This window comes from Brachycentrus maculatus, unplaced genomic scaffold (genome assembly GCF_059751285.1).
Source record: "Brachycentrus maculatus isolate JH-2025_06_01 unplaced genomic scaffold, ASM5975128v1 h1tg000119l, whole genome shotgun sequence".
NCBI lineage: Eukaryota > Metazoa > Arthropoda > Insecta > Trichoptera > Brachycentridae > Brachycentrus > Brachycentrus maculatus.
The window spans coordinates 2,099,865-2,214,916 of NW_028280872.1; the positions used below are offsets into that span (position 1 = coordinate 2,099,865).

At 32.4% G+C, this 115,052-nt stretch overlaps 5 protein-coding genes across 13 annotated transcripts; 2 read left to right on the forward strand and 3 right to left on the reverse strand.

Annotated features, from left to right (window-relative positions):
* Positions 1-2,255: 2,255 nt before the first annotated feature.
* Pex12 (peroxisomal biogenesis factor 12) lies at positions 2,256-10,026 on the reverse strand. Its single transcript, XM_088259691.1, has 7 exons — positions 9,692-10,026; positions 7,773-7,881; positions 5,866-6,065; positions 4,951-5,183; positions 4,558-4,705; positions 3,383-3,468; positions 2,256-2,560 (listed from the first exon to the last, which is right to left on the reverse strand). The coding sequence occupies exons 1-7, from the start codon at positions 9,809-9,811 to the stop codon at positions 2,428-2,430; spliced, it is 1,029 nt and encodes a 342-aa protein (XP_088115817.1). The 5' UTR covers positions 9,812-10,026; the 3' UTR covers positions 2,256-2,427.
* Positions 10,027-10,921: 895 nt separating this feature from the next.
* Positions 10,922-26,897, forward strand: Mer (ezrin/radixin/moesin family protein merlin). 8 transcript variants are annotated; one of them, XM_088259606.1, is made up of 14 exons: positions 10,945-11,293; positions 11,414-11,543; positions 13,634-13,836; positions 14,649-14,773; positions 15,665-15,767; positions 16,235-16,441; positions 17,065-17,139; positions 18,778-18,882; positions 19,944-20,075; positions 20,853-20,999; positions 21,926-22,021; positions 23,138-23,242; positions 24,833-25,029; positions 25,898-26,897. In XM_088259606.1, exons 1-14 carry the CDS (start codon positions 11,207-11,209, stop codon positions 26,106-26,108), a joined length of 1,923 nt encoding a protein of 640 aa, XP_088115732.1. In that variant the 5' UTR covers positions 10,945-11,206; the 3' UTR covers positions 26,109-26,897. The 8 variants fall into 8 exon arrangements, with proteins under 8 accessions (XP_088115737.1, XP_088115738.1, XP_088115732.1 ...); XM_088259607.1 differs by having other exon boundaries at positions 10,973-11,293; positions 23,150-23,242; XM_088259604.1 differs by having other exon boundaries at positions 11,055-11,293; positions 13,634-13,848.
* An 8,920-nt stretch (positions 26,898-35,817) lies between these two features.
* On the reverse strand, positions 35,818-39,449 carry LOC148309649 (uncharacterized protein KIAA2013 homolog). Its single transcript, XM_088259706.1, has one exon. The coding sequence runs from the start codon at positions 39,251-39,253 to the stop codon at positions 37,403-37,405; it is 1,851 nt and encodes a 616-aa protein (XP_088115832.1). The 5' UTR covers positions 39,254-39,449; the 3' UTR covers positions 35,818-37,402.
* Positions 39,450-39,699: 250 nt separating this feature from the next.
* Positions 39,700-75,929, forward strand: svr (Carboxypeptidase D svr). Its single transcript, XM_088259705.1, has 20 exons — positions 39,700-40,402; positions 41,657-41,898; positions 42,482-42,651; positions 45,854-46,050; positions 47,310-47,422; positions 48,033-48,136; positions 58,675-58,902; positions 60,837-61,028; positions 62,250-62,335; positions 63,475-63,675; positions 64,441-64,526; positions 64,629-64,785; positions 65,171-65,337; positions 66,645-66,755; positions 67,631-67,787; positions 68,306-68,978; positions 69,405-69,698; positions 71,264-71,548; positions 73,367-73,543; positions 75,033-75,929. Exons 1-20 carry the CDS (start codon positions 39,953-39,955, stop codon positions 75,143-75,145), a joined length of 4,203 nt encoding a protein of 1,400 aa, XP_088115831.1. The 5' UTR covers positions 39,700-39,952; the 3' UTR covers positions 75,146-75,929.
* A 12,647-nt stretch (positions 75,930-88,576) lies between these two features.
* LOC148309651 (uncharacterized) lies at positions 88,577-102,767 on the reverse strand. 2 transcript variants are annotated; one of them, XM_088259707.1, is made up of 11 exons: positions 102,569-102,767; positions 102,057-102,203; positions 100,242-100,371; positions 99,096-99,190; positions 97,713-97,802; positions 96,226-96,478; positions 95,017-95,189; positions 94,608-94,682; positions 93,015-93,085; positions 90,486-90,588; positions 88,577-89,152 (listed from the first exon to the last, which is right to left on the reverse strand). In XM_088259707.1, the coding sequence occupies exons 1-11, from the start codon at positions 102,602-102,604 to the stop codon at positions 89,072-89,074; spliced, it is 1,254 nt and encodes a 417-aa protein (XP_088115833.1). In that variant the 5' UTR covers positions 102,605-102,767; the 3' UTR covers positions 88,577-89,071. The 2 variants fall into 2 exon arrangements, with proteins under 2 accessions (XP_088115833.1, XP_088115834.1); XM_088259708.1 differs by having other exon boundaries at positions 88,932-89,152; positions 100,242-100,326; positions 102,569-102,727.
* Positions 102,768-115,052: the final 12,285 nt, after the last annotated feature.

The window sequence follows — 115,052 nt, forward strand, 5'->3', positions numbered from 1 at the left end:
ATAATATACTAAAATGCAATTCCATCACGAAGTGTCAGTGGATAATATAAATCTATTAAAAAGATACTATAAATTTTAAGTTTTCTCACAAAAACCCATAAAATGTTTTGTCAATATTATAAACCATAGATTAATAGTTAGTTCAACTAGATTAACTATATATTTTTCAGAATTTCGATTGAAAAAATCACCAGCCTTTGGAATGACTTAATAATATTTTTCTGTTATTTTCATATATTCAAGAAGCAATTTACAGTGTTCATAATGTGTAATCTATTTTATTTTTGTTATTTATTTGAGATTTATTTTTCTTTTACAAATAAAATGTTTTGTTTTAAAATCTACATAAATTATTCAAAATGCTTCATATTAAATTTATATTCACATTATAAGCTTATAATCACATTATAATAATATAATATAGCTTATACATACATATTCGCAAGTTTTTATTGAAATTTTTATTCACATTAATTTCAATATAATTTAAAATTGAATATTCAATAACGGCTTTCTCTTATTGTATTATTTATATAAACTTTTACTAAATACTTATTTTTATATCTTGAAGACTGGGAGTTATCCTTATAGTAATAGAAATAATTAATTACTTTTTATAATGTCTTTTTAATTATAAAATCATTTCATGTCTTAATTCATAGGTTGTAAGTTTTTTAAAGATATCAATGTCAAGATATATCTTTCAATGTCATACTGTACCCTTGAACTGATTTCTCTATACATACAGAAATAATTGTATTTTAATTCCAACATGATATGTTTTAATCTCGTGCAAAATCTTTATTACAAAATATAAATATATTTTTATTTAACGCCGGTTAAAGTGTAATTCAATTGAATATTAAAATATACTGATTTCAATTTCAATATGGATTGTAAAACATGTAAAATATCAGATACATCACAAATTTTAGAAAACTAATGGACGGATTCCAAAATTCACAACAATCGAGTTCTGAACAGTAAATAAGTATTGTTAAACAATAATCTATTTATTGGATGTTTATCATAAATATCTATTGTTTATCATAAATATCATCACAAATAAGTGGATCGATTTTCTCAAATCTTGATGCCTAGAAAAAACAATTTTATAGATACATAATATGAATGAGAATATTTCACATCAAAAACTCATTTTACCATTTATTATTTATTGGAACTTAGTCATCTTAGAGGTACGACACCCTTTAATAACAATAACTTTTTAGCCAAGTTATATTCAATACATATTTTTAAAGATGTATGAAAATATCCTTTTTATAAATAGCCTATGAAATTAAAAAAAAATGTAGATGACACAAACTTAAAAAATTAATGTTACTGTAAAGATTTGATGGAAATAAATAACATCATGATCATAAATTAAACATCACTTTCATTACTGAGTTTATATCTTTCATCCAAAATTTAATTTAAACTGCAAAAAATCATGTGACATTAAAATAATAGGATAAGTTATCTAGACAAAATATAAAAATCGATAAGCACAATAAGTTACGTACTTATATTTTAATTAAATAGGGAGAACTATCTATTTACTATTATTTTTAATTGACTATTATGAATATTTTATTTTTTTGTGATTCATACTTTTACTTAATTTTTTATAAAAAATATTTACAATCAATGTGTGTAATTTAAAAAATATAACCATGACCTATGTAATTGACTTAATTTTTGCTATACACATTTACTATTATTTTGTAAGATAATAATAATAATAAATCCCTTACCGCACCCCAATGGTGCATAGGGCACTGCTTCATATAAACACAGTGTTATCTCGATCGATTACACATGAAGGAAAAGTGATCAGCCCTCCACTTCAGGTACCAGTCCAGTGTAATATTGTATAAATATTAGAGTGAAAAAATCACTTATATTTATTAAACCCCCCTGGGAATCGAACCCGGGACCTCCAGAACGGTAGGCGAGCATGCTGACCATTTCACTACGGAGGCGGACGATATAAGATATAAGATATATATATATATAAGCTTTTGTAAGATATATAAACAGAATATGTTTTAAACTTGTACATGGTTTTGCAGTTGGCAGGGAGTATTTTTAAGGAAACTAATAAACATTTAAAAAACCATGACCTATGTTAATAATTTCATAGAGTTTTGACTTGTGTTCACACATTTGCGGACCCCTTTACTTATAATTTTTCATAAATAAAGAATGGCTACTTATTTTTTTCATGTCTTCCCAATAATAATTACACACCATTATTAAATCAATATTTATTACCAACATACATTATCAACCCTTATACATTATCAAGAAAAAAATAACATTTTGTATTTTAAAAGCATTATTAACATTGCAGTATAATCATATAACACTCACCATTCTTTGTTCACTTATAAAAAAAATATGGCACTTTCTTACAAATAAAACTTATTGATTTGATAAATCACAGTTGGGCAAGTATAATCTAATCAGATCATTTTTACTCGTTGGATATTTTGTGACAGGACAGAAGCTGTTTTCATTGAGATGTTTCAATATGCACTTGTAGCAAAAGATATATCTGAAAAAAAATCATAGTAACGGTATTCTCTGTATTATTTCTAGTGAGTATGTATTTCATTTATTTTTTTAACACGTTGATCTCCAATAGGATTTTTTTTTAAATGTCCAAAACATGACGTGTATGTCCAACTCAACCACATTATTGTATGAAAAGTTTCAATAAAATACATTGATTTAAATTTTTGACTTAGTTCATTTTCTATCTTTAGTAACATTTTTTTGTAACAAGATTTATGTTTTATTTTTATCATACTAATAGTGTTAATTTTTATAAGTCAATAAAAGCACTTTAAACATAAACATTATGCATGTGTTTTATTCTAACCTATTATTATTCTATCATATTCATGATTATATCTTTTAGAACTATGAAGATATCCTAAGGGCGATTGTTCATTGCCCGGAATTTGACCGTCCGGCAGTCCGGTTTTGAAAAATGAAAGCGACTACGCTGTCGTAGTTTAGCGTGATCGAATTTATGCGCAATCATGATCAAGAGCACCGACCTGAAAAAATATGGACAAAAGCACATGCCAATCCAAGCCAATCGTCATTTTAAAACGCTAACTGAGGTTCCGGACGGTAACATTCCGTGTAATTCCGTGTAGTGGGCAAACGCCATAAGGCCATATGGTAGTAAGATAGAAAATGGCCATGTCGGCCTAGTAGTTTAATTTAGAATGCATAGTCGACGGACAGAATGACACTCTAAAGTAAGGTATGCCGTGTCAGCCACTGGAGACCAACACGGCCCAATTGGAATACCTCGGTGACACGGTGATCAACGTGTTCAATTTTTAATGGCAAGTAAATATATTACCCTGATACAGGAATTGTTGTTGGATTTCTCCATTTTTGCATACAGATTGGGCACCTGTTTATGTATTGAGAGGCTCTGACATCCAACTGAAATTCAAAGATTTCATTAATTGATTCGGCAGTCACTTTGTGGTAAAATCTATGCATTTTTAATTAATGTTTTACTTAGTAAATACCACTATTTTTCAATTGATTTTTTAATTTTTTGTTTAATAGATTTCTTCTTATGAGCTACTGTACTAGCTATATCTCGCCATAGTGGTATTTACTGTTCTCGTAATAGTGGTATTTACTAAGTAAATCATCAATTAAAAATGAAATTCAAAGTTTTGAATTATCTATTTTTGAGAAATGTATATGCATACATACGTAAAATATATTATATTTTATATATAAAAAGCATTGTTAACTTTGTGGTATTGTAATAAAACACTCTCTTTATCATCCATTGTTCACTTTGTGTAATAACACTTTTATAAACACTTATTCGTGACTACCGGTTTCGTAAAATCATTCCATCCTCATGTCGTTAAATTTCAAAATTTAATTTTTATACAAATGTCAAATTGTAATAATTTTATTTTAATGACCTGACGATGGAGTGATTTTCAGAAACCGGTAGTCACGAATAAGTGTTTATAAAAGTGGTATTACACAAAGTGAGCAATGGATGGATAGAGTGTTTTATATATTATATTGTCCAATCAATTCATATAGCTATAAAAGTACTCCATAAACGACTGACTGTATATGAAAAAAGTTTTTGCTGTTGCAGAGGATGCAAACAAACTACAGGGTCTCTCTTTGAACTTTTTAATATTGATTTGTGCATTTTGGACATTGAATAAATACATGTGTTTAAAGAATTTTGTCCTAGAATGTCATTAGACAATTCTTCTTCTTCATCTTCAAACCCTCATTCGCACTCGATGGTGCATAGGGCACTGAATCATATAAGCAGTGTTCTCTTGATCATTAACACATGAAGAAAAGGTGATAAGTCCTCCGCTTCAGGTACCAGTCCAGGGTAATATTGAATAAATATTAGAGTGAAAAAATTAATTATATTTATTTGACCCCCACCCTGGAAATTGAACCCGGGACCTCCAGAATGGTAACCGTGCTGACCATTACACTACGCAGGGGGACATACTTAAACCTAAATATTATTATTACCTTGGGCACTTCAGGTACAGGAAGTGTGTTTATATTAATTTGTGGACCTTTTTCTTCCCACCATTTGAGGAATTGGATGAAAAATGCACCAAACTCCATACTTCTTAGCAAGATGGTGCCTACCATATCAAAAGACAGTCCGGCTGATCTGATAACAAAAGCCACAAGTATGTTTTTTTAGAGGTATACAAATTCAAATTTCCCGTAGTAAATTGATGGTGGCACACCTGCCTTGTGGCACATTGCGCCATCTTGTTGAAACCACAAATCTAGGAGTATTGAAGCGAATATGTAAATAAAAGTGCACAGGGTGAGGAATATTACTGCCATATGGGAAATAAATGGAGAAGGAATTGCAGGTACCATTAATTCATTTCTTTCTACATTACTTACTTCAGGTCTCCCGATTTGATGTCACTCCAAAAATCACTCCAAGTTCTTTCACTGTTATCTTTGCTATTTGGGGCATATTTAAGAGTGAGAGAAGCAAGTCTTAACGGAATGGATGAGTAGTCTGACTTTCCCGACATATAAGTCAGGTATTGGATAAGGGTCATGGACTCATACAGCATGTGAAACGTGGATTGAAACTGAATAAGACACTTTCTAAATGTTCCTTTCCAGCCCTGAAATAAAGAATGAAAAAACTTAGTAAATAAAATAACGGCATGTTTGAAGGTTTCAATTGCTACAAAAAAAAAAACAATTCTCAAATCAATTGGGGAATAAGGCAATCAGTAAAATGATAAAATTATACATATTTATTTAATAAAGAGAGAGAGAGAATCTTCACTATGACAATATGAATTTTTGATATCACAGAAAAATAAGATCAGAAGAGATGGGTTTGAATTGTGGCACTTTTCTTGTGGTTTTTCTCTGTCTTCATTAAGTAATTTAATTTAACTTATTATAAGATTTAAGAATAAGAAATAAATAACACAGTTTGGAACTACTTTATTATACAGTAAACCCCTATAACTCTGAGATAGGTACCGCATTATCAGAGGAGACATTATAGGCAAGTTAATGTTTTAAAATTGTATTTAAATTTTAAATGACTCATTACAGTCATTTGCACTAATTAATATGTAAAAATACAATTTAAACCATTAATAATAATAATAAAACCCTTATCCGCACCCCAATGGTGCATAGGGCACTGCTTCATATAAATGCAGTGTTGTCTTGATCGTATCTTAATTTTATAAGGGGTATTTAAACCATAACCCCTTATAAAATTTCCTAAGATAAAGGGTACCTATGTCAACGTTGTAAGGGGTTTACTGTATTTGGTATTTTAATTACCTCTGGTGTAATTCCATCAGCTTCATCAAGTCTATAGCTGTCGGCCAATTCATTTAGTTTTGCTCGTACATATGGGAATGCTGTCAGCAGAAATAAAGATAAATTTTCTTCTTTTCTAGATAAATGTAGTCCATCACTGAATATTTGTGTTTTTGTGGAAATCCTACGTAAGCCATAGAAATGTTCAGCAAATGATGCCGCTGGAATAGGAACAAACATTTTTAATCATTTTATACTACCAATTAAGAAAACTGATATTTCAACATAAGATAAATAAATAGTATAGAATAAATATATTAATGCCAATGATCATTTTTGAGTTTCAGAGTCAAGTTTTTGTTCGCCTCCATAGTGTAATAATGGTAAGGTGGATGTCTAGGGTTCCATTCCCAGAGGGGTAAAAATAAATATAAGTGATTTTTCACTCCAATATTTATATCATATGACCCTAGGATCTGAAGTGTGGGACTGATTACCTTCCTTATTAACAAGCAAAATAAAACTGCTTTGATACAAAGCACCATTAGGTGAGTTTAAGGGTAGAAAGTAGAAAATAATTAAGTTCAAGATTCAGAATTTTAAAGAAAAAAAAAACAAAATCTAGGTGCCATATTAGTTTATCGATTTCCAATAAATGTTTTTTTTTAAATTCATTTAAAAAACTAAAAAAGTGGGAGAAAACCGACTTCTTCAAAAAGCAAAGTTAAAGTAAAAAGTATAAAGTTATTTATTGTAACTGCAGACAGTTGGTAGAATTCTATTTTAAATTTTTGGGTGATATATCCAAAATTAAACAATATTATTGGATTGAAGTCTACTTTTATTTACATATACTACCTTGATCAAAAAGTTCCCGAAATCACCACCGTGTGGCGTTCTTAGTCACTCGATTTGAGTTTTTTTTCTTCTTAGGTTGCCACATCTGTCTTTGATATTCTATGATATTTTCAGCTTGATAGCTTGATATTTGTAAAAGTGGCACCATATTGAATACATCTGCGATTGAGCATGTTTCGAAGTTATTTCCTATACTAATATATATTGTTTTTAAAATAGGAGAAAGTTTAAATTATTTTTATCAGTAAAGAAAATTGTTTGAGATATATCTGTCAAATAGAAAACAAACTGAAAGCAGAACAATCTTTATTTATTTTGAAATGGGTTTTTAATACATTCCGTGCTAAGCACACGCCTAGCGTGTGCTTTTTTAAACTATTATATATTCAATTTTCAATTCAATTCAATTCAATTTATTCAATAATTAATATAAACATTACAAACTAACATTTAAGGCAAAAAAAAACAAATTAAAAAGTAAGCAAGAAGACTCTTGTTAAATGTGTAGAAGAATCCCGCTTCCGAAAATTCCTTCGGACACATGGAACAGATCAATATCCAATGTGATATTGTTCAACATAGCGGTAGCTCTTCCTACAGGCATAACCATCAGCAGGTTGGTCCTGTGTATAGGAATGTGAAACAATCTATGCCGACGCTGTCTTAGGTAACTATCGGGAACATAAAGACCAATGCTCCGGATAATTTCAGGATTATCGATCATACCGCGCAACAGAAAAAAATGCGTAATCAAATACATCTCTATAAATAATATATATTTTGTCCACCTCCGTAGCGCAGTGGTCAGCGCATTTGGCTACTGTGCTGGAGGTTCCGGGTTCGATTCTCAGGGGGGGTCAAAATAAATATGGCCGACTTTCACTCTCATATTTATTTAATATCACCCTGGACTGGTACAAGAAGCGCAGGGCTGATTACCTTGCCTTCATGCAATAAACAATCAAGATAACACTGCGTCGCTACAATGCAGTGCCCTATGCACTATTGGGTGCGGATAAGGGTTAGAATTTATTTACATAGAAATAAGTAAATTATATTAGTGGACTTACCATAGCTTCTTATGTAATTGTACTGTACCACTGTGTTGATAAAGAGAAAGATTTCATCGAACCGCCGAACCAACCAATTTAGTTTATGAGGATTTAAAGATGCAATAAACTAAAAATATAAATTTTTTGAAATGTTCAATAAAATGATAAACTTTAAAATAAAAATAATTAATTAAAATCAAACACAATACATTGTTTTTAAACGTTTATTACAAAATAAAATGTGTTTAGGTTCTATTATAAAATGAATGTTCAGATTGGAGAAATTAGGGCACTAAGCCGAAGTAAAGTACAGTAAGCACCCCTATAACGTTAGATAGGTTCTGCCTTATCGGGGGCAAAGTTATATAAATGTTTTTAAATTGCATTTTTACATTTTAACCAACGGGAATGACTTATATGCATAAACAGACCTGCTGCGTTTATAGGAACAAAGACCGGAAGCGGGAGACTGCCATTATAGGAGAACAAAATTGTTGCAAACGTTATAGGGGAAAACCTCATACGAGTGTACGTTATAGGGGGGGTTTACTGTATTTGTCTGCCTCCATAGTGTAATGGTCAGCACGCTCGGCTACCGTTCTGGAGGTCCCGGGTTCGGTTCCCAGGGGGGTCGAATAAATATAAGTGATTTTTTCACTGTAATATTTATTGAATATTACCCTGGACTGGTACCTAAAGCGGAGGGCTGATCACCTTTCCTTCGTGTGTAAACGATCAAGATAACACTGTGTTCACATGAAGCAGTGCCCTATGCACCATTGGGGTGCGGATAAGGGTTTTATTATAATTATTACTGTATTATGTACCATATGTTGTTGTGTTACAGCATTGCAGCAACAGGGCTTATATTAGACTCATAATGCAAAGGAGATACACCATATGGTATTTTTATAAAAAAATATATATAAAAATACCAATAAAAATATCTAATAGTACCAATAATAAAATACAGTGAAACCTATCATTTTTAAAGGGGCCCATTGAAATAAACTATGGATGCGGGATTAAGAGGTAAATAAACAAGGAGATACAATCGAGTAAAGATACTGTAAATGTAAATAAATATATTTAATTAAATAATAAAATAATAAACCATATCCGCTCCCTAGGTGGAGCATATGGAGTCCACAAACTGTCTCCAGGCTTTTCTGTCGGCTGCCAGCTCCCTTGCATCCTCCCAAGTCAGATCCGCGTCCCGAAATTCTGACGAGAACTGCCGACGAATTGTCAGCAGTGGTCGTCCTGGGCGGCGCGAACCCGATGCCTTGTAAAAGAGGCAAGCTTGATTAAGGCTCTCAGGAGGCATGCGGAGTACATTGCCAAGCCAACTGAATATATTTAATTACAACAAAAAAACACAAAGCCAAACGGAACCAAAAAATGTTTAAGTTTATTGGATTGTACATAATCTGTGATAGACATTTTTACTGTTTTATTTCCGTAAGTCAACAGTATATTTTGTGGCTTTGCAAATGATATTTTTTTCGTCATCCGTTATTGAATGTGCGTAGTAGAAAGTTTTCAAAGATACAGGCAGCAACTCCTCTTCATCAATATCAACCTCTTCTACTATATCCGTCAACCTGGCATCACTCAAATTTTCAATAGTTTCTAACCCGCATGTTAAAATATTTTTGTAAAATATAAAAAAAAATTGATCAAATTGAAAATAATGTAAAAAACAGACAACATATTTCAAATATGCAGCGCAATTCGAATGATGAAATGCGTTAAAATGGTGATAGAGAAAATATCAATGCGATCTATTTTTGTATGAAATGAATTTGGGGTAGGAGAAATAAACGACAAATCCGGGTAAACGATTATTCGAGGAATGATTGATAGAGGTTTCACTGTTTGTATATAGATACAAAAAATAAGTGTAATTAAAAGTAGATAAATATACAAGTAGTAACCTCAACAACTTTCCTAAGCGCTGGTTGTACGGTGGAATGTAAGGATTCTTGTGCGATTACTTCAAAAACAGAAGGTTTTTCATTTAAAGTCCTAGTTAAATGCGCGGCATTCGCTGCCATCTCTAGCAAAACTAGGGATAATTAAAACTGCCCTTCGAACCCCAGAATATTCGCTATAAAAAATGGGCTTCACGATTTCTTTAAATAATTTGGATTGTTATCAAATCTCGATTTCCTGATATAGATAATTAGTAAAACTTGTCGGTAAACAGAATATACTAGAAATAAAAAAATAAAAACAAAAACGTCAAAAGTTGAAATGTCAAATCAAGATTAAATTTTTGTGGTTGGTAGTTGTGGTTAACGTCAAAATAACAAAGGTTTTTGGGCGTTGCATTCAACTTGACCATAAACAAAATGAAGCGAGTTCGAGTTTTAGGTATACGTTTTTTTACTTCAAATATAAATGAAACGGAGAATGTTCACCAAATTCTATAATAGACAGTAAAACCTCGATAAAACTAACCTCTATTTAACGGACTTTGGATATATCAGACAAAAATCCGGTCAAATGTAAAAAAAAAATACGTCCTGTTATTATAAAAAAACATGCTTAAATTCAGGTTTCGCAGCTTTCAAAAAAAATCAGTGGCCATAATAATCACGCTATCAATCTAGCACTAGAATTTGAGACATTATCCCGTCCTATTCGTAGACTGCACCTGAGCAACAACAATACTTCCGAAAATGAAGACCGTTTATTGAACCGTAAATTAGACAGACCTTTACAAATTTATGAATTTTAGATTATTTATTGTAACTGCAGACAGTTGGTAGAATTCCATGTTGAATTGTTGGGTAATATATCCAAAATAAAACAAGGTTTGTTGGATTGAATTCTACATTTATTTATGTATATGTTAATACGTGACGCGTTTTGTCTTCTTAGGACATTATCAAACACTAAGTGAGTTTTATAATAAATAAATGTAGAATTCAATCCAACAAACCTTGTTTTATTTAGGATATATTACCCAAGAATTTTATATTATTTATTATAACCCTATTTTTATGTAACGGACTTTCGGCATTAACAGACATCTCAAAAAGTTCGTTGTATTGGGGTTTTACTGTCGTCACAATTTTTTCATTTTTACATCTTTTGGGTCTATTAGCTGATTATAAAAATAAAAATCTATTTCTTTATGTTGGAAGCAATAAATAAAGTTCACTTTCATTTTTCCTTTAATTTTATTATATAAATTATTTATCTATGGCTGTAATTTATGCAAAAACTTGGTGCACTGACATGTATTTAATTTGGTTAATTGTTTGTCAATATCTTTAAAATCGTGTTAAAATTTAAAAACTTATAGTACGCCATGCTTTCCTTCCATGCAAAATTTATTGGAGTTTGTGGCTTTGAGTATCCGCTCTTTTGACAAAATTCCGTCGGCGGAATAACGTAGTTTTATTTAAAGTTGTGTTATTAGTTATTATGAAATCATCGAAAGAATGCCACCCTTCCGAAGAAAGAAATCTGGAAAATCTTTCCCAGTAAAAGTAATCACCTTGGACGCGGAGCTGGAATTTGATCTAGAGGTGAAATAATTTGTTTGTATTATCCAGGGTTCTCGTATTGCGCATTTTATTTGACAGCCGAACATAAATGTTAAGACTTAGGTTATGCCCTCGTTAACAAAACTTTCTGTTTTGTTTCAGTGGCGAGCTACCGGAAGAGACCTTTTCGAATTGGTTTGCAAAACGATCGGCTTGAGAGAAAACTGGTACTTCGGCTTGCAATATGAAGATTCCAAGCAGCAAGTTTCATGGCTCAAACTCGACAAGAGAGGTTAAAACTTTTAATTTTTTAATAACATGTTCATTCGACATTCTTTTATTTTTTCCATTGGAATGTATGATTCATACGACGTGAATCGCCCTGCAATCATTTTAGGAGTGCGAAATATAGTTTATCGTTTCATTTTATTATTATTTTATGTTAATGATGAAATAATAAGCGACTAATGTTTACTCATAAAAAAGTTTTAAATAAAAAAAAATCTTTGATGAAAAAATTACTTATTGTCCTTTGTTCCTTCTCCGAGACTTATTAATGCTTAAACTTATCTATTTTGCTAATTCAAATATTTAAGCACTTGAGTTTTCTAAAGGAATGCATCCTCAAGTGGTCTTTTTTTTGTTAGTATTTTTCATTGTTGCATTAATCTGGTTCTTGTAAGTTGATAGTTTAGTAGTGATGGGATGAAACAAATTAAAATAATCAAGTTATTCAATTTATTCATTAGTTTGATTATTAAGTCATTACATTGATTCACTCAGTTAGGAAAATTTATATTTATCATTTAATTTTCATTACATGAGTAATCTGCGTGATCATGTCGCTCAATACTTTCAACAACGTCATATATAAAAAATCATAAATTTTTAGTTGTGCATGTTTTCGGAAGGCCCAAAAAAAATACTATATCCCGGCAAAAGCGGCATATTTTTTAACTTTATATTTACCCGCTTCAGGGCAGAAAGTGTTGTTTTTGCATTTTGAAGAAAAGGTAGTGTTTTATTGTTTTTTAAACATGCTAAATATTTTTCAAATGTAGAAAAAAAACCTTCAGGTTTTACCTAAAAAGTTCTGTTGGCTTGACATTTATTTTTAATACATTTTATTATATTCTTAAACTTTAAAAACGATCTCCTGAAAAATCAAGTTTTTGATATATGACGTTGTTGAAAGAAGTGAGCGATGTGTGTTCTCGAAGTTTCATCACAAAAACATGAGTCAAGCTCAATTTGAATCGGATTAATCAGAACCGCAGTGTATTAACCTTTTCCTTACGGTGCTAAAAACTTACATGTGCAACGGTGATATGTATTTTGTACATCATATGAAAATGTGATTTAAAAACGGGGAAAATGTGAATATTCCCAAATGTTGCTTTTATTCTCCATAGTTAAAGTTAAAATGTAACAATTTTGTGATGTTAGCTTTGGTAAGTATCAAAACGAGAAAAAAATGCATTGCGTGTAGTCGCCATAGCTGGCATAGCGGCACAACCACCCCGAAGGACGACGAAAAGGAGATCAGCGAAAATAGTAACAAGCCGCGTGTGCGTGTTCGCAAAGCATGACAAGCACACACACTTACACTGAAAAACGTTTATGTGTTGGTGATTCTTTCCCCGATTTTTTAACGAATTATTTATTTCCATTGCTGCAGAACAATAACTGTATATTATAATACTTTTATGTAATACATTATTCTATTACGGAGGAATACCCAGGCTTCCATATTCTTCTTCATCTATGTTAAGATGTCAAAAAATAATATCGCTCACTCCTTTCAAGAACGTCATATGTCAAAAATCGTCAATTTTCAGTTGTGCATGTTTTCGGAATGCCCAGAAAATGTACTATATCCCAGCAAAAGCGGCATACTTTTAACTTAATATTTACCCGCTACAGGGCAGAAAGTGTTGTTTTTGCATTATGAAGAAAAGCTATTGTTTAATTATTTTTTCAAATATACTAAATATTTTTCAAATGGAGAAAAAACATTCAGGTTTTACCTAAAAAGATCTGTTGCACAGTAAAAATTTCAACAAGTGGCTTGATATTTATTTTCAATACATTTCATTATATTTTTAAACTTTAAAAACGATCTCCTGAAAAATCAAGTTTTTTGGTTTATGACATTGTTGAAAGGAGTGAGCGAAATGTTTACCATAAGTAAATAATGTAAGGAGCGGGTGAGTTAAGCGGTAAGGTTGAGATGTCAAAAAATTAAATGAAAAATAACTCCTATAATTGAAGATAATTCAGATTTGTGAAGTATTTTGGACACACTCAAAATGTTATAAACAAATTTAGAGTGTTCTAGAAAATAAATCGCAAATCAATTAAGTTTCTCTGTCTGTCGGGTAGTCCACGACCAGTACGTGTCGCAGCAGCCCACGACGGCGTTCATGTTTGTGTGCAAGTTCTACCCAGAGGACGTGGCGGAGCTGATCCAGGAGGTGACGCAGCACCTGCTCTTCCTGCAGGTGAAGCAGGGCATCCTCAGCATGGACATTTACTGCCCGCCGGATGCCGCGGTGCTGCTGGCTAGCTATGACGTGCAGGCCAAGGTACAGTCAAAAGTAATAGTCTCTATTTTGACAATATTCAATTTCAGTCAATTTACTTTAAATGTTAACCGCTCTACACACACACACACACACACACACACACACACACACACACACACACACACACACACACACACACACACACACACACACACACACACACACACACACACACACACACACACACACACACACACACACACACACACACACACACACACACACACACACACACACACACACACACATATATATATATATATATATATATATATATAAATTTTTTAACGATAAATTACCCAAATATTTTAAGGATAAAATAGTTTTCAAAATGGATCATAAAAGCAGTGTTAACTTGATCATTAACACATGAAGGAAAGGTCATCAGCCCTTTGCTTCAGGTACTAGTCCAGGGTAATATTGCATAAATATTAGAGCAAAAAAATCACTGATATTTATTTGACCCCCCTGGGAATCGAGCCCAGGACCTCCAGAACGGTAGCTGAGCGTGCTGACCATTACACTACGGAGGTGGGCATTTAAATAGGTGGATATTTAAACAACTGCCCTCAAATCGTCAAAATTTAAAAAAAAACACTGATGATTCCTAAATTCACTGAATTGACTGTCTTCTATACAAATCTGGCTTCACTAACTGCTAAATTTGATTTGCTGTTATTGGAAATTTTTATATGTTTAAAAACCATGTACATCAAAATTAGATATACACTCATCAGCTTAACAGCTGCTAATGTATTAATAATAATAATAATAAAAAAAATAATAACAGTTATTTGTTATAAATTTTTCAGTTTGGCGACTACGACGAGGCGTTATATAAACCTGGTATGCTCGCTAGTGAAAACCTTCTTCCCCAGCGAGTCATAGGCCAATACCAAATGACCGCGGAGATGTGGGAAGAACGAATAACGATATGGTGAGTATTCAAACCAATGAGGTTTTATCACTCGGGAGGAATATCTAATTTAACATACTCAATCTATAAATGATTGTGTAAGACTAATTTTGTGTGTATAACAGCCGATATTATTAGGATTACCATACGTCCCGGTTTGACTGGGATCGTCCCGGTTTCAGACACGGTTCCCGGTGTCCCGGCCGGTTTAAATTTTGTCCCGGTTTGCGCGAGCACTGTTCATTTATCTATTCAGACGGTGCATTTCTTACATAGAATTATGGGAAAACAGTTTCGGTAACTCCAATTTTTTTACACGGATTGGACTACATCATGTACTAAAATGGGAAGAAATAGAGAGATCTGCAGAAGCTATAACGAAATATAAATCAGATCAACGAAAGCAAATTAATACTGATAGTCTTTTTGATGAGCTCTCGCTCACAAAAACTTTTTTTGCATAAAAAATTGAAGAATGGAATTTAAAGAAGTTGTTACACTCCTTAACAATTTATAAGTAATTTATATAAATAAACGTTAATAAAAAATACATGAACATTCAGTATTCTTTCGGCATGGAAGGCATTATCGTATTTTACATTGATGTCTACGGGAAAAAATGTTTCGCATAACGAGTAAGATGCTGGAACGAATTATGCTCGTTACAAGAGGTTCCACTGTTATTTGTTTTTTTTTCCTACCTATCCCGGTTTGGAGCTTCATAATTATGGTAAGCCTAGATATAATCTAGTCATTTTTTATGGAATTATGATATGACAAACATTATAGTTGTTGGATTCTTTATTAAAATTTCAGGTTGATGCAATGCAGCATTACATTTTCACTCTATTTAAAACATGTACATATTCTATGCCTGATGTAATATTTCAAATTATATGGTGTCCATTTTAGGTATGCTAATAATATTGGCATGTCGAGAGATGAAGCAGAAATGGAGTATCTTAAAATTGCTCAAGATTTCAGTATGTACGGCATTAATTACTTTGCGATAAATGTAAGTTATTATTCATTTTAACTAATCACACATATCTAGCATAATTTGTGAAATACAAATACGTCTGTAAAAAGAAGTATTGCAAAAGAAAATAAAGTAAATTAATGTAAAGGTACTATTAACCATCATAAGATTTTTATTGGAAGTGTTTAATATGACTTGCAACATGGATGCCAAATTGAAGGTGTGCTAAAAAATTATCAACTTAGCACTATGTGAATCCGATGAAGTGCCATTTTGGGGCACCATTGGGTCCCTATAGGGCAAGGGTGACCACGTGCCGCCCGCGGGCCGCAAGCGGCCCGCCGGGTGTCTACTTGCGGCCCGCGGAGCAAATCACACATTTTTCCTTTAGTGTTTACAAAACCACCAAAAGAACATTCCATCGTGCGTAGTTCGTATCATATCCCATATATGGGAATTTTGTATTGATGCATTAGTAAAACCGTGTTTTGTTGATATTTCAGAATAAAAAGGAAACTAGTTTATTTCTGGGAGTAACAGCTCTCGGGCTAAATATTTATGAAAAGGACAATAAACTGTCTCCGAAAACATCATTTCCATGGTCTGAGATAAAACACATATCATTCGACGATAAAAAATTTGCGATCAAATTCATTGATAAGTCATCCACTAATTTTATATTTTTTTCACCAAAAGGAATGAATAAATTGGTAAGTCCAATCGTATTACGCTTATTATTACAAATAGTAAATGTAATTATATACAGTTATTTTTCTAAATTTGGATGAAGTGAGAGTGCTAATAATAATCTCTTGTCGAGCGAGTTTTTGTAAAGAAAGCTATATCTAAGAGTGAGTTTTTGTAGAATGAGCTGTATCTGAGAGTAAGTTTTTGTAAAGAAAGCTGTACCTAAAAGTGAGTTTTTTTTAAAGAATACTGTATCTGGAATTGAGTTTTTCAAACGATAATTTTTACACAAATGGCTTAACTGTTTTGAAACTATTTGTTTTATCGTATTGATTTAGCTATATGTGCCATTATTTTAAATTTAACTGTATAATGTATAGATCTATTCTTATTAAATGCATATTTTTACTATTCAAATCCTACTTGGAACTTATACAACTGACAGAAAGTATAATATCATCATTTCTTACATATTTTTTAAGGAACTTTAAAAATTATATATAATCCTTTGTTTGAAGCGGTTTTTTGTCATATGAGTAATAGTTTTTACCGTGAGAATTTACTCAATGTTTTAATTTTATCATTAAAAATCAGGCATTTCATGTGGTGATCTTATAGTAAATGATTTTGTTTGAAATTCCGTCAGATCTATGCGATAATACCTGCGTTACGCCCGACAAGGAATTCTTGTTATTTCAATATACCAGTCCAACCGAGTCATGTAAGTTTTGAACAGAGATTGGAATTTGCACTGCAATTCTGTGAACGGCAATGAGAAGTACCCTTTAATTGATTTCATTTAAGCCTCGTACCATTTCACACAGTCAAGGTTTTCAAATAACAACAATGATACAAACCAAAATCAATGTTTAAAGAATTATTTGATCAGGTATTTTGAGAGGGTTTTGCAGAATTTGATCTACTGAAGGTGTCACTTTGGTAATCAGGGTAAGGATATTTATTTCGGTTAGTCAGAAGATGTTTATAAAATTTTAAATATATTTTGTAGTAAAATAGTCATTAAACGAAAACATTAAGTTATACTTTTGTAAGCATTTTTTTTTTAACAATAAATTTTAACACAAATGTGTAGAAAATATTTACTTTACAAAAACTGTTAAAACTTTCTGATGAAGATTCCGTACAAAAAATAAATTAATTGAGTCCTTACCCCCTATATTCTTCCCCCATCCATTTAAAAACCTAATTTTTATAGTAAATTACCGCCACTTTGTACCACATGCGTTTAAAAACTGAAGTCAATATATCTTTTCAACTTTCACTGTAATTTGTAAGTACCTGTTAGAGAATTTTATATTTTTTTCCATCTGTACCAAGGATGCGTTGAGAGAATTTCATTGATCAAAATCAATTGTTAAGTTAGTTTTAGTATTCGTCTGATAGTTTTCAATAAACATATGTATCTTCATACATACCTACATATCACATAGGTCCATACACCCCTACTCAAATCATCCATTCACTCCACATGTCCAAATTAACTTGGAGACCCTTCTTGATCTTAATTTTAGGTCATAATCTCAGACCGGGTATACATTTGTATGGTGATACTAACCTTGTTTTAGTAATGATTATGTCAATTTCAAAATAATATTTCGATTTGAAAAATTAATTAAAGGAAACCTTAAATTGTCGGTCACAGATTTGCATAATCGCTGGACAAATTCCAAATTCTTATATGAAGCATGGTGTGAAATATTCCAATACGATTTAACTTTCAAATACATTCCCTCCTTTTTTACACTAATTTGACCATCCTAATATTCATCTTGCTTAGTAGAATTCCAAATGAAATGCAGAGAAATTTTTGTTTTATGTTTGTTGCAGTTCCTTTGTTTTTATAAAATAAAATGTAGTTTGATCAACGCTTTTAAGTAGGATTCAGTTGGTAAAAATATGTTTTTAATTTGTTTTGATTTTAAATGACAATAATATTCACATTTATACTATGACTGATAATTTATGCTCTTAGTTTTAGATGATGACAATTTTAAAATCGAATATTTGGAGTTGGTAATGATTAGTAAAAATTTAAGTTCAAATGTATTTATTTTGAAATCCAAATATTTCAATACTATTTTATTTGTAGTAGTTCAAAACTAAGGATTAAAATTTTATAATTGTGATGAGAATTGTACTCTTAACCACACACAAGAAAAAAAAAAAAGAATAATTATACATATATTAATTATATTATGGCTGATCACCTTCCCTTCATGTTTTTAAAATCAAAATATCGCTGCTTATATACGATGCAGTGCCTTATGCACCATTGGGTGTGAACAAGGGTTAGAGAGAGAGAAGAAGAATATACACAAGCGTCTTAACTTGTTTCCAGATACTGGATCTATGCATCGGGAATCATGACCTTTATATGAGACGAAGAAAACCCGACTCCATGGATGTCCAACAAATGAAGGCACAGGCTCAGGAAGAGAAAATGGTCAGTACATATTTTTATTAACCCTTTTAAAAGTTTTTCAGCATGTATCACTCAAGTGAAACAAATTCCAAGACTTATTACTATTTCATTGTACTTATATGATTCTGGTTCAATTATATTGAAAAGTAAAAAATCAATACAGCAAGACCTCTATAATCCAAACGCTGAAAATTTACCCTCTGTTTGGACTAGTGGAGCGTTCGGATTACAGCATTGATAATCTGTAGGGTATTTTTATCAAATAAAAGAAATATGTGTTGTGAAATTTTAAATGTATTTATTTATTGATTTGGCGTTTAATTTGTAGAACTCCATTTTAATTTATGTATTAATTTTTAAATCAAACACAGATCACCAAAAAATCTGTCTTTGATTTTAAAATTAGTACATAAATTAAAATGGAGTTCTACAAATTAAACGCGAAATCAATTAATAAATTGAAGGTGGCTTATATAGCCACCCAAGTGATTGTTAATAAAATACAACATAGTAGACTCAAAAAAATCTGTGTTTGATTTAAAGATTAATACTTAAATGTATATAACTTTTTAAAGAAATCATATATTTTACTTGGTCGAGATTTATTTAATGACAAGAAAAGCTTTGTCTCGCAAATTACGTAAAAGCATATTCTCTGGCACAGGAATATCCACTTGGTCAGCCCATTCTAAGCATGCATTGTAGACAGACACCGCGCTTGAATGGGAAATACTTGCTACTGCTTCTGCGTCAAACATTTCTTCACTTTCGCTGTCACATTCTGTTGTTACTTGCCTTATTATTTCATTGTCATTTCTGTTGTTAAGAAGCACAAAACAGGAGGGATGAGTGGATGTTCGGATTACAGAGGTGTTCGGAATAGCGGGAGTTCGGATTATAGCGGTCCTGCTGTATATTAAAAATATTGAGTATCAGGACTTTATATCCTTAGGGCCATAGAGGTGGCACTCGAGTAGTATGGCATGCCGCCTCTATGGCAGCACTCCAGTGTTAAGGGTTAAATTATTATTTTGCGCAGCCCGGTGTAATTATTTCAAATTATTGATGGTTTATTTCTTTAGAGACGTCAAATAGAACGCGACAAGTTGGCCAAAGAAAAACAGCTCAGAGAATCTGCTGAGAAGGCCAAGGCTGCCATGGAGCAGAAACTTCGAGATTATCAGGAGCAGATTCAACTTGCCAATGACGCATTGGTATGTATTTGTTTTAATCCTAGATTCATAATCATGGCTTATGCTTCAAAAGTATATATTACATAAATTACAACCCCTTTGTAGGAGCTTTAATACGATAGCTAAGCATGCTAACTACTGTACTATGGAGGTGGGCCAAAATGCATCTTTATATGTATTATATATTTAGTAAAAAAAAAACAAATCAAAAATTGCAATCAAGTAATTATATTTTTTCTTAGACTTATAACTTGGGCAACTAGGTACAGAAATGTTCTCAGATTTGTAGCTTATGATAGTATATTTAGGAGGGGTCAGTATTTATTCAGTATGTATACATTTTTTATATATAATTTTATATATATTTGGGGATTGATATCAAATAGCGCTTATTTACATATATAGTGTTAGATTAGTTTTCTCAAAGTGGGCGATAATGCACCCTTGTGGGCATTCTAGAAGACTTTAACAGGGCATAAGAAGCCCAAAGAGACGGATAGAAGTGCTTAGAAGTAAGATATATATTTTTATTCCTTCCCTTTTTCTATGATGGGACATTCTGGCAATTTTATTTTCCTCTTTGACGAGAAATTTTGATACGGTGGCGCCAGACTAAAAAAGTTTGGGAACCTGTACGTTAGATAGATATGATGGACAAATTATGAATTCAGGATTAAATCATTTTTATATAAATCATCTAAGACAGGTCCAAAAAATAGCATATTGCACTTGGTAAAGCCAGTTTTTTACATGAAAATAGGGCTTAGTCATTATTTCTAATGATTATTCCTAATTTAGAGACGCTCAGAGGAAACAGCCGACCTGTTGGCAGAGAAGAGCCGCATTGCTGAAGAAGAGGCATCGCTCCTGGCGCAGAAGGCATCCGAGGCAGAGAGGGAACTGGCCCGGATGAGGCTCAATGCATTGCACACCGAGGAAGAAAAGGTAACATATTTAACTTTTTCAGGAGCTTTGCTGTATATGTGCAGCAACCACCACTGCTTTGGCCGGATGAGTACTGACATACAAGGCAGTACTTTTGTGGGATACTATGTATAATGCTTTTTGGGCACTGCTATACCTTTTTTTTTCCATACAAAATGTCTTTGAAAACACTGTAGTAAATATGTATGTTGAAAACTTTTATTTGTAATTTACCTTGTATTTATAATCAGGGTACAAACACTAAAGGATATTTAAAACAAAATGCTTTTTGGGCGTATTCGTGTGTTTTGTAGGTTCACATTGTCGAGAGACGTTTAATTCACTAGCTCAAGTGTGGAATACACATTACAGTGAAAACCTATTATATTCATTTAAACATCCCTGGGAATCATGCCTCCGAAATCCACTACTAAACTCAAAGCCCTGAGGCGAAACACCAGACCCAGTGTGTGTTGCTATTATTCAAACCCTTATCCGCACCCCAATGATGCAAAGAGCACTGCATTATATAAACGCGGTGTTATCAATATCGTTAACACACGAAGGAAAGGTGATCAGCCCTCTGCTTTAGGTACCAGTCCATGGTAATATTAAATAAATATTAGTTTGAAAAAACACATATTTTTATTTTACCCCCCACTGGGAATTGAACCTGGGACCTCCAGAACTGTAGGCGAGCGTGCTGACCATTACCTACGATAGCAGTGTTGCGGTTATCCTTACAATTCAATATTATCCTTATAAAGTGTTATGCATTTACCTTATAAAACAAACAGAAAATCTCTGCAAAGAGACATCTCAGCCACTTGATAGGAATTCTATTGTCATACTCATTATTTTTGCATAGAGCTTTTAGTTGGATTAAGGAGGATATGTTGTACATTGTATTAAAATTTACTTTATATGGTAAATTTCTTCGAATACAGATCCAACTAGAGCGTAAGACCAGAGAAGCGGAATTCCTGACTGCTCGCCTTGTGGAAGAATCGGAGAAAAGAGTTGCAGAAGCCGATAGACTGAAGGTACCTCAAATACAATGCAAATAAACATCATCAACTCATCTTTCCTATTTTTGTTTACAATAAAATAAAAAAAATTAAGGTTATGAAATACCATCTTTGTAATTTTGATATTATAATTATGTAAATATGTGATATAACAAATTTTAATTTAAATATCATTTATCAAAAATTAATAAAATATTTTGATGAGTGGATCTGACTTCCGGCCGCGCCGAAGTTACACCCAGCCGGGAGTACGCCACATCTAGCCGCGCGTGTACGTCACATCTAGCATTTTAGGTGTCTTAGTCTTTATACAAATTAATTGGTCTTTGTTCTCTGCTTTGGCGGCTAATTGCGATGTTATTTTTCATTATTTTCCAAAGCTAACATTATAAAATTGTAATATTTTAACTTTAATTATGGTCAATAAAAACAACATTTAGGAAAAAAAAAATTCCGGTTTTAAAATCACTTTTTCATACGGTGTACAAAACAATACGAGTATCATCGTTTCGCGCGGCTGTTTTTAGCTGCGTAAGGAAAGGGTTAATAAAAAACTAGTGAAAATATGTAGGTATTCAGATATCCATGGCCTTCTTCCTCCTTTGTTTGCAGAACTTTCGATCCTTTATTGAAGCCGCACAACATTTTTTGCGACGGCGCCTAACATAAACATACCTAGTATGATTTTTAAAATTTATTTCATTATATGCGGGAATTCGTTATCACGAAAAAATATTTTTTGGTCCCTTGGATTTCGTTATATCTCGATTCTACCGTATTGTAAAAAATTCTACCGTATTCTACCGTATTGTAAAAAACATTGTATTATTTTATCGGGTTGTGGTTATGTAATTCTGAGACGAAAGTTTCTTGGTTCGATTCTCATTTTGCCAAAACATGACCTCTATTTTGAAATACCAACCTCTTAGGCTTACCTAAAAACAGTATTTAATTAAATTTCTTAAAAAAAAAAAACCCTGAAAACCGACAGTCGACAAAAACGGCATTTGCCGTGTCCCGCTGTTGACCGACAGTCCGCGAAAAACGGCAATTGCCGTGTCCCGACGACAACATGTTAAGAAAATCCAATTTATATAAAGGAAATCTAAAGCTTTCTATTAAAATGAATAGTTCTCCTTCCAGAATGAGTTGCTTCAAGCTCGGGTAGCAGAGAAGAAAGCCAAAGAAAAGTTGCTGCACTTCTTGAGTAGGAATACTTCCACCTCTTTAACTCAGGTAAGCTGCCTCGGTTACCACTAAAATATTTCTTTTACATTTCATTAGTCAAAATACACCTCATTTCAATGTTGCTAATTGCATTTGATTAACTAGTCGTTATATAAAACTATTCCATTCCTCATCATAATGAAAATGTACTGTGTACTGATACTTCTACTATATTCAATACTTTACTGTTGTGTGCTTAGCCTTTTAATGGCCAGGTAAGTATTGATTGGTAGTATTTCATGATTATCCAAAGAGATAATATTTATTGATTACCTACAACAAGGCTACTTGAATTTTGATGTTTTACTTGAGCCCAATACAAAAAAAATAAATAAATCTGTATTTGATCTACAATAATGAACGTATCGACATGATTCATTGTTTCCCTGACAGGTGACAATTATTGTCACGATACTTCGATCGATACCACAATCTAAATATTTTTTTTGTACTGGGCTCAAGTAACACATCAAAGTTCAAGTAGCCCCGTTCTACGGTACACTTTTTGTGGAATGACACATTGATTATTAAAAATAAAACACTCATATTATGCCACTTATTAAGTTTTTTTTTCATTTCACATGATTAGTTTCGAAAACTACAGATGTTTTCGAAACTAGAGGTGTAAAATGAAATAAAACTCGAGTGGTGTAGTTAGTACAAGTGTTTAATTTTTAATAATCCTAAGAGATATCTGACACACTCTAATTTTAATAATGTCAAACACGACGACATATTTAAGTAGGAATGTCGTACAAGTAAACAGGTTTTGTTGTTGTTGGCTGGCTATGCGATCTCGAATAAGTGATACATGTTGACAGGGTTGCAGCATTCAAAAGGTTTCATCGCAAGTGTTTCTTGAAATATGCCCACTTTGGAGGATATATATTTAACCTGTTAACCGGGCTGGACGTATAAATACGTCAAACGTAAATAATATCGGCAACGGGTAGGACATATGAATACGTCCTGTAAATATATGTTGCGCCTTGGAACGGGCGGAACCTATAATTTCGAACAAAGATAATTAGTCATCCAAACATGTTTCGACATGAATTATTTTCTATACATATATAATTTATATTTGAATCACTAACTTTGTGATTTTCCATTTTATAATTAAAATGTAACTTTGTCTTAAAATCACCAGAAATATTTTATTATAACTAAATTATAATGTCTACCGGTTTCGAAGCTAACCGCTTCTTTATCAAGACTGATTAATACTATTAGTATTAATCATTATCAGACTGATTAGTATTAATCAGTTTTGATAAAGAAGCGGTTAGCTTCGAAACCGGTAGACATTATAATTAAGTTATGATAAAATATTTATAGTGATTTTAAAACAAAGTTACATTTTAATTATATTTTCTATATGTTTGGAATTTTGTTTTTTCCTTTGTGATTTATATGAAAATAAATGAAAAAATATATATTTCATAGTCTTTTGATTTATTTTAAGCATAAATAAAATATATGAAATCACGTCCACCGTACTGACACGTCCAAGTGAAAAAGTTCTCGCCCGTTGTATGTTGTATAGTTAAAAAGTTAACTCCACGATTAAGAGGTTAATCAGCGATTTTTTCTCTCCAGACTCCCATGCCGTCCATGCTGTTCCCTTCCTCCTGCTCGCTGCCCTCCGACTTGCAGACGGACCTGCAGTCGCTGCACATCTCGGGGCGGGCTCCGGAGCCGCTGACCATGGAGGCCATGGGCGCCGACCTCACCTCCTACGAGCTCATGGCCGAGGGGGACATACAACAGCTGTCCCTGGAGATAGAAAAAGAGCGGTAGATATGATTCCACCTTCCAGTTATATTTTTATTTAAAACACTCTCCTTACCATCTAATGTTTATTTTGTACAATACCACTTTTATAAACACTTATTCGTGACTGCTGGTTTCGGAAAATCATTCCATCATCAGGTCTTTAAAATAAAATTATTACGATTTGACATTTTTATCAAATGAAATAATATTGTTTTGATTTAATAAGTTGCATTTTTTTACTTCAATGTTATTTTGTCAATGGTAATTTGGCGTGAAAGGGTTTAATTGGACGATTATTATGATAATTTTTTTTTACAACTGAATAATTATTTACAACATTTTGATTGTGTCCAAATACTTGTTCACAAAATCTGGATTATCTCCAATTACAGGAGTTATTTTGATATTATTTTTTGACGAAGAAGAATATGGAAATCTGGGCATTTACGGGGCTGACGACCGTCATTGGCTGGTTTAAGTGATCACTTTACACACGTGTAACATTCACCAATTCTACCCATTATTGACAACCACACTACTCAAATTCTTAGGCGTTCTTTATATATGAACCAATTTTGAAACATTATTCTTGAATCACTAGAACTTCACTAGAGACATCTATTGGTGAGATGAAAAGATGATGAGATGTAAATGCCCAGACTTCCATATTCTTCTTCATCTTTGATGAGATGTCAAAAAATAATATGAATAATTATTAAACTTTTTATTGGGTATGTTTGTTTTTTTTTTTACATGTGTTTGATTTTTAAGCTAGGCCTTGGTTGGCCCAGTACCATTAGATCCACGGACCAGTGCTGGTCCATGACCGGGGTGTTTGGGACCACTGCTATGGAGGATTTGGCTTTAAATCATGTTTATTATTTGTAGGGTGGATTACTTGGAGAAGTCAAAGCACCTCCAGGACCAGCTGCGTGATCTGCGCTCCGAGATAGAGGTCCTCAAAGTGGATGAGAAGCAGTCAGAGTTGGACCAGCTTCACGAGAACCAGGTCCGAATGGGGGAAACCAAATATTCTACTCTCAAGAAGGTCAAATCAGGGTCCACTAAGGCGAGGGTGGCGTTCTATGAGGAATTGTAGTCATTGTAAGATTAACGCTGATGTATAACTCCTTCTTGGACCAAAAATTTAAGGAAGAACCTTTTATCGTAAAATGACTTCTAATTTGTGTTATATTATTGACAGCGCATAAGAATGTTCCTTATAATTGAATTTTTGACCAGAAAGAATTTCCCTCTAAAAATTCATCGTTTCTATATTTTTTTCTAATTCCTATCTGCATCCAGCAGTTCAAACGGCACCACATTAAATTAACATGCTATTATCTTGACTGTTAATTATCTAAAGGTAAGGTGATCAGTCCTGCTATAGTGGAGTAAGTTAAAGACTATGGGGTGAAAGATAATACTGCTCTATAGGAAAGAGACTGTAAAGGGAATAGCAGCAGAATGTATGCTTTTTTCGCAATTGGCAGACTCTTTACCTACATTAGATAATACCCACTGCCCACTTAGCACACAGTTTTGTGCAGCAGACAGCCAGGTACCCAAGGTTCCTACCTAAATTTCCCTGGACCAAATATTAATGTAATGATTTTTGTCTTAAAATGTAGACTATTCTTCATACCATGTATATTGACATCTGTGAAAATAATCATTGAGATAAATTTCTTTCAGTACACTATGTGAATCTATGTTAATCTCGGAGACCGTAATTAGAAAAAAAAACTGGAGATGGTAACTTGATTCTGTGTTTAGGGGTGAGAGAACGCACAGTAAAAATTATTATATTTGAGTTGTTTTATATTCAATTATGTAAATGGTTTGTAATTTACTTAAAAATCAATCAATAAAATAACTGTTAATAAAATAATTTAAATTTGTCACAACCAATTTGAAATAAGGTGATCAGTTAATAAATATATATAAATATTTATAAAAATGATACGACTTTATAAATATTTTTCAATAAAAATGGGAGAACTCTAGAAATGTCAAAACCACAGTTAATAAAATAGATTTGTTTTTTTTTAGTTTCCTGTTGATGTTCCTTTCTATCAACGATATGTTACCCTGGTCAAGAGCTCAATTATACAATTTGTAGGTTTAAAAAATTAAGATTGCTATTATCATTATCTTGTTGAAAAATAACATGTAATTTAGAGACAAAACACACTTATCAGTACAGGTAGTCAAAAGAGGATCTAACTTATTATCATATTGCAAGAATATACAGTGGCACCGCCTTCGACTCCATAGATAAAGTGTGTCAGAATATAATGCTGAAGGAATGTTATATAAGTGGATTAAAACTGGCAACACGGGAATGTCATTTTTTGTAGCATTTCCTATGAAGATTTAATACCTAACCTCAAATTATATATAAGAATTCAAATAATTATTAGTGTTAATCATTTTTATATTCTGGCAATTTCTATGGATTTTACCAAATATACTCTAGCTAACTTATCTTTAGAATGATTTTCTGTGTACTGCTAGACTTCTCATTATTTGAGGTTATGTATTAGATTTCCACCGAATTGATAGCACAGCATAATATTTACACAATGAAATATATTTAACACTAAATAAACAAGCAAAAAAAGTTTACTAGATTAATTTACAATTTGGATCCTTCGGATATTTCATTCATTTTCAAATCTATATAACTTTTTACAAAAGCAATGAATTAGAAATATTTTTTTTTCAAAAATGTAGACTAAAGTGTCCCCTTTTAAGCAGATGCTGATTTAAAACAATCGTGTGAGTGTTGCCTGATATATGCGCATGTGTCGGGTTGTGGTCCCGTGGTTAGTGTCGCGGACTCTTAAGTCAGAGTTCCTAGGTTTGAACCCACAATTTGATACCTATTTCTAATAATGAGCTTCTTAGGCTCACAGAAATAGTAGGAAATTGAAATATTTGTGTAAATAATAAAAACACAAATATTTCTCTTTTATTAAAAAAAAGACATCATCTAGTGGCAAAAATCTGCACAGACTTTTTATATGATCCAATATCATGCTTAAACTTTGTAAAATAAAAAATATATGGCATCCAAAACTGCGTACATACAGAAATAAAAACATTACAGCAGAAAATAGCAAATAGATGAGCATTTGATGCTTTTCATGCAAATTATAACCACTCAGGTGAAAATTATTTTGTTTCAGTAAATTCACTTACTCTTAATGAATATACGCATTATAGTAGATAGAAAAAAACATGCACTTTGGTGTGTGCTTTTTTCAGTTCTTGCATATGTTCTTATTTTGAATGATCTTTATTTAATTGGCATTAATGATAGCTTGCAGGGAAAGGTGAATTTATTTTCAATTTTTATTGTTACATTTGGATGTTTGTATTTTAAATATTGACTACAATTAGTAAACATTTTAAAAATTCGAGGCTACCTTATATTTATCAGTATTATAATTACAATATAAAGAAGAAGCTGTCATAATTTTGTGGACATAAGATCATAGTACGTATTTAAAAAAAATCCATATCTATAAATTAGAAGAATGCTAAATGATGACAATATGAGTCGGATCAATTCAAAAGAAGACCTCTTCAACTGATATAAACGGTGGATAGTAATCAATATTGTTAAAGTCCATAGACATTGTAAAACAGGTTTTAATATCAATAAAATATACAAATCTTAAATAAAAACGGACAAACAATTCAGCAATAATTTATGTTGGTATGGCGCGTCTTTGGTTTTATGGTATCTCACTTCTATAATTTTTACTGTTGGTATTTTTTGTGTTGCGTAATCCATTTTGTTTGTTCTTGTTCATTTATTATAAACAAAAATCATTAAGCTCCTTGCTTAGAGCAACCTAGTTATAGGTACAAAACTCATGTATGTGTACATATCGTAGTCATACAGGAGAAAGTGACCAAGTGCATTTTTTACAAAAACTTAATTATTGACTATTTGATATCTTACTAGCTTAATATTGACCTGAAAATAATCCCAAAGCGATTTTAAACTTGGATGTATAATATATTGACTTCTTAAAAATGACTAACAGCATTAATGTCTATTTTCTTGTCAAGCAAAAGTGACTTAAATGGCCCTCCTGAACATTTTACGTTTTGTTAGTTGGTCACTTTCTCCTGTACGACTACGATATTTAAATTCCTTGAAATTTATCAAAATATATGCTGATTAAAGGAAGCATACTCTTATGTAATAAAAATACTCCTTAATTATTAATTTTCAAAGCCATTGATTTAGGCATATGTTAGACTGTAACGCCTCTTACACCGTGCCTTATACATATTTAATCCATCTTTCTGTTAGTAAAAAAATACAGAAAATTCAAAGTTTTGATGTAAAATAAAAATGAGGTACATAATAAATTAAGTTAATGTTTTCAAAAAAAATCTAATCCGCATTATTGGAGGATATTAATGATAATAAAACTCTTATCTGCACCCCAATGGTGCATAGGGCACTGCTTCATATAAACGCAGTGTTATCTTGATCGTTTACACATGAAGGAAAGGTGAAAAGCCCTCCGCTTCAGGTACCAGTCCAGGGTAATATTGAATAAATATTTCAGTGAAAAATTCACTTATATTTATTTGACCCCCCCTGGGAATCGAACCCGGGACCTCCAGAACGGTAGCCGAGCGTGCTGACCATACACTACACTACGAAGGCGGACAAAGATGAGAATATTAGGGTAATTACAAATACAAATATATTTTTTTTAATGTGTAAATATAGCCAATTATACATTTATATATTATATTGCATTGCGATGTATGAAAATATAACATTGCATTACACATTTTAATCTTGAATACAGTATGCATGTTTTTTTAATGGCCTAAACCAGTAGTAGGGAATTTGTAGCCGTAAGGCCACATACGACCTCTGGGCTACTTGATACAACCGGTTGACTCATGCCAATTAAAAAAAATTAGATATCTTTATATGTAAAAATTCAGCTTCCGCATGTTTGTGTCCGCAAATATCAAAAAGTAGTCATGGTCAACTTGCAATTTTTACAAACGCGTCCTTATCTTCAATGAAATAAATTAATGTGACTTAGAAATGAAAAGGTTTCCCACCCCGGTCTAAACCTTTACTAAGATAATGTAAAAACTATATAGTTTGTGAGGAGAGACATTATAAATACATACTATTTTTTACGCATAGTTGTTGAATATAAAATAATCTCGCACATAAAAAAATATAAACCTGTTTTCAATGCCAATAAATATTTTAAACATAGTGCTAATATACCAAGAAATATTTTCTCATCGAATATTGAAGATATTCTTATTGATATTGTTTTAACGGTTCATACATATTAGTTTTTACATTTATTTAATCACCTGTTACATAATTCACTTAAAAAAAATTTGAATACCATTCTTCAATTAATTTAATATTACATATATTTTTTTATAAAGCTAAAAAAAAAGTCACAAAAAGAGATTCTGATGTAAAAAATGTATTGTGCCTTATTTTAATTGTAGAAAAGTTTGTTGAATTATTAATGAAATAAAATTTGTTCAAATAAAAATAGGAAAAAGGTGGATTCTTTGTGAAATCTATTCATTTAAAATAAATATTTTATGTAAAACTTTAATATTCGTATATCAAACTCTTCAAATCATTTTTGTCATCTCACATAAATGTTTGAAATTTGAAGTATGTAAGAAAATTTAACAGAGCAGTAGCTTCATTTAAAAAGTATATTAAAATATTATTTGGTTAATTCATGTAGAAATAAGTAAGTTAAAGAGGATTAAACTTCAATTGATAATTTTTGTAATTTCACATACATTTTTAAATTTGAATTATCTTCATCGAAGATTCTTAAAAGCTTCATTTAAAAAAGCAACAAATGGTATTAAAATATTATTTTGTTAATTCATGTAGAAATAAGTAAGTTAAAGAGAATTGAACTTTAAATATTTGTATTGTCATTTCAATATGAAATTATGTATTCAAATCTATTTACTCCGTCCAGTTTTAAACAGTTAAAAGCAGGAAGTTTAAATAAAAACAGTTTTTAAGCAAACAAAAGTTTGAATTTCAGGAATCAAAATAATATTTTCAATTAATCAAAGTAAAAATGGAAGAGAATGTACGGATCAAATTTTTGCTTTGCGCATTATAACAGAAAAGTTTTTGTGCAAAAACCAAAAGCTTTTCTGCGTATTTGTGGATTTGCCCGAGTTGATAGAACGAAACTATGAAAAGTTGCTAATTCATTTCCTGCCATACTTATTTAAATTATGTTTTTTTTTTCTATGTTGGCGCCCTTTTCAGCATAAAGTTTGTGTTACATTCAGTTGAAAGAGCCCAGCAATATTCTTGTGATACCGAATTAAGTCTCTCTTTCCGAAAATAATTTGTATGTTAAGAGATTATATTATACAATGTACATACATACCTTATACTTTTAAATATACGATCATAACTTTGTATGCATTCACCTGTGGCTTTTAAACATAACATATACGCTTCCACCTCTGAAAAATCGAATGTGGCCTTATATTACACATCGACAATTATGTATTTTTTTATATGCAAATATTATGTAAATTGTTAAATAAATAAATGCATACACGAAATATTTTGCTCTTTACCCTGTTCCAGTATTTCTCAAAGTGGGCGATAACGCCCCGATAAGACTTTTACAGGGCATAACAAGCCCAAAGAGATAGATAGGAGTTATTAAGGTGGCGACTGACCGGAGCGTTTCGTCGTAACGTAACGTCACTCGCAGTGAGCGCTCTGACTATGGATGGAGCGCTCGGCTCGCTGTACTGACTATATGAATGCTCGCATGGGTGAAATGGCTTCGGTCAGTCCCCACCAAAGAAGTAAGGTGTATATATTTTTATTCTCTTTCTATGACATTCTGTCGATTTTATTTTCACCTTTGACAAGAAATTTTGATAGCCAGACTAAAAAAAGTTGGGAACCTGTGCCCTATTCCATCAAATGGTGAAATACCATGGTCGGCTTAAAGAACATTTGTGCCCTTTTGGAATATAAAACATTATGGAGTCAGATATAATTGGTAGCTTCTCCACCTGTTGTCTCTTACCAACCTACAAATATTTCTGATTTCAATCTGAAGAGGCCCTAGATAATTGGGAAAGTATAAGGAAAAAGCAGCAGGAGCCAAGGTCTTGGAGAACGGATAGTGGAGCTGACCGGACTCTCGCTTTCTTCCATTATGCACATGGCTCAGGATAGGAAAGGATGGAGAGAGCTGGTGAACCAGAGGTCGCTGGGAAGTCATTATCCTCAATCGTATTTAAAACTAAGAAAATGTTTTGAATGGGATAAATGCGATTCATCAGGAATCGCAGTCCAAATCTCATTTTATAGGATTTTTGTTTGGGATTTCCATGTTTCTTCTTCATGAGCCCTCTGCCCTCCACTACTAGATAAAGGCGTCTTCCGTATCCTCCGGTCGGTTGCTGCTTGCAGCCAGTTTCTACCCCCCACAGCGGCTATGTTGTCGGACCATCTCTTTTGGGGTTTTCCTGCCTTTCATGCCTCTTTTGTTCTCCCAAGGTCTCCATCTTAAAATTTTTGGGGTCCATCTTAGTTTACTTACATTTACTTGTATTTATTACTTGGTTTTATCCATTTTTGTTTACTTACGTCCATAACTAACACCGATACAATGAAACAACGTAATAAGGTTATTAATAACTTTTATTTACAAGGTTTAAATTTAGACAAAATTTTCAAATATATTACATATTTTATGATAAATAATATTATAATTTACAACAGCTAAATTTCAAACAACATTATCAATAAGCAAAAAAAATCTGGTTGAGAATTAGTTTTTAACTACAACATCCATTTTGTCTGCCTCTGTAGTGTAATGGTCAGCACGCTCGGCTACCGTACTGGAGGTCCTGGGTTCGATAACCAGGGGGGTCAAATAAATTAAGTCATACTATAATCAAAATGTAACTTTGTTTTAAAATCACTATAAATATTGTATTATAACTTAATTATAATATCTACCGGTTTCAAAGCTAACCGCTTCTTTATCAAGACTATTTCACTCTAATATTTATTAAATGTTACCCTGGACTGGTACCTGAAGCGGAGGGCTGATCACCTTTCCTTCATGTGTTAGCGATCAAGATAACATTGCATTTATATGATGCAGTGCCCTATGCACCATCGGGTGTGGATAAGGATTAAATAAAATCCAAAAAAGTAGAAACATAAAAATGGTTTTAGCCAGAGAACTTTTATTGAGATATGCCTGTATTTCATAAACATTTTGTTGACATATGCCAAATGCGTTCAAAATGGAGTACAAAATACAAACAAATTGCTGTATTTTTTTAAATTCTATAGAACACTAAAGTAGTACTGGAGACAATGAAACGGAAAGTAGATCAGGAAGCTTTTTGCTCATTGAAAAGTTGAAAATTCAAAGATAATGTTGTTTGACATAAAGATCTGGAATATATACGTATATAATAATAAAATACATTGTGCGAAGTACAATATTTTCAAATGAAATTGGTTGTAAAAATTTGACTAGTAATTTCTTTCTGAGAGATCATTATTTTACAATATTTTTTGACCTCAGTTATATGATAATAATTATATCGGCGGTCTATATAGTACACTTAAGTTTTGCATCGATAAGCTGAACTTCATTGTCATTTCTTACAATTGGAGCATTTGGATACATATTTACAGGAAATTAGCATGAATGGCATAGCACTAAATTAATATTGACTGAGCCAGTCTGTTCAAAGGGCCAACAGCTAACCTCGTTACCCTAACAATTTTTCCCAATAGAGACAATAGTTAAACCCACCGACATAATACATCAATATAGTTTTCATAATTCAAGTCCGAATAATAAAGTAGAAAATATACTTTATTTTATTTAGACAATAAACATTTTTTACAGATCTGTCTGAGGGAAGTCATGAAATTTTACGGTTTTTAAGTTTATATTAGAAATTTATATTAGAAACTCTATATACAGTGGAACCTCTCTCAAAATGAACACAATTCGTTCCAGAATCTTGCTCGTAAAGCGAAACATTTTTTAAAAACTGGTTATGCGAATAACTCGTTATGAGAGGTGCTCACTACGAGAGGTTCCACTGTATATTGTTAGGTAAAAGTTAAATTACTTAATTTAAATCCATTTGACTTAAATTAATAAATAATAGATGTTATATTTAAATTCAAATACTCGTAATCTTTTGTTATTTATCAAATTAACATAAGCGAGGAATGATATATCGTTTTACATATATTCAGTCCTTCTATGCCCTTACATGTTTTAATAATAATATTTTTAGTGCAGGAAAAGACGGTATTATAAATTTTTAAGGAGGTTATTCAAACAAAATCTTCAGAAATATATCTACAACGTAAATTGAGGGAACAAGTTAAATTTGAAATTTTTTGTGCCTATAAAAATGAGATTAATAAATAATTACATTGCTTTATAATAAAAAAAAAATCATCTACTAAGACAAGGGAACTTTATAAAATGAATGTGTTAAAATTAAAAATCCACACTAAAATCAAACAACTCACACATATTAAAAATAATAATAAGACATGTCGCTCACTCCTTTCAAGAACGTCATAAATCAAAATACTTGATTTTTCAGGAGAACGTTTTTAAAGTTTAAGAATATAATACAATGTATTAAAAATAAATATCAAGCCACTTACTAAACTTTTTACTGTGCAACAGATCTTTTTAGGTAAAATCTGAAGTTTTTTTTTCCATTTGAAAAATATTTAGTTTTTTGAAAAAAATAATTAAACAATGCCTTTTCTTCAAAATGCAAAAAATACACTTTCTGCCCTGTAGTGGTTAAATATTAAGTTTAAAATATGCCGCTTTTGCTAGGATATAGTACATTTTCTGGGCATTCCGAAAACATGCACAACTGAAAATTTACAATTTTTGATTAATGACGTTCTTGAAAGGAGTGAGCGATGTGCTGTGGCGTAGTTGGGTAGACGCTCAACTGCGAAACTGGCGTCACGGGTTCGATTCCCTCCAAATTCAAAATAAATGCAAGAAATATTTTTTTAAATTGGTATGGGTGTTTGTGATGTATCTTTTCACATCTACCTTCCCTATCCTTACTATCCTACCTGAAGACAAGCCTTTAAAATAGAGGCTTTGCGGATTATTCCTTTAATAAAAAAAATATATTGATTTTAACACCTCACTTCAGCCGCAGACCTGTTTTTGAGAATTAGAGATGCACAAATTAATGACTAATTGGCTATTTCTTAAAAAGACTAGCCGACTATTTGTTGAAAAGGCACTAATCAGAAGTTAGGAATATCTATGAAATTGAAAAGACATTGTTTTCTAATTGATCGGACGGAAAAGCTATCTTTAATAATCTACCATTGATTAGAAATACGAATATAATAGAAAACAAAACATTTACAGTGGAACCTCTTATAACGAGCACCTCTCATAATGAGCAAAAAAATGTGAAAAAGTTGCTCCATTAACAAGCGACATTTCCCATAACGAGTTACAGAGAAAAGGCAAGTCCCCTTTTAAAGACATTCACTTGTGAGTCGGAACTTTCGCACCAGTCAAAACAAAAAATGTTTCGCTTAACGAGTAAGATTCTGGAACGAATTATGCTCGTTATGAGAGGTTCCACTGTATTTTGTTATCATTCTACTTCACCAATTGGGATTATTTTATTTTGAAAAATTATCATTTTTAATAATGCTTCTTTATGTGGAAAATGTAAATATGTTCAAAGAATTTTTTTTCTTGTATAATTACTAACCTGACTAATCTATTTTATGGGAACTATTTTATTTTGCAAGGCGAATTCATGATTTTTAAATTTATGAAGCAAATGTACTTCTAACTAAACATATAATAGGAACACAGGAAGATCGAGGAAAACTTGGCATGATCAAGTTATGTCAAATACTTGAAAGTGGTCAGGTCTGGAGTCAGAACAATCAGCAGGTATGCATGAAGAGATGCATGCATGTGGAAGAGGAAAACATTATTTGCTGTAGTGTTTTTTTCTCTCTGCCTACCCCGAGAAGCGACTTGACGGTTAGCTACTTAGTTTAATTTTAATTATAAATATGCAAAATAAAAGTGCATAAATATTTAAAACAATAACAAATAATTTTGTTTTATAAAAAAGTTATTTGAATGTTAGTGATGTTATTAAACATTGTAAATGTGAATGAGGATGATATATTTAAGAATTTTGAATATCCAACAACACATTTTGATGAAAACTGCTCATTCTCTAAAGAATGTTAAAGGGCAAGTAGTTTTGCGTTCTGAGATAGTAATATTAAATTATATCCAATTTTATATAGTAGATCCTAAAAAATATAAATAATATGATCTTAATACTACGGTTGTGTAATCAGACTTAATTCAGGCTTTCGACAATTTCATATGATTTATTTAAGTAATCGAATCATTTCTGAAACATTATGTTATCCAAAAGTTATGTTTTTTTTTTTAAATACTGGGAAGACTGTGTTATTTGATCACTTAAGAATAATTATTGAGTGATGAAACTGTAGTATGAATTTGATATTTTGTTAACGACCTCAGTGTTCGACAGATCTATATAGAATATTTGCTACCTCCATAGTGCAGTGATTAGTAGATTTGGCTACCATATTGGAGGTCCCAGCTTCGATTCCCGAGGGGTCAAAATAAATAAAAGTGATTTTTCACTCTAATACTGATTTGATATAACCTGAAGCGCAGGACTAATTGCCTTGGCATCACGTTATGAATGATCAAGACAACACTGGGTCCATGCGATACGGTGCCTTATTCACCATTGGATGCGGTCTTATTCACCAAATGAATTAAATTGTACAAAATAATTTTATATTTTACTTTATGTTGCTAGTAAAATTATTCTCGCTGCCTTTTTGAAATTATGTACAGGAAGAATCCAGATTGTAAAATTCTCTGAATATATTTTGGAAAAAAGATATTTCAAGGAAAAATTTCACAGCTACACATTTCCAGATGCACATGTATCCATATAAAAAAAGATACATATTTTATTAAATATTGGAACGGGGTATGAGACAATATCGTAAACGCTTACAGTAAATTTATATGAAAAATTTACAAATCTAAATGAAAAATCAGGATCGCAAGAAAAAAAGGATCCACTCATTTGACACCGGGTAGAAAAGATTCATATTTAAAATCTACAAATTAAAACATTGAAACAAACTAAACATTTTCAGTTTTGATTCTAAATTTCTTATTTTTAATTAAACATTCTGATCTAAAGATGGAAGCTGTTAAAGATGTCAGGAACTGGACTTTTGGACTGGATAATAAAGCATTTCTTTAGTTACGGTTTGCTATAAACTCTTCGATACTTATCGGGCGGATCGCAGAATTCCGTGACGATTATTCGACACAAGAATAAGTGGAAAACTACAATAAGGATGCATATGGAGACCCAGAATATTGTAGGTAAGCCGCCGAGACTGTGCCCGTGCTTGTGTAAGGCTATCACGTGGTGTTCGTGGGCCGGAGCTAACGCCACTTCCTTCACGTGAATAGCGTGTCTCAAATCCTCCATGTGCTGCTTGTCCGAAGTTATGTATAAGATGGCCGTCAGCGGGTCCGTTAATTTGACGGGAAAATATTTTCTAGCCGGTCCCAATTGAGCGGGGTCGTCCAAGCAGCCCCCGTCGCAGGCGTAGTAGGTCCGGTCCGACCTGTCGAGGGCGACGTACAGAGCGGCTTTGTTGTCCTCCTGCACGGTGACGGTGATGTTCACGTGCGTAAGGTTACCGTAGTTCACCCGTCTGAAGTGGAAGTCTCTGTGCAGACTGGAGGGATGGATGTTGAACTCCAAGTGCTGGTTGCTGAAGCGCAGCCCCCCGAGGCTGAGGACCATGGCTTGGATGACCCCGCTGGCGCCGGCACGAAGCAGGTTATGGCAGCCTTGCTTTTCTAGCGTCAGCAACCAAGCGCCGACGACGGCGTTTAATTGGTATAAATTATCTAAAGGTTTCCATAGATTATCCGCTTGCAGGGTGTAATATCCCTCGTAGCAGCCTTCGGCGTACGTCAGCGCTCGCAGGATGTCAGCTTTCCTCTGGTTGGATATAGCCTCTTCATATTCCAGAGACCTCACCTGTGACAAAACAGCGTAGATTGTCGCGTTTATTTTGTCGCCGTTGATAGCATTCTGGGCCTTGGATTCGCTGATAGAGAATCCGGTGTACCACAAGTTGTTCCACACTTTGCTCTGCAGCTCGCGGAGCTTGTTCTCTGTTTCGGACACTTTGATGGCTCTCTCCATGGCTTGAATGGCACTCTTCTCATAATTGTCTTTTTGTTCAGCGTACCGATCTCTTTTTATCGGTTCACTGTAAACGATAGTTGTAAAGGCGTTGTATGTAATGCTGCCTTTGCCGTTTAGTAAAACGGAGGAAGGAAGAGTTCTAGAGACAATACTCACGGCAATTATCATGTCGTTGGGTTCCCCTATATCGATCATTCCTGTCAGAACTTGGTAATCGTACACCGCCAATCCGTGGTGAAGTTTGATGTTCTGCGTCACGGCGGTCGGCCAGTCCGACACCCTCGAGGAATCGAGCTTTATTTCTCTCTCCGTATTGGTAGGATTAGAAATTTTGATTTCTTGCACGAGCAAAGACGAGATTGTTCTGTGCGCATAGTACCTGTACACCACATTGTACCCCTGCGACGAGCAATGGAACCGGTGCACCAACCCGTAGAGGTAGTCGACCACGTAGGATTCCTTAAACTGGTCATCGTTCACAGAGAAAATTGGATGGAAGTACACAGGTAATGAAAGCGTACGGCCCGTTTTGATATTGATAAAGGAATCCCGCTCCACCGAGAGTCCGAAGACACCATTTCCTACATAAGGCACTAACGTGTTATCTTCAGGAACAGGTTGGTCATTATTCTTAATATAAACATTGTGTTCAGAAAATGATTTTTGGAATGGCGTTAAGCGATCGTACATGCACAACGCGTGAGGGTCGGATAATTTTCCGTCTTCACTGTACCACAGCCACCTTATAATACCCGGACCGATGTATAAAAAGAAAAATATAAAGAACAATATTAAAATTAGTATACGCCGGCGTGTCATGTGACCATCGGTAAGTCTTTTGAAACGACGTCCAGCCTCTATAACTTCCACGCGGAGTTTTTCCATTTTATGTTAGTAAAAATCTTAATTATTACTAGGCACAAAAAATAAGAGTTTTCATTGTTTTTGTTTTTTTTCAGTAAATAACACGAAACTATTTTACGTTATCACTCAGCTGTCAAAAATTACACGACAATACAATGCAGTACGCGGTACCAACACGTAAATGTTCCCAAATATAACCACTTCACAGAAAGTTCCTACTTGTGAATTTGTATTTTTATTCCCAGTGGCAGCATTGGAATATGTCCTTACATGCATAAATTCATAAAATATGTAATAAAAAGATCGCGAAGATCAATGCTACATTTTTTCACGATGACCGGTGTGTTTGTACTTTTTTGTATAAAGCAAATATAATAATTTCCTACGATAAATGATTTGTCTCTTAAGTTTCATTATTTGACAGCAGACGTCATTGTGATTGTGATATGGCAATATTTTTTATAACTGTATTTTCTGTTGTTTTCCGTATTTCGTAAGGATAAAAGGCTGATTGCCTTGAAATATTTCCTGAAAAGTAATTAATAATTTTTTCCTACGTAAACGTACTTTAAAATGAATTTGTTTGGCCGTGAGAGATAGAAACTGCCGGCAAAAGTATCTCTCTTATTAGCCATTTTGATCTTATCGAAAGAGAAAGTAACCCAGCGGTTTGCAGCAGTTTGTAGTGATCTCGATTCGTAGTGTTAGTGGAAATAAATCATGGGTACGTGTCGCGAGCGGTTAATAACTTTCTTTGTTATTGTGTTGCTGAAAATATGCGCCGCGCGCGTCCTCGACAGTCCTGTGGAAATATCCTTCGAGAATCCGAGCTATCTAAAGTATGAAGAGCTCACGAAACTGTTCCAGGAACTGGAAAAGGAGAATCCTAACCTTGTAAAGCTGCACGCGGCTGGACAGTCAGTCAAAGGAAGAAGCCTGTGGGCTTTAGAAATTACTAATCATGTCCAAGAAAGGGTGGCCGGGAAACCTATGTTTAAATTTGTGGCCAACATGCATGGAGACGAGGCAGTGGGAAGGCAGCTGATGATATATCTTGCGCAATATTTGATCAACAACTATGGCAAAAACCAAAGAATAACAAATCTTGTCAACAGCACCGACATTTACCTCATGCCTTCTATGAATCCTGACGGATTTGAAGATTCCAAGGTGAGCTCTTAATTTGATGAGAGGAGTGTTTGATGATATTGATAAATTTATTGTGATAACAACATCATTACATAGGTAGTCTATGTAGGTAGTTTATAATATGAATATAAGTTAAACACTAAATGCTGTATCAGGATGAAGAGAATTTATGTTTCTTTTTTTTTGTAATTCATTTAGTCGACTACTACTAATAGGCTTGTTCAACTATTTTAAAAAAAAAAAATTTGGAGGCGAGAAATATTTATAAAGAAAAAACAATTTCCAACAGAAAAACTATATTTTTACCTTATAATTTACAATTAGTTAAGAATATTTATAGAAAATTTAACAAATAGAAATAAACAATTGTTTTGTTTATGTATTTTAGCTGATCATGTAGGATTAGCTAAATATGGTATTTTTGCGGAAAAGTATTTATTGTATTTCTTTTTCTGTTTGTTTTTTTTTTGAGTTTGTGTATTTTTTAAACTATTTGTTTTTTTTTGAGTTTGTGTTTTTTTTAATTATTTGTTTTTTTTTGAGTTTGTGTGTTTTTTAAACTATTTGTTTTTTTTTGAGTTTGTGTGTTTTCATGCTCTCTACAGAGAGCATGAAAATGTCTCTACCAATACATTGGTCTCAAAATGGCAAATTCAAAGTTCGCAACTGCAGTCTGATGTGGTGCGAGTAGAAAAGGATTGATATCTTAGTGTTACACTAAAGTTAATTTTTTTTTCCTTATCGAATATTTTATCATTCTCTGTGGTTGCGATACTATCAGAAAATAGTTTGCCATCGCTGTTTTATATTTTTAAAGCATTGTTGTATTATACTTTATAAACATACATATTTTTAAACTTAAATAAAAATTTCAACAGCCTCCCTTTAGAAATCAAAAAATATAAAAGACGCAAACACTCTAAAAAATAAACTTTATGAACGCAACAAACATATACAGACTATACAATAGAAAACTTAACAAGATAACTCCCTCATACTGCATAAATATTGTTTCCCTGTAATATTTTTTTAAATGTAAAACATACTATAAATAAAAAAAAAAGAAGTCCCTTTCCAAGCACAAGAGCTTTGTCTCTTTTTTGTAGAGGCTCAGCGCAACTAAAATTATAAGATTGTTTTAAGTAGAAATGTATAGAAATTGTATTAAAAATGTAACTATATTTAATGAATTCAATTTTTTTGTTATTCTCATACTTCCTGGTATTTCTTCAAACATTTTTTGCAAATGGCAGTCTCAATTCTATTAATTTTTAGGAAGGCAATTGCGAGTCATTGCCCAGATTCAAAGGCAGGACCAACGCTAATGGAATAGACTTAAATAGAGATTTCCCCGATCAATTCCAACCGGATAAATACATCAGCAGCGGAGGTATATTCAAAGGGAGACAACAGGAAACCAAAAACATGATGATCTGGATAATGTCACAACCGTTTGTGCTCTCCGGAAACCTTCACGGAGGAGCAGTTGTTGCCAGTTATCCATATGACAGCTCTGGGTGAGTTTTTTTTACGGTATCCCTTTATTGGCAGTTTTAATCATTCATTAATTGATTTGGCAGTCACTTTGTGGTAAAATCTATCCATTTTTAATTTAAGTTTTATTTATTTATTTAAACTTCATGTACAGAAAATGAGAAAGAAACTCCTCCTAACACCTCTTTAACCTTCAACGTCCCGAGGATAGAACTCTAAAATTTAGACTTAGCTTCACATACGGTGTTTGAAAATTATACGGAATGCATCGAAACACGTGTCGCAATAGGTTTTAAGATAAAGTGGTATTTACCAAGTAAAACTTAAATTGAAAAAGTTTTTAACTTACTAATGAGTTTATTCTTGAAGGTTGTTTGTTATATTCATGGTTTTGTTTATAATGTGTTAAACTGACATGGTAATTTCTGTTTAATACATTATAAACATAGTAATTTATCCATAACATTAGCATTATTTTTATTTTGTTTTACCTAATCTCGTCAATATTATGCGCATATACTTATCGGAACTGTGTTTCAATTGAATAAAATAATAATAAATAATAATAATACAATATTTTAACAAAAATTCTTTATTTATTGACAGGGCGGGAAGGGATTGTTGCGCGGAGAGTAAATCACCTGACAATGATTTGTTTTACCATTTGGCCGATGTTTATGCCAAGAATCACCCCGTTATGAAGCTCGGCAACTCCTGTTCTCCTGATCGCTTTAAGGATGGTATCACCAACGGAGCCTACTGGTACGAAGTTCAAGGTCAGTAAATATACCATATTTCTTCGAGGGACTTGTCCAACCTACTCGGGCGTATACAACTATTGGTTCTAGCCATCACTGCTATTCTCCTTTACCTACCCGCTGTTTCTTCTTAACCCTTATAGTGCTGAGCTTATTTTCAAATATTTTGCATAAATTGCTAATTGCTTTTCATCATCACTACTTGATGAATTTGACATTTTGTAGATAGAAATAGAAAACTTTTACTTTAAAAAAATACAAAAAACAATGTTAAATTCACAGCTAAATAATTTTAAATGGTTATTTATAAATCAACTTATTAAAAACGTTATACATGCGTGCGCTAAGACACGTCCGTACAGGTCAATACCTAAATCAAACTGCGCAATAGTCGGTATTCCGACGCTCCGCACTTTATACGCATTAATAGAGTCGATCTATCGACGGTTCGTATTCTAAGGGTTAATTATTTACTTTTCCAAATAGCAGAAATCTTCTTCACTGTGAGCTCCCTCGCTTAAATCATCTGTTTCCCATAAAATGTATTCCAATTCTATACTGATTTATGACAGTAATTTACTATATAAATGATAGCTTCAACTGAACGAGAGCTTCAACTTTTTTATATAGATTTTTTATTTTAGTTTACTAGATAAATGATAGCTTCAACTGAATGAGAGCTTCAAATTTTAAATATGGATTTTTTATTCTTGGTTTAATATCAATGGGATTTTTGAATATTCATAATATACTGTATTTATTGTATCAATTAAGTAAAAAAAAATGCCTTATATAGGTACATGTACAGTACAGCAATATGATTCTGTATGACTAGTCTATTGTGACAACCGTCTCTATAATGTGATTACTGTCGACTCAAACCCACATGAGGCAAATGTTTTCTTTTCTTGCTTGAACAGGTGGGAAACGTTATCAGTGTCAACAGGAAATCAACAGGAAGTAGGTGTTTGATAACAGTTGAATCCACACGTGAACCTTTCGCAAATATTTTAGCATTTGAATACACACAATTCTTATCTTTTTTGTCTATTTTGAAGAAAATGGACTTGTTTCTTATCGCATCTATTTTTGTACATTTTATTCACTTGTTTTTTTTTATGAGTAAATAAACATAAATCGTAAACATTGATAACATATACCTATAAAAGATACACACATTGTCCGCCTCCGTAGTGTAATGGTCAGCACGCTCGGCTACCGTTCTGGAGGTCCCGGGTTCGATTCCCAGAGGGGGGTCAAATAAGCGATTTTTTTCACTAATTATTCAATACATATTACCTTGGACTGGTACCTGGAGTGGAGGGCTGATCACCTTTCCTTCATGTGTTAACGATTAATTTAATACTCCATTTATATGATGCAGTGCCTTATGCACCATTGGGGTGCAGATAAGGGTTTGAAGAAGAAGTTTAAATTCATAGATTCATTATATAATTCAAAACATTTTGAGTGAGTCCAAATACTGTTTACTTGTTTAAATCCAATCATAGATGGCTGTTGTGAACTCAATCTCGGAACGTCGTGAGACGGATCATTTATCTATTATTTCCAAAATTTGAGTACGGTTAAGAATGGTGAATGTTACATTGTCGTAAGCCCGGACTTCTTATAGATACGGTCTTTCCATATTAGGTTTTGATCTTAACTAACTAACCATCACGCCGCTCGCCGCAGGGTTAGGCAGAGAGAATAGAACGCCACACCACCCTGTCCTTGAAAACATTCTTCGCCTCTTCCATGTTCAAGCATCTCCTCATGCATATCCGCCGATTATTTCGACTCCTAACCTGACCACTTTCAAGTATTTAGCATACTTGATCGTGCCAAGTTTTTCTAGGTCTTCCTCTGCTCCTTTTTCCAATTATACTCGCCTCATAAATTTGTTTTACCGTTCTTTCCTCACTCATTCGTTCTACATGTCCAAACCATCACAACACACCTTTCTTAATGCTTGTCTCAGCTTTGCATTCCTTCCTTATTTCACTATTTGAACATCCATCATACATCGTACTTTATCAAGACATTTTATTTTATAACTTGGACTTAGCACTGAACAAACTTCGTTACAATAATTATTTTTACATTCGTTATGCTGCGTAGTAATTTTTAATTTTGATTCCAATTGAATTTTGCTAATGGGAAATGGAATAAATTTTGTTTTTGTTTTGAAATTCAATGATTTTGACAAACCAGTAGATAAAATTTATTCATAATGTCCAAATTCCAATTTCCACGCCATTTTCTTTAAATCCAGGTAACATTTGACGTAATTGTTTTTTTTTTTAAAACAGCATTTTTGTATTGAAAAATAAGTTTTTCTTCGAAATAAATATGTGATCTTGAAAAGAAAACAGTTATTAAAAGGTTACGAGTTATAAAAATATTTTTTCAATACATATTCTAAAAAACAAAATCCAATATGTATTCTAAAAAGAAATTATGTAGGCTTGACCCGACCTTTATAATACAGCACCATTAAGTCAATGTTGCATATTTTTGAAGTAATGTTTTTTGCCAGTACACCCGCGATATAAACTATAGAGGCTTGAACACTTTATCCCAAGGTTTAATAAATTTCAATTTTTTAATTTAAATTTATTCAAAAATTAACATATACATTACAAACAATGTATTTAAGGCATATACATTAAAATGTAAGCAAGAAGACTCAAAGATGTAGAAGAATCCCGCTTCGGAAAACTCCTTCAGAGACATGGAACAGATCAATATCCAATGTGATATTGTTCAACATAGCGGTAGCTCTTACAGGCATAATCGGCAGGTTAGTCCTGTATTTAATAATAAAACCCTTATCCGCACCCCAATGGTGCATAGGGCACTGTGTCTTATAAACGCAGTGTTATCATGATCGTTTTACTTATGAAGGAAAGGTGATCAGCCCTCCGCTTCAGGTACCAGCCCATGGTAATATTGAATAAATATTACAGTGAAAAAATCACTTATATTAATTTTTACCCCCCTTGGGAATCGAACCCGGGACCTCCAGAATGGTAGCCGAGCGTGCTGACCATTACACTACGGAGGCGGACCTGTATTTAGGAATGTGAAACAATCTATGCCGACGCTGTCTTAGGTAACTATCGGAAACATACAGACCAATGCTCCGGATAATTTCAGACCACACATATCGATAAAAATGCATAATAAAATAAGCATAATGATGTCATTTTGTTTTCAGGTGGTATGCAAGACTTCAACTATGTCCATTCCAACTGTTTCGAGGTGACATTTGAGCTGTCGTGCTGCAAGTATCCAAACGCCTCAACTTTAGAGAAACATTGGGCACTGAACAAGGAATCTCTCATCTCTTTCATTGAGCAAACACACCGGGGCATCAAAGGGTTTGTCCTCGACAAGGAAGGAAAACCGATTGAGGTTAGAACTTTTAGAATTACTACTAACCACCACTAACTAACTGCTACGTTCCGATGAATAGAAAGCCACACCCCTCTGTCTTTGGAAATATTTTTTATTAATTGATTCGCCAGTTACTTTGTTGTAAAATCTATCCATTATTAATTAAGGTTTTACCTAGATTCGGACTTCACATACACATACAAATGAAAGAGTTTCTGCTCAATAAAAAGCTTCTTTCATCTCACCATAGATTTCTCTTGGGAATTCAAGCACTATGTTTCGAATTTGAACAAAATATGTATATAGAAGTTCCAAGAATTTGAGTAGTGTGGTTGTCAATCATGGGTAGAATTGGTGAACATTAAATTTGTGTAAAGTGTTCACTTAAATCAGCTTATGACGGTCATAAGCCCTGTAAATGCCCAGACTTCCAAATTCTTCTTCATCTATGTCGAGATTTAAAAAAATAAATAAAAATAACATCACTGCTGGAATCTGTTTGATCTTTGACGGCCAATTAGTGTCATTATAATGATTATATTATCAGTTTGATAGCGGAATAGTATGGTCAAAATCATCCAATTACAGTATGAGATAATTCATTTGGGAAACCCACATAATGATTTGTAAAATTAACATATAATACCATATAATAATACTGATTTTGGCACATTTGAAACCTGTGATTCCAGATTTATTTGTATTACATATATAAATACTCTACATCATATGGTATATATGACAGTATGTCCGCCTCCATAGTGTAATGGTCAGCATACTCGACTATCGTTCTGGAGGTCCCGGGTTCGATTACCAGGGGGGGTCAAATAAATATAAGTGATTTTTTCACTGTAATATTTATTCAATATTACCCTGGACTGGTACCTGAAGCGGAGGGCTGATCACCTTTCCTTCATGTGTTAACAATCAAGAAAACACTGTGTTTATATGATGCTGTGCCCTATGCATCATTGGGGTGCGGATAAGGGTTTTAATTTGGAATGAATAGTATGACAGTTGCCGTGGCGTAGTTGGGTAGACAGCTTGACTATGAAAAATGCGTTGCGGGTTCGATTTCTGCAAGTGTAAAATTAATTTTAGAAAGATTTATTTTCAATTGGTCTGGATGTTTGTGATGTGTTTTTTACATTTACCTTCCCTATCCTTACTATCCTACCTGCAGACAAGCCTCTAAAAGCAGGCTTTGCGGGTTATTCCACATTTACAAAAATATTGCAAGATTATTGTGTTTTCAAAAAATATATTTTGCATTTTAGGATGTTAAAATTCACATTGTGGAAATTGATCACCCTGTGACTACTACGGAGCGAGGGGAGTACTGGAGAATGTTGATGCCCGGTACATATTCTGTCTATGCTGAAGCCTTTGGGTGAGTTTCAAATATAGCTTTTGACATTATTATTCTTACAGTTTGATTTTATGAATTGTAACTATCGTGTAAATTGTAAATGAGTTTAAAGTTTTTTTTTATTGAATTTTAAATGATAGAACTCTGATAATTATTTAATATTACTCTGGACTGGAACCTAAAAGACTTATCACCCATCCAAGATGTGTTAATACACTTAGGTCGAGTGTTTATAACGCCTGCTTACCGCTGGCGACGGGATTCTATAATTGTGTACGTATAGTTAAGACCTTAAAAAAGAAATTGACACATAATATTCCTATAAAAACATTAAATAATTCCTTTTTTTCTGACTTTCTGAAAAAAAGCCAGTGCATGAGGTAAAAATACTCTTCCCGTCCTTCAGCATCAACCGACCGAACGGGGAATACCTTTCCCGTCCTTAGTGTGTTAACAACATCCACGTATGATAAACCAGCATTTGTCATCAAAAATTTAGACACAAAAATTTTCAAATAATTATTTACCATAAAATCAGCAGATTTGAGTTGCATCCCTTTGTGAGATGACCAACAAAGTGTCGGAAGAACATCTATAAAGGCTTTCATAATATTTTTTTATTTTATTTCAGTTACGATACAGTGCAGTTCAATAATATAAAGGTCGAAGACAAGATTGAGGCTTTGGTTGTCAACTTCACACTTATAGAATCCAATTCATCCAAAGATCGTCCAGGTAATGACTATTATTAATCCTTTGATACCAAAGATTAACTGGTGACTGTTGCACAACAAATTAACTCCTCCATGATCTGATGTTTACACTGAACTGTCTTAGGTGTAGAGATGTGACTTAAAGGTAACTTAACATTCTCCTTATCATTCATCATTCACTTTGTGTAATACCACTTAAAAACACAACTTTATGACAAAAACATATTTTTAAGTGGTATTACGCAAAGTGAACAATGAATGATAAGGAGTGTTATAATACTATACCACAAAGTTAAAAATGCTTTTAATATACAAAATATAAGGGTAACTGTTAATTTTTCGGTTACCCGATTTAGATGGTATTCGTTACTTTTTCTCAATTTATATTTCTTTCCAGGTAAAGTTTTATGTTAAATACATCATGAGCTAGAAATACGCAATAAACAACCAAAATTGTGCTTTGATTGGCGTGATTACCTTCAAACGATCAATTCCAAAAATCAAATTTTAAAAAAAAGTTTTTTATTTATTTAGATCGCTCACATCAACTCAGGTACTTTCCAAAACAAAAAAACATCCGGCATGTTTTAAAAAATTTCATCTGACATATCATCAAAAAATATCAATTGAGTCCATGTATTAAAAAAAAAATACTTAAAAAGGTCAATTAGAGAATATTGCTTTTAGTTTTTGTGCATAAACAAAAATGAAAAAAAAAACTTTGATTTATTTTTGTTAGAATTGTGAAATTGAAAATGTTTAAAGATAAGCAGCTCAATACAATTCTTTTTTAACTTTAAATATGGAATAGATTTAAGTATAAGTATATGACTGTGTTCCAATATTCAAATTTAATTTTTTTTATTAATAACTCAACACTGGCTAGAACACTCTAGAAGGGTAAAAAGCCATAAAAAAAGATGAAGAAGATTTTATTTATTGATTGATTTATAATTTTTTATGTTGGCAATATTTTTTTAAAGAACATATTGAAATTAATACTAAAACATTTTAAATGAAATACACCTAAGACCGGTTCATAAAAATAATTAGGTATCCGTGATATATTGAATTAACATTTCTTCCTAATGTGTGACCTGGTTAGTGAAGCCATATGTTGAAAGCCTCATAATATTATTGTATATTAACACTACAGTGATTGAACATTAAATTATGTCTTAAGATAAATCTCAGAAAAAAAATCATAAATATTGTTAAACCTTGACTAGTATTGGGTAACCAAAAATGTTTGTGCAGTTTTTTAAAGTCGGTTCACGTTTTCATGAGCTATATGCACAGATAAATTATATCTGTCAGTCAGGGTGCGGATCAACAAAATACTATTATAGTCAACCATCTTTATCTATGGAATTGGAGGGGTGCAACTTCACACCGATTCTAAGCAATAATGTGTAATTTACATTGTTGATTTATATTTAAAAAAAAATGGAAACACATAAATTTTTTGATTACCTAATTATACCTATTTAAAATAAATTTGTGTTGGTGCTGTTTAAAAGTTGAATTAAATTCAAATTCACACTATTGTGTTCAATGGAAAAGCTCTCTATTCAATCTATTTTACCTTAATTCAAATATTTTATACAATGTTATTTCTAAGGACAGTCTGAGATATTAAAATAAATAATTTTGCTTTCACTTTTTAAATTCTTGTATTTATCTCAATATGAATAAGATCTCAAAGATTTATCAATTTAAACTTCTATTCTAATGGTGAAGGTTGCTTTTTTATTATTTAAATGTGTAAGAAACAAAGGCTGTTTTTTTAAAGGTGGCAGATCTCATTAGCTTATTTACTAAGCCTGTTTTGTTTACTTTAAACTTACTTAAGATTTAAATATAAAAATAAAATACTTGTGTCATACCACTTTTCTAAGTTAATCAATGTTAACATTACAAGTTTTGAGAACATGTGTAATTCTCGAAACTAGTTGTGTTGCATTAGTAAACTCAATAAAGTGGTCTTAAACAAGTGTTTTCATTTTATGTTTAAATCATTATGTTATTCTACTTTATGCCAAATCAATAAATAGTATGCTTAAATTGTTTTATATTCTTTAAGTTGTAATATTTGCATAATTAATTTTAATTTTATAATGATTTTTTTCTCATTCCTGTAGTTTAAACTTCTGTAGCTATAAAAAATATTTCTATTTAGGTAAGGAGGAACAAACCAATAAAATTTGCACAATGTTGTAGCATATTTCTCTAGTCTCATATGCTCAATAATTTTGTGGTAAGTCAATGTGTTCATACGGGCAGTCCGTTTTCTCTTATGTAGAAAAAAAATATAGAAAAAATAGTTTAGCTGTTTATGAATCTCGTACCAACTGAAAATCTTCCATTAGTTGTAGTAATTTTAGAGATATCTCGTTCTTGAGTACTAAATTTTTATCATGCAAATTAATTGTGATATCACTGAATAATACTTTTCATAGTTTATAGAATACAAACGATCAAGTACTTAAGATTTTAATGTAGCTTCAATGTTGATGAAAGAGTCAAATGTTTAGTAAAAAATTCAACAATATATAACTCTCCTTTTGAATATTTGATAAAATATTTCATGTATACGATTTTAGAAATTGCACAATATATACATTTTATCATTTATAACATATCTCATAATCTAGTCAAAAAATATTTATAAAATTACATATGTATTTACCATTTTTAGTCATTATTCTATAAAGCGCAGAGATTTAAATGAAATAGTGAATGACAGTGTGATCTATTGACAAAAGTTTTAAGTATCTTTAGACTTATGATTTTTTTCTCATAATTTTTCAAATAAAGGTTTTAGGGCTTTATTTGTCTTAGTATAATAATTGAAAAGTATTTTTTTTAAATGGCAATGGAAAAATCAGCATGTTTAGTGTTGCTATTGACTTTTTCTTATGGCCACCAGCCATATTTCATCAGTATATGTACAGAGAAACTTATAACAAGTAACGTTTATTTCAATATTTATTTTTCAAATAAATTCGGAGCAAAGATAAGGGCTTTAAGTTAATCAAGTGTTAATTTACATTTAATTTTTTTAAATACATAATTTTATCAGACACTGGATTATTCACTCTATGGATGTTATATCAATTTATTTATAGATGTATCAACTTGAAACGAAACATCTATTATTTTTATACGAAAGAAGATGGAAGTCTGAACATCCTTTGGGTCACGGCTTGACATTTGGCTGGCTTGGCTACCATGCTGGAGGTCCAGGGTTCGATTCCCAAGAGGGTCAAAATAAGTATTTGTGATTTTTCAGTCTAATATTTATTTATTGGAAAGATTGATAAAGATATAGAAAGGAGAGTGAATGCTGGGAACAAAGTGAACGGTGCACTGAAATCAGTTATAGCAAATAAAAACCTATCAGCGGAAGCTAAACTGGCAGTGCACAACGGAGTCCTGGTTCCAACTCTAATGTTATGGAAGTGAAACATGGAGTTGGCAAAAGAAGGATGAAAGTAGACTGAATGCAGTCGAAATGCGATCTCTCAGAAGAATGTGTAACAAAACGATGTATGATAGATGTGCGAATAGTGAAATAAGGAAAGAATGCAAAGCTGAGATAAGCATTATCGATAAAATTAAGAAAGGTGTGTTGAGATGGTTTGGACATGTAGAACGAATGAGTGAGGAAAGAACGGTAAAACAAATTTATGAGGCGAATGTTAGCGGGAAAAGAAGCAGAGGAAGACCGAGAAAAACATGGCACGATCAGGTATGCCAAATACTTGAAAGTGGTCAGGTTAGGAGTCGTAACAATCGGCGGGTATGTATGAGGAGATGCATGAACGTGGAAGAGGCGAAGAATGTTTGCAAGGACAGAGTGGTGTGGCGCTCTATTCTCTCTGCCTACCCCTGCGGGGAAGCGGCGTGATGGTTAGTTAGTTAGTTTATTTAATATGACCCTGGAGTGGTACCTGAAGCGGAGGGCTGATCACCTTTCCTTCGTGTATTTAACAATCAAGATAACACTGCTTCTAAATGATGCAGTGCCCTATGCACCATTGAGTGTGGATAAGGGTTAGAAGAACAAGTAACATTCACTATTCGTATACATAACCAGCTTTGTTGGATTCTCTTTATATGTTTGATGTGTAATTTTGATGGATGTGGAATTTCAGCTGATAGTAATATCCCTTGAGAATTTGTGAAGTATCTATTTGCTCAGACTTTCATCTACTTTCATATAAAACTATATACTTTTCATCTCAAGTTAAGACACCTATAATTTATATTTATTTCTATATTTATCTATATTTATCTTCCAACTCTATTCAACTATCTATATTTATATTCTATATTTATCTTCCAACTTTGAACTCCATCATCATGACACTGACTTGATTTACTGTGATGTTTGTACAATAATTAAGAATATCATTTGTTATATCGCTCACTCCTTTCAAGAACGTCATATATCAAAAATCGTAAATTTTCAGTTGTACATGTTTTCGGAATGCCCATAAAATGTACTATATCCCAGCAAAAGCGGCATATTTTTAACTTAATATTTACCCGCTACAGGGCAGAAAGTGTTGTTTTTGCATTTTGAAGAAAAGATATTGTTTAATTATTTTTTTAAATATACTAAATATTTTTCAAGTGGAGAAAAACATTCAGGTTTTACCTAAAAAGATCTGTTGCACAGTAAAAAGATCAACAAGTGGCTTGATATTTATTTTTAATACATTTTATTATATTTTTAAACTTTAAAAACATTCTCCTGAAAAATCAAGTTTTTTTGATTTATGACGTTCTTGAAAGGAGTGAGCGATATTGGGAATAGTTCATAAATCAATTTTTGACCGATGGCTGCCGAGAAAAGAAGGTAAAATTTTGCCCTCTGGCTTTTAATTATTTGTTATTATTTAGTCGCAAAGAGGTTTCTGGTTATGGTCTACTCCTCTGCTTATTCTTTTCTTTGAATGATACTAACAAGTGATATCTTATAATACTCATTGTCCTTCTTACCTCTTAAAACAATTAAGTTTGTTAAAATTCATTAAGCTTCGAATAAACAATTGTATCAATATACATTTTTATGTTTTTAATCGTGATTTGCTAATTCCTAAGCATCATGGCACAGTTGGGTAGATGCTCAATTCTAAATCTGATGTCGCAGGCTCGATTCCCGCCGATTGTAAAATAAATTCAAGAAAGATTTATTTTGAATTGATATGTAATCTTCCATCCCTATTCTTCTTTCCAACTGAGTGTAATTTGATTGTTACAATCTGTTAACACTCGGTATTTCCCTTTAAAAGGATACATATTTGTATTTGCAAATATTAAACTCACTTAAGTCCAATCGTAATTTGGCAGACAAATTTTGATTCGGCAATCTGGAACAATAATGTGTAATTTGTCTTTTTAAACAAAAAAAAAACATATCTGTATTTTTGTGTAAAATATCTGACTTACAAGTGTTAATTTTACATTATTTTTATAAATGGTCTAATTAAGACTCGACTGTCAAGTGACGTTTAGACATAATTAATTTACTGGCACATTTCTCTTCGGAATCTTAATTTTGTTCCTTTCAAATATATTTTTGGATTTTAAAATAAATTATCGCCATTATCGCAATATAATATTTATTTAAATGCTAACATGTTGGTATGGTTTTTGTAAAGACAAGGAGAATTCGTCAAGGGCTGCTTTAAGTGGAGGAGGATCCATGATCGCCATCGGCATATTATTGCATTTCGCATTCCTGTTATATTTTTCCGCTTAAAACGATAATATTGCAAAACATTGCTTTTATTCACCATAATTAAGTAACTACAATATTAATTAAGTACCCATTTCTATTACATAAAATAATCTTTATTTATTACATCACATTTTGTTGATAACTCGGAAAAAATTATATCATTATAAAGGTATTTGAAACAATTGTTGCAATATCTAAGTGAATATTTTAGACCTACTTATTTTACTTGAAGATATTTGACCTTAAGTTTACTTGGAGATATTTTACCTTTATTTTATTTGAAAATATCCTCAACATAAAATTTGAAATCATCCTCCATCACCCAAATGTTGCATAGGTAACTAAATCAGATTATCACAATGTTAACTTGATCGTAAACTATACAAAGGCAAGGTAATCAGTCCTATACTCCAGATTCTTCAATCTTGATGTTGAGTTTATTTGTTAGGAAAATCATATCTTTGCGCTGTCGGTTTTCATTAATTAGTGAAGATTATTGTTTAAAATATAAATGAAGTAATGTGTACTAGCCTAGCTAAATGTGTATCAAATTAGATAATATTATATTGTAAATACACTGTTTTATTGTTCACATTCCTCGATGATGTATACTATCTTATGGCAATAAATATGTATTTTATAAAATATTGCCTTTATTTTATTTACCCTTAAAATAAGCACTATTTTACCATAATAATGTATATAATACCCTGGCCAAAAATATAATACACCCGCTTTCTAGGGATTCAAGGACAGAATAGGCAATCTGTATTTTTGGCCACACTGTATTTGACAGGGTTAATTAGATTTTAATTTGATGTTTTGGAATTTACTATGCTAGGGATATTTGCACAGAAAGTCGTTAATATTATGAGTAAAACTTTTTGATTATTTAAGTGTAACATTGTGGTCCCGTGGTTAGTGTTGCAGACTCTTGTGTCAGAATTTCTGGGTTCGAACCCACTCTTCCATAATTCGATTCATATTTTCAATAATGAACCGCTTAGGCTCACAGAAATAGTATGAAATTGAAGTATTTTTTTAAATAATCAAAACACAAGTATTTAGCTTTTTATTTAAATAATAAAAAAATTGTTTTTTTTTTGTTTTATTTATTTTTTAATTGAAACTTTTATCAACATATCACTTGATTTAATTTGAAGTGAATTTATTTTATTAATAACCGAACAATGTGCATGATAGCTATATATTTAAAAAAAAACATTTGTCGTTTAATCCTCATTACTTTTAAGTCTGTCATTTATAGTTATTAAGTATTTAATTCATCAATTTTCTATTGCATATATAAGACTGATTCCCAAAAATTAAATTTTTGTAATATCTATAAAATGGCTACAACATCTGGCTTCACATTGGCAATAGATAAGGCTCCAATTTTATTAATTAATTCACCGCCACCTAAATAGCAAACAAATGAGTACCACAAAAATGTATCTACAAACCCTTGTTTTTTAACAGATGACGGATTGTCATAGAAAAATTTGTTTAAACCAAACCGCCAATACAGCAAATTTAAGGAAACAAAAAAAACATTAGATAATTTCAAAAATATTGCCTTTGTTTTTATTATTATCGAGTTTTGAAGATAGAAACAATTTTTTTAGCTGTTCTTTAATGTATAAATGCATTTTGTAGATACATTTACTAACAGCTGATGTGATGTTGTTAAAGTTGGACCACAGTTAGTATTTCATATAGGAGGCACTGGACTCAATTACATGCTATTACCCGCGATAATTTAATCTTATTTAATTCCAGTGTCAAATAATGATTTCGACCATAATTAGGTAATCACTATGGCAAAATATTATATTTGAAAAAAAAAGATTTTGCAGCAGAGCTAAAAGAAAGTTTTGCTATGTAATAAAGACTATAAAAAAACTGTTTATAATCAAATTTAATTTTCAGTAATATGTATATTTGAACATGAGCAGAATTACCATCTTAACAAAATTACTTATTATTATTTTTAACAATTAAAAGATTTTCTTAATTTAGTTATTTATTATGATATATTTTTTGCAAAAATTGCTTTTCATCTTGTCGAAGAACCCAGATAATTAGAAAATTGACAAATATAACCTTTTACCATATGACTACTATTATTTTTAAAATAATGCAATATACATAAATGCTTTGGTTTTGGAAGTAATCATAGACAACTAACACAAGTACCTACCTTAATTTTGCACATAAAATACATTGAATGAACCCGGTTTCACTTTGCACAAAGATTCACACTAGGCGCATATACTGGACATGGATGAGGAAATGGTAGCAATGCATTTATAAGCACATAAATATTAACACACTATGGACGGGAAAGATATTTCTACCCGTTTGGTCGATTGATGCTTGTGGGTATTTTTACCTTCTGCGCTGACCTCATTCTGAACTCAGAAAAGAAGAAATTTCATATTTAATGTTTTTATATGAGTATTATGAACCATATGAATATCTCTTTATAAAGGTCTTAACTATATGTTCATAATTATGAAATCTTTTTGCCAGCGGGCCGCAAGCGTAAAAAACACCCGTCCAATTTGTGTTAAGATATTAGCAGAAACATATATACTATGCTTGGAGGGATTGCTATGTCATTGTATAAGTATATGTATACATTCATCTTAAACCTCCCATACATCCTCAAACATGTTTATCTCAGAAAAAAAACGTACCCTCAGTGTGCTTGGAGACCTTTGGTTGAACACATCATCTGATCCGAGCATCCCAACCACCGTATAGACAAATGTACAACCGTTTTGTCACCAACCTACCTTGCCAGCATGCTTGCCAACATGCTTGCTAACATGCTTGCCAACATGCTTGCCAACATGCTTGCCAAATACATTCATGCGTGTATGGGGTCTTTAACCCTTCAATGTGCAATTTTATTTTAATAACTGGTATCAACCTTAAAATATAGAAATGAAGCACAGAGTTGTCAAAAGAAGGATTAAAGTAGAACAAATTTAGTCAAAATGCGATCTCTCTGATGAATGCGATAGATTTTTAATTTTAATTTTAAACAGCAAAACGATGTATGATAAATTTTTTAATGGTGAAATGAGGAAAGAGTGCAAGGCTGAAGGAAGCACTATCTTTTAAATTAAGAACGTCGTGTTGAGATGGTTTGGATATGTGGAACGAATGAGTGAAGAAATAACGGTAAAACAAATTAATGTAGTTGGAAATAGGATCAGAGGAAGACCAGGTATTTCAAATACATACTTGGTCAAATACTATGAAGACAAGTATTTCAAATACTTGCAAATGGTAAGATCAGGAGTCGGAATAATCGGCACGTATTTATGAGGAGATACATGAATGTGGAAGAGGCAAAGAATGTTTCCAAAGACAGAGTAGTGTGGAATTCAATTCTCCTCTCCCTAACCCTGCGGCGTGATGATTAGTTATTTATAACTTACCTCGAATGATAGATTCCCATCCCCTAAAAATATGAAATAGTTAAATTTATTACTAGATTTTACATTTTCTGAGGTTTTTATAATAATATAGGAGATATGTCATTTTGACATTAACCAGTCAAACGACAATCAAACAATCTTCTTGTATTCAGTTTCAAATGTGTATATAATTAAACAGTAAAATATGATTTTTCCAGGAATTTTGTTCCATATATGTTAATCATATATGTAAATAAAGTAAAATTCAATCCATTAAACTGTGTTCAATTTTGGATATATTACCCAACTTTTTCATCTTTGTTGACATATCAAGAAAATCTTTAAATAAAATTTAATATGTTAATCACGCCAGAAAACAAGAGAACAACTGGTACAGATTCATCATTGATAGACCTGCCTTTATTCTTCCGCCGTTAATCCAATATGGTGCTATTTAACAAACCACATGTTTTATGGAAACTGTCACAGTATAGAACCCCTTAATTATTCAGTAATTCAGAAAATTTTATGTAAAGCTACAAGATTTAAATATTGAACGGTGTTTAAAAATGATGCGGAATTCATCGAAACACGTGTCACAATAGATTGAACTTACCTCGCTCACAATGTTCCGAGTCTCGCACTGTTTGGTTGATAATACCACATGATGTTATACTATATGATGTCAGATTATTTACCAAATACCTCATGCAGTTATAGCATGGATAATGAATGTTGATAAATTCATAATAACCATTCATGTAATCAACATTTTCCGCTTCGTAACAAGCCTTTAATATTTTAACTTGTTAGCTTGCTATAGAAATTATTTATGAAGCATTTATTATATGTGTATATGCTTATTTTACACATTCTGTGTGTCAAACACATCCCGTGTCCATACAAATATTGAAACCATACACTGACGGGAGTTGTGTTGAATAAAGATGAGGATTCGTGGCCGGTTTTATGTGTTTGAAAAATACACAAAAAATACACTTATTTATGATGTTTTAATAGAAAGTAGAATTTGATTTTCAACAAAGTTATGGGTTTTTAACAATTTGCACTGTATGACGCTATTTTATATGCATTGAACGTGTTAATACATACACTCTGGAATTTATCACTCACGGAAAACAATGAATAGAAATTAAAAGTTTAATGATTTTTTAAATATCTTTGGATGGATGGATTTTCACAATGGATGACTTATTTTATATGCATAGTATTATTTGATCCAAAAATCAAACTAATTTAATCTTTTTTAATAATTATAAAATAAGCAGTGCATCTTTTGATAACAACCCTTGGAGAGAATGAATGATCCTTATCACTTTTGGAATGATTTGAGATTAATATAGTTACATATATTTATTTTAGTTGATTTTGAAAATGTGGAAAAGGTGCTGCGCTCCGTGGTGGATGAGTTTGGTTTTGTCATCCCCAACAAGTTTGAAAATCACAATTATGAAAAAATGAAAAACCTACTGCAAACTATGACAAAGAACTATCCTAACATCACTCGGCTCTACAGCGTCGGGCAGTCAGTTCAAGGAAGGGAACTTTACATTCTGGAGATCACCAAGGAACCGGGGAAGCACATCAGAGGTAAGGCAATACTGTAATTTGGCGAGCGTGCCTTTGCTGTTGCGGGACTCATGGCGTGGAATGCTCTTCCACTAGCATTTAGAAATAGTGAGAGTGAGATATCTTTACAAAAAAAACAATAAAACTATTAATCAGTCTTGATAAAGAAGCGGTTAGATTCATAACCGGCAGACATTATAATTAAGTTGTAATAAAATATTTATAGTGATTTTAAAACAAAGTTACATTTTAATTATAAAATGGAAAATCACAAAGTTGGTGCCTCAAGTATTAATTATAAAAGAAAAACACACTTGTTTGATAAATCTTTTCCACTATATTTTTTTTCCCTAATTTACTACTAATCTACTTGAGGTAGTAATTTACAAAAATGGCGCTATGTAAATTATCCAAATTTATTATTATTAAAATTTTAAAGAATACATCTATATTTAATGGCTTAACACTTATATTCTTAGATACTTTCGTCAAAAAAATACTACTATAAAATTTAACCCACATATACGTGTTTTTTTTTGTTATTTATTTTATTTTTTAAATAAGTATAAATAATCTCTAGTCAAGAATTTATGTAGGTATTAGATCAAGAAGCAATTTTTATTTAGGTATTAATTTTTTAGAAATTTCAGAAGGTCCTCATATAAGTACAGAGCCTCAAATGGAATTTTAACATTTTTATGATAATGTTAATAAATGATTATAAATTACATGTAATAAATGATTACAAATAATAATAATAAAAGAAATACATAGATTTTATGCGTGAATGATTCTCCGTTACATTGTTTGCAAATGAAACGAGTTTTTATCCTATAGCCGCAATGGTAGTATTTTAATCAATCAAGTCTGAAAATAATTTACTATAAACAAATTGTTAAGATAAGTACTTTTTTTAAAACACTGGTGGGACTTTTAACTTAGCTATTTTTAAGACCTTATTTGTGTCGCCTACTTTCAAAATCCGCCAGATCCAATTTTAAAATTTAAAATAAATACTTTGTTGTTGAAAATATTTATATACTTGAAAACTCTGCTAAAAATACTTAAAAACAGCATTGTTTTTCAAATTCCGCCATATTCATGGAACTTGCTTTCTGACCCATATCGGCCCATCAGAGAGCGGGGTATAAAATTAAGATGACGTCATTATCAGTTTTTGTCCGCTTTTTTTTTTTAAATACTGAATTTTTTTTTTTTTTAAATGTGAAAATTAGCAAATGAGCGGGGATAGGTAAAAAATTAAGATGACTTCAATAATGAAGTCATCTTAATTTTTTACCACGTGACACAAACCGATAACGGTTTGTGTCACGTGTTTTTTTTTTAATACTGAAAATTTTTCTAAATAAATTGGAAAATTCTCTATTTCATAATATTTTATCTAGAGACAGACAAATCTTTTAAACATCAATGTTACCCGGAAAATTTTGCATTTTTTGTAAAATCGACCTCCATGATTTTGATAGTAGGCGACACATATGAAGGCTTTATGTAGAAGAGTGTTATAAAACAGAAAAAGCAACTCCAGGGGCTTGAGTTTGAGCTCTATATCTATGCAGTTAACAGTTAATAACATTGAAATAGGCGTAGCTAAGTGTACTAAAAAATCTGAAAATATAACATAGGAAATCTTTTCATATTTGTTACTTTATTTACTTTCATTACTAATTCCAGAAAAAATAAATTCCTACATAAAATTGAACCCTTGCAGTAGGCGTAGCTTAGTGTATTAAAAAAATCTGAAAATATAACATATGAAATCTTTTCATATTTGTATCTATTTACTTTGATTACTTATTGCAGAAAAAATAAATTTCTACATAAAATTGAACCCTTGCAGTAGGCGTAGCTTAGTGTACTAAAAAAAGCTGAAAATATAACATAGGAAATCTTTTCATATTTGTTACTTTATTTACTTTGATTACCAATTCCAGGCAAGCCTGAGTTCAAGTATGTAGCTAATATGCACGGAAATGAAGCTGTCGGCAGAGAAATGCTCTTGCTGTTGGCAAAATATCTCTGCGAAAACTATTTGGGTGATGATCGAGTTACGAGGCTCATTAATACCACGAGGATTCATCTGATGCCATCCATGAATCCAGACGGGTACGAAAGATCCAGGGAAGGTTTGTGTTAAACAACGACTATTAATTGAAATGACATTTTGTACGCTGCAGTCGCCCCTGACTGATTCAAGCTGCCCGTATATTTCCGGCCTTACTAAGCAAAGCAGTTGTCATAAATACAATATTATTATAAACATACATTTTGTTTCTTTTTTATCAGTAATGTAATATTGAAAATGTAATAATATAATATATATTATGAATAATGTAAAATAATGTTCACTTCTAAAGTGTAATGGTAAGCGCATTCAGCTACTGTGCTAGAGGTCCCAGGTTCGAAATAAATATAAGTGATTTTTCACTCTCATATTTATTTATTATCATCCTGGACTGGTGCAAGCGCTGGACTGATCACTTTGCTTTCATGACATAGTGCCCTATGCACCATTGGGTGTGGATAAAGGTTAGAAGTAGAAAAGAAGATGATTTTGTTACCTCTATGCATAAGAATCTGAAGTTCAAATTTTGGTTAAATGAAGTAATGTGGACCAGAAGTGTGGACCGAATAAATCTTAATAAAAAATGTTAATAAAAATCCCATAACAAGAAAATCCTACGTTGTGTTTTTTAGTACTTCTGTGTAAAATTGTATCTCGGAAAGGTCGGTTAGTGCCGCATTAAGGTAGTGATTTACTTATTTTCCCAATATCTCATTGATTTAATCTGATGCGATCGTTCCATTCATTTTTTTTCAATGTATGCATTTATTACAATATTTTTACATATCGCTCACTCCTTTCAACAACGTCATATATCGAAAAACTTTTTCAAGAGATCGTTTTTAAAGTTTAAAAATATAATGTAGTGTATTAAAAATAAATATCAAGCCACTTATTGAACTTTTTACTGTGCAAAAGATCTTTTTGGGTAAAACCTGAATGTTTTTTCTCCATTCGTAAAATATTTAGTTTATTTAAAAAAATAGTTAAACAATACCTTTTCTTTAAAATGCAAAAACAACACTTTCTGCCATGTAGCGGGTAAATATTAAGTTAAAAATATGCCTCTTTTGCTGGGATAAAGTACATTTTCTGGGCATTCCAAAAACATGCACAACTGAAAAATGTAAATTTTTGATAAATGACATTGATGAAAGGAGTGGGTGATATGTGTTTCATTAGCTATTTAGTTTAAGTATGTTTGTTTTATTCATGTCTTCATTAGTTATTTTGTTTGTTTTTTCTGCTTTTGTATTAATGAAACACATATTTTCATTTTTAGGTGATTCGGATAGTATTCAAGGACGATCAAATGCTAATCATATTGATTTAAATAGAAATTTCCCAGACCAGTTTGAAAAATCTAAGGTATGAAATTACATCAATATATATCTTTTAATGGAGCCTTTAAGAGCCAGGAAAATTTTAAGCCAAAGAATTCACACCAATTGAATAATATACAAAATATCACCCGATTTCATACAAATTTATCTTATTTTGATGATAATTTTTTCATAAGAATTGCTTGCTTTATTATGTAGATTATAAACACTACCTTATCAGGATTATAAAGACTGAGACATCACTGTCCCAAGTGTATTGTGACATGTACTCCGTGACTCCGTACATGTGACAAGTCGACGTCATGGGATAGGCAGGCATCTAGTTGGCATGTGTTTTTAATATGAGGCCTATCAATATTTTTTGAGTCACACAACCTGAGAAATATAGAATACCCATCAGTGCTAGTATGAAACTGGACATGAACTGGACTGTCATATAAAATTTGTATGTCATGTGTACTGGGGATTAGATAAAATGGCTATCATGTCTATTGTTGAGCGGTATGATCGATAATCCTGAAATTATCCGGAGTATTGATCTGTATGTTCCCAAGAGTTTTCTAAGATGGCATCAGCATAGATTGTTTCACATTCCTACGTACAGCACCAATCTACTGATGGTTATGCCTATGGGAAGAGCTACCGCTATGCTGAATAATATCACGCCGGATAGTGACGTTCCATGTGTCTGAAGGGGTATTCTGAAGCGGGATTCTTCTACATCTTTAACAATAGTGTTCTTGCTTACTTTCTAATTTTTGTGTTAGTACATATACTACTACAACTACTAACCCTTATCCGCACCCAGTGGTGCATAGGGCACTGCATCATATAGAAGCAGTGTTATCTTGATCGTTAAATACATGAAGGAAAGGTGATCAGCCTTCCGCTTCGGGTACCAGTCCAGGTTCATATTAAATAAATATTAGACTGAAAAATCACTACCAAATTTCTCGGCTACCGTGCTGGAGGTACCGGGTTCGATCCCCAAGAGGGTCAAAATAAATATTAGTGATATTAGTTAGTACATATATACAATTTAAATTTTAGTTTCTAATGTATATGTTAATTTTTACTGGATAAATTAAATTGAAATCGAATTGAATGTTCTACACAAGCTATCAGCAGAGGTTATAACAAAAGTTTTATTCTTGTTTTGTTTAGCTGAATGCGGTACAAGAGCCAGAAACTCGAGCTGTCATGGAGTGGTCCAAATCTATACCGTTTGTGTTGTCAGCCAACTTACACGGAGGTGCTATGGTCGCAAATTACCCATTTGATGACAGTCAGCAGATGATGAATGGGATACCGAGTTACAGTCCTGATAATGCGGTGTTTGTGCATTTAGCGCATGTATACTCTGATGTAAGTAACTGAGATAGACTAGACTCCCAACAGCGAATGTGTTTGCTTATCTATGAGTGATGAATACATTTAAAGTATTTATTGTATTTATTGAATTCCATATTGAATTGTTGGGTAATATATCCAAAATCAAACAAGGTTTATTGGATTTGAATTCTACATTTATTTATGTATATGTAAATACGTGACGCGTTTCGTCCTCTTAAGACATTATCAAACACTCAGATAGTGTTTGATATCATATACATAAATAAATTTAGAATTCAAATCCAATAAACCTTGTTTAATTTTGGATATATTACCCAACATTTATAGTGTTCAGTATAATTGTATATCAATGTATCTCATTGCAGTTTGACTACTTTTTTAAATTTTCAAATTCACTTATCTACTACTTCACAAAACCACAAAATTTGTCTACAAAATCATTTTATATATTTTTTACAATTCATTTTATTGATCACAGATTTTTTTATCTATGCTTATTATAAGATATTATAAAATATATATTAAAAGCTCATTAATTTGAAATGGCCAATTTTTTTTACATATTTATTTTATAAACAGATGCGCCGCAACACTTTCAAAGCGATTGTGTTATTTTTGCTGTCAAAATAACAAAATTAATTAAGTTCTTATTATGGCAATATCATAAGTTTTTCAATTGATGTCCTTTTACTATGCGATACTATCGAAAAACTTAATTGTAACCTTAAAACTATAATAATGTTTTATGTTTATATATATGTATTTTGTACATTCTAGGCACATTCCACTATGCATTTGGGAAGACCATGCATAAATATGCCAAGAGAGAAATTCGCAAATGGTATAACAAATGGCGCTGAATGGTAAGAATAAAAAAATTATTACACTTCACATACATATCTTGTTTTTTGAGTATTTCTTTTTCATATTATAATTTTTACGTTTAATTCAAAACTATCTTCTAGGTACACTGTTTCTGGAGGCATGCAAGATTGGAATTACTTGAACACAAATGATTTTGAATTGACTCTAGAGTTAGGATGTTATAAATTCCCCAATGCCACACGGCTGCCAACATTCTGGATGGAGAACAGGGAAGCTCTCTTGACGTATATTGAACAGGTAACCTAACCTAACCTTTTTTATTATCGTACAAACTGACATTCACATTTTTATTTATATTGAAATAGTATAAAGTTCTTTGGACACGTTGCGCGTGGCAACGAGGATAGCCTGGAACGGCTAGTTGTGATTGGTAGTCTGGAGGGAAAGAGAGGGAGAGGAAGATCCTCCAGACGATGGACCGATCAAATTAAGGCAGCAGCAGGCACCTCAGTGGTTGGAGCGCTACGTGCAGCGCAGTCAAGGGATAACTGGAGAAGAGTCATTGCTTCTGCAAGGGTTACAACCCTCAGTAATGAAGAATAAGACGGAGAAGAAGTATAAACACGCATATCCAAAGACAATATTCTGTTGAAATTTAAATTTATAATTTTATTTTAATTAGGTTCATAAGGGCTTGCACGGCTTTGTGGCTAGTTCTATAGGCCATGGGATACCTAATACGGTGATCCGGGTTCACGGGATTAATCACGTGGTCAGAACAGCTGCGGATGGTGACTATTGGAGACTTTTGCTCCCTGGAACATATAATGTCACAGCTTCTGCTACCGGGTAACTATATAAAGTGTTTATTTTTCTTCACAAAATTTCAGCGAGTGTTTTTGCCTAGAATTTTCACTCATGAATTACATGAAATTATAGTAACTTTAAACATAAAGAGTAAATCCATTCACGAGTAGGCATAGACTATGAAACTTATAAAGTTAAAGCCTGAGTAGGGACATGATAAACGGTTTTGCTTAAGCCGTAGCTAGATTTCAGAGTCACTTGGACGTTAGGTATTTAAAAAAAAAATAAAAAATTTCAAATACTTCTGGGTTTCTTCTCCCCCTAGGAGTTGTTTTTATATTTTGACATCTCAACATCGATGAAGAAGAATATGGAAGTCTGGGTATTTACAGGGCTTATGATCACTTATACACTGAAATTCACGATTGTGCCAATTATCGAATGTCTGTATTATATAAATTTTTAAAGATGCACTGTTGTTGGATTCTAAAATGATAGTTGCTTCCTCTCGAATTGAGACACCTATCAAACATATTAAGGATTTTTCTTGGACGGCAGCTCTGGTAATGAAATAAAATAACAGTTGATATTTTTATACACTTACTCGGCATTTTGTTGGTCATATTTTATCTCATACAGAAGATTCTCAATCTACCGAGATTGATGAAATATCATGTTTAAACTAATTCTCCAAATCCAAAATCAGTAAAAAATTACAGTGGAACCTCTCATAATGAGTAAAAAAATGTGAAAAAGTTACTTCCTTAACGAGCGACATTTCGCATTACGAGTTACAGAGAAAGGGCAAGTCCCTTTTTCACAACATTCAGCTGTGAACCAGGACTTCCACGCCAGTCAAAACAAAAAATGTTTCGCTAAACGAGTAAGATTCTGGAACGAATTATGCTCTTTATGAGAGGTTCCACTGTACACGGTTTTGTAAATAGCTACCTATTACCTATCTTTCTTTTTCTTCTTACCCTTATACATACCCAATGCTGCATAAGGCACTGCATTGTATATAAGCAGTGTTACCTCGATCGTTAAACGTTACCGTAACCTCGGTGTCAGGTCGTGGTCCCCTGATTAGTGTTGTGGACTCTTAAGTCAGAGTTTCTCGGTTCGAAGCCACTATACCACAATTTGATACCTATTTCTAATAATGAGCCGCTTAGGCTCACAAAAATAGTATGAAATTGAAATATTTGTGTAAATAATAAAATTTTAAAAAATAATAATAAAAAAATATATATTTATATACGAATGAAAGGTAATCAGTCCTGCGCTTCATGTACCAGTCTAGTGATATATAAGATCATCCAGTGATAGTTGGTTTCATTATTTTGTAGATACGAGAGTCTTACTGTAGAGGTTGTTATTCCCGACGAAGGATCCTTGAGTTACAACTTCACCCTGATGGCGAATGACCCGCAACATTGGTCCAGCGCTTATGATTTTAGGTAAGGCTTTATTTTTCTAATGTTAGATAGACTAATTTATGTAAAAACCTTATAAATGTTCACTTGGTAAATAGAACTACACTGGACTCCCTATTTAGGTAGATATGTTCCAAGCAACAACTAATATTGATATAACATAAAACTGTAAAATAAAAAATTCAAAAAAGTATACTAAAATAAAAATAAAATATCTATCATATTTTATAGATTTTGTCGTATAAAAATATATTTAGGATAATAAAAAAATAAAATTCTTTATCTTTATAATAAAACAAAAAGTTTATAGTTTTTCCACTTTTATTTTATGTAACCAGTGTTTGCCAAATAAAATAACGATGGAAAAAATGTAGATAGTTGTAATTTTATTATATAAAATGCAGTTCTACCAAGAAATGTCTGTACAAAATGTAAGCCAAATTCTTTATTGCTATTTGTATCTTAATTTTATTTATGAAGAATAAAAAAATCGAAGGTAATAAAAATTATTCACCTAGCTCCCTTCCGCATACCTCTCTATGCATAGTTCTGACTAGGCGAGGGATGTTCGACATTCCAAATTACTGTCACGCATTTCTAAATACCATAAATGTTCATTTATTCTTTCTCTATGTACCATTTTATTGCAAAATCATGTAAAAAAATCTGTGCAAAGAGAGAGTTCAGTGTATACAAATTTGTAATTTTTATGGAGTATTTCGTAAATTACATTAGAAATTACAAATATCAACACGCATACATCAAAAAGTCATTAGGTTCTTATATAACGTTTATGAAAATTAATACAATGAAAAAAAATGGATCAAATTCTACAAATAGAATTTGCTTATTTATGATAAGGTTGCCTGCTTTTTATAGAAAATATTTTTCGCTTGTAGAATTATTGAAAATGTCGTCCGCACAAAATATCATACAGAGCAAGAGATAAATACACTTTTGGCAGAGTTCGAAAATAAATATTCGGACATTGCCGAATTTGAGGCAGGCGACAGTGAGATTTCTATGCAGATCCATTCTCTCAAGCTGACAGATCAAGTAAGTCATTTGCCATCTACATGTATTCTTTGTAAGATATAAAATTTTCATATTTAAATCATCTCTAGAGATTACTAACACTAAATATGTTATATTTTATAAAAATAAGTAAATGCTGCCTAACTCGGAACAGTTAATGGCAATATGTAGTAAGGATAGACAATGTGTAATGTGTTCAACAATTTTAAATATATACTACAGCAGTGTTTTGAAATGCATTGGTTTTTGTATATAAAATCAAAATAATTGAACTCTGCGTACAAAAATGCAGACATTGTGCAAGGAAGTATGTCAAAGGAGTGCAAAGACAGGGTATTTCATGAATTGTATGGAAAATAGACCCCCCTTAGCGCTCATTCGTTTAGCATGCCATTTTACTGGCAGGGATTACTGTATTGTATTTTAATTTTCCAACATGTTTTTAAGGAAAAATCCATTTTAAATATAATATGTGTTTCATTATTGAAAGAAGATCCTTCATTTAAAATGTATATTTTTTTTACTATTGTCATTTTTAGATTGGATCGCCAGATGAACTCAAGTTTCAAATTGGGATACTCAGTAACTTGTACGGCACACAGCCTCTGGGCCAAGAGATTTTGTTGAATTTCGCCCGACATGTTGCGGCGGCCTACTCGATCGGTGAACCGATCCACAAGAAGCTTCTTCAGAACGTCGTACTCCATTTCATCCCGAATCTCGACCCGATCTACCCGAACATCCTCAAGAACTTCGACAACAGCAATCAGTGTAATTTGAACACGATGGAAGAAGAATTCGGCGATAAATTGTTGAACCATTTAAAGAATAACAAGAATCCCAATTCCCACAGCAAGGAGATGATGTTCGAACTGATGCTGAGATGGGAACATTTCGACATGTTCATAGACTTGGGCAGCGGCAACACCAACATCATGTATCCGGAAATGTCTAAATCGGTGTATGACAAGTTTTCCGAGACTTATCAGAACAGCAGGCAGTTTAGTACGGGATCGGTCTGCGAGAGTACACCGAGCCAGAAGGAGAATTCCAAACACGAGCAGCTGATCGATTTGCTCTGCGAGAAGTTCAAGGTTCCCATGTTTACCATCGGCTTGGATTGCTGTAAAATGCCCACCCAAGACCTGATAGGACAAGTTTGGAGGGATAATATACAGAGTATAATGTCCTTTGTCAAATTAGCTAACACAGGTATGAATATATATTTTTTTAACCAATTACTTCTTCAGTGGTAGTCAGGATGATTTATCCCGCTCCGCAGTGTAGCAGTTACCGCGTTTGGCTACAATAGTATTACGTTTCGGGTTCAATTCCCAGGGGGGTCAAAATAAATATCAGTGATTCTTCATACTAATATTTACTATTACCCTAGACTGGTACCTGAAGCGCAACATCGATCGCCTTGGATTTATGTTATTAGCGATCAAGAAAACACTGTTAATATGATGTAGTACCCTATGCACCATTTTATACAGTTACGATTTAAAAGAAAAAAGTAAATCAAAGATGGGCCCATTTAGAGTGATTACATATAAATGAATACATTGATTATTTAGATATTTAGAAATATTACGTTTCTAGGGGAGTAAATTAATAAAAGTGATATTTTTTCTTTAGGTATCGAAGGGTATGTTAAGAACGAATTCAATTCTCCACTCCGCAATGCAACCGTCAAGATATCGGGTGTGGATATGACTTTCGACGTATCTTCCAATCTGGCATTCTACAAGATAATGCTGCCCCCTGGTCAGTACGACGTCGCGGTGCAAAGCAAAAACTACAGAGACCAAGTTTTCAGCGTTATCGTGGTGCAAGATAGGCTGGCCCGCCGCGACATCGCTCTCACGAGGGAGGGGGCTGTCAGCGACAAGCAGGAACCCGCGCAGGTCACTAAGTTGGTTCCCATAACCGGTAAGTGATCATTGTTACTGCTAACGGTACTGGAACACTTGTGATGAGGAAGACGGAAACGCACAAATGAAGACAATTATTTATTTATCTAAAAATTACAAAGTGAAAAGAACAAAGCGACACCAATAGAAAACGAGCGAGCGCGACGTATACACGTTTGAATATTAATCTAATCTGAATACCAAAATATTGGTCCTCCACCCCTTATATACGATTTCAAAGGACTTGCATGTGGTGGGGACAATATTGTAAACATTCAAAACTTAATGAACTGCGTCTCTTTCTTCTTCTCGAATACATTTATGCCTACAATTTTAATAAACAAATTGTTTTAAAAAATACACAATTTTTGGCATGAACAATAATTTTTAACCTATCCTTTAAAACCGAGGTAAAGTGCAGAATAGAGGCTGCTCGTATAGTTTTTAATAAGACGAGAAATATATTAACCAACCACAGCCTCAATCTGAAGCTTTGGCAGAGAATATTTAGGTGTTATGTCTGGTCAGTACTTCTATACGGAGTTGAGTCGTGGACCCTCAAAGTCAGCACTATGAACCAACTGAGGCATTCGAAATGTGGCTACATTGTAAAATGCTACTCATTCCATGGATCGATATGGTCAGAAATGCAAATGTGCTCCAAGCAGGGAGACAGTTGCTGACTGATATCAAGGTCCGGATGGTGTCCTATTTGAGGTATGTGCTAAGTGGAGAGAAGTATGAGCTATTGCACCTAATCATAATAGGCAAAGTAGAGGGTCCACGAGGTGTGTTCAGAAGACAAATCTCCTGCCTCCGGAATATACGAGATTGGACGGAGATCAGGACCACCGTCGAGGCGTCGTTTAGAGCTACCTAAGACATCAGATAGCGTGTGGCTCCACGTTGGGGGCATAGTGATTATTTCTCAAATATTGTCAGATTATTAGTGATTAATAGTGATTATATCTCAAATATTTATTATGTCAGGATTTGGATACGACCACCAACGCCATCTATTGATGATACGACACAATTAAACCATTTATAGGCTACATGTTTTACCGACTGAACAAACAATGTTACGAAACGTCATTAATATCTTACTACTAAAGAGGTTAATGTGCATTATTTTAAAATCCTTTTATTTCAATAATAAAAGTAGAACTGGTTTCAACCCTAATGTGTGGAAGTAAAGCATCGAGTTGGCAAAATACGATGAAAGTAGACTAAATCCAGTTGAAATGCGATCTCGACGTTTTACTTAAACAAAATTTGTGTGACATCATCGGAATGACACTGTCAGAGAAAATTCATGAAATAAAACATGTTTCCTGGTGCAAAGATTTTTTATTATTCAAGGAAAATTGGTGTTTGTTGCATTGACTTTAATATAAAATTATGAAAAGTTAAAAAAAAACTCAATCCTCAGATACAAGTTTTGTCTGCAGAAACTCACTCCCGGACAGCTTAAATTAAAATATTCATTTGGGTGGCTCTTCAAAAATCCTTGATATAGCTAAAACGATGAGCAATCTTTCTGTATTCTGTGAATTGTTCACCTAACATATTCCAATCTTCTAGGTTTCGTAATGGATGGCAGCAACTCTCCGATCATAGGTGCAAAGTTGATCGTTAAAAATACCTTCCCCCGGGTATCGACTCTCTCCGATAAAAATGGCGCCTTCACCCTTCTCGCCCCACTAAACCTGCTGGGCTCGGAAGCCATCATCGTGGCGTCCCACAAGCTGTACATCGAGTACATCCAACAAGTGCCCGTCATGGAAAAGACTCCTCCCGTCATGTTCCGGATGACGAGAGATGAAATGGTTTTGGGCTTGCCCAGGACTATATTCCTTGTCTTGGCCGGTGAGTTCAATTACAAAGTTATAATGAACTTGTGGATTATGGTTGTGGACGATGAACAGTATCCCATCCTCCTCGCCAGTTGTTTTGGGTTCAGGTGGTGGAAGGATATCAGTAAACGATTGCTAGTTCTTTGACTTTGGATTATTCCATATATTGCTCACTCCTTTCAAGAACGTCACAAATCAAAAAACTTGATTTTACAGGAGAACGTTTTTAAAGTTTAAAAATATAATACAATGTATTAAAAATAAATATCAAGCCACTTACTGAACTATTTACTGTGCGACAGATCTTTTTAGGTAAAACCTGAAAGTTTTTTTTCTTTTGAAAAATATTTAGTATATTTAAAAAAATAATTAAACGATACCTTTTCTTCAAAATGCAAAAACAACAGTTTCTGCCCTGTAGCGGGTAAATATTAAGTTAAAAATATGCCTCTTTTGCTGGGAAATAGTACATTTTCTGAGCATTCTGAAAACATGTACAAGTGAAAATTGACGATTTTTCATTTATTACGCTCTTGAAATGAGTGAGCGATATAAGTTAACAGGAGCTCTAAGCTCAGAGCGGGTGACTGCTTTTAACAGCTTCGCTACCAACCCCTTCATGTGCGGAGTAAGGAGTGCAAGCGGGGTGCCCACTCCACACTTGAACGGACTTGCACTTTAATATTTCTTTGACTCAGATTGCTGCCGGCCTTAGGTTTGGCATGTGTTGGCGAGTTGGCAGCGAAGCTGTTAAAGAGAGATTATTCTAGAATGAAGCTTGCCAGACTATGTGGGTATTCACATGATTACGGAATATTGTTGAATACAGTTAACTACTGACACCAACAAACCCACATTTCTTACAGAACTCAATAGTTAATATGGATATTAAAATAAAAATTATAATAATTTATAAAGCGCTATTTTCGTATATAACACTACTTCAGGGGCGCTTCACAGTGATTGAATCGGGGAAAGGAGATAGTGGAAATGATTTAGCAAACAAATATGTATATTTTTCTTTTTCTAAAAATCATCTCACTCTTGCTATTTCTAACTACTAGTGGAGAGTACTTTCTACTCTATTGTTCCCTCATTAGCAAAGCCAAGCTCGATAAATTTAGTGCGCTGGTTGCGAGCTGGCACGATCGCTTTATCCACGGCAGTTGTTGTAGCCGATCGAAGAGTGAGACGTTCATCAGAGCTGATTCGTTTGGAATGCACAGCTTTTTTAGATACTTCGGAGCTGTATTATGTATTATATTGATTTGTACATAATCAGACAGAGTTTATACTCTAAACTATGAAAGCGTAACCGGTGCAGTTGGTGAAGTACTGGAGTGATATGGGTGAATTTAGATATTATAAAAATCAGTCTCGCATTGCAGCTGAGTCATTTTATTATTTGGTAGACCCGTATATCTAATCGTACAGAAGAAAGTGACTAACTAACAAAACGTAAAATGTTCAGGAGTGCCATTTAAGTCACTTTTGCTTGACAATAAAATAAACATCAATGCAGCAATTACTAATCATTATTAACAAGTCAATATGTTATACTTCCAAGTTTAAAATCATTTGGGATTTTTTTCAGGACAATATTAAGCTAGTAAGATATCAAATAGTCAATAATCACGTTTTTGTAAAAAATGCACTTGGTCACTTTCTCCTGTATGACTGCGATATATACTGTTGCAATAATCAAAGGTACAAATATATTTGTCAATTGGCGGGCAGCATCAACTGGCGAATTCTCCCGAATGCTCTTCACTTGCCTTAGCTTCTAAAAACATGTGCTTGTTGTGAAATTATGTGGAATATCCTTCGGCAGGTTGTTTCGGAGTGCTGATAGTGGCACTGGCGGCATTCTGCTATTCCTGCTGCCAGAAGAGGAAGTTCCCTCGGGGAGATCGGGACGACTACGCCTTCTCCGTACTTCGGCAAAAGGAAGCCAGACTCTTCGAAGATGAGGACAGAGAAGATGCCAAATTGTTTAAAGATGTACCTGGTAAGAAAATTCATCATAAATTATGAGAGAATTTTAATTTAAAAATAAAAATATTTGTGTTTTTTATTATTTGCAAAAATACTTTAATTTCACACTTTTTCTGTGAGCCTAAGCGGCTCATTATTAGAAATAGGTATCAAATTGTGGTAGTGGGCTCGAACCGAGAAACTCTGACTCAAGATCCGCGACACTAACCATGGGACCACAACCTGACACTAAATAAAATTATGAAATCATTAGTTTTTACCTAAATTCGGAATGGAAAAGTGGAGTAAGTCATGACTAACCTTTATTCCAATAAAACAGACTTTCAACTCGAATATTATTCCCAAATAATCTATTTATGATAATAATGGATTGAGTACTAAATATGTAGTGTGTTGTTTTTACATATATTTTTTTAATTAAAAAATTTGTGCTACTTTAAATTAATAACTCAATGTAAAATCACAAATTTCTCCAGTTTTACTCTCACCTTCTTATGAATTTCAATTTATACCATTGAATCGGAAGTCATATTAAAATGAATTTAAGGACATGCTGTAATAAATTTGTAGTTATAGGGCGTTTGTGAACTACACAGAATTACACTGAATTTTACTGTCCGGCACGTCAGTTAGCGTTTTAAAATGATGATTGGCTTGGATTGGTTTGTGCTTTTGTCCATCTTTCTTCAGATCGGTGCTCTTGATTGGTGCGTGAACACGTTGCGAGTAAATTCGATCACGCTAAACTGTCGTAGTCGCTTTCATTTTTCAAAACCGGACTGCCGGACGGTAAAATTCCGGGTAGTGCACAAGCGCCCTTACTGTAATAAATTACAAATCATACTATAGTAAATTTGAAGTCATACTGTAGGGAATTTGGTTTCATAATTCAAATTGGTGTTGTACCGTAGAATGGGGCTACTTGAACTTTGATGTGTTACTTGAGCCCAGTACAAAAAAAATATTTAGATAGATCTGTATTTAGTCTACAACAATGAACGTTTTGACATGATTCATTGTTTCCCTGACAGGTGACACTTATTGTCACGATACATTCATTATTGTAGACCAAATACAGATTTTTTTTTTGTACTGGGTTCAAGTAATACATCAAAGTTCTATGGTACTGTATTCAATTTGAAGTCATAATGTATTTATTTATTGTAACTGCAGACAGTTGGTAGAATTCCATATTAAATTGTTGGGTAATATATCCAAAATTAAACAAGGTTTATTTGGTTGAATTCTACATTTATTTATGTATATGTTAATACGTGACGCGTTTCGTCTTCTTAGGACATTATCAAACACTTAGGAGTGTTTGATAATGTCCTAAGAAGACGAAACGCGTCACGTATTAACATATACATAAATAAATTTAGAATTCAACCAAATAAACCTTGTTTAATTTAGGATATATTACCCAACGATAATGTATTAAATTCGATGTCATAACATACAATATTCAATCTGAAGTAAAAAGGTGTTTTTTTGTCCAACAGAGGGTATAGTGAAGCGGCCGTACTATGATGAAGATCTTCCTGCTGATGAGACAGACAGTGAAGATGATGATATAGTCTTAATGAGATCAAATCGCGAATGGCGAAAACAATGACAGACAGTATTATAATCACAAAATGGCTAATCTTATTTACTTAATGCGACAGAATGAATGTCTTCCTTTTAAGATTAAGTAAATACGGAACAATTTTTTTTAAGTGCAATGCTCTATAGTCAGTCCTTAAATGTCTCAAAACATTTTACCAACTATTTAGGTGCTATAAAACTCTTTACTCTTGTAGGTTTTCTCTCACAAATTCTAATAATATATATTTTTTTGCATTCTAAAAATATATCTTTGGTTAAAGATTTTTTTCATTCATGTAACTGTATAATTTGTAAATTATACCACCAACTATCCACTTGCGTACCGCAGGTTGGGAACCGCTGGTCTATAATAAATATGTATAGTTAATGAGAACATTTATATTTACCATTCCTTATTATCATATCTTAATATTGTATATTGGTTAGTTGTACATGGTGGTTAGACATGAAACAAGGAAGATTTTTGCATAATATAAAGAATCGCATAATCCACTCGTTATTTACAATGGGACCAATTTTTTACTATCAAAATTCAATCTTTGAAGATTAGCACTGTTACGAAATAGGATATGCATATTTTATTTATTTATTTATTTATAAAAGGCTCTCTAGTTGATATTTTATTTATTAAATTGTAGAAATTTCCTTTGTAATTTTTAAAACTGCACAAATAATATTGTAAAGAAAATTGTTAAATAATAAGAGTTATCTTAATCCCAGTAAAAACTATACTCAATAACTTTATTTTAAATGTCATTATCTGTGAATTACACTTATATTTAAATATGAAATACTTTTTTTTAAAAACTCATTTCAAGCTTGAAGTGCTGTGGTTAACTCTTCCACAATTTTTATCCTATATTTTATATTTTCAAACATAGCAGATAAAAATTTCATAAATTGTAATATTTGTGTATTTTCATATTACACACTTTTTCTATATTACATAAATTATTAGAAATTTCAATTTAACACAATCTAACGATATAAATTATAGTAAAAAAAAAGGAGCATTGTGTAAAAACAATAAAAATAAGGTTTTCCCTGAAACGATGACTTCAAATCATTCATGAAAAATAATAGAAAGTATTTTTCTTAAATTGTTGTCCTTAAAACACAATGTTCACTAGAGATTATCAGCATAAATAGTTGCTAGCTTGGCACTGACCTTTTGAAGTGTAGTTCTAAGCGATTTATATTATATTTTGAATATATGTATGTGCGGTAATTTTGAAATTTCTAAATACATTCATCTAATTGCTAGTCAAAAACATTATTCTCGGCTCAAATTTGATTTAATCATTAGCCAAATACATTATTCAAATATTACTTTTCTATAAAAGTTGCTGACAATTATTTGAATTAAAGGAAAACAGTAAATAAGCATAACTCTATTATGTTACTTTTTTTCGATCTATCATTGTGCCATCAATTTTAGACATTTTCAACATATGTTTGACATTTTCAGTGAGTTAAATGATGTTTTTTGATATTAGTTAAGAAGTTAAAAGAAGTTAATTAAATAACAATTGTTGGTTGTAATAACACGATCATTAGATCAAAGTGACATTTTTTGAAGGAACGATAGCATAAACTGTACAAATTTTATAGCTAGCCAAATTTTTTATTTACAACATTTTGAGTGTGTCCAAATACTTGTTCACCAATCTGGATTATCTCCAATTATAAATATATTATTATGATATAAGAGTTTCTGCTCAATAAAAATCTTATTTTCATCTCACCATGTCTCTAGTGAAGTTCTAGTGATTCATGAACAATGTTTCTGAATTGGTTCATATATATAGAACTTCCAAGAATTTGAGTAGTGTGGTTGTCAATAATGGGTAGAATTAGTGAATGTTACACGTGTGTAAAGTGATCACTTAAACCAGCTTATGACGGTCGTCAGCCCCGTAAATGCCCAGACTTCCATATTCTTCTTCATCTTTGATGAGATGTCAAAAAATAATATTAAAATTTCTTATTGTCTGAAATTTATGAATTCTTAATTATTTTTTTCCTATAAAACTGCAGTTTCTCTGTCATCATTTCTGTAATAATGAAGGATGTTGTAGTTTTTTATTTTTTATAACCCTTATCCGCACCTAATGGTGCATAGGGCACTGCATCAAATTGACACAGTGTTATCTTGATCATTACTTACATGAGGCAAGGTGATCACTCTTGCGCCTCAGGAACCAGTCCAGGGTAATATTAAATAAATATTACATTGTTAATAAATCACTAATATTTATTTTCACCTACCCCCCTGGGAATCGAACCCGGGACCTCCAGCACGGTAGCTAAACACGCTGACCATTACACCACGGAGGCGGATAGATATATATGTAGTTTACAGATATAATTTTTCCCACATTCCTATAAAGCTGGTTGGATAGAAGCAGGACTTAGACTTATCATAAAAAACTAAAGGGTGCTAAAGGGATTTGTAATAGTAATTTTTGTATTTTATTGTTATTATTTTCACATTTTGCTTATTATTCCATGACCAAGCATCAACTGCATCAAATGCGCAAGTAACTTTTTCATCACATATCTTTCAAAATTTGCCGACTTTACAGTAACTCATGTATAAACCTATTTATTATTGAAAAAAAACAAAGAAATCCATTTGCATCTAAATGTTTTTAAGTATATTTTGTATCCCTTTTAAAAACATTTAGAAGCACATAGATTTCACCTTTTTCTCAAAAATAAATTGATGTAAAGCTTGCAAATTTAACGTTATTGCAATAAATGATGAATTTATTAACACATTGTCGGCGGGACACGGCATTTGTCGTTTTTCGCGGACTGTCGGTCAACTGCGGGACACGGCAAATGCCGTTTTTGTCGACTGTCGGTTATAGGCGGGAAACTGCAATATACGGGTTTGTTATCAGCGTGAAATAAAACGCGTTAAAGGGTAATCTGCTACCGGGGTGCTAGGCGACAGTCTGTTGACGTTATTTGAGATGCCTTGTCCGGATTGGCTAGTGTGTCGCTTGTAAAGGCATCGCCAGAAATCCAGAGTTTTTATGCGATCTCAATCTCCAGTTTAGTTTGAGTCATTTCACGTATTGGACTATTTTTCATACCGCTCGCACTGTTTTGTTTACTGTTTGGTATTTTATTATTTGAATATATTAGCATTGTATAGGGAATGATACCTCGGAGGGGAAGACTATTTTTTAGAGTTAACAATGCTTCTAAAACTGTGAAATACGGAATACTTAATTAAAAATTATGATTTTAATTTATTTTTGATGATCAAATGTCATATAAGACTTCATTGAAAATTTCAATCGAAAATATTATTTGGTTTAGAAATTGTGTCAATTTTAACCTTTTAAACGCGTTAACTTTGTTCCTAAGAGACGCTCGTGTGCGGCTGTATTTTGCCGTTTTTTAAATGATTACTTTTATCATGTATTTAGTTATGAAACGATTTATTTTCCTAAACAAAAACGTTCAATGGGATTCATTGTGCCTTTTTGGTACTCTATAATACACGTGTGTCACATTATTCTTGAAATATATCGTAATATAAACAAATAAGATTGTAACATAAATAAATCAAAGCACGCATCGTGTGTCACTCTTACCCACTGGCGATGCGTAGCGTCAAGAGTGAGACAGATATAGGGCATGATTATGGCGCGGACTAATTACCGACCGCAAGAAAAATCAGGGATCTGTTGTTTTATTTATCCTTGTGATGTTACAAATTATTAGTCAGATATTTCAACAGATGTCAAGGCCGAGGATTGACGTATTATTTTATCCAAAGTTCCACACCATGAAAAAATCCCTCCAAGTTGAACTGAGGTTCGAAACTTGGAGCAAAGTGAAAACACAAACGCTTATGTCAGCCGCGTATGGGGCATGTCTTGTAAAAACACATACGCTTATGTGAGCCGCGTGGATCCGGTTAAGAAAGCGATGTATTTTTGCACTAATCGCGAAAAACGCCCGCTACAGGCTAGAGTCTATTGTTCGAAACGCCCGACTACAATGTGTTAATATCTAAATAAATTGACTTAAATACTGATTTATAAAATAATAATAATTTTAAGAAATTGTGATGTATGTATATAATATACTAATTGAAAATAAAATAAAACAATGTCAATTAACACAAATAATATTATTGTTAATTTTAGATAAATATTTCATGTTAATATATTTTTAAGTTAGAATAATAATTATACTTTGTTTTTAATGTAATTTTATTTTTAAAGGAGATCTTAAAACGTGATGTGCAATTCTTTTTAAAATATGTATCTAAATATTTGTTATTTTGCATATTGATCAAATTTTATGTATTCTTCGTAACATTTTTAATATTTTTTTCCTCTTTATTCCACAAAATTTGGGGCACAATATATTATGCATAAGTCTCTGATAACTTTTTGTATTTCATGAATATTTGATGTGTATTCTTATTTTTTACTAATAAATGTTCTGTTTCTTTAAATGTTATTTAATTATAAAATATGCTACTTTCGAAACCCCCACCCCCCATTTATCACACTATTAATTTCATATCTATATTACAATTACAGGTTGTCCAATCATGGGTAGAATTAGTAAATGTTACATGTACAACATTTTGAGTGTGTCCAAATACTTGTTCACAAAATCTCACCAATAGATGTCACTAGTGAAGTTCTAGTGATTCAAGAACAAGGTTTCTAAATTGGTTCATATATATATGTAGAACTTCCAAGAGTTTGAGTAGTGTGGTTGTCAATAATGGGTAGAATTGGTGAATGTTACACGTGTGTAAAGTGATCACTTAAACCAGCCTATGACGGTCGTCAGCCCCGTAAATGCCCAGACATCCATATTCTTCTTCATCTTTGATGAGATGTTAAAAAATAATGTTACATGTGTGTAAACTGATCACTTAACCAAGCTTATGTCAGTCAGCCCTGTAAATGCCCAGACTTCCATATTCTTCTTCATCTATAGATATATAGATTTAAAAAAAAAAACGTTTTAAATCAATCAGAATCTGGGATCAAAAAAGGTTAAAAAAATAGGAATAAGAAGGTTTTAAAAATAGGGGTCAGAAAAGAAAGAAAAAGCTTAAAAATAGAAATGGTTTATACATAGATAATAGAAATGATAACAGAAAAAATTGTCAGAATTTTGGTGAAAATCATTTATTATTGATATTATCAGAACCATGCAAATTCACATTAAAACATCCAATATTTCAATGAAATAAATGACAACTACAATGATATAATATATTTGCTTCAAACCAATAAAATATTTACACAATTTTGAAGACTAAATAATAAAAGTAAATATGAGATTTCGTATTTCAAATAAATAATTTCACTTCTGAGAAATATATTTTACTACCTGAGCTGTTTGCCACTTCGACCATTTAAAAAAAAGTGTTTTTGCTCAAAAGGCAGTTCTTTATAGAGATAACGAATAATAATGAGGTTAATAGAAAATAAATTTTTATATTTTACATACAATTCGATAGCAACCTCCCGAGCAGTGATATAACACAATGGCTATTCCACATATTTCACAAAAATACATGGAAATAGGAACTAAGTCATCTGAGGTTTTCACAATACTTTATTTTTTGTAGAACTTAATATTTTACATTAAATTAAATAAAACACGAGATATTAATTTGACAAAATCCTAGAAATATGAAATTACTGCCTTTTGAATCTACAACCAATTATTAGTCACTTCACGAGAATCAGACAAAATGAGTTATATTTTTGACAAAACACTGTCTAAAAATATAGTTTTATATGTCATTGAACATTTTCAAACGGATCAATTATTTTTTCAGTCCCTTATCTGCAGTGTATATAAGGCACTGCATTGATGCGGTGTTATTTTGACAAAAAATTACACGAAGGCAAGATCAGTCTTATGCTTCAAATGGAAAGTCTAGGATACCATTAAAATACTAGTCGATACATTTACTTACAATGTATTTATTTCACAAAAAGAAGTATTTAGAAATGACCAAACTGCCTCCGTGAAAGGTAACATGTTTATCTATGATGAAAGAAGGGCTTAGTATTCTCAGGTAGACATATATTTAGTTACAATAATAATTAATGACTATATATATTAAATTTTCTTACACCAAACGAGATAGTAACACGAACATGAGACGAGAAAACAGATCATGAATATAAGAACACCGAAATAACATTTAGTAGGTACGTTTATCCATTACTAATATACAATAAATTTCCATGAAATTTTTAATGTATGAATATAATCTCTTTAGAATTATATTGCGGGATTGTTACAGTCCCAGGAACTTCACGTGGTTATTTAATTTACTCAAACCATTAATTTTAAACTATCCGATAGGGTCGTATTGTGTAAATCTTTTATATATATATACTTAGATTCACGACTAACGCTATTTAAGATATATGTAATACTTATAAAAATCGCAGTCTGCTACTAGAATATCTTACAAACAAAAATACAAATTAATAATATAATATTACACCGTTCACACGTTAAAACGTTACACTCTAGATATAGTCATTTTAAAGGCAAACAAATTGGCCAATTAAAAAATACTAAAACGACTGTTCCGAGTAGGCGGCGGTCTAATATCAAAACCTAGTAAAAGCCTTTGTGACATTTCAAATGATCAATGTGTTTTTTACAATTATTTAAATGTTAAAAAAAAATATTAAAAATTAAAACCATCGACACTCTCTCAAGTACACAATAGTTTTTATTTCCAAGATGTAAAAGAAATGCGAGACATGCAATGTAGGTCCGTGTTACGTACCTACATTTAAAATTGTAGGATTAGTCAAGAATAAGAGAAAAAATAAACTTACTTTGGGCGGGAAACTTGATTCGCCCGTTGGTTTAAGGTGTGGGTTAAATTTTTTAACCTAAAAGTAAGGGTTATTTTTAGAGTCAATTCACAAATACAGTGATTCTATTATGAGGTTGTAAATAATGAAGTATTTAGAGAGCAAAAATACCTAAGTGTGTGCGGAGAGGAAAAAGTTGGTGGAAAAAATTACTAGGTTTTAAATTTTAGACAGCCTACAATTATGCTGGCTTATTTTCCAGTTAAAATTTAAATGAAATGCAATTCCGCATTTTATTGCACATTTTTCTGTATCGGATAAAATCTATCGTAAAATTTGTTCTTTAAAATATAATAAAATATACATACATGTAACTAGTAAAAATAGAATCTTAAAAATTTCAAGAAATTAAGTTAGCAAAGTTGTTTCTGAAACAGTCAAAGTAATCACACAAAATTGAAATGTACGATTGTCATCTAAGTTTTGTTCGACTATTTATAAAGCGTTTAATTATGACTACTTATATATCGCATTGTAAGTTTAAAATTAGGTGGACGGCGCAGAAGTGACGCATCCCCAAATATGTTAACACATTGTTGTCGGGCGGTTTTTTCATCAACCCCGGCCCTAATTATTATACTAATTAGAGTTGTATACTAATCACAAGTGGTTTGCAAACCATCGGAATTGTCCAATCTGTATAATATTTTCTGGCGTCTCTTGCGCTCTACCAAATAGAACACTTATAAGGGTCTCCCGCTCTCTCTATCAACAATGTGTAAAAGACGCTTTTGAGCGTTTCCCGCAAACAATGTGTTAAAAGGAAAGCTATCTACAACTGTGCATGGCCTTGTTATTCGCATGCAGTTTTTCAACAATAAGTAAGACACATAGTACTACATGATTTTTGGGGCCGTGCACAGCAGTGGATAACCGACATTTTTTACTATTCTATGTATACCATAGAAAATGTTACCCTCGTAACTAATAAATATTTTGCCCAGTTCCATATTTGTGGAGATTACATCATTTCCGATGGGCCGTCTCATATTATATTTAAGAATCAAACGATGACACAAAATACATAGTAATTATTATGCTTTTTACAGTTTACAGTATTTCAGACTTGTTCATATCCGTACGAGCTGATGATAAATTGATATAATGTGGTATCAGTTAAATGTTAAGATTTATAGGTTTACTAGTATCAAAAAATAACTAGAATTTATCACAAAGTGAATGAAAAAGTATTTAAACTGATAATTTACTAAAAATATTCAAAAGTATAATTGATAATAAAAATTACTCAGTATATATTGTTAGTTTGAAGATAAATGAAAAAAAAAGGTGATGTAAGAAATAAAAACAGCCACACTCTTTGGACTGCTGCAGAATTTTTTGTTTTTGACATAAGTCTCCTAGTACAATGAGGATATAGAGAACTCACCGTAAAACAATTTTTAAATAAAAGCTGAATTTTGAGAACAAAATTAACTTGACTAATTTGATATTCAATAAAATTTTGGAAAAAATAAATTACATCTATCATGCAAATTATGAATATTTAAAAGGGCCGAATTAAAATATGTAGAAGGGAGTCTAAAATAACAGCCTTTAGGTGTTTAAATAAATATGGTGTTTACTTGCTTGGAACGAGAAAAGATAAAAAAAGAATATAAATTATTAACTGAAAATAAAGTTTTATATTTGAATTTTTTTCTCTAAATAATATGTATACCTACATAAAAATTAATTAACAATGATTTTAATCCACAATCAAAAATTTTGCATACTTAATAGTATACTGACCTAACATTGTTTTCATTAAGATCAATGAGAGTCATTGCAAGATGCTCAACTTGCAACTTAGAATAAGTTAGTAAAACCACACTAGAATAATTTAAAAAAAAATACAAGTAACCACTCTATTCACTGAAAAAAAAAAGGTTGACTCCCTTCTAGCTTTAAAATAAAACAAATAATAGCTACATATATACATACACATATAATGTGTCGAAAAGCAGTCTCAAAATGGATATAAGTTTTAGAAAATATTATTAGTTGCCATCGAATATATGTATACCCAATTTAAATTATAATAATTTATGTAAGAAAGTAATATAAAATTATCAGAATTTGAAAACATGCATACAGTAGCCTGTTAATTCAAAACTGAAGGGACCAAAATTACATATTTTAAAAGACCAAATTTGAAAAAAAACCCATATCGTAAAAGCTCATTAAACTATACTAAAATTTTTGTAATAAATCGTAAAATATTTTAAAATTGTAGTGACTCCAATGATTTTTCGTATAAAACATTTGATAATTTGAAAAAAATTGTCAATTTGAATTTTTCCTATTTTTTAGCCAATATTTGAGCATAAAATGATAAAAAGTACTAGTTTTTATAAACAATATGAATAGCTTTGGAAACGTTAATATACAAATGGAGATTTTTTTCAAATTTCCTAATATGATGTTTGAAATATTTTTCAAATTTTGGCCCCACCAAATTCAAATCAAGAATTTTTTAATTTTTTTATTTCTGTTTATTTGAGGAACAACACTGATGGCAAATGTCACATTTTTCTTGTGGATAGACTAATGATTTATCTCACACACCACATATCTATTTTTTTACAAATCTATGGCCATTCAAATCGGTTTATTAGAAAAATATTTCGAAATCCATTTTTGAATCATCAAAACTTATGCTGTGGAAACAAAATTTTAAAAATAAATTTAAAATTATGTCAAAATTGGAAATATAAAGCTTTTACGATAAGTACATCTTAACATACCTATGTATTCTCAAATGCATTGCAATCAAGCGTATTTACATAAATTTTTACTATAAAATATTTAAAGTACAATAATTATGAATTACTTGTTTTAGCGAAATATAAGATTTCCCTTATTCAGGTGTTCAGGATGTTCACATATGAATAATGAATTTTTTAATTTTTCCGTTTTAATTTCTGCTTGGTCAGACTCTAAGGTATCTCTCTTAATAAATATTTTATGCTAGAACTCTTACACCGTTAATTCTACATCATTTATAAAACACTACACTATTGCATTTATCGAATGACTCCATAGTTCACACGAGGACAAGACACGACCTTAAGACATTTTGAAATAATAAATTATCTAAGAAAAATATACAAATATGGGATCTTGTTGGTATAACATATGCAGATGCCTAAAACCAAGAATAAAGTCAGATCTGCAGAATCGCTAGTTTACGAGAGACTGATTTCAGGTGTTTTAATAGACCAAAATTCAATAACAAATAAATCTGATTATTTTATACTTGGCACAATGACTACTCGGCTGTTCAAACTTTATTTTCCCTTCAATTTGTAATAAAAGCAAAAGCTACAGTAAAAACTGTAGTAGGGCTGTCCAAACTTAAAACACAGTAAGGGACTTTTTTTTGTAGTACGAAGTTAGTACTACTTAGTCAAAAAATGCAAAAAAACGTACTACAAAAAAAAGTCCCTTACTGTGTTTTAAGTTTGGACAGCCGTACTACAGTAAAAGCTTTTATTACAAATTGAAGGGAAAATAATAAAAGTAATAATTATGGATAACTTATGTAGCGCCATTTTTGTAAAATATTACCTCAAGGGCGCTTCACTGTGAATGAATTGGGGGAAAGAAATCTTCTAAATGGTGGAAATGATTTAGCAAACAAATGTGTTTTTAGTATTTTTGTAAAGACCTCTCACTATTTCTAACCAATGGCGGAAACAGCATCCCACGCCATCGGTCCCGCAACAGCAAAAGCACACTCGCTAAATTTAGTGCGCTGGTTGCAAGCTGGTAAGATCACTTTGCCTATTCCAGTTGATGTAGCCGATTGAAGCGTGAGACATCTATCAACTAATTCGCCTGGAAGCTCTTTCAGATTCTCTGGAGCCATATTATGTTTTGATTTATACATAAGTAGACAGAGTTTATACTCAACCCTTTAGGGAAAGCGTAACCAGTGCAGTTAGTGAAGTAGTGGGGTGATGTGATTGAATTGCATTTTTTGTAAAACGGGTTTCAACATTTTTTTACACATTGTATTTTTACATACAAATTAAATTTTTCCACTTGCAAACTCTACAGAGATTAACGTTACTCAATTAATTTTAACCCAATTTTACATTTCCTGCGGATCTGATTTTTCTAATTGGATGAATACAGTTCAAACAATGAATGAAACATAATCAAACATATCTTTAAAGCTACCATCGCAATAGTGGCCTAACTCAGAAATTAGAAAATTCACATTGACCAGAGCAATATTCAAAAGAGTAGTACAGTGGAACCTCTTAAAACGAGCACCTCTCATAATGAGTAATTCGCATAACAAGCAAAAAAAAAGTCAAAAAGTTGCTCCCTTAACTCCCTTAATTTCACATAAGGAGTTACAAGTCTCTTTTTCACAGCTTTCACTTGTGAGCCAGGGCTTCCGCGCCAGTCAAAACAAAAAATATTTCGCTTAACGAGTGAGATTCAGGAATGTATTATGCTCCTTATGAGAGGTTCCACTGTATATTGGATATCACAGGGAAAAGTATATATTTTAATACTGTAATAACAATAAATAAAAAAAGTAACAAAAGATACATGAACCAAAGAAAATACTTTTTAATATTTTTTTTTCTTCTATACCATAGTCCAATCAAATATAAAGGTGAACAATAAAACAAACGACTTGAAAACATGACCCCACATATTATTTATTGTAGTTTTACCATTTTTAAAAATTTCATGAATTGATAATTTTTTTTATCTGCGAGTAATTTTTATTGTCCGCCTCCGTAATGGTCAGCGCACTCGGGTACCGTACTGGAGGCCCGGGGTTCGATTCCCAGGAGGGGTAAAATAAATATGTTAATGATTTTTTCACTCTAATATTTATTTAATATTACCCTGGACTGGGGTTCCTGAAGCGCAGGAGTGATCACCTAGCCATCATGTAAGTAACGATCAAGATGACACTGCATCAATGCGATGCAGTGCCCTATGCACCGTTGGGTATGGATACGGGTTAGAAGAAGAAGAATTTTTCTAAGTGACTTGGTTGTGATCCTAGGTTGAAAAACAATAATCCACACGCATATTTCCTATTATATTCATTATATAAAATATTCAACAAATAGCTGCTCTTGTTTGAATTTTTTTTTAAATAAAATATTTTTTTAAATTTATAAATACAAATATTCATATGATATGAAAATTTGCATGATAATTGGAGAATTAGGCCACTTTGTTCTCAAATATTGTTCAATACATTAAAAAATTAAAAATTATACACTTTCCATTTGTAAAGAATTCACAGTAATCGGAATAGTTTCATTTAAAAAAGTAAAATACATATTTGTAATACAGAGATATAAGAACCTATTTGCCATTTTAGACGGTATAATTTTTTGGTTAATAATTATTTAAGAAAAAAAATCTACCCAACGGTAGTTTGAAAGAGCAACTCTCTGCTTTTTTTTGTATTTGCAAAAATATTCATTTTCAATGAGGAATGCATTGAAAGTAAGGGTGGTGACTGACCGGAACATCGCTCGCGGCGAGCATCACCAAGCATCCAAAACTATGGATGGAGCGCTCGGCTCACTGTACTGACTACCTGAATGGCTCCAGTCAGTTACCACCCTAAAGGTTTGTATTATCAAAAGATTTCAAAAAATTTAAAAGTTTGCTATAAATAGCGAAAATAAGTAACATAATCTCACAGTTTTTGTGATGACATTTATATACAGTACTAATATTAAATATAGTTCCTTTATACATAACATAATTAAACCATATCTAATTCCTATAAACAACATACTTTCCTTATCTATTTTCACTTCTACAAAATTATAAAATTGCCAAAATTCACATAGGACCTTATTCCTCTGACAAACAGATATATTTTTACCTAATTTTACATACAATAGTAAAATCAATATTGGAAAATATTTAAAGCAAAAAAAATAACTAAGCAGTAGAAAAAAAAAATCTAGACCTGGGACAGTAACTTTATGAAAATTTAATTTATATACTGCACTTTTGATCGATATTTTCATTGAATTTTTTTCTTACGAGTATAAAGGTTAACCTGTCGGCACATAAGTTTGTGAACTACATTGTATCCGAACATTTATTTTTTATTTTTAAGTGAATATATTTAAATGGTTTTTTTCTCTCACAATATCATAGATTAACCAAAAGCAAAAAAAAAATGTTGATGAAGGAAGGTAATTATTACAAATTCAGAAGTTTCAACCAAACAGGTACCGTAGAACGGGGCTACTTGAACTTTGATATGTTACTTGAGCCCAGTACAAAAAAAATATTTAGATTGTGGTATCGATTGAAGTATCGTGACAGTAAGTGTCACCTGTCAGGGAAACAATGAATCATGCCGATACGTACATTATTGTAGACCAAATACAGATCTAAATATTTTTTTGTATTGGGCTCAAGTAACACATCAAAGTTCAAGTAGCCCCGTTCTTCGGTATATAGGTATTTCATTAAAATTAATTGTCGATATATTGGAAAATTGCACACATACATTAGAAACTAGTCCATAAATGTCACAAGTCCTGTTTTTTTTTTTAAATAAATAAATTGAACACCCCTTGCAAATGCAAAATTTGACATTGCATCCGAACGCAGCAGTGTCTTCTTCTCGGAATCTCCGACAGGTTAATGATATTTTTCGCATCAAAACAATAATTTCTCAAAAATACAGGGTCGAAGACCCGTACTCGTACAAGCTTCTGCATAACTTAACACTGCTAATTTATATTTGTATACGAGTTCTTTGAGGAAAAAACCTTTGAGACCTCTTTAAAATACTATTTACGAAGTACGCAGCTGATTTTGGCTCGCCTAACAGTTACGCTGCGGTACAAAGCATATACTGCTTTCGGTTCTGACATACTTATATGATGAGTTTTGGAAAGTTAGACACACTCACACGGACACGCCAGTAAGCCTTACAACGATCTATACCACTGATATATATATATATGAAGGTACTCTATGATATATATATATGTAATAATATATATGTGTTCAGATTAATATAATAATATGTGTTAATGCTTCTTCTCGACGTGCTTCTCGAGTGATTCCAAACACTCGAAGGTTGAGAAGCAGAGATTGCAGACAAGTTTCACCTAGAAAAAAACAACATAATACATAATCACTTTAGACATTTTTCATCAATTTAATGAAGAAATAATAAAATAAAACCTAACAAACTAACCATCATGCAGGGATAGGCAGGGAGAATAGAACGCCACACCACTCTGTCTTTGCGAAAATTCTTCGCCTTTTCCACGTTCATGCATCTCCTCATACATACCCGCCGATTATTACTTATGATGGAAATAATAAACATGAAGATAAAGAAAAAGCATTGGTTAAATATACAGTACAATTCCGATTTTACGAGGTCGGGTGAACCGGAAAGTGGATTATCCAAGATACTTGAGCCATTGAAAAAATATTTTATAAAAACAAATATTTCATAATAGCACTTACAATGTTGAAACATGTCTTTAGGGGGGAATACTTTTTTATTTCTTAGGCGTCATAATATTTGTGCTAAAATTCTCCAGGCTTATCGGTGCAATTAATCCAATGAAAGATCCATTATTTTGATATTGGAGTACGGATTCACTGATGTGGATCTTACCCACCTTTAGACGTAAACAAATTACTCCATATTTAAAATATACTTTGGGGTGTCGTACTTTAAAACGAAGAACATTTTGAAGTGCAAAATGTTTGTTTCTAGGTCATGCCAACACATGTGTCTTATTAAGCAAGTACGTATTTTATTTACATAAGTGCACATAGCATAGTTTTAAATTTATCAGGATTTTTTGTACCATCCAACCCTGAAAATCGGTAGTGTTCTGTATACACATAAATGAAGAACAGAAAGAATAGTAAAATAATAATGATTAAAGAAAACACTTGTTTTTTACCACTTGAGTTTTAATATAGACTACATGTTTCAGAAGTTAAACTTCCATCATTCAGGTCTGTATAATAACTAAAATATAAAATTGTTCTATAAATAAGGAGAGGGGAAAGTTAGGGGGAGGGGGTTAGTCAAGGGGCGGAGTTTGAAAACAAAGGAAAAATGGAAAGCAAAGGTGAAGAATTTTGAAACAATATATTATTTAATAAATTATTATTAGAATTTAGGTTTTTTTGGATTTCTAAATTTTCAAGATAATTCATAATTTGGCCTTTATATGGAACAAAACAAGTGTTTTCTTTAATTATTGTAACATGTCCTACCACAAAGTTAATGCCGAAACAATAAATAAAATAAGTAAAATAATAATATTTAAAGTACAAATTAATTGAAGTGATTTTATTGCCAGGTGCACAAACTATAATTTCTTAGTTCTATTCTACCTGCTGGTAGAAAATTCTAACTAACCTTTGTGCTACGCTACGGGAGGCATGAACTTCAAAGAATCAATCAATACTCACGTCTTTTTGAATTATTGATGGCTTGTTAGGAACTTTTTGTGGTACACATTTTCTTCTGTCGCTTTCTCGGCTATCAGAGTCATCGTCTGATGTTTCACTGTCACTGGTAAATAAAATATCAATATTAACACATTGTTTGCGGCAAACGCCTTAAAGTGTCTTTTACACACTGTTGGTAGAGCGGGAAACGCTTACAAGCGTTCTATTTGCTTACTTTTGGTAGAGCGTGAGAAATGCCAAAAAACATTGTACGGATCGGAATTGGGTTTGCGGTTACTTGTGATTAGTATACTGAGGGTCGGGCGGCAGACTGTCTGAGTATAATTAGGGTCGGAGTTGGTGGAAAAACTGTCTGACAACAATGTATTAATCTAAAATACATTTTCTCAGATTTATAGGATGATTTTACAAAAATAATCTTTTATCAGGAACAGTATTTTTCAGATAAAAAAAAACATCAAATTTAAGTCAAGTGTATTTACAACATTTTGAGTGTGTCCAATGAACTGGTCAAATTATAAGCTTAACCTTTTACACGCGTCTTAGATATACCCATCCTCCCGTCACACGCGGCACTCCATTTGCGTAATCTAAATTACGACTTTAAACAATAATAACGTAAATATTTCAACAACCAGTGTTAAAGAAATCATCACCAACATTATGAAGTACGTTTCTAAATGTAAATAAACTCCTAAAACGTCACTAAATCTTGATAAATCATCGAAGATCGTTTCCCATACAAGGCCGGCGGCGCCATATAGACACTACATAAGTAGATGCATGCATATACACATCACACACACATACCGCACGTTAGAGCCGTGCGCGGGTACCGCACCAGAGCCGCCGTGAGCCGTTGTAGTTTTTATAGTTAACACTTGAAAAGGTCTTAGAATAATACACACTAAACTTAAAAAGACATAAATAACGCAACGATTGCTCTTCTATCGTCAGATGTTTATTTCTCGTGATCGCGAAAGCAATTTCAATGAAAACATATATTTCCAAAATTGTGGTGTCCACCTATTTATGTATTCTTGCCTATTCCGTAAAATCGAGAGTGCTCATCTTGTATATATAAAAATTATTTCATCCTTTAAAAAAATCTTTGAAAAGTCCCGCTCTGTAGAATCTTCGGTTAATATTGTATCAGGATTAATACCTGAAGTGAAATGATCGAATTCATGTACTATTGGTACAAAAGGGCCTGCATCGCACGAAATTTCATCCCCTTTTTCGACTTTTATCTCCATATCGGAAACATAAATAGATTTGGCAGCTTCACCATTACTGTCGCTTCCGCTCATTTCAAAATCCGAGTCTATTGACTCCAGATTTTTCAAAATTTCATCACCGCTAAGACCAGGACCTGACATTTTAAATTTAAGAAGTAAACTAAAATATATATACTTAAAAATCACTTTTTTTTAAATCACGTAATTGTTACTATACTTTTTCTTGACACTACATAAATCACTTCACGAAATTTTTTAATGAATAAAACGAAAAAAGTTTAAAACACAATAAAGTTCGATTCACTTTCTACAGATATTAAAATATCTCACTAAGCATTTTGTACTAAAAACAGCCACCACATGATTATTGTTTGCATATTAAATAATGCTTCACGTCCTTAATAAATTAAATCAACTTAATAAGATTAATGATAGTTTTTCACATTCGCAAAATAAAGAGTACTTATGTTTCGAGTCGGTGCAGGCCACCGCTTATCTGAACCAAATACGCGCTTACGTCACACGCTCGCTACGGCGCGGGAACATTTAAATTTGCTGTTGATTTAATCAGAATTAGGGCTTGTCTTTAAAGTGTCGTCTGGTTGGCTGGGAACCTTATTTTAGAGTGATGCCAAAAGATGTCAGTAGTGTAATGATTCAAGATTTTTTAGAGTATAAGTTTCACCACCGGCCAGTATATTTTCATTCAAATATCGCGGGAGAAACTTCGCGGCTCCTATATGAGTCGCCCGCGTACGAGGCAAGTATAGGGCGACTCACCCGTGAGTCGCCCGCGGCCGTCGGGTTAAATAATAAAAATGAAAATGATATTTTATGGCGTTTTTCATGTGTGTGATTATAATCCAGGATTCGGACCTCACATAATAATAAAAGAGTTTCTGCTCAATAAAAAGCTTCTTTTCATCTCACCAATAGATGTCTCTAGTGAAGTTCTAGTGATTCAAGAATAATGTTTCAAAATTGGTTCATATATATAGAACTTCCAAGAATTTGAGTATGTATTGTGGTCGTCAATAATGGGTAGAATTGGTGAATGTTACACGTGTGTAAAGTGATCACTTGAACCAGCCTATGAAGGTCGTCAGCCCCGTAAATGCCCAGACTTCCATATTCTTCTTCATCTTTGATAAGATGTCAAAAAATAATACAAGTGTATTTAGATTAAAAAGCTGTACCTATAGTAAAATGGTGCATGTTATGGTCCGTAATACATATATGGTAATCAACTGATTTTTTTTCATAATAAATAAAAATGAATTATCATATTTACCTGTCACTCGAGCTATCCGGCAATTCTTCTTTCACAAAATGGACAACATTTTGGGAATTTGTTTTATTATCCTAAAAAAAATATAAATTACACTTAGTATACATGCATAAAACAGGTCTTCTTTCTTCTGGCCCATATGGCTCCATCACGAACGCAGTCAACTGAATCTTTGATTGCTTATGCATGGCTTTATAGCCATGGTGATCTGTCCTACGCTCCATATGCAGATGACATAAGGGTAAAAGACATTACTGCTGTTTGGGTAGCTATTATGGAATATCAATAATGTTTGTACATTGTTAATATGTAGGAGCCCCTTGAGAAGAGAGAAGAAAGAAGAAAATATATTAATATAGGATTTAGAAGCAAGTACTTAATATTGTGGGAGTACTGGTAAAAAAACGTTAACTCGAAAATATGCAATTTTTACTTAATGATGCAAAGTATAAAGTTTTTAATGTTCTATAAACTGGCAAAATATACTAAGGGCGCTTGTCCACTACCCGGAATTCCATGTAATTTTACCATTCGGCACGTCAGTTAGCATTTTAAAACGACGATTGGCTTGTGCTTTTGTCCATCTTTCTTCGGATCGGAGCTCTTGATCGGTGCGTGAACACGTTGCGCGTAAATTCGATCACGCTAAGCTGTCGTAGTCATTTTTGAAAACCGGACTGCCGGACGGTGAAATCCCAAGTAGTTTGAAATGTCATATATATTATGTGGTTTTAAAAGTAAATTCAACTTCATGTTTCATAGCAGGTATTTTCATTAATGGATTCGGCAGTCACTTTGTGGTAAAACCTATCCATTTTTAATTGAAATTTTTACTTAATTTTACTATTAATTAAAATTTTACTTATTTTTATTTCAGAAATAGTGGTATTTACTAAGTAATTTTTTAAATTAAAAGCAGGTATTTTATTCACGCTTGTTAGCCTTTAAATAACAGGGATTTTAGAGTTCACGTTTTTTGACAGTATACACACGATATATACGATCTTCTCTGAATACTCTAAGATATTTTCGTATCTAGCCGCTCACAGCAAATTAGCGCAATACTGGAACCACTATCTCAAGCCAGTCATTTAAGCTAGGATATAAGTCTTCCAATGCTATATTAACTGTTGACTTTATATTGTAATATAAAATGTACTGCTCTGTATTTTTCTCTCTTCTTAAAATGGCCAAGTACTCTCGGTTTGTTTTCTTCAAAGTATCTACAACTTCACACTTTTTTCCCACATGTCTTCAACTTTATTTCTATCTCAGTCAACCCATGATATTGATAGTATTATTTTATAGAACCACATTTTGAATGCTCAATCCTCGATTGTGGTAGCTATGGTGGGAGTCCAGCTTCCAACGAGATAGAGAAGCATTGTAAAGATGTAGCATTTTACGATTCTCATGTGCAGATTAAGGTTGCAATTTTTATAATACTAAGGAGTAAAATGGCCAAAAAGAATCGTAATATTTGCAGTTTCACTATTCACAACCTTGTGTAGGAACATGTCTAAAATACCAAATACCGGAAGGCTTTTCTACTTATCATAAAATGTAAACATTTGAATAAAATGTTAATAGACTCACCTTGTAATTAGAACACCGAGATTGTGAAGGAGAGTCAGTTCCCGATGAGGGATCATCATCATCTATTTCAATTATCTGAAAGAAATAAAAGCACATCAATAGTACGCAGTAAAATCCATACAATATGACGGTTTTCATTGTTAAATGTTTATTCTTCTTCTTCTTCTAACCCTTATCCGCACCCAGTGGTGCATAGGGCACTGCGTCGTATTCACGCAGTGTTATCTTGATCGTTACTTACACGAAGGCAGGGTGATCACCCCTGCGCTTCAGTGACCAGTCCAGGGTAATATTAAATAAATATTAGAGTGTAAAATCACACAATATTTATTTTCACCCCCCCTGGGAATCAAACCAGGGACATCGGACAAGGTAGCTGAACATGCTAATATTGCACAAGAATACAAACCTCGTTGCTGTAGTCAATGGTCTTATTAGGCTTGGCTTTACTGGAGTTGACGGTCAGGCTGTGCTCGGACACCAAGTGTCTGTGGAGCTCATCCACCTTCTTAAACGTTATCATGCAGTCACCAAACAGGCACTTTATGCCGTCCTTCTTCTTGGCTTCCTGACCTTCCTGACCTGGAACAAGGGGACATTTGATTTAGGCCATCTCATCTCAATTCCGAAATACTTCTTGAGATTTTCTATTTTATTTTTCTTATTGAAAACAAAACTCATCTAACTTAAGTTTTGTACCGCCATTTCTTGGAGCTACATTTTATAGAATAAAATAACAACTATATGAAGTTTGACCAGCAAACCCGGTTGCTGGTCAAATAAAATAAATGTGGAAAAAACTACATAGTTGTTATTTTATTTGTTTATTTTCTGTAACTGTTCTGATCATAGTAATTAGGTTTGTGGCCCAATTATATTCCCGCATAATATAAATTAATAAATAAATTACACGATTTGCAACTTGCAGCAGTTGTAGAGGTACTGTATTAACGCATTGTCGTCGGGACACGGCATTTGCCGTTTTTCGCGGACTGTCGGTCAACTGCGGGACACGGCGAATGCTGTTTTTGTCGACTGTCGGTTTTCGGCGGGAAACGGCAATAATGGGTTTATTATCAGCGTGAAATAAAACGCCTTGAAGGGTAATTTGCTACCTATGTGCTAGGCGATAGTCTATCGACTAGTGGATTGGCTAGTGTGCCGCTTGTAAAGGCGTCGCCGAAAATCTAGAGTTTTTATGCGATCTCAATCTTCAGTTTAGTTTGAGTCATTTCGCGTATTGGATAATTTTTCATACCGCTCTCACTGTTTTGTTAACTGTTTGGTGTTTTATTATTTGAATATATTAGCATTGTATAGGAAATGATACCTCTGAGGAGAAGATTATTTTTTAGAGTTTACAATGCTTCCAAAATTGTGAAATACGAAATACTTAATTAAAAATTATGATGTAATCAAAGCAATTATAATTTATTTCTGATGATCAAATGTCATATATGATTTCTTTGAAAATTTGAATTGAAAATATTGTTTGGTTTAGAAATTGTGTCAATTTTAAGAAAGCGATATATTTTTGCGCTAATCGCGAAAAACATCCGCTGTAGGCCAGAGTCTATTGTTTGAAGCGCCCGACTACATTGTGTTAAGCGAGACTCACTGTTGACGATCCTTCGCTTGGCATCGTTCCGCTCGCGGCAGTCGGGGCGGTGCGCGGCGAGGTCGCGCGCGCTCGGGAAGGCCTCGCCGCAGTCCTGGCAGGCGGGCAGCGAGCGCGCGCCCGCCCAGCCGTGCGCCTGGCTGAGGTGGGCGGCCAGCAGCCCGCGCTGCACGAACACCCGCCCGCACACCTCGCACGGGAAGTGCCGCATCTCTCGCATGTGCGACTTGCGGTGGTTGTTGAGATTCGTCACCTGGGGAGAACGGGAAGATCAATTCAATTCCCCCTGATTTAAAAAAAAATGATCCTTTCCTACTTACATATTTTATAATCCAGAGAGTATATCATGAACGAGTGAGTTTATCTTGCAATAAATCCTGATCATGGAATTGATTTTTATTTATAGATTTGGCGTTTAATTTGTAGTACTACATTTTAATTTATGTATTAAATATTAAATAAAACAGCTGAGATAAGCATTATCGATAAAATTAAGAAAGGTGTGTCGAGATAGTTTGGACATGTAGAACGAATGAGTGAGAAAAGAACGGTAAAAAAAATTTACGAGGCGAATGTAAGTGGAAAAAGAAGCAGAGGAAGACTGAGAAAAACATAGCACGATCAGGTATGCCAAATACTTGAAAGCAGTCAGGTTAGGAGTCGAATCAATCGGCGGGTGTGTATGAGGAGATGCATGAACGTGGAAGAGGCGAGGAATGTTTGCAAAGACAGAGTTGTGTGGCGTTCTATTCTCCCTGCCAACCCCTTGCGGCTTGATAATTAGTTTTTTTTTTAATTTAGACAAAGTTTCACATACGGTGTTTAAAAATTATGCGGAATGTATTGATATGTGTATCGCAATACATTTTAAGAAATTAGATTAGGGTCACCATCTCAAAAGCGAAGTTGTTGACTTCTGGAAGTTTCTGGTTTGACTTGCAAATACACAAAAGAACTGGCATTAGACCTGAAGAGCCTGGAGGTGCTTTGAAGTACCCATATAGATTAAGCATTAATTTTTTTTTTAAATTACCTAACGTCTAAGTGACTCTAAAATCTAGCTACGGCTTATACAACACCGCTTATCATGACCCTACACAGGCTTCAACTTTTTAAGTTTCATAGCCTATGCCTACTTGTGAGTGGATTTACTCTTTATGTTTAAAGTTACTATAATTTCATGTATATTATTTATTGATTCGGCATTAACTTTGTGGAATGACATGATTATTTTATTACAATTAAACACTTGAATAAACCACATTAATAAGTTTTATTTATATTCACGACTAGTTTCGAAAACGACAGATGTTTTCATCTTCTGGTACAAATTAAAACTAACGAACAAAAATATATTTAGGTGTATATATAGGTTTAATATTAATAAAATAATTTTATGTAATTCATGAGTGAAAATTCTAGGCAAAAACACTCGCTGAAGCATTCAAATAGCTTTTATCAAATATATATTACATATTATAGTTTACCTGAGCGAAGGCTTTGTCACATCCTGGTTCAGTGCATGCAAATGGTTTTTCTCCAGTATGCAATCTGATATGATTATTCAAATTCGTCACCTGAAAATCAAACATACATATATTAGGGGCATCTATCGGAATTAAATCAAAACACATCAATCTTCCACACACCCTTACCAATCATTTACTCGACTAACTGCAGGGTCATACATTGGAGCATAGGCAAATTGTTTAATCATAGAAATTCTGGTCGCTGATCTATATTATGTCCGTCTCCGTAATGTAATGGTCAGCACGGTCGGCTGCCGTACTGGGGGTCCCGAGTTCGATTCCCAGGGGGGGGGTCAAATAAATATAAGTGATTTTTTACTCAAATATTTATTCAATGTCCGCCTCCGTAGTGTAATGGTTAGCACGCTCGGCTACCGTACTAGAGGTCCCAGGTTCGATTCCAAGAGGGGGCAAATAAATATAAGTAATTTTTTCACTCTAATATTTATTTAATATTACCCTGGACTGGTATCTGAAGTGGAGGGCTGATCACCTTTCCTTCATGTGTTAAGATAACACTGCGTTTGTATGATGCAGTGTCCTATGCACCATCGGGTGCGGATAAGGGTTTAAAGAAGAAAAATTAGATCTATATTACCAGCTTGGGCTCAAGCAAACATGGGGCCATCGACTACAGTTTAAGGCCACGGCTATGCACGGAAAGATATGGTAAAGTGGGGGATCAGAGAACCATGACTCCCATGACTGGTTTCATGATTCACTAGTAAAACACATACGAGGAGACCCACCGATATCATAAAGCCACGCATCCATACACCATGTACAAGCGCAGGTGGGGATGGTTTTTATTGATATTTTATTGAAAGCACAGCATGTGTACGCGGGGAGGGTAGCTGTGCACAGCTGTAGACAACCCGGTTTGATGCATTCCCATATCATTTTTGCTAACGTTAAATTTTTCCCAATATATAAAGAAATAGAATAGAAACTCAACAAAAATAAAGTAGAATATGGAAGTCTGGGCATTTACGGGGCTTACGACTGTCTTCAGCTGGTTTAAGTGATGTTATACTTTTATATATTTTACTTTTTTTAAACATCTTTTTTTTACCGTAACCTATTGAACTTTACAGTAACACACCCAATACTAAACATAGCTTACGGTGGACAGCGTGCTTCTTGACAGCTAGGATTTATAAATTTTAGGCCGAGACGGTCGTGAGCCCTGTAATGCCAAGACTTCCATATTCGTCTTCATCCATGTTGAGTTGTCAAAAAAACAATATGAAAAATACCTCCTATAATTGGAGATAATCCAGATTTGTGAACAAGTATTTGGACGCACTCAAAATGTTGTACATAGAATGTTGTTCAAAATACCTGGGTGAAGGCCTTTCCGCATTCTTGACATTTGTAAGGGCGTTCATTAGTGTGTATACGGAGATGTGCACGGAGGTTATTGGACTGGGAAAAGCCTGCAATAAACGTATAAAAATTAAAAATAACATAAAAATAAAACACTTCGGACGGGAAAGGTATTTCTAACTGTTCGGTCATGGGAAAGCAAGTGATATGTGTTTATATTAGTGATGAAACAGATAGTGATTTGGCTGGATATTTCGATCATTACTCTTGGTGGCCAATCAATGCGACACAATATCCAAACTTGACAAAGTTTGCAAGAATTTACCTTTCGGCTCCATTCAGCACTGTTTATAGTAAGAGGCTGTTTTCTGAAGCCGGCCTCGTCTATGAATACAATCGCAATTGCCTTTTGCCCACAAACGCAGAGAATGTTGTGTTCATTTGTCATAATTTAGCTTTAGTTAACTTTGAATATGATTAAACTGTGTTGCACACTTGTACCTATTTGTTTTGCAATAAATAAACAACCAAAATTCATCCAATTTTCATTTATTTGGCAAGTATTCTATTATTGATTAAGTACCATACCTATCTAATGTGGAGAGTAGCATGAATTGCATTAATTTAAAGACAATTCATTTTAAAAAGCAGCAGAAAGGAGAAAAATTTACACTTTCAAAATGTGGTGTTGGAGGCGCTTGCTCCAAATTCCATGGACAGCTAGACGCAACGAGTCCATTCGCCAGGAACTACACTTGGATGGCTTGACTCTGGCCAATGTCTGTCAACGTTGCATGTGGCAACGAGGATAGCCTGGAACGACTGGTTGTGATCGGTAGCCTGGAGGGGAAGAGAGGGAGAGGAAGATCCCCACACGATGGATCGATCAAATTAAGGCAGCAGCGGGCACCTTGGTGGTTGGAGCGCTACGTGCAGCGCAGTCAAGGGATAGCTGGAGAAGAGTCATTGCTTCCACAAGGGTCACAACCCTCAGTAATGAGGAATAAGACCGAGAAGAAGAATCAAAATTAGATATTTTATAACTATCCGGTATCCAGCTGGATATTAACTTACTATCTGGTGTCCGGCCTATCCGGACGGACACTGGATATGCGTTTCATCTCTAGTTCATAAGAAAATAATGTAACATAGCTGGCTTACCCTTAGTGCAGTGAGGACATACATATTTGCGTTCAGCTCGATGATTCCTCATGTGATTCTGGTACTTGAGATTCTTATCGAAGGACTTGTTGCACAACGAGCAGTAGAACATGTAGTCCTCTCCGGACGTCTGCCAAGAAATATTATTTTCTCAAATGAAAATCATTAAAAACACCTAACAATTATTAATTAATAAATTACCCGTAGTGGGGTTTATAAAAATTGGGCTTATAAAAAAAAATAGTCATAAAAAAACAGGATTTTGCTGGCCCATTGAGAATAGGATATTTTTGATAAACTATGCATATCGTGGTTATACTGGCAAAAAAAATTAACTTTAAAATCCCTGTTTGAATAATCCCTGATATTTAAAGCTTTCAGCCTGAATAAAATACCCGCTATTAAACTAAAAGTTAAATTTACTTTTAAAACCACATTGATATGACATTTCAAACTACTTAGTGTATTTTGCCAGTTTATAGAGTGTTGAAAACTTTATAATATGCATCATTAAGTCAAAATTGCATATATTCTTAGTTAACGTTTTTTGCCAGTACACCTACGATATTAAAGATATTCTGATTTACAGGTATGATTCTGAAATAAAAAATTAACAAAATTCTCAATATGACAATATTATATCACACATATTAACAAAAAATATGATTTTATTTCTAAATCATAAAGAATAAAAAAATAAAACATTTGGTCTTGCATTTTTTTTCATTACACTGTCAAATAAAATAATAACTTTTTAATACTGTGATGATATCAATGTTATAATTAATTGACATAATAACAATTAATGATATTCCTGCCTTGAATGTGAATACAATCTAAAACAAATATTTAAATAAATATTGATAAATAGATTGCTTTTTTTTAAATTTCATTAAAACAAAATATGTAAACATTCAAGTGGTGTTGTTTTGAGAATTTATTTGAAATATTGTTGTGAATAAAAGGGAAATTTTAGCGCAAAAAGTAGCAACACTTTGATACTTTAATATAAATGAAGTGCTTATCTAACACACCTCCGGTATTTACTTATTGTCAAAAAACAGTTTTTCGTTGTTGTTAATACTGAAAAAAAGAGCTATAGTGATTTTGTTTCTAGATACTACAAATTTTTATACACATAAAAAAAAAACACACACACACAGACAACAATAAACTAAACAGTGTGAATACCCTAAGCATCAAAGTATAATATATTACTGGGCTTAGATCTGTTGATGGGAAATAATCACTTGTACATACTGAACATCTGAAAATAACATAGAAACGTCTAACTCATGAAAATGATATTTTATTTATTGTTTCGGCATTAACTTTGTGGTAAGACATGTTACAATGATTAAAGAAAACACTTGTTTTTTACCACTTGAGTTTTATTATAGACTACATGTTTCAGAAATCAAACTTCCATCATTCAGGTCTGTATAATAACATTATACAGACCTGAATGATGGAAGTTTAACTTCTGAAACATGTAGTCTATAATAAAACTCAAGTGGTAAAAAACAAGTGTTTTCTTTAATCATTGTATCATGAAAATGATGTTTAATATATATTTTTTAAAGGTGAAAGATGATTAGAAAATGGCATTTGTATTTGATACTGGCGTTTTATTACACAGAACTTTAGGTTTAATATTATTTTTTCTGTGTTAAAGATAAAATAAAAACCGAGATATAGTTCAGAAAGCGCAGAAATACAAACATGCAACAAATGACAGATTTTTGGACTGTCATTTTCGCCTGTTATTATTGTGGTTACGTTTGCAAATTTTCATGTGAAATAAAAAATAAATACCTGATGCATGTATAGTTTTCCATCTTGAACCAGAATCTGAGGTTCTACGACTGAATTTGCTTCAGAATTTGACTCAGCGTTGGCATCTCTCACGTATGGCTGACATTTCGCGCAAGCAAATGTTGTACTGTCTCCTGTCGTAAATAGCTGTCAAAAAATAAAACACCATAAAAATAAATAAGTAAAAAAAGACACGGGCGGAACAAAGTGACACGCAAAAATGTAACGCGACTAGTTTATTTTTCCAAAATAAACGATCCGCCTTAAAACAAAAATACTTCTCACAAAAAACCATAAAAAAAACATACGCCTTTTACTCTCCAGATATCGCCTTGACTTGCTAACTTCGCAATATTGAAGTGAGCATTTCATCTAGAATGTTGATAAATGAATACTTATACATCATTTTTAGACATTTTGTAGAAATTACGACCAAAAGTCTGGATCAATCTTTGCGAAGTAGGGAAGTCTTACTAGTAAAAAATGACAACAAAAATAATGTTTTCACTTACGTTCCCCGGCTGTAGGCAAAAACTGCAAACATCCATAGCTTTCCACAATAGTTTTATACACTAAACTAGTCGTCATAAAATGAGCTGCCGCGGCGTAGATCATAAAAAGGATGGAAAAGCCATTACTCGCGCTAAAAATCAAATAAAAAAACAGTGTACGCTTCATCACCTACACAGAATAAGTTGGTAATATAATCATGTTTTTTCACAAGTGCATGGCTGTCAAATGCATAATATTGAGCTGTCATATGGCGGTAGGTACTGAAAAGTTCTTATCTGATTTTCATATAAAAAAAATAATAAACACTTTTAATAATTAATTACTTAAAACTTTTACAAAATTATGGGTTGGAAAACATTTTTTTATATAAACTTAGTGAGAAATTTACATTGTATGGAATTCACGTTAAATTTCGATACGGTAGAGGCCCAGAATTGTAAAAAGCATACAAAAACATAATTTTTTCGTTTGTGGAGAACATTTGCACTTTTTTTTGGAAGCCAAAATTGTAGAATTCCATTGCAGCAAACATTCACTATTTTTGTCCTTTTTTGTGGAACTCAGTGCTAAATTTCCCTATTATATAACTTACAGAAACGAAATGAAAATATATAAAGATGTGTAAAGTAATGTAAAGTATATACAAATCAACAGCATATTTTGCATTCTCAGCAGATATTTTGGAAAAAAACTTCCAATTTATAACTTTTACATTTTGGCTGAAATAAATAATAAAATGTATTTAAATTGATTGTAGGCACACACCTTTTTTGCTAGAGCAAAAATATTAATTTAAATTTAAAATGATCGAAAATTGTGAAGGTTGCCAGGTATTTTAATAAATATATTTATTTATAAGTATACTTATAAAACTGGTTTCTTTGGACAAACAACTAAAAATAAACAAAAAGTCGTCGGCTGGCTAAATTTTGTTCTGGAACTACCTGACCATTCCCCCCTTAAAGGTCGGTAATAATTATATCTACCGAAATTAAAGCAAATAATAAAGATAAGCTTCGTTTTACTCCTTAACTCGACAAAAAAAATAAGAATGGCCTCGTTAATGAAATACAAAATATGTAGTTTATTGATTCTATTTTCAGTTTCTGTTATTTCATTTAGATGTTAAATATATTATTTATTGTTTTATACATAAATAACTCAGTCAAAGTAACTAGAACAAGTTAGTTTGTCAGACGAATGATTTTCCAATGGCGTGCGAGTGTATGAAATATTTTCTTGTTGACTTTTAATCTCGAGTATTGATATGAGAAGTGCGAGGAAAGATCAAATAGATTATTGAATAATAAAACACACACAGTAATTGTGATAATATTGTATTCATTACATAAATAATACTTACCCAAAAATCTGAGTATCGACATCATCACTAAAAAATATACAGTACCGTAAAGTGGGTATACTTTGCACCATGGGTGATACTTTGCAGCACCTTCTGTAAAGAAATTGTGGAGCTGGTCATCTCTGATACATGTCATTTTTCATTCTACTTTCTTTTGTTTCTGATAGATGGCACTTCAATCTACTTTTTAGTTTATAGAAGTACCAGTCGGTCGCTATTGCTTCAATGCGTTTTTCCTGTCCGAACGTAAAGAATGTTTTCTGTCTGAAAATTATGCCCGAAAAAATCCAGTGTAATCAGTATACTGAAACAAGTAACAACAAGTTAGTGGTCTCTAAATCGTAGGTAGGTAGGCCCTGCTTTTCTCAGATGCTGTATTTTTTTGTTACGTTGTCAAGTTTATGTAAAAATAATATTTTTTTAAGAACTGACTTGTATTGACCACATTTGGGGTAACATTGCACCGGGTGCAAAGTATCCACAAAGGGCCATAGTTAATTAATTTGATCAAAAGTCTTAAAACGGCTAATACAACTTGACGTTTTTGCTTAATATCTATAGGTTTTGTGTACTTACTTAATTCCTGATGGTATATTTTTTTCAAAAATGTCAAGAACACACAAACAGCGGCCTTATGCCAGACGATACTGCGATTTTACACCGAAGAGAGTGGAACAGTGTTAGGAGGCCATTCGAAATGGTACAATCAGTCAAAGAAAGGCTGAAGAAATTTTTAATATCCCCAGAAGGACGATTAACTATAAGCTCAAAGGTCAGCACACAAAACCTGTGGGAAAATCTCCGATATGTGACATGGGCGAAGAGCAATCCTTCGTAAACTGCATAGTAGACATGAGTGAGTACGGTTTCTTAGTGAGTGTTTTTAACCTTCGCTATATTCTAATAGCCTATTTGGATAGATTTGGCAGAAGAGTACGAATATTAAAGAACAACGTACCAGGCTCTGAATGGATAAGATCATTTTTGCAAAGACATAAAACCTTGACTGTTGCTAAAACTAATCAGTTGCTTAATCGGTTGCCATTAAAAGCATATGACGATGACGTGCGCCAGAGTTTTCAACAGTTTTTGGAAAAAAACAGATTCAACCCAAAGAATTTAGTCTTAAAACGCAGGAAAACAAAACCGATAGAACCAGGTTAGAGCATTGCTCACGATCCAAATGTCGAAATGAACATTGACGAAACACAAATGCTACCTGAACCAACTACATCAATGATCCCACCTTCCGCATCGAAACTTCCAGCATATCTAGTGTTAACTGATAATAGTTCACACGGAAGCTTTGAGGAAGAGGGAGATGAACAAAAACGATGACTGAAACCAGTTATCGTATTTGTCCTTCAGTGTCATTAGGACCAGTAAAAAAGAAGGTGGGAGAATATTTCGTATTTCATTATGAAGGAAAAAAATTTCCGGGACAGATTTTGGAAATAAAGAAGGACAGAGCTGTTAAATCCATGCAGGAGAGTCTCAAATCGTGGAAGTGGCCGATGAAGGATGACTTTCTTCAATATTCTTGGAAGGATGTAGTGGGTTCCATAAAATAAACGAAAATGCAATCAAAGAGGTTTCTTTACCGTCCCGGAACTTGACCATATTTAGACCTAATTTCATTTTAATTCCTATTACCTATGTAGTACGATATGTTTTAATATCCACCTTTTATTTTATATAATTTTAAACCTTCAGTATTGGAAGAAAAAAACATTTGTGTTAGATTTTTTAAATATTTTTAAAAAAATTCTTCTATCAAGTGTCTTATTTTTCCATAATTATACAATATTATAATCTGCATTTAGCGAAATGTGAGCCAAAACCCTTCATAAGGTGCAACGAAACTTGTAGGATAGCCTTTACTTTGCATCAATTTGGATTCTAGTACGAAAAGTGTAGAGACAATATCATGGTGCAAAGTTGTACTTTACCCCGGGATACTTTGCACCAAAATATAAATATTAAAAAAAAATACAGGCAAAATACATAAAAATTTTAAAATGTATCAGACATGTTACAGGTATATATGTTATTACATTGCAATAGTTGAAACCTCAGAAAAAGTAAAAAACCTGATCTGAATAGACAATTTTTTGAAAAAATGCAGTATTTTGGTGCAATGTATACCCACTTTACGGTATTAAAAAAAACTGTAGATGCTAAATTATAACAATAACGAAAAATCAGGAATATCAAAAATACATACAATCCAAAACAACTATTTTTTTAATGAAAACTACAAATAAATGCAGATATATTTCGTTAAAAATACACAAATTTGTACAAACATAATGTTTATGTCCCATTAAAAATATTATAATTTGTACAATTTATATTATAGGTCTGTTTATAACTAGCAGACAACAGTCGGCTATTGCTAAATATTATTTGCTAGTACCACGATCGCTGAGTATGATAAAATATTGAAAGATGTAAAAAAAATTACTTCAATTATAAATGGTTATACTGTATCAAAAATATCATAAAATATATTATCAAAATCAATTCTTTTCTACTAGCCACACGTCTAACTGCGAGCAGTTTTGAATTTTGAAACTGCTATTTTTATTTTTAAAAAGGTAGCAAGATCAAATAAAAAATTTATTTATTTAACCATATTTTCAGCTCTAGAGCTAGTATCTTTTTTGGGAGGCACAGGGTTACTAGACACAAAATTTAATTAATGAAATAATAAAAAAAAAAATTCCTAGTTGGCAATTCTGCATTCTCACAAAAACAAACCTATGCCCGTAGACTAATTCAAAAATCATATATTATATTGAATTAATAAATAACAAAATATATCTATCCTAGTATTAGCGTTTTTTCTGTCCCCCTCTGTTACATATATGGTGGTCGGCGTGCTTGGATACCGTGCTGGAGGTCCTGAGTTCGATTATCAGAGGGATCAAAATAAATATAAGTGATTTTTCACCACAACATTTATTAAATATTACCTGGGACTGGTACTTGAAACCCAGGGCTAATCACCCTTTTTAAGATAGGAATTGCATTTATTATTTACCTTGCTTATTATATACAAGATCATTTAGTGGATTTTTGTTTCTTCTAGCTAATTCACAATATGTTTTATTTGAATCTGTGTTGGGAGGGCTAATAACCCTTCCTTCACGTATTTCACAATCAAGATAACACGAATGTTTCTATAAGAATACATATATACGAAGCAATGTCCTTTGCGAAATTGTGTGCGAATAAGGGTTAGAATACGAAGATGATTATATTGTGAATTTCGGTTTAAAAGAATCTAGATTGCACCTCTAACTGCACTCGGGCCTCAAGTCAGCGCATAATGAAAATAAAACAGTTACGCGAAACGTTTGACAAAGACTAGATATAAGAAAATGATTTAAAACAATAATTGCTGTACCGAATAATTTAAATAATAATAAATGTAAATAACTGATTATTTAGAATTAAATAAAATGGGAATTAAAATATCAAGAAATTAAATAAAATGTGCGCATATATTAACTTTTTTATACTGTAGATGAGTATACAAATAATTTTAACAAAAAGTTAAAATAGTGTTTTTTTTTTAATTGATAACTGTTGAAATGGTATAAAAATATTTTCTTTAAATTTGATAGATTTATTATTTTATTACTCGATTTAATTTTATACAAGTAAATAAATTAAATAAAAACTTTAATTATTTATATAGTGCTTAAAAATCTACTTTTGCACATCAACTAGTGCACATAAAATATTTATTTTCACAATGGGAATACAATTTTTCAAGGAGTTGAGAAAGGTAGGGTAAAATAATACTTTTATTAGTTGATTCTGTAGTCACTTTGTGGTAAAATCCATACATTTTTAATTTAAGTTTTACTTGGTAAATACCACCTCTTCCTAAAATCTAATGTGACACGTGTTTCGATATATTCCGCACCATTTTCATATATATATATAGAACTTCCAAGAATTTGAGTAGTGTAGTTTCAATAATGTGTATAATTGGTGAATGTTACACGTGTGTAAAGTGATCACTTATTGCCTATGACGGTCGTCAGCCCCGTAAATGCCCAGACTACCATATTCTTCTTCTTCATCCTTGATAATATGTCAAAAAATAATATTCTACAACACTGTTACATTACTTTTAATTTTTTTAAATTTGTACCTACTATTACATATAATTGGAGCATTCTCAGTTGTTATGTGAATGTTCTGTTTATGTGCAGAATAAAAAACAAATAATTGAATAAATGTAAAAACTATTTTTTTATAAGGCGGGGAAGGGGTTGGGATAGTACCTAAAGGGCGAACCGGTTCTTGAAATTTTTAAATCCCATCACTGCATATAGCAAGGTTTCAAGAATTAATGCAATATAGATGTTCAATAATGGACAGAATGCTGAACATTATACAAGTATATAAAGTGATCACTTAGGCCAGCCAAATGCTATCAAGAATAACATTAATATACAAATTTATTACAATATTTTGTACCAAGAATTATGCAAAATCAAGGGTTTAACTTGCTTAAGAATTTTTTATGACCGAAATTTTCTTTCATACGTACATCTTATTTTAAATCAGCTATTCAGGAGACTCTGTGTATTTGCTTAGATCATGAATTATTCTCATACTATGGTATTAGATACGTACTATGTTTATTAGAGTAGAGCTGATATAAAATTATTTGCCCAGTTTCAATGCGGGTGATTAAAAGCTTACACGGTCTAGGTTATTCATATTACGAGGGTCAATAAAAAGAATTCTATGGAAGTTGCAAATACTTATGATAAATAGCGTGTGAAATTCTGCAATACTTGTTTCAATACGTGTGTTATATTGCTAACTTTATCATATGTAAATTTGTAACACCTCATTGGCGCAAAATTAATCACCCTATTGAAAGATGTTATAATTATAGCAAATGACGTTGTACGTCAATCATATTTGATATTTGTGAACTAGACAAATGCCGAATACAATCAAATTTACGGGCACACATCGCTCACTCCTTTCAATAACGTCATAAATCAAAAAACTTGATTTTTCAGTAGAACGTTTTTTAAGTTTATCAATATAATACAATGTATTAAAAATGAATATCAAGCCACTTATTGAACTTTTTACCGTGCAACAGATCTTTTTGGTAAAACCTGAATGTTTTTTCTCCATTTGAATAATATTAAGTATATTTCAAAAATACTTAAACAATACCTTTTCTTCAAAATGCAAAAACAACACTTTCTGCCCTGTAGCGGGTAAATATTAAGTTAAAAATATGCCGCTTTTGCTGGGATATAGTACATTTTCTGGGTATTCCGAAAACATGCACAACTGGAAATTGACGATTTTTGATTTATGACGTTCTTAAAAGGAGTGAGCGACATGTGTATCAACACTGGGGGCAGCCACCGACGGATATTATATTTTTCACTTAATTAAAAAATTGTAAAGGTCAAAATAAAGATTTCCGTCACTCGTTATTTTTTTTTCATTTTGTAAAAAAAGTTATTCAAAACCAAAATTGGGTGATTAATTTTGAGCCACCTTTGTTCGTATACTGCAGCTGTCTTTTCACAAATATCAAATTTGATTGATATACAACACCATTTGCAAAAATTATGGAATCTTCCGATAGGGTTATTTATTTTGACCCACCCTGTACTATGTGATGCGTAATCAATATACATATATTTAAAGGTTACCACCTTCTTCTACTGACCCTTATCTGCACCCAATGGTGCATAGGACACTGCGTCAAATTGCTATGTATATTCGATCGTGTATTATATGAAGGCAAAGTGACCAGTCCTGCGCTTCAGGCACCAATTCAGAGTAATCGTAAATAAATATTAATGACAAAACACATATTTTGTGCTGATAGGCGCCGTGGGGTAGTTGGGTAATTCTCGATTGCGAAATTGGCGTCGCGGGTTAGATTTCCGCCAAGTGCGAAAAAAAATCAACAAAGATTTATTTTCAATTGGTCTGGGTGTTTGTGATGTATTTTTCACATTCCTTCCTTACCATCCTACCTGCAGACAAGCCTCTAAATGTAGAGATTTTGCGGGTTATTCCTTTTTTTTTTTAAATAACCCACCTTGGGAAGCGAGACCGGACCTTCAGTATGGTAGCCAAATGTGCTAAACACTATACCACGGATGCTCGGCTGTCCAAACTCAAAACACAGTAAGGGACATTTTTTTGTAGTACGTTTTTTTGCATTTTTTGACTAAGAAGATCCTACTTAGTCCAAATGCAAAAAAAACCTACTACAAAAAAATGTCCCTTACTGTGTTTTAAGTTTGGACAGCCGTGCTAATACCCTGATTTTTAATTTTTATTCAGCTTTTAACCAGATTATTTTACTCACACCATTTTTGGATGTATCCAAAAACTTTTTCATAAATCTGGATTATCTCCAATTATAGGAGTTATTTTTCACATTATTTTTTGATATCTCATCAAAGATGAAGAAGAATATGGAAATCAATTACACTACTCAAATTCTTGGAAGTTCTATATAGATGAACCAATTTAGAAACCTTGTTCTTGAATCACTAGAACTTCACTAGAGACATCTATTGGTGATCAGCCCCATAAATGCTCAGATTTCCATATTCTTCTTCATCTTTGATGAAATGTCAAAAAATAATACTCTCTTATTTTTATACGTCACCTTACCTTATATGGTATATTATATGCCACAGCTATTAATCCATCATGTCGGTTGCAAGCCATAGCATGAATATATCATCATCAAATGTCGCATTAAACAGTACAGGGATGGAGAATCTTTTTCAGCCTGAGTGCCATTTTTTTTCAATATATGTCGTGTGCCACATGCCATGAAAATAAAAATGCATCAAATCTTTGTGTAACCTCAGATTTTTAATATAAACAATGCATTAATACATCGAAAAAAATAACTTAATACTTATTAATGGGAAAATAAAAGAAATTTAAAAAAAAATCATCAAAAATGTATCTTCATTATTTGTAAGATTTTTCCTGTTGGATGCTAGATGTCAATTTTTTTTATACGGAAAATATTAAACAATTTGACCTATTTATACACGAATGAACATTATATACTTCGTTTTCGTCGTTTGCGACATTATTGATGAACGAAGAAAATAAACGTAGCTATTTAAATTCGTTTTGAATTTTTTTTTGTAAAATCTTTTTTATTTTTTTCTCTTCGTTCGTGGGCCACGCAAAATGTTATCGCGTGCCACCTATGGCACACGTGCCATATGTTCGCCATCCCTGATATACTATGAGTATTTATGTATCACTTATGCAGCTCGCTTCGCAAAGACATCGCTGTAATACATATTAGCAGAGTACAAGAGGATCATCCATCATCAGCCAGACAGCTGATAAACATTAAGTGCCCTTATAATATGATTCTTGACTTATATCTTACTGAAGACTTTTTACACTCGTAAAAAAGACTTTTTACACTGCAAAGACATGTTTTCCAAGAAATATTTTATAAAATACATAGTGAAATTATTTTATAAAGGCAAAGTGAAACCTTCAATGTCGCTTACAGGAGAGTCTTATGTATTGCTTTGCAATTACATATTTTTAATATGAACATACATACATATTACGCAATAATGAATATAATAGTGAAAAGTGTCATGACAAAAATGTACTTTAAAAATATTCGGCGTTTATTTATTTTTATTTAAGATTTGAAATAACATTTGATTATTTCATAAAATCTAATAATGAAAATAAACAAAAGCCCGTTGGAAATTTTAACACAAATAGAGTTATTATGACATATTTTTTTAAGTATCAAAACAAAATCTAGAATAAATTAGGAGAGACTTAAAAGTTTTTGGTGATATAAAAAGTTTTAACAATTTAATATTACAGTAATTACAGTATTGTCCGCCTCCGTAGTGTAATGGTCAGCACGCTCGGCTACCGTTCTGGAGGTCCCGGGTTCGATTCCCAAGGGGGGTAAAATAAAATATAAGTGATTTTTTCACTGTAATATTTATTCAATATTACCATGGACTGGTACCTGAAGCGGAGGGCTGATCACCTTTCCTTCATGTGTAAACGATCAAGATAACACTGCGTTTATATGACACAGTGCCCTATGCACCATTGGGGTGCGGATAAGGGTTTTATTATTATTATTATTAATATTACAGTAAAACTTCGATATGACGGATTGATTGGAGGTTGTCCGTTAAAGATGAAAGTCCGTTATATATAAATAGGTTTAAAATAAACAAAAGAGCTTTTTTTAATGTGACTTTATTTAGATATAAATAAACGATACAAAACACAATCAAAATTCTATTTATTGTCTTCGTGAGTGACATTGCTGTTTGATATCGACGCGTTTGTTTTCGGTAATCCTGCTTTGAAAAAGGAATAAAGTTTTGTTTGCACTTTTGAAGATTCTGTTTTTTATAATCAACTCTAAAATTAGGAAAAAATCGATTAGTAAAGTTGAACTTCGTTATCAGATGAATAGTCAATAAATGTGATTTTACCAATGATTACTTCATGGCCGCTAAAAATTGTTTACATGTGGCGACACTTGAATTTAAGTATGAATAATATAAGCATGTAAGTGCGTTAAATAGAGATCCGTTATATCGAGGTTTTACTGTATTTGTTCTATGCTATTATCAAACACTAAATTATTCACTACAGATTACAGGTGTTGTATATCGATATATTAATATATAGTTCAATTGGAGTAAGCTTTATATGTACATATTTACACTTACACAGACAAGCTAATGCTAACATAACGCTTATTGAATTTTAAAATATCACAACGCTTTCTACACAACTTTAACTTTTATAAAAAGCCCGGAGAACACAATAACTTTTCAGTTTACCTTGTAATAATGTGTATCATATGTACCTTCAAATATGTGTAAGTTTATTATTATAATAACGAATTAAAACAATATGTTTCTAAACACACAATGTCAATAGGTAAATAAGTTCGTTAATTCTTTATCAATTGTTTGGTAGCGATGTAATAGTATAGTATGTTCCAATAGAAATAACGCACCATAAATTTTGTGCGTTATTTCTATTTGAACACATGAAAAGTAAGGTTGTCGGGCAACTGTTGGATTACAGCAATTGATATTTTCGAAAATGGAAACTAACGTAAGTGTGAGAAAAATCATATATATACATATATATATATATATATATATATATATATATATATATATATATATATATATATATATATATATATATATATATATATAATAAATGTATAAAAACGTACATACATATCGTAGTCGTACAGGAGAAAGTGACCAACTAACAAAACGTAAAATGTTCAGTAGGGCCATTGAAATCACTTTTGCTTGGCAAGAAAATAAACATCAATACAGTTAGTCATTTTTAACAAGTCAATGTACTTCAAAGTTTAAAATCACTTTGGGATTTTTCACGGCAATATTAAGCTAGTAGTAAGATATCAAATCCTCAAAAGTCAAGTTTTTTTTTTTAAATGCACTTTTTTCGGTATGTGACTACGATATGTACTTAATATTTCATAACAGTTATTGCTAAACTTAATATAACAAGGTACTTAAGTACATAATATGGATAATTTAAGTAAATTCCGTGATAGTGTTTTTGTTTTAATATCAGTAATTAACAAATAGCGTTTTTGTGATTATATCGAATAATGTCCGATATAAACCCTTCATTGGATGTTAAAAACTGTGAAGAATATATTTTTAGATATAACTGATCAATACAATAATAGAAAAACAATGACTAATTGGAATTTTGATTGCATACATGGTAAGGTGGGTCGTTTTTGTAAGCGTACGAATTCAATTACCAAAGAGGTCTTAAAAGCCAATACATTATCAGAATAAGAATATAATATTTGAAAAATATTATTGAATATGACTTGAAAATGTAGAAAGAATATTATATGATTAATTTTAATATTCCGCCCGCCTTCGTGATGTAATTTAGGTTTCCGTGTTAAGCAAACGTGCTGGAGGTCCCGACTTCGATTCCAAGGGGGGAAAAAATAAATATAATGATTTTACAATCAAATATTTATTTCATATTACACTGGACTGAAGCGTAGGAGTGATCAACTTGGCTTCATGTAAGTAACGATCAGGACAACACTGTGTCAATACGATGCAGTGCCCTATGCACCATTGGGTGCGCAAAGGGGTTAGAAAAAAAGTGTTTTTTTTAAGGCTTATAAGCTTTTCTTTAGTGATTATTTTGTTTTTGAAGATTTTTACACCTTTTATCCAACTAATATATTTTGTCTAATCCATGTTTGTATTTTCTAATGCCTTCCTATTCTTTGACCTCCATCTGCACTCAAATGGTGCAAAGGGCATCGGATTATGTATAAATCAACGCGGTGTTGTAGAAAACTATATATGTTGTTGTTTTGTTTTATGGAATCCAGTTCCACCAAGAAATGTCAGTACAAAACTTGAATCTAATAAATTTTTCCCTTATCATAATAACTGAACTATAAAAATATTTTAAAAAACTTAATTATAATGTCTACCGGTTTCGAAGGAAATCACTTCTTTTTCAAGACTGATTAATACTCGTATAAATGATTAATACAAGTATTAATCAGTCTTGATAAAGAAGCGGTTAGCTTCGAAACCGGTAGACATTATAATTAAGTTATAATAAAACATTTATAGTGATTTTAAAACATGGTTACATTTTAATTATAAAATGGAAAATCACAAAGTTAGTTCTTCACATATAAATTTTATAAAAATATTTGATTAGAGCGTGCTAACGAACAGACAAAAGAGGGTTGAACGATAAACTAGCAACATGGCATTGTTGAAACGTATGAAAAATATTCACGTGAAAAGTTTTCACATGAAACAAACTGAAAATGCATTAGGTTTATTATAACTGAAAGTACATTGTAGGAAGTCAGTTCTCATCGTACTATTGGAATTATATATTTAAAAAAATGATCGCTGCTGAAAATGCGTAAAAACAAGGTAAAATGTAATATCTACAATATTTCGAGTGTAAACAAATATTGTACTTGTTCACAAATCTGGATTATCTCTAATTATAGGAGTTATTTTTCATATTATTTTTTGATA

Bases quoted from the DNA above. Each gene is read 5' to 3' on its own strand.
- svr (XM_088259705.1), top strand. From the start codon at position 39,953: ATGGGTACGTGTCGCGAGCGGTTAATAACTTTCTTTGTTATTGTGTTG. The intron at 64,527-64,628 runs GTAAGAATAAAA...ACTATCTTCTAG, and splicing joins ATAACAAATGGCGCTGAATG to GTACACTGTTTCTGGAGGCA. The intron at 69,699-71,263 runs GTAAGTGATCAT...CCAATCTTCTAG, and splicing joins TAAGTTGGTTCCCATAACCG to GTTTCGTAATGGATGGCAGC.
- Mer (XM_088259604.1), top strand. From the start codon at position 11,207: ATGCCACCCTTCCGAAGAAAGAAATCTGGAAAATCTTTCCCAGTAAAA. The intron at 13,849-14,648 runs GTAATAGTCTCT...TAAATTTTTCAG, and splicing joins AGGCCAAGGTACAGTCAAAA to TTTGGCGACTACGACGAGGC. The intron at 15,768-16,234 runs GTAAGTTATTAT...TTGATATTTCAG, and splicing joins TTAATTACTTTGCGATAAAT to AATAAAAAGGAAACTAGTTT.
- LOC148309649 (XM_088259706.1), bottom strand. From the start codon at position 39,253: ATGGAAAAACTCCGCGTGGAAGTTATAGAGGCTGGACGTCGTTTCAAA.
- LOC148309651 (XM_088259707.1), bottom strand. From the start codon at position 102,604: ATGGATGTTTGCAGTTTTTGCCTACAGCCGGGGAAC. The intron at 99,191-100,241 runs GTAAGCCAGCTA...CGTTTATTGCAG, and splicing joins ATGTCCTCACTGCACTAAGG to GCTTTTCCCAGTCCAATAAC. The intron at 89,153-90,485 runs GTGAGTATTGAT...GTTTTTTTCTAG, and splicing joins CATCAATAATTCAAAAAGAC to GTGAAACTTGTCTGCAATCT.
- Pex12 (XM_088259691.1), bottom strand. From the start codon at position 9,811: ATGGCAGCGAATGCCGCGCATTTAACTAGGACTTTAAATGAAAAACCT. The intron at 7,882-9,691 runs GTTACTACTTGT...TTATATTTTTAG, and splicing joins CGCTTAGGAAAGTTGTTGAG to TTTATTGCATCTTTAAATCC. The intron at 6,066-7,772 runs GTAAGTCCACTA...TTCCTATTCCAG, and splicing joins CAATTACATAAGAAGCTATG to CGGCATCATTTGCTGAACAT.